Source organism: Rousettus aegyptiacus, unplaced genomic scaffold (genome assembly GCF_014176215.1).
Source record: "Rousettus aegyptiacus isolate mRouAeg1 unplaced genomic scaffold, mRouAeg1.p scaffold_m13_p_9, whole genome shotgun sequence".
In the NCBI taxonomy this organism is placed as follows: domain Eukaryota; kingdom Metazoa; phylum Chordata; class Mammalia; order Chiroptera; family Pteropodidae; genus Rousettus; species Rousettus aegyptiacus.
This window is the reverse complement of record NW_023416312.1, coordinates 31,101,331-31,223,226: the sequence shown is the minus strand read 5'-3', so window position 1 is coordinate 31,223,226 and position 121,896 is coordinate 31,101,331. Positions and strand designations below refer to the sequence as shown.

At 44.1% G+C, this 121,896-nt stretch overlaps 8 protein-coding genes and 2 pseudogenes across 21 annotated transcripts in view; all 10 read right to left on the bottom strand.

Annotated features, from left to right (window-relative positions):
• Window positions 1-1,260: 1,260 nt before the first annotated feature.
• SUV39H1 (suppressor of variegation 3-9 homolog 1) lies at window positions 1,261-13,811 on the bottom strand. Its single transcript, XM_016153344.2, has 6 exons — window positions 13,679-13,811; window positions 11,470-11,615; window positions 9,513-10,175; window positions 3,616-3,762; window positions 3,405-3,534; window positions 1,261-2,691 (listed from the first exon to the last, which is right to left on the bottom strand). The coding sequence occupies exons 1-6, from the start codon at window positions 13,695-13,697 to the stop codon at window positions 2,558-2,560; spliced, it is 1,239 nt and encodes a 412-aa protein (XP_016008830.1). The 5' UTR covers window positions 13,698-13,811; the 3' UTR covers window positions 1,261-2,557.
• A 4,209-nt stretch (window positions 13,812-18,020) lies between these two features.
• Window positions 18,021-25,149, bottom strand: WAS (WASP actin nucleation promoting factor). 2 transcript variants are annotated; one of them, XM_016153346.2, is made up of 12 exons: window positions 24,947-25,140; window positions 24,449-24,589; window positions 23,334-23,420; window positions 23,131-23,233; window positions 22,979-23,020; window positions 22,604-22,657; window positions 21,771-21,945; window positions 20,745-20,787; window positions 20,390-20,543; window positions 19,766-20,184; window positions 19,404-19,518; window positions 18,021-18,324 (listed from the first exon to the last, which is right to left on the bottom strand). In XM_016153346.2, exons 1-12 carry the CDS (start codon window positions 25,076-25,078, stop codon window positions 18,269-18,271), a joined length of 1,521 nt encoding a protein of 506 aa, XP_016008832.1. In that variant the 5' UTR covers window positions 25,079-25,140; the 3' UTR covers window positions 18,021-18,268. The 2 variants fall into 2 exon arrangements, with proteins under 2 accessions (XP_016008832.1, XP_016008831.1); XM_016153345.2 differs by having other exon boundaries at window positions 20,390-20,787; window positions 24,947-25,149.
• Window positions 25,150-41,900: 16,751 nt separating this feature from the next.
• On the bottom strand, window positions 41,901-42,000 carry LOC118608149 (annotated as a pseudogene).
• An 11,693-nt stretch (window positions 42,001-53,693) lies between these two features.
• On the bottom strand, window positions 53,694-55,675 carry LOC107515047 (55 kDa erythrocyte membrane protein-like). The gene is given in 3 exon segments (XM_036226528.1): window positions 53,694-54,560; window positions 54,603-54,937; window positions 55,639-55,675. Coding segments are annotated over 3 exon segments (1,239 nt in total).
• Window positions 55,676-69,095: 13,420 nt separating this feature from the next.
• On the bottom strand, window positions 69,096-75,905 carry WDR13 (WD repeat domain 13). Of its 4 annotated transcripts, none has more exons than XM_016153347.2 (10): window positions 75,687-75,905; window positions 75,312-75,391; window positions 74,419-74,659; window positions 73,650-73,759; window positions 73,379-73,509; window positions 72,470-72,777; window positions 71,475-71,655; window positions 71,232-71,373; window positions 69,800-69,918; window positions 69,096-69,369 (listed from the first exon to the last, which is right to left on the bottom strand). In XM_016153347.2, exons 2-10 carry the CDS (start codon window positions 75,350-75,352, stop codon window positions 69,185-69,187), a joined length of 1,458 nt encoding a protein of 485 aa, XP_016008833.1. In that variant the 5' UTR covers window positions 75,353-75,391; window positions 75,687-75,905; the 3' UTR covers window positions 69,096-69,184. The 4 variants fall into 4 exon arrangements, with proteins under 4 accessions (XP_016008833.1, XP_016008834.1, XP_016008835.1 ...); XM_016153348.2 differs by having other exon boundaries at window positions 75,727-75,904; XM_016153349.2 differs by having other exon boundaries at window positions 74,419-74,625; window positions 75,727-75,903.
• A 3,108-nt stretch (window positions 75,906-79,013) lies between these two features.
• Window positions 79,014-79,132, bottom strand: LOC118608401 (annotated as a pseudogene).
• Window positions 79,133-85,501: 6,369 nt separating this feature from the next.
• RBM3 (RNA binding motif protein 3) lies at window positions 85,502-89,032 on the bottom strand. Of its 4 annotated transcripts, none has more exons than XM_016153353.2 (7): window positions 88,901-89,032; window positions 88,205-88,324; window positions 87,851-87,957; window positions 87,106-87,211; window positions 86,916-87,009; window positions 86,421-86,503; window positions 85,502-86,069 (listed from the first exon to the last, which is right to left on the bottom strand). In XM_016153353.2, exons 2-6 carry the CDS (start codon window positions 88,305-88,307, stop codon window positions 86,446-86,448), a joined length of 468 nt encoding a protein of 155 aa, XP_016008839.1. In that variant the 5' UTR covers window positions 88,308-88,324; window positions 88,901-89,032; the 3' UTR covers window positions 85,502-86,069; window positions 86,421-86,445. The 4 variants fall into 4 exon arrangements, with proteins under 4 accessions (XP_016008839.1, XP_016008840.1, XP_016008837.1 ...); XM_016153354.2 differs by having other exon boundaries at window positions 86,425-86,503; XM_016153351.2 differs by having other exon boundaries at window positions 86,421-86,506; window positions 88,901-89,031.
• Window positions 89,033-95,423: 6,391 nt separating this feature from the next.
• TBC1D25 (TBC1 domain family member 25) lies at window positions 95,424-106,600 on the bottom strand. 3 transcript variants are annotated; one of them, XM_016153355.2, is made up of 6 exons: window positions 106,401-106,600; window positions 104,721-104,830; window positions 103,653-103,807; window positions 97,616-97,743; window positions 97,292-97,480; window positions 95,424-97,019 (listed from the first exon to the last, which is right to left on the bottom strand). In XM_016153355.2, exons 1-6 carry the CDS (start codon window positions 106,518-106,520, stop codon window positions 95,658-95,660), a joined length of 2,064 nt encoding a protein of 687 aa, XP_016008841.1. In that variant the 5' UTR covers window positions 106,521-106,600; the 3' UTR covers window positions 95,424-95,657. The 3 variants fall into 3 exon arrangements, with proteins under 3 accessions (XP_016008841.1, XP_016008842.1, XP_036082948.1); XM_016153356.2 differs by having other exon boundaries at window positions 106,413-106,600; XM_036227055.1 differs by lacking the exon at window positions 106,401-106,600 and adding an exon at window positions 104,011-104,117 and having other exon boundaries at window positions 104,721-104,808.
• A 3,476-nt stretch (window positions 106,601-110,076) lies between these two features.
• LOC107515036 (EBP cholestenol delta-isomerase) lies at window positions 110,077-114,227 on the bottom strand. The gene is made up of 5 exons (XM_016153364.2): window positions 114,071-114,227; window positions 112,871-113,189; window positions 111,465-111,501; window positions 111,207-111,337; window positions 110,077-110,569 (listed from the first exon to the last, which is right to left on the bottom strand). Exons 2-5 carry the CDS (start codon window positions 113,169-113,171, stop codon window positions 110,346-110,348), a joined length of 693 nt encoding a protein of 230 aa, XP_016008850.1. The 5' UTR covers window positions 113,172-113,189; window positions 114,071-114,227; the 3' UTR covers window positions 110,077-110,345.
• Window positions 114,228-115,180: 953 nt separating this feature from the next.
• Window positions 115,181-121,896, bottom strand: part of PORCN (porcupine O-acyltransferase) — a 10,214-nt gene continuing 3,498 nt past the window's right edge. Inside the window, exons 6-15 of one of the 5 annotated variants that reach the window (XM_016153361.2) lie at window positions 121,789-121,896; window positions 121,656-121,673; window positions 120,347-120,361; window positions 120,123-120,248; window positions 119,864-119,964; window positions 118,771-118,847; window positions 118,601-118,664; window positions 118,387-118,472; window positions 117,276-117,386; window positions 115,181-115,638 (exon numbers count right to left, since the gene is read on the bottom strand). The exon at window positions 121,789-121,896 is cut by the window's right edge and continues 23 nt beyond it. In XM_016153361.2, coding sequence (XP_016008847.1) covers window positions 115,537-115,638; window positions 117,276-117,386; window positions 118,387-118,472; window positions 118,601-118,664; window positions 118,771-118,847; window positions 119,864-119,964; window positions 120,123-120,248; window positions 120,347-120,361; window positions 121,656-121,673; window positions 121,789-121,896 — 808 coding nt within the window. In that variant the 3' untranslated portion in view covers window positions 115,181-115,536. The remainder of the gene's footprint in view (window positions 115,639-117,275; window positions 117,387-118,386; window positions 118,473-118,600; window positions 118,665-118,770; window positions 118,848-119,863; window positions 119,965-120,122; window positions 120,249-120,346; window positions 120,362-121,655; window positions 121,674-121,788) is intronic. The other 4 variants (XM_036227036.1, XM_036227034.1, XM_016153362.2 and 1 more) reach the window with 4 other exon arrangements.

The window sequence follows — 121,896 nt, the reverse complement described above, 5'->3', positions numbered from 1 at the left end:
GCTGTATATAGATCTGTTTCCCAAGGTCAGAATTCTCTGAACAGGGCTTGTTTTCAGGCTGTGAAATCTCTAAGCTCTTTGGGGATGTGTGTGCAAGACTTGAGGCTCTGAGTTGTTTGTGGCATCATGTTCTAGGGAGTGAGGTTTCTGGGATGTTTACTGCTCCATATTTTCCAGGGTGTCTGAGCAATTTGGGGGTCTGTGTCCAAGTTGTAAGATTTTGGAATTAGAGATCTGTGTTCCAAGTATGAGATCTCACTGGTGTTTGGGCTGGGTCCAGGGTGACATCTCAGCTGTTTGGGGATCTGTCACAGGATGTGAGGGCTCAGAGCAGTCTGGGAATAGATGATTAGGGTATGAAGGCTCTGGATAACTTGGGTAGCAGTATCCCAGGTTGTGAGGTCTTTGAGACATTTGTTCATTTCTATCCCAGAAAGTACTCTGATGTGTTTGGGATCCAAATCCCAATGTAGGAGGCAGCATTTAGGTGTTGGAGCTCTTTGGGAGTTTGGGTCCCCTAGTTTCAGTGCAGTCTGAGTTATTCAGGGCCTGTATCTAGGTATGAGATCTCCAAGCTGTATGAATATGTATCCAAGATGTGAGGTCTCTGAGGTTGGGGGTCAATCCTAAGGGTATACGGTCTATGAGATATTTGGGAGCCTGTGTCCTAGGTGCCCTGTGTGTAGAGGTCTCTGAGCTATTTAGGATTCTGTCACCTGTGTGTCAGGCCTTTGAAATCTTTGGGTATCTGTTACAGCATGTGAGATCTGAGCAAAAACAAAGTGCACAGGCTCACATTCATGTTGAGGGATGATGAAAACACGTATATTTGAAATGCCATCTCCTTGTCTTCTGCTTTCTACCCTGGCACATATTAGGTGCTCAATAAATATTTGCAGAAAATATAAATACACTAAAAGCATAGACTTTCTATTCAAATGGGAGTAGGCAGGCTTTGGATTCAAAGCCTCTAAGAGCAGGGAGGGTCCAGCTCGAATTGTATATTTCTGTATTTCCACTGTATTTTTTCCTCAGGTTATTTTTGTTTATGACAAATGATAATAGTTTGTCCATTTACAGCAATGGATTTCATTTGCTTTTGAGGGGATGGCGGTGCAAGTGATACACTGGGGCTGTTCTAGTCAAATGGCTGAGGTTTGAGGAACATGTCCCTGGGCACCCCAGCTCCCAGCCTCTCATTCCTCCGCCTCTCGTCACCCCAACCCCTACCAAGTGAGGTCTTCAATCCCCACACCTTGGTTTGTTCAGTCAACAACTCAGTTTATTGATGCCCACCCCAGGCTGGGTAGGGTGGAGGAATATACAAGAGGAGAACCAGATTCAGTCCATGCCTGAAAGTTAACGTAGGGACAGGGAACAGGACACACAGACAGCCACACAGATCTGGCATCTGGTAGCAGGGCACACAGTCTCACATAGGGGCACTCTGGGCACAGGTAGTCAGGGAAGGCTTTCTAGAGAAAACCTCTTGGGGAAGCAAGGGGCAAGGCAGCCATCAGAGCCTTTGCCTTCTGTAAATCTGGGCAGGTAACTTGAGACCAGTGAACCCAAGGTGAATGCAAAGGGCTGGGATCTGGGGCTGTCAGGTGGCAGGGGCTTCCCTGTCACCTCACCACACCCTCGTGGGTAAGCCATCCCCATCCCTCAGTTCTTGGCCTTTACTTGGCCTTCTACCTCATGGGTCCTTTCCTGGGATCCACCTCCATAGTTTTCAAGGCTTCCCTGAGACAATCCATGTAGACCAGGTGTTCCGCCCAGTGCCTGGCACCTCATCACCACGCCATCAATGCACAGTTTTGTCCTAAGTGCTATCTACAGCCTAGCTAGGTCTTGGTTCCAGCTCTGAGTAGTCCCAGCAGTTACAACACCTCAGGGTGGGTCTACCAGCACCCTGCAAGCTCCTGAGAGCCCTAGGCACCTTCTGTGTACCCCAAAGGCAGGGAGGGTCTGCCTTCCTCTCATCGGCCAGTAGGCCATGGGCATCCACTCCCTTTCCAGTGGCATGTGGCTATCTACTTCTCAGATGTGCAGCTTGCATGTAAGCACAAACACAAACCAGCCTCAGTCCCCAGCCCTGGAGACTCCCTTTCTTTCACTAGCACAAAGTTTCTGTGGCAAGGGAATCAAGAGGGCAAGGGAGTCTGGGCTCTAATGTCAGCCTGCCCTGGGGCCACTTCTCCACTCTTGGGGCAGTAGGGAGAGGGCCTGCAACAGACCCCTCAAGCTCTAGGCAGAAGCAGGTGCAAAAACAAACTTTCTATTCTGGGGCTGGGTTGGGGCTCACCCCTTGTACCTCCTTCATAGGCCACGAATCCCAACTGCAGAAAGTCCTGGTGTTGACAAATTGCGGGGAGAGGGGAATTCCTGGAGTCAGTCCTCACTGCAACCCCTAAACACCCAGCAGGTAGGGGTGGGTGGAGGCCGGCAGGAGGCTCTGGCAGTCATTCCTCAAATAGGAGGGGAACGACGGGTAGTGGGCGGGTGGGATGGGTGGCTTTAGGCCCCCACAGTCAGTCTGGCCTCAGACTTCAAAGGGCTAGAAGAGGTATTTGCGGCAGGATTCAGTCCCACACTTGCATTCAATACGGACCCGCTTCTTGGGGGAGCCAGGGAGCCCAGCCAGGCCAAAGTTGGAGTCCATGCGGGTGCTCTCCATGTCCACGGGGTCCACTGTGGAGTCACAGCCAGGGAGGGCGGGAGGGGGGAGGGGACTTGTTAGAAGGCCTAAGTGAAGTGTCCCACTGACCCTTTACCATGAGAGACCCAGGGATCTTGGAGGCTGGGAGCAGGTCTGGGATTTGGGTCAGGTGGGGGTCATGGAGTTGGTGGTTTGGAGCTAGGGCCAGAGCTCAGCACTGGAGGTTGTTCAAGTGTTAGGAAGATGGCCAGGAGTTGGGGGTTGTGGAGAAAGCAGGGGGCTGTCAGGGAGAAGCAGGAAGGTTGTCTCAGGCATAGGTCCAGGAATAAAAGGTCACCTGGGCATCCAGAGGGGCATCTGAACTCTCCTGCCAAAGATCCCCCCTTGAGTGTCTCACAGGTGACTAGTCTGTCAAGTAGGGGACTGGTTGGAGACCAGAGTATCCAGAGGCTTGGAATGAGGAAGGCCAAAGAGGGTGAGGAGCGGAGAAGATTGGGGGACTGGGGAAGTTCAGACAAGACTGGAGTCAGGAGAAGTGTCTTAACGAGCCAAACATCCTCCCCCAGGAGTCTTGGGAGAAGTTGGTACAAGTATCTTAGGGTTGGGAATGAGGGGACCCCCTACCAAGGGGTCCAGGAGTCCAGAAGGGAAACTGGGAATCAGAGCATCTTAAAGCTCCTTGGGGAGGGGTCCTTGTGTCCCATGTCATTATGTGCCCCTGCCCCCAATCCCTTGCCACCCCCACCTTGCATATTGTAATCAAATGTGAGCTCCTCGCCTGCCCGGATGGTTCTTGTGGCAAAGAAAGCGATGCGGGGCAGCCGCTCATCAAGGTTGTCTATGAAGACGTTGTACACCTGGAGGTTGGGGTCACACTGGGAGAAAACGAACAGTGGGAGGGTGAGAAGGGGCCCAACCTGCTCCTCCCAACCCCCACCCACCTGCGGGGTACCCACACTGTGGTTGACAAAGTGGGAGATGTTGCCATAATAGGCGGCATCCACGGTGTACACGTCCTCAACGTAGTCCAGGTCGAAGAGGTATGTGGCACCCTGGCGGTCGTAGATCTGACCCCGCCGCTCCGCCTCTTCTGAGGTAATGATCTGGGGAGAGGGCCACAGGGAAGTGGGGACTGGCCAAGAAGGCTCAGGAAAGCCAGTATAGCACCTGGCCCCCCAGGAGGAGAACAACAAGTGAAGAGGAAGGTACTCCCACCCATGTGGCTGGCTCAGCAGGGCTGGCAGGTATGGGCACATGAGAGGCAGTAAGGCAGAGAATCTGTCAGCCTTTCTCAGGGGGCTGGGCCTCAGCTGGCTGCTGCCAATCCCTCCTCAGGCCTCTGGATGGTCTGGGGAGTCTCTCAATGGTGGACAGAGGCTGGCCACAAGGTTCAGTCATCAGATAGATAGACAGACAGACAGACAGACAGACAGACACACCCTCATCATGAGACTTATAGTGAGATACGGGAGACCCAGACCAAGGGCTAGAAAGAAAAAGACCCAGGGCTCAACAGAGGGGGGTAGAACGAGAAAGGATGACTGATCCAGGGCAAGAGGGCCTGAGGTATTGCAGGACCCAACACAAGAGAAGAGAGCCAGAGTACAGCCATGCACACAGCAGCAAGGACATGGAAAACAAGGTGAAGAAAGATTCCTGGGCTGGTGGGGAAAGGAAAACTGAATGGGGGAGAGGCTTGACAGGAGCAAGAGGCAGAGAGAGAGAGAGAGAAACACAGACTGAAGCTTAATATGAAAGACTCAGGTCAGGAAAGAAGACCAAGACCCCTGAGAGTCTCAGATCGCAAGAAAGAGGCTGAGGACAAAAACTTGGAAGATGAAAAGAGAGGAGACGAGCACTTGCTTCCCTAAGCCCTGAGTCTGCAGTGCCAAAAACTGGTATTTAAGACAACAGGAGGCATCTCCTCCCAGGCTGGGTCCCCTGCTATTCCAGTAAACATGAAGCTGCTCCACCATCCTAACCCTGACCTGTCCTTGCCTCCCAAATGCTGTTGATGGATTCTCCACCCTATCCCACCCCTTTCCCAATCTCTCTTCTCCATCCCGCATGTCCCCTTCCCCCTGGGGACAACCACAGCCTTCTAGTAATCCCCAAGTATAGCCGATCATGCCCACCCCTGGACTGCCCATTCCTCAGCCTAGGGTGCCTCCGGACCAGGCATATCTCATTCTTTACTCTCAGGTTTCTGCCCACCCCTCAAAGACAAGTGAAAACAGTGTACAGTGCACAGCAGACTCGCAAGAAATACCTTTTTATTCTTTCTAGCCCAGCTACCTGTCCTCTCTCTAGCAGTGATCCCATAGGCAACTCAAATACTCTCTTCCTCTTACCACGACCATCTTCCTTCCCCCTCCCTTCATTGGAGACCCAGTGCCCATCACCAGCCCCCTGCTGACACTGGAACCACCCCACTGGCCTTCTTCCTTGTTCACCCTCATGCCAGCCAGTGGCCACGTTCTTTCTACTTTCAAATCTATCCCTTTCCAGTCTTGACTACCCTTCATTTTCTCTAGTCAGGATGGCCACACCAGTGCCCTATCTTCTCCCTACCTTTTACACCATCACTTCCAGCCTCTGCTCCCTGCCAAATGCTATCAACACCTTTAGAAGACCATGATTTATCCCTCAGGTTACACTGCTCACTGCCCTACACTCCAGCTCTTCCTTTAGGAACCTAGCTCCCCTATACGCAAATTTTTATTTGTTCACTCATCCATTCAGTGGTTTTTTATGAGGCTTACCCTGTGCCTGGTCCCAGTGCTCCGGAATCAGTGTCCGCTAAAGACACAGGGACCAAGCTGGGTCCCTGTTTTCAGGGGTCATTTAGGTTGGGGAGACACAAGGACCAGGCCCAGTCCTGCCTCTCCCATCTGGTGACAGAGATGGACTCAGACACCCACAGTGCAACAGTGCTTAGGGTTCAAGGGTAATGGAACAGAGAAACCACTAAAGCAAGCTGCAAATCATAAAAGGGCTTTGACACCAGATTGAAGAGTGGGGACTCTCCTGAGGGATCCAACAGAAGGCACAGAAGCATTGTAAGGACATCAAGGCAAATTTCCCTCCACCTCCTGAAGAACACACTCTTCTTGTGGCATCAGCTCCAGCAGATGTTACTTCTCTGTGCAGCCTTCTTGAACCTCCCAGTCCTGATCCTCAACAACCTCTCCGAAGCCCTGGGATCAAAGAACAGCCTCTGCCGGGCCCAGGAGAATATCAGGTAGTGACTGAGCCAGCTTTTTCCTTTAAGCCCCTCCTCAGCCAGAGGGAATGCCCCATAACCTCCCCAGTCTCCTCTTCCTGTTCTGCCCCTACCTGCTCCCCTAGTTTCACCAGGAGTGAGTCACACTGCAAGCCCTCCAGGGCACAAACCGATCCTTCTCTCTGTCTTCAGTCTCCCTCTGTAAGGGTTGGTCTACCCTGAGAACTCAAGAACAAATCAGTCCATGTCCTTGCTCCCTAGCAATTCTCCAGAATGACTGGGCTATATAAGCTGGCAGCTTGGAAAGGGTGTTGGCATGAATGGGAACCTGAAGCTCAAAGTCCAGTTGCTGCTCTGCCCCCTCCCAGATATGGGATCCTGAATGTTCTCTCCCTGTGCCTGTTTCCTCAGCCAAAACAAAACAAAACAAAAACAGAAAACAAAAAACTCCAGGTCTAGCAGGGTACCAGTTTTAAACACTGGGACTTTTTTTTACCCACTTGACTAGCTTGATGACACTAAGCACTTTACTACACGCTCTGGGCCTTGGTTTTGTTATCTGTAGATTGGGGATGACAATGACAATAATCCTAGCTTGACAGGGGTTGTAAAGATTCACCAAGATCAGGAATATGAAAGGTGTTTCTGGTTTTGTTTTAGTTAGGACACCAAGCAGTGTTAGGAGGGGTTATGAGTCCTGTATCTTGTCAAAATGTAAGGTGTTCTCTTATGTGCCCTTTCCCAAAAAAGAAAAAAACTGCTGCTCATTAAATGATATGCCATCATTTAATTAAACTAGGACTCACTGTCACTTCAGAGTTGTTAAAATATAAAGAAAATGCACGTTTTAGAATGGATAAAACAAGATGTCGTTCTCTGTTGGGTGTTCTGATGAAAGGTGGAAAGGTACAAAGGGGAGGAAGGGCAGCTCACCCGGAGGGATCATTGGTGCAGAGGTGAAGGTAGGAGAGTAAATGCCTTGTCCAGGTTGTAGAAGGATAGCATGGTGAACAGGTATAGGGTATGTGCCCTCAATTATCCTAACACTAAGTAGGGTCTGAGACAGCACCATGTAATCAAGTAAATTAATATTTTTGAATTGAAATTTATGAATATTCACACTAAGACTATAAATAGGCCCAAATCAGGTCCAGTTAGTTTTTACAGCCAGATGGGTTACAAAAAACTTTTGGTTTTCTGAATTTTGGAATGTAATAGCTAACATTTATTGAAGACTTACTGTATGCTGAATACTATTTAAGTGCTTCACACATAACTTATTTAATTCTTATAACAAGTGTTTGAGGTGGGTGCTATTATCATTCCCATTCTACAGATTAGGAAACTGAGACATGAGAAGTGACTGCTGATGAGTGGTGGACATGGGATTCAACCTTGGGTAGCCAGGCTCCAGGGTCCACCCTCCTGACCACTTTGCCATGCTACCTTATCACATGGGCATGTAGGAAGATGAGTTTGGCTCTGGTAGTGTTTGGGGGCCTCTGCGGCCATCAGGATGTTCCACAGATCTTAGAGTATTGGAGGGGCACTTGGAAGTTACTGAATGTGGCAGGAGGTAAGCCAAGAAATAACTCAGAAAGAATGTGTGGAGAGTGGGAAGAGTGAAAACAGGGAGCAAGAGGGCCCTGGAAACCCCAATGTTTGCAGCATAGAGGACAAGGATACTACAGAAGGGTAGCTAGAAAAGGACCTGGCCCAGGAGACTTTGGGGTGCCTGAGGGCTGCACTCTTCCTCCTCCTCACCTGTCAGGATCCTTTGTGTTGTAGGAAGCCTTTCCTCAAGCTCATCAGTACAGTAGAATGAGGCTACAGACACTACCTGCCCTGGACTTCTTCCAAGACTGTCGGCTCCTGTGGGGTCAGGACACCTTCCTCCTCCAGGCAGAGGCTCTGGAGTGTGCACATATCCTCCAGATTGATTACACACCTCTGGGGTGTTAACAACTCCTCCCCACTATTAGCATCCCTCTGAGATCTGGATACCTCCTCCAAAGTGTCAGGACACTGAAGGGTAGACAACGCCTCCAGGCTATCAGAGTCATCTTGGGCATAGACTCAATCTCCTTTAGATTGTCACAGTCCTGGGGTGAAGACACTTCTTTTTCCTATCAGGACAGTGTGGATGTGGACACTTCCTAAATCAGACCAGCAGGGTCCTCTGGTATATAGAGAGCTTGCTCTCCTTCTCTAGGTCACTCTGGGACATGGACACCTCTCTTCCTGTAGACTGTCAGGACCCCTCTGAAGTGTGACCACCTCCTCCTTCCTCTAGACTGACAGGTCCTTTGATGTCCAGATATTTCCTCCACCAGACCATCAAGATTATCTGGGGTATAGATATCTCCTCCTAGACTGTCAGTACGGACAGCTCTGCCTCTAGACTGTCTCTGCCCCAGGGCTGTGACCCTGTCTACTTCATAGTTTATCAGAGTGGGAGCCTCTCCTCTTCATCAATGTCATTACTACAGTGTGGACATCCTCAGCAGTGTGTCACTTAGGCCAATTTCTGTCACTTCTCAACCACAGCAACCCCTAAGAGACCTGTGGAAATATGGAGGAATTTGAGGTTGTCACCATGACAGGGCACACTCATGGATTTAAATGGTCCTGGTCCTGGGATGTTAAATGTTCCCCAATGCATGAGATGTTCCTCTATAACAAAGAACTGCTCCCCCGCAAATGCCCACAGCTTTCCACCTTAGAACATGATACTGTTACAGACACTTGCTAGTTATTCAATAGTTATTCACTGAAACCCCTTGTTTTCCACCTGGGCACATGGCTAAATCACATTTCTCTCCTGCATGGAGGTAAGGCCAGTGACTTGGTTCCAGCCAGCGGATGTGGGCAGAAATGATGTGCACTGTGTCTGGTCTTGGCCCATCAGAAACCTCCCCACTCTAGGCCCACTTGCCAGGCAAAGCTGAAAATCAGAGGCAGCTCCGAGGCTCTCAGGCATGGCAAAGGCACAAGAAGGGAAAAGCCTAGCTGGCCATGCCACTGTGTGGAAGGATACCACCCAAACACCCATGCTGGACTGTTATAGGAGTAAATAAACTTCTAATGTGCAAAGCCACTGACTTGCAGGTTGTCTAGTATGGTACCTAGCCTGCCTAATATAGCTGGCCTACATGTCTAGAGGAGGAAGCAGCCAATCTCCGCAAGTCATGTCTATGTCCTACGGCAGACTGTGTTCCTTTTGTACAGATTAGTAAAAGGTGCTCCTTCCAGGCAGACACTGCTTGGCAATAATCTGGACCCTTGTAAAATGAGAAGAGGAAGTGCCTTTTCAGGTGACAAAACCCTGTGCAGACCACACTACCTGTTAAAAGGAACACTGTCTGGATTTCAGTTCCCATTCTCTTCTTCCCTAGATACCCTTATGAAGTCAACTCAGTCTGGAAGTGTTTCAACATGCTTTTAACTACCAGCTTGCAATGATCTCTGCTGCCAGGACGTCCCTAGTACTTGGGTTAAACACCCCCAGCCCACCTTTCCCACAGGGAAAGCAGGGAAGTTTCAGACACACCATGAGGAGAGCTGGACAACACACACTGGCAACACATGGTAGGAAGAGCTACACACACATGCATGGTCCTGTCTCCCTACCTCTCCCACGTACTCCATGACAAAGCTGTTCTTGCGGATCTTCTCCAGCGTGCGGACGCCCCAGCCACGCCCATCATCTGTGCGAAAGATGCAGAGGTCGTAGCGAATGCCCTTCTGTACCACGCGGTTGGGGCAGTCATAGCCACAGCGGCAGCGGGAGTTGCACTCATAGATGGGCAGCCCAGCTCGCAGCCGCACCTGGCCCTGGTCATTGTAGGCAAACTTGTGCAGTGATGCCCCAGGGCAGCAGCCTCCAGCAGGTGCCCACAGACAGTCCTGGCACTCGCAGCCCACAGCTACCTGGTTGAGGGTGATGCCCTCACCAACACGGTACTCATTGATGTATACAAAGGCCCGCGGGGGGCCGTCCAGGTCCACCTCATTCTCTACAGTGATGCGTCCCAGATGGTTGCGTTTAGCATTGAGCTCCTGCTCCCAGCGTCGCAGTGCCCGCCTCTGCTTGGCCTTCTGTACCAGGTAGTTGGCCAAGCTTGGGTCCAGATGCCGGGGTGGCTTTGACCGGTGATGCCGCCGGAGTAGCTCTCGTTCTAAGTCCTTGTGGAACTGCTTGAGAATGCGCACACACTTGAGATTCTGCCGTGGCTCCCAGGTGCTCTCTGACTCTGGGTATCCACGCCATTTTACCAGGTAATATTCCTGTTCCTGTTGGGGGAGAGGAGGGGCAGGGGAACAGGGACACCATAAGTGATGAGACCCTTGGGCCAGGCCTTGTGGGAATTCCATTCCAAAGCTGATGGATAACACCCAAACCACTCCCCACCCTTTTCTGGAATGACTCCATGCAGTGATTAAAAAGCAAAGGCAATAAAAGTCAGGATCACTAGGTTCAAATCCTGCTCTGTCTAAATTACAACTTTTTAATTTAATCTCTCAAACCTACTCCCTGCTCTGCCTTCTCTCACATCAGCTCCCTCCTGCTAGCTGTTCAGGCCCCAATGCTTAGTCATCCTTGACTCCTTTTTTTTTTCACACTCTCCATATCCACCCTCAGCAAATACTGTTAGCCCCACCTTCAGACTACATCCAGAACCCAACCATCATTGCTCCCTTGGACTGTGGCAGTAGCCTCCTCACCAATTCCCCCACTTCCACCCTAGCCCCTATAGTCTATTCTCCACACAGCAGCCAGAGGGATCTTTTCCTGCTGAGAGAGTTATAAGATAAAGTTTAACTACACAGATTCTAGTTAGACACCCTGCGTACATATTCTGAACCTGCCACTCCCCAGTTGTGTGGCCTTGGGTAAGTTATTTAACTTTGCTGGGCCTTAGTTTCCTCATATATAAATAGGGCAAAAAAGCTAACATTTTTCTAGCATTCATTACCTAAGGATGTACTGTTTTAGCAACTTACAAATATTACTAGTGAATTTAATCCTCACAATTCTATAAGAGGTAGATAACTACTAAGCATCCCCATTCTACAGATGAGGAAAATGAAGTACAGAGAATGTAAGTATCCTGGGGTTACATGGCCAAGATTTGAACCCAAGCATGCTGGGACCAGCCTGTTCTCTTAACTATCCTGCCATTACCTCCTCTGGCCATGACTACAGTTCCATTTCATAGAATCGTTGGGGGGATTAAATGAGTTTGAGAGTAAGTGCCTGGCACACTGAAAGTGCTCAATAACCATTAGCTCTCCCCCATCTCCATTTCCAGGCTCAGCAGCTCAATCTTCGCAACTTGTCTGTATTTTTAGGGAGGTTGGAGGAGAGATTTATTTGAGGATTCATCCTGGCTCCTGCCTTCCTCAGAAATTCACTTAGTTTCCCCACTAGTAAGATGGGGATGAGAAGAGGGCCTACTAATCCTACTTTTAAGATCAGAGGAGAAAATTCCCTTGGGAAACAGATGCATGTAGTGAGGGATATGGGGGCAGGAAGCCAGCTTTCTTGAGACACCCCCAGCCCCAGCCATGGTCACCCCAGACTCACGCGGATCTTCTTGTAATCGCACAGGTACTCGACTTCAAAGTCATAGAAGTTCCTCTTGGAGATGCCAAGGGCAGGACAGGAGAGCTTGGCCAAGCGGCACAGGTCCTGTAGCTGATTCCAAGAAGACTTGCAACACACACTACAGCCTAGAACAAGAGGGCCAGAAAGAAACAATCACTTGGCATCCTGGTGAATTCAGGGGTCAGAGGGTACCCCCAAGTCCTTCCTAGGACTTCCAAAGGACTGCCTCAGTCAGTGAAATTTAATCCACAGGACTTTCCAAAGCTAAGACCTTTCTACCACAAAAATGTGCCACTTCTTACAACCCCAGTGCTTACTGTCCAAGGCTACCCCTGAAGTAGCTGATCTCAAAATGGGATCTGCTGTGTGGAATGTCCTAAAGGAAGCTATTCCCAGAACTTCCAACTTCCTCAATATTATTCATAAACCTGCCTGCAAAACATACCTAAAGTTAGAGACCTAATTCTCCTCCTCCACACTTACAAAAGAAAGAGAACTGCCCCTATCTCAGTAGCATGCACTGCCCCAAGGGTCTATGTGGGATGGAGTTAAAACCTCCAGGGCAGCAAACAAAGGGGAAAGACTGGTCCACAATCCCTGATCTGAAATCCCTGAGGCCAGATCTTTTTTGGAATTCTTTTTCTTTTCTTTTGGGGGGGGGATGTTATAAGTGTAGTTCTAGGTATATCCCATACATTACCTAACACCCCCAGTGTGGTTAAGGGCATCAAGCTATAATCAAAGACTTTAATAGTTCTATAGCAAAAGTCTGAATTTTCACATTAAATAAAGATGCAAGATAGCAGCACTGAACAGTCCCCACCTTATGGTCTAGTTTTGTAACTGAATGGTACTAAACTTGTTTTTAGGGCTTTTTAGATTTCAAAATTATGAATAAGAGATTGTGGAGTGGTATTAGATTACAGAAAGCCTCCTTGAAAGATTAGTCTGGGTGCCTTAAACCCACAAAGTATATGTTTTCACACTGCATTTTGACTTTCTCTGTCTATCCACATTTCTGTGAAGGGTAAAGCTTGCCCAAAGGAATCCAGGAACAGGCAAACAGAAATAGGTAAGTGATGACGATTCTTTTAAATATACCTGGAACATTCTGGGACTACCAAAAATTTTCAAGACAGATTTTTTTTAAAGCCTTCCAAGTCAAAGATTCAAGGCACATTCATAATGTGCTTCGAAGCCATTTTATTAGATCATTTCACAGAACACTTATTCCAAATGTGGTCAGTCCTAATCCTATTAATTTTTAATCTCCCATTACAAAAATCAAACATTTAAACTCATGATGAAATGCTCTAGATGTCAACCTAAAAATCTACAAGAGCTTTACAAAATTATTTCGTGTGCACTTCCCCACTCCCCACCCTCACTTAGGCAGGCCTACTGGAGACTCGTGGCCTGTGCCCACGCTTTCCTCTCCCTATGACGTCTCTCTTTCAAACCCCTCGACTTGCATTTGAAACCCCACTAAAGTGGTCCCAACTCACATCTCTAGCTGCTGGCGCCACACTGACCACAGGTGGACTCTCCTACCCCTCAGAGTTCCCCCTCACACTTGTGGAACCCATCATTCCCATAGCTTTCTTCACACAGAGAAGCCCACTCCCCTCAACATACTAAGAAAGTCATCCCTTTTTCCCTGCACACGGGAGAGTCCAGCTCTCCTATTTGGGAAGCGCCCTGCCACTCTTCCTGGGAGAGTCCTCTCTACAGATCCTTCCCCCTAACACGCTGAGATACCTTCCCCTCAAGATTCCCCTGTCCCCCACCCTGAAAAGGAGGTCCGTCCCCTTCCCTTCCCTCCCCTTCCGGCGTCTCGCGTGGACACCAAGCGGATAACGGTCACCGGCGGCTGATTTTCCCGCGCGCGGGCGCGGCCTCCTGGACAACTCCCTGCGCGCGCGCGCGCGCCGTCCGGTCGCGATTTGAGGCGCGCGCCCCCTCCCCGAGTCCCCACTTCGCCTCAAGCTCGCCGCCTTCCAAAGCACGCGCCCCCTCCCCTCAGCCCCGCCCAGCCCCGCGCGCCAGGCCCATGCTCCCTGAGCCCCAGGTTTTCGGCGCCAGGCTTCCGGCTCCGTGGCTTCGGACGCCGAGGCCCCGAGCCCGTCACGCACCCCTCCAGCCCACCCGGCCCAGCCAGCGGCCCGCGTCGCTGCCACCACAGCTTCACCTTTTAAATTTTCCGCCATCTTTCCCCACGGCTAACGACATTCGGGCCTAACCGGCCTCGCGAGAAGAGAGCTCGCGCGGGCGTGGCCGAGAATGCGCAGCCTATTGGTCGCGCTGCAGCCCGACAGCGCCCCCGCGGACCAACCGGCAAGCCGTGACCGGACCCCTCCCGCCACTCCGCTCGGTCCCGAAGGCGGGTGCTCGCTGGCGCTTTCCCAGCGTGCGTCTGCGCGGCGTCGGCGGCGGCGGTTGTTGCTGGAGACTCTGCCTGTCCGCCAGTCTGTCTGTCACGCTGTCAGCCAATCCCGTTGTCAGTCAGCCAGACGAGTGGGGGAGAATCCTCTGTTCTGTCAGACCTCCAATTACCACCGTCAGGCAGCCCGTCACCACAATTTAACCCCGAACAGACCGTGACTCCCCTCCCACAGTGAACTATGGCTAGACTGCTGCCCAGTCTCAAATCAGTCGTAACTCAAATCATACAATGGGTCAGTCACCACTACTGTCTAGTCAGATCCCGCCCCCCATTCATACCGTCAGTCACAAGCAGCAGCCATCCGTGCCCTCGGGCTGGCAGCAGTTCCCTTGAAGAGGATATAACAGCGCTTCCTAACAGCCACACTGCTAGTCAGCCAGCCTGTCATTACCTTCTTCACACTGGCAGTTACTCAGAGGCCTCTCCGTCTACCCTTGCCCTGGCACCTGCTCTGAATCCTTCTGGGGAAGTCATCTCACACTTGGCTCAGGAAGCCTCAGCCACCAGCCATGCTCTCAGGCAGGCTGCTATTAGGTCTGGCCAGGCTGGCATTGTCAGCATCTCATGTAGCCCTGTCAGGCAGTCACGCTGTCTACTGTCAGTTGTCTGTGACTCTTGTCATTCTCCCCTCATTCCCGCCATGATCAGGCACTTATTTTCTCAGAGCACATAGTCACAGCAACTAAAGGTAGCATTAAGCCACCACCCCTCTGGTCAGTGGGTCAGCAGTCTGTCCTTTCTCAGGAATATGTGCCCCCATTGGACAGTCAGTCAGTATCCTCTGACCCATGTGGGCAACTGTGATTCCAACCTTGTTCGGCCAGCCTCCCCAATCTTGTAGTTGGTGGTCTGGCCTGTGACTCATTTAGACTGTCCCTAATCATGTTGACAGTCAGCCAGGTAGCCATTCTCAGCATCCAGCTGAGTACATGGTCTGTTAAGCATGCTGCAATTCGGTCAGAATGGTCAGTTGGTCACCATAGACAGCTGCCTATGGCCACAGATCTGTCCATTATTTAGCCTGAAATCCCTTCAGGGTAGCTCTCCTTTACACATCGCCAGGCAGCAGAACATCCAATGCTCCCTTGGGTCAGGTGTGATTTCAGCAATAGTCATCCATTCAAAGTATCCTGCCACCCAGGATCATGGATCAGCAGTCAGACAGAATGTCAGTCCCTCAGGGGGCTTCCTGTCTTCTACACTGTCAGACCGCCAGCCCCAGCCAGTCCCAGGCGGGCTGCGATTCATTTAGATATTCAGTACTGCACAGTGTGGGGAAACTGCACTGTCAGTTTATCAAACTTCCCCTCTCCCTGTCAGTTCATGAGTTATGTAGTCAACCAAATGGTTATACAGTTAAGCAAATGGTTATTCTGTGTGCCTGCTAGTTCAGCTGTGAGCTGCTTAGAGAAATTAAAGGTTCCATCACCCCCTGCTTACCATGAGTGGCACAGCCAACAGCCCCACCATGGATTCCTTATTCCTTCTAGAACAGTGTCAGATGCTGGTTCTCACATGCCCCCCCCCCAGTCTCTCCAGGCAGGCAGGACCTTCCCACTCTGAGGAACCCAGGAGGCCTGTCTAATCCATGAGAGTGGTTTAAATCATGACCCCTTTCTGCCTGAATCTTGAGGGGCAGTGTGGGGGTCTTTGGGGAGCATCCTTTGGCCCTCCTCAAACAGTATAGGATAGTAGGTAAAGGCATAGATTCTGGTAGCTCCATGACCTGGGTTCAAATCCCAGCCCCACCATTTGCTAAATTGTGTGACCTTAAGCACTTCCTTCATCAGCAATACCTCAGGTGAGTGACCTTGGAGTAGACACCTCCCACTAACCTGGTAAATGAATCTTTCAAAAGAATTAACACCTTTTCAGGAGACCTCAAAAGTAAGAGAGGCCACTCTTATTACTGTGTCCTACACCCAGCTACTTGTCTGTTCATTGAGCATTAATGAATGCCTAGAGTGTATGTTATCTTGCCCAATGCTGGGGCCAATACAGGGTTTTATCCATTCCATGCCGCACAGGTTTGACTTGTTTTTAATGTAAACCTCATATTGGTGTGTAGCACACCTACAGAGAGTACACAGACCATGGATGACTAGTGGAATGACTTTTCACTGGCAAACATACATGTGGAACCAGAATGCAGGTTAAGAAACAGCATTGCCAACCAGAGCACAAGAGGTACTTAATTTTTTAACATCTCTGAGATCAGGCTGCATCTCTCCATCACCGGTACTTCTTTGTCTTTCTTAGTGATATATAAAATAATGGTGCATTTTGTAATCAGTAGTGACTCAGGATCAGTGACACCCAGTAATAACAATAGCAGCAGCAACAGCTAATATTTATAGATTGATGCCTACAAGGAGCCAGGCACCAGCTATTTTAATTCTGGCCACAGCCAGTGAAGTAAGGTTTTTTATCCTCATTTTAAAGACTAAAGAAACTAAGGCCCAGAGGGGTCAAGCAACTTGCCCACAAGCAATTATTTTACCCCAGATCTGTGCTTGCTCTAACCAGTGCTCCTAGGAATTCAGAAGTTGTGTGATGTAACATTTTTTCTAGGACAAAGCCTGCCCAAGGGGTCCTGGAACATTGATTTCTAGAATTTCATCAGGGAAGTTTGGAGTGGGAGTAAGTAATATGATAAGACCTTCCTAGACTCAGTATTCAGGGACTTGGCCGGGGTGGGTGGCGGGAGGAGTGCGGATTGAAGAATAATGAAAGAATTAAAGGAAAACTTAGACTCCTTCAGCTTCCCCGGCTTCGGGGGAAGAGCCAGCTCCCACTCCCATACCTCCTACCTCACGCCCACTGCCTGGCTCTTTCCCTTCTTCCTCGAACCTCCCAACCTGCACATCAGTGGTTCAGAAATTCTTCTACTGCTCTTGCAGATGGAAGAAGCCTGCCATTTCTGGATTCTCTCTCAACTTTATCTTTCTCCCTCCTACCCTCCTCTGCCTCTAAAATTAGGCTACCTGAGATCTTCAATCCATCAGATTTCAGAAATGGGAAGAGGTAGGCAACCTTGATTCTAGGCTTGATTTCAGAAATGGGAAGAGGTAGGCAACCTAAATTCTAGGCTTTAATGTGAAAGAGTTTCTAATTACTCCCTTGGAAATAGCTTGAAACACCAGGGACAGTTTTGAATTGCTCCTTTTTTTCTGGAGAGCAAGTCCTGGAAGATGAGTGTGATCCAGTGAGATTCCAGTTTGAACTCTGTTACATTTTCTTACTCCCATTGTATGGATGAGGAAACTAAGGCTCTGAGGTGAGGCATCTTTCCCGGGTTCCAGAGCAAATCTATCTGATTAGTAAGTCTTTGTCTCTTCCATTGCTATTGGCCAGGACTTGGTTTGCACTGAAAACTGGGAAGAACCAAATTCTAATATTGAGAGGGTGATCTTGCATATCAGGATCCTGGGTGAGTTGTTATATGCATGGAGAATGGAGACGTCTGACCATCAAGTACTCTCTTGATCTAGTATTGTGCTGATTGAACAGTCTTTAAAAAATAAATAAGTGAATGAATAAATAACTCCCATTCATTAGCCACATCCAGCTTCATGTCAAGCTTTTTCCCACATCAGGGCCTTTGCACTAATGGCTCCCTCTGTCTGGAATACCCTTCCCCCAAATATTCACCTAGTTGACTTCTCTTTCTTTAGGTCCAGCATAACTGTCACCTCCTCCAAGCAGCTTTCCCTGAACAATGTATCTGAATATAATTTCCTCTCAGCACAAAGCACTTACGGTCTATAACTATATTTTGTTTCTATTTGATTTCTTCCTTCTTGTCTGTCTCCCCTGCCCCACAATGTCTGCCCCTAGAATGTTGGCCCCATCAGAGAAAGAATTTTTGTCAATTTTTTTCCACTGCTTTATCCCCAGTCTCTAAAATAGTGCCTGACGATAAATGTTTACAGAAAGAAAGGCAAAAGGAAACAAAGGCTAAATGACCGAGAGAACAAATGAATGGATTGTATATGTGTAAGCCTAAATAAGTGAAATGAAATATATGAATAAAAGGGATTTTGTGGGAAAAGAACCCCAAATTCCCACATTTGGAATACAGACAAACAGATTTAGAGAAACAAAATGACAGGTATTTTATTTTTGTTTAAAAATCTTTGAGCGAGGAGAACTGAGAAATTTGTATAAAAAGGGCCCTGGCTATTACTAGGGTGAGTGTGAGGGTCAGTCAGAGATAATATCATTGGAGGTTGGTGGGGAAGAAATGAGCCTTGGGAGCCTGGAAGCCAAAAAAGGAAAGCAGGGAGGAGTGGCCGCCAAGGGAGGGGGCGCTGAATAGGTGGGGACAGTGGTGACTCAGTCATCCCACTCATCATCCTCATCGTCATCTCCAGCCTGGTCCTCCCCTTCATCTGGAGGGAGACAAAAAGAGTGGAACTCAGGATGGGTAGGAGGGTTAAAAAGCCTGGGGGAAGGGGGTTTCTAGGGCCTGAGAGGTCAGGACTCAGGGCCCTGGGGGGCTGAGGTCTCTTACTAGGAAATCAGATCTGGGGTCTATGCGTTGGATGAAGGAGAGTTAGGGTTTCTGTTTGGGACAAGATAGGGATTATAGTTGGGGTCTGGATTCTAGTTGGAGTTGAAGTTAATTTTGTCAAAAATGTGTGGTTCTTTGGTATATTATTGTCACACAAAGGGTTAATGTTAATGGGTTTGTCATTTAATGGAGTGAATTTAAATATTATTAGCAAAGGGACTAAATTGCAATATTATTGTTTCATACTGGTTTAATGTTAATATTGTTGACACATAATGAGGTTAATGACAATATCATTGTCAGAAGATGAGGTTCATTATAATGTTGTCATATAATGGATCCATGTTAATCTTGTGGACACACTCTGGGGTTAATGTTCAAATTATTATCAAAGTTGGAGTTAATTATATTATTGTCACATTATAATTATTATCACACATATTATCCTCACATAATTGTCATATGATGACAATACTGTTGACACACTAGGAGATTCATGTTAACATCATTGCAAAAAAATTGGGTTAGTTATATAATATGACATAATGAGTTACTGTTAATCTGTTGACACATGGAATTTGAGTTAACATTACTGTCGAAGATGGGGTTATTTATAATATTATCATCACATAGTAGGCTAATGTTAACACTATTGAACAAATGGGATTAATGTAAATAATGTGGACATAGGACATATCTTGATATTAATGTTAATATTATTGTCAAAGATAATTATATTATTGTTATGTAATGACAACATTAGCATTGTCAAAAAGGAAATTGATACAAGATTTATGTGAATACTATCATCAACAGATGGTGTTAATGTTACTATTGATGGAGACTGTTGGGGGTGTTTTCAGGCCAACACTAGCCCTGGGAAGCAAGGTCACTGTCTTGGCAGGATGGGCTCCAGAGAAGGCAGCCCGCAGGTAGCAAGGGAGGGTGGGTTCTCACCTGAGGAGTGGATGGCTCTGCTTCGCTTCTGCATCACGTGCATCAGGGCCCCTACCAGCCCTTCTGAGCTCTGAGGTGGTGGCTGCAGTGTAGAGCTCTCGGAGGACCCAGGGGTCTGTAGTAAGCAGGGTCCAACACAGAGGGTTCAGGGCCTTCTCTGTGCCCCTTCCCACACCACCCACACTCTCCAGTCCCTTTCAAGGCTCCAAGCCCACCTCTCCCCACCAACCTTCCAACCCTATAACTGAACCCCAAAAGCCTAGAACCCCCATCAGTCACAGCCCTGCCCCCCCCAATATTCTGACTTGAACAGTGCTCCCCAGAGTCCCAGATCCCCGGTCCTTCATCCTGCTGATCCTTACCTTGTTCAGCTGAATTCCCTGCCGGATTTGATCCAAAAGTGCCCCCCGACCCCCACCAGGGGTCAGGCCCCCCACAGGCCCCAGAGAAGGAGGGGGTGGGGGAAGAACTGGCCCATCCCCAGAGCTGGGTGGTGGCGGTGGTGGTGGTGGCGGCGGCGGTGGCAGGGGCAGACCCCCAGCTCCAGGGGGTGGAGGGGGTGGAGGAGGTGGTGGTCCAGAACGTCCTGTGGCTAGAGGGGGTGGTGGTAGAGGACCTACTCGGCCTGGGGGTGGGGGCCCCCGGGGAGTTGGTGGGGGCGGAGCACCTCCCGAAGGTACAGGGGGCAGTGGACCAGAACGACCCTTGTTAGTCCCCACAGTAGGGGGCCGGGGGGGCTGGTTCCCTCCTCGAGATGGCGGTGGAGGTGGTGGAAGTGACTCTGAAGGGGGAAAATAACACATAGCGATTATTATAGTTTCCTTCCAAGCCTTAGTTTTGCTCATTTGTAAAATGGGTACCTAACTGACCAGCTCCCAAATCTAGCAGTAGAGGGGTTTCCATGAGGACTGAGTGACTGCAGTGTATCTCTCAAAATCAGCTACCAGGGTTGGAGAAGAAGGGGGTGTCCAAAAGTGGGGACTCACCATGGCGCCTCATCTCCTGCCGCACAGCTTCCAGCCCACCCTGGTCCTCAATGAAATCGTAGATAAGTTTAGAGGTCTCAGCATCAGTGAGTTGGGCCTCACTGATTCCTGCCCTAGAGAACAAGCTCCGCAGATCTGGGTCCAGGTTGTTTACCTGCTCAGGAGGAAAAAGTCCAGGGAAGGGGTGGGTAAATAAGGTGGGGAGGGAAGAGGCACAGATTATCACTGAGTCCACCCCAGAGAAGGAACTGAGATGGGTGTGGGAAGGGTGGGTTCTTAGGATAGGTCTGATTGGTACATTATGAAAGGGTAGGTGGGAGTTGAGTGGGGTCCAGGGGACTTTAGAGTTACTCACGTCAAATCCATTCTGGGGGTCCCACCCCACGTGGCTCACATGTCTAGGGAAGGTGAGGAGACCCCAGTGAAGCCCCATTGCCCTTCATTCCCTACCTTCCTAGTGAAGCCCTCCTGCCCTCTCCTGCCCTCTCCTGCCCAGAGGGACTCTGGAGGGGCCAGAATTAAGTAATGAGCTGTGAGTGAATGAATGAGTAAATGAGTGAGAGCAGTAATTATGGAATTAGAAGGGGTCCATAGCTTGTAGACCCATCTGTCCATCCATCCACTCATTCATTTGTCCACCTAGCCATTCATATTCACGTCAGACCACTGATATATGTACATTTGCCTTTCCATTCATCTGCCCCCACACATCTATTTACACATTTGTACATCAATCTGTCCTCACACACATTTGTCTATCCACCCATCTATCTACCTAAGTGCCCACCTTTCCATCCATCCACTCACTTGTCTCCATTCAACCACATACTTCTGTCCATTTATCCACTAAAGTGTCCATTCATCCACATATCTGGCACCTACCCATCCCTATCTATCTTATCTTGAACCAATCAGCCTATATATCCATCTCACCCATCCTTCTACCCACCCACTTCCTATTTACCCATCCACTCATCCATCCAGCCACCGATCCATTCATTCTTCAACCCACCTATTCATTTCATTCATTCATTCATCTATCCATCTACCCACCCATCTATTCACCCACCCACTCACCCAGGGTAGAACTAGAGTGAAGCAAGTGAGGTGCCTAGGGTGTAAAATTTAAGGAGACACTCACTCTCAGAGTTGTAAATTGCATCTACATTACCCTAAGACTGACTGTCTCCATAAATTTTGCAACCTTGGTGCCTCTCTTGCCCCTCCCTAGTCCTGGCCTTGCACCTGCTCATCCACTCGTCCACCCACCCACTCGTCTATCCATCTGTCCATCCCTCCATCTACTCAGCTCTCCTCCTGTCCACCTGTTCATCTGCCCCCCTCCTAGGGATCTGTGGGCCCACTCAGGAGAGGTTCTCACTTGAATCCACTGGGTGCACCAATATCAGCCTTGCTGATCTTTTTCTTTCCTGAGCGTTTCTTATCAGCTGGGCCAGGCCCAGGTGCCGGGAGCCCACGATATCGTGAACTTGTGATGTCCGGGTTCTGAATGTCCACTGTTACCAGCCCCAGGGACAGTGGGCCAGTTGCTGGACCTGTGGGGAAAATAGGGTGACTAGACTATTGATCCACTTACCTACCAACCAAAGCATAAGGGCAAGAGACAGAAAGACTTTGGGAAAACTGTGTGTGTATTTTAAGATCAGAGAGGGGGTGGGTGAGGGGTCCAAGGAGAGTTTATAGAGAAGTGGGTAAGTGGGTCCCACAAACCATTCATACATTCACTAGTTCCTTTATTTATTCATTCACTCATGCTTATTACTTAACTATTGACTCAGTTATTCACTGGCTCATTCACTAATTTGTTAAATTATTCATTCTCATTCATTCATTCAATCATTGCTTTCTTCACAAATTGAAATTTTTGTCACTGTTCAGTTCAATCACTCACTCAATCATTAATTGACTCAATCATCCAACCATTTATCCACTTATCTGTATATCAATTCACCTATGCATCTATACACTCACCTATACATCTATATATCTATTTATATTTTGATCTTTCCATCAATTCATCCTCTCACTCAACCATCTATCCACCACTAATCCATCCACCTACACATCTACCCATCCAATCGTCCACTTATCTCTGCACCCATCAAATTACTCATCCATCTACCCACTACCCACTCATCTGTCCATCCACTCATGCACCCGTCCACGAAGAAGCACAGAAGAATCAGTACTCACCTCCTTGGTCTCCACCTGGGGGTGGGGGCAAAGGTGGGAGCCCTCCTCTTTTCTCTGGGAAGATGGAATGGATAGGGAGCTATCACAACCCTGCCACAGGTTCTTAGGCTAGCCTCTTATTACCCCTACTTGCACTAGAGCAGAGGTCCCCAATCCCCGGGCCGTGGACCCATACCAGTCCGTGGCCTGAAAGGAACTGGGCCTCACAGCAGGAGGTGAGTGGCGGGCAAGCAAAGCTTCATCTGTATTTGCAGCTACTCCCCAGTGCTAGCATCACCGCCTCAGCTCCACCTCAGATCATCAGGCATTAGATTCTCATAGAAGCACCAATCTCTGGTGCCAAAAAGTTGGGGACTGTTGCTCTAGAAGACTCACCTTCACTGGCTGGTGTTGGTGGTGGGGGTAGCTGGCGTCTGTCTGTGGAGAGACAGGTAGACTGGGAACCAGAACCATGAGAGAGGCTTTTCCAGCTCCCCACTCGCACTCACCTCTGCCCAATCTACATTTCTCTCCTGAGGCCTCCTCACCTCCACTTTGCCTCTGATTCCTTTTCTGTATCTTCTCCTGCACCAGGGCCCGGAAGGCCCGGGCTTCGCCCTCGTCGGCAAAGTTCAGCCCTGCTTGGCAGTCCTGCACACACCTTGGGGTCAGAAGCCTTATGGGCCCTGCACACCTCTCCCATCTCCTCCCCCAACCCCAACTGAGGCCCAAGAGTTGGAAGGTCACTTACATCTCCAGCAAAGGTGTGGAAGAAGGGGGTGGGAGTGGAGTAGACCAGCTGTGAGTACAGCTCCTGTTCCCAGAGCAGCCGGCCTGCCTAGAGAGGTGGAGAACACACTGGCACTGAAGCATGCCTGGGGTGGCAAACCTCTGTTATCTGGGAAGGGACCATGGTGTCCAAATTTGAGGCCCCAGGATCTGATTTGGAGATTTCCAACTCAGGATCAGAGAGTTGGGGGTCTAGGAATCAGCTGTGGAGAGTTGGGCTATAGTATGGGAGTTAGACACTGCAGTGAAAGCTTTGAATTTGGGATTTGGGGCCTTAGATGTGAAACTTGGGGAATTGAATTTGAGGAGTCTAGACTCTAGTTATAGAAAACTGAGCCTATTCTTGATTCCATCCCACATACCCCCTTATGGAGGCCTTCATTTGGGCAGGCAGGGCTCCAGTATTGGGAATCAGGGTTGACATTTGGGTTCAGGCAAGGTATGTGCAAGTTTAGGTTTGTGAAGTAGAGTTATGGTTTAGGAATTTGGTCAGTATTTGATGGTCCTGGGATCTTGATGTGGTTATGCTGGGTTCATCTTTATGGGTTTAGAAGGATGAATTTGGGGTATGTGCCTGGGGAGTTAGGGTTGGGGGTTTGTGAAAAGATTCAGGAATTCTGGAGTCCATGCTGTGGGCTTAAAAGGACAGATCTGGAGTTCAAGACTCGATGGCACATTCAGGTTTGGGGTTTGTGGAACAGATTTATGACTTAGGAGCTAGGCAAACATCTGGGGTTTAGGAGTTTTGATAGGGGATCTCTGGGACCCGAATGTTGAGTTTAGAGAAGATTTAAGGTTCAGGTAAAAATATAGTGCTCTTTTTTTTTTTGGAGTTTGTAGAACAGATTAGACTTAGAGGGTATACTAATATGTGGCAGGTTATAGATTTCGACGTGCAAACTCTGGGGTCAGTCATCACAGACTTAGAAAGGCAAACCAGAGTTTGACATCTGAATGACATCTTTGGTTCTGGGGCCCGGGGGTTAACTGATCTGTCCAAGGATTTGGGGCTATGGACACAGATTTCGGTTTGTGGGTTGAAAACTAGTTGGCATGTCCAGTGAGGGCGGGGATCACCTGAAGGCCATAAAGACGGATGAAGTAGGACTTCTGGGGGTTATCCTTCACGAAACACACAGCCCCACAATGCTCCTTGGTCCAGCGCTCGGCTCCAGGGGGCAGCGCCAGGTACAGCTGAACAACCGCGGTGGCCAGCGTCTGGGAGGGAAGAGTGGGGTTCAGCAGAATCTAGTCAGGGGCAACCAGAGAATCTGGGAGCCAGATCTGGTCCTTCCTTGCCCATGGCTGTCATGGCCCTGAAGGAAGAGCCACAACCAGAGAGAAAGTAAATAGACCTGGAGATCTTCCTAAGATTGGTGAATGGGGGTAAATGAGTTCTAGGAAAGGAGATGATGGAGAAAGAAAGGAGGAGGGGGAGAGGGGAAGAACGAGAAGGGAAGAATGGGAAAGATGAAGGGAAGGAAAAGAGAGGAGGAAGAGGAGGAAGGGGAAAATGAGGAGAGGAAGAGCAGGAAAGGGAGAAAGACAGGGAGGGCCAGGAGAACCCCAGCTCACCCAACATTTCCGTCCAAGCATCTCGAAGAGTCGCTGGTTTTCATGGTCTTGAAGAAGGGTGGAAGGTATGTTCTGCTGAACCATGGGTGTTCCGCGGCCCCCAGGCCTGCCTCCCACAGGGCCCCCACTCATGGTGTCTCCTGCCCTGTCCTCGCTTGCTAGGCTCTGAGTGCAGGGTAAAAAGAGGAACTTGCAGTGAGCAGGGGAACAGGAAGTGCAAAAAACCACAAGGGAAATAAGTCCTCCAGGGGCCCCTTGGTGGGCCTGGCCTCCTTCTCACTAGGACAAGCTTGGACTCTCTGCCCTTAGACTGGGGCCCTCCTCCATTTGACTGGTTAGACCCATCTTTTGAACAAGCTCACGTCTTCCTCCTTCTTTCTTTCTTTTTGGGTTCCATCTCCCTCTGACTGGATCAGATCTTCCTCCCTCTGATTGGCTGACAGCAAGAGCTAGGCCACTTTGGCACTTCTGCAGGGCAAGCTGCGGTGGTGGGAAACAGTCATGGGGCTGGGCGGCCTCCTTCCTCCCCAAAGCACCCTGTTAGCCTGGGCCTAAGGTCCAAGGCCCCTAGTGCTGAAGGATTACTGTGCTAAAAGTTTTTCCTTTAATTACACAGTGAGCACCTGGGATCCCACCCCTCTCCTGAGACCCCAACAACCCAGCTCACCTCCCCAACTCTTACCCCTGCTTCCCCACAGCTCCCAAATTACTTTCTGTTTATCATTCCCTTTTTTGAAGAGAGGAACTTTATAGTATATGTGAATGCCTAAACAACATCTTGTTTCATTTTCGTTGCTTTTGAACTTTTAAAGTATGCAATATTCAGAGACTTGCTTTTACCCCACTAAACATTCTATTTTTATCTAACAAACATTCATGTAGCACTGAATATGTGTGCCAGGCACTGTTCTGTCCCCTTTGTAAATACTGACTCATTTAAATCCTCATAACAGCCTGCGGGACATATACTGTTACCGTGTCCATCTGACAGAGGGAAATGAGGGACTTTCCCAGTAGCTCCCAGCTAGCAAGTGGGAGAGCCTGGATTGCATGCCAGGCAGGCTGGGTACAGAGGGCACACTTTTCATCACTATGCTTCATGCCTTCTGTTACCAAGAGTTGTATTTGTTCATCTTTACAGCTGTATAGTATTCTATTGAGTGACTTTACAACTTGTTTATTCATATTCTCCTATTAACATATACTTTGGCTGTTTCTGGCTTTTGCCATTAGGAGCAACACTGCTATGTTCACTCCTGTACACATTTCCTATTCCACACAGTCACGTATACTGTCAGGAGGTAAGTTAGGGGGTTGTAAGGTTTGCATATGTCTAACTTTACCAGATAATGCCAGACTGTTTCCCCACGTGAATGCTAGCTCAGTCCCCACTCCTCCCTGGGCCTCAGAGCTTTGGGAACACAATGCTTTCAGGCAAAAGGAGCAGTTTGAGGGAGCTGAGCAGGTCTGGGATGTGACTGACATTCCTGGGTACGTGAAGGGAAACAACTTAAGGTGAGACCCACATTCCTGCCTAGAAACCTGCTTGGCTCCCCACGCTCACAGGTTCAAAGTTTCTCTCCTAAGTCTAGGTTCAAAGCCCCTTCTGGCATAGCAATTTCAACCTCCCTCCCACCTCTCCCACCTCTCCCACCTCACAACTCAGCTTTTGGTGCCTCTAACTCACCAGGTGATTTCCTACCTCCAAGCCTGGGACACCTTCCAGCCTGTTCACTAGGGCAAGCCCCTGCTTCTCCTTAAAAGGCCATTGCATTCCTTCATTTTAACACTGTTCATTGAGCTCTCATGGTGTGCCAAGTATATCTCTAGTATCTGGCACAAACTAGACATTCAATAAAGGAAGGAATAAATGAGGGAATAATTGATTTAGTGTTTTCTGAGCTTTTTCTAAGTGCCTTACATTTATTTACTCATTTCGCATTTTAATGACAGGGAAGCTGAGGCCCAGAGAAGCTTTGCTAGCTTGCCTGTGATCATACAGCTTGTGAATGATGAAGCAGAAGCCAATTATGTGAGTTCCGAAACTTAAAATTCTTCTTCCCCTCTGTGTCTTTTGTTCTCCACCTTCCTACTCCTTTCTCTGCCCCTACATCTGTCTCCTTTACGTTTACATCAGGGGGCCTTAAACCTCTGCTGCATCTGCCGGTTGTTTTTTAAACTAACTTTTAAAAGTTGTATATTTCTTGTTCTTACTTCTCAGTAGCAGACAGGTTTAAAAATTCTATTTCCCCTAAATACAAAACCTAGACGAAGTAAGATAATTCACAAAAATTTAGCGTGCCTAATACACGTCGGATATTGTGATGAAAAGAAAAAAAAATCTGAAGTAGATTTCAGTTATTTCAGTCCCTAATAGAATTTCTCCATCTTAGAATATAGTGATTTATTAATCATCTTAATAAAATTTTTCATATTATTCAGATTACTGAATTACTCTGTTGACCTGAATTAACAATCTGCAGTTGGTCTATTTTGCTTTTATGTGTTGCCATATACTCTTGCTTTTCTGCACTGAATGACAGTATTTGGGCAGGTGATGACCTCAAAGGTAATTTGCTCTCCTGGGTCTTCAAATGGATTTATAAAGAAGAACAAAACCTTGATCCAGCCTCTCCTGCTGTTCTCAGCAGGAGAGTGGGTCAAATACAAGTCAGTCCACCACCTCTGGGAGAAGTTCTAACTTACTTTTTAGTAATCCAGTGAATGCCCAGGAACCCCAAGGACTAGGTATTTCAAATAACTTACACCCACCTAATGCTCCTTCACCACCTCCCTCTGACAACTTCCCAGGGGGTCACTAAATGGAGGCACTTCTTGTTTCTATCTTGTGCTTATTTTGCTTTGAGAGGATATTGCCTACAAGATCAACTGCCAAGCCTCAAGCCCTGAGTAGGTTAAAAGATAGTCTGTGATGTGACATAGGGGTGTCTATCATACTCCAGTTACTACCATGTGACTGAGTCCATGGAGGAGACATAGGTATGGATAGGGTCCTACTGCTGTCTGCTAAGACCCAACTAAGGTCAAGAGGACAGAACGTCCATTGCTGTACCATCCTTCTCCTCCCAATGCTCCCTTTTAATAAGAAACATTTTAGGAGGCCTCTTTTTACCATCCTGGAACGACATTCATGAACATTACAACTCTTAGTGTTGCAGGGCTGTCCCCCAGCATCTCAGGACCCTACCAATTCAATATGGAGGCACCCTCAACACTCTAATACCAAAGTCTGCCTACTAGGTGTTCCCAAAACATGGCCCCAGGGAGGGATGGAATACAAGGCTTGTCTTTCTTGTTCATTGTCATATCCCTACCACCCTAGTACAGGATCCTGCATGCAGAAGCTCAACCACTATTTGTTGAATAATCATTGTACCGTGCAGATTTCTTTGTTGTGATTTATTGTCCTCGTCCCACAAGGCTTCCCTGTCATCTCTTTACTCCCATGCCTGGGAAAAGGGGAAAGAAAAACAACTCAGAGTATACAGAGGCCAGTCCCTCCCACAGAAATATCTACATTGATTGTCCTGCCACAGTAGGACAATCACAGTGGAGTGTCTGGCTTTCCCAATACCGTAAATCACAGTGAACATCTTGTGGTCTTCGGATTCAAAGCACTAAAATTATTAATTTTATTCCTTCTGAGTACAAAGTTTATAGTAGTTAAAAGCTCTAATGGTGAGGCTTTTGACAAAATGTGTTTAAGAGAATAAACACTTTCCCCAGTTTTCGGTGCACAAAATGATGGTTTTGGAGCTTTACACCTGGTCAGTCAGACAGGGTCCTTGTGATAGACATGTTATTTAGTATGCATCATAAGTGATATAGCTAGTTACCTATTTTAAAGTTTGCAATTTTTGCATTATATATGAAACATATAAATATAAACATATATGTCTGTGTATAAATATGGTTTATAGGGATATAGAACTAGAGGATATAAATGGAACAGTGGGGCTTCCCTGAATCAGTAGCATGCTGAAAGGGAGGGGACCGTTGATAATTTAACTAGGTGCATCCAGTTATGGGAAAGCCTGAGTCCTGAGCCTCTTTGCCTCACCAGGTGGGGCAAATTTTCCTTAATTCGCTTGGAAACTTCAAGTCTATTTCAGGGCTGGCTGCATTTACTGCTGAAAACACAAGCCAGACTTCATCAGCTCTGATTCTGAGGAAGATTGTTATTTTAAGTACGTGTATGGGTGCTTGAGACACTAGGTAGAACAAACCAAAGGTTCAGTTAAAGTGAGGGCACTTTGTCATCACTTTTGGTAGTGGATAGGTTTGTAACAAATATAGTTCAGTTTAGTATCTCCACTCAGGGGCCATAGTTGGTAAGGGGTATGTTGTTTTTGTTTAGGATCTTGTCCTAATGGTTACATACAGTATGGTATAACCCAACATACAATAAGCTATGTAGTTTCTTTTACAGAAATCCACCCGAAAGTGATACAAATAAGACAGAGAAGAATAAAAAACCTTTAGTTTATGAATAAAAGGATGAGCTTATTTGAATAAAACAAAATGTTTTTTTAAAAAACCTCCAATAAATATAGTTTGCAATGTACGTCTGCAGACCTTTAAATTATACAGACTTTGTCATCATCACCACCAGTTCAGACCTTGATTGTAGACAACTTGAAGAGAAAAAGAGGTGGTTTTTTTTTTTTTTTGGCTGTTTGGCAACTATGGGAAAACACAATGTGTGTGTTTACAATCTTATGATCAATGGAGCTTTCAGAAAACTGGGTGATAAATATGTACATATGCATAGTATTAGCATAGCTTGTGTGAGTGCTACAAGTGAGTCAGGAAGCTTTTAAAACTTATTCTTTGCCAACAACGGTCTTCTCTTAAAATTGAAGCAAAATTTTTAAAGAATTTTTCACTTTTTAATTTTGTTTGACTAAGTACTGACTGAAAGGTATTTTGTCAATGTTTAAAGATGTTCGAGTGCCCAGGCATAAGGGCAAGCTACCCAGTGGGGTGGGAAGTGGGGGCAGGGCTGGGCTGCAGGGCTTTGGAGCATTCCTGGAGGCAGGGATTTAAAAAAAATCATACTTTCAAAGCTTCCTTTTTCTGATTAATTAGTAATAGTCTCATCAAAGACATATGAACTCTTTGTGTAAAATTTGAATTAAAAATTAGTAATGATGGTATTTGGCAATGAATGAGGCCTAGAACCAAAAAGAATCTTTACTCACTCCACAACCCTCTGAATATCTGCTTGTGATATCTCTGAACACCTTAGTGGTTTGAGGTTTACAAAGAGTAAAAATAGATGCCAGGCTACCAAGCAATCAATGGCCAGCTTCTGAGCCTCATTCCAAAGATTTATTTTCCCAGAAGAGATAAACCATGCACCTAAAATCAAAACAAGTAAATGGAGTAAAACATCTAAGGTAAACTACCTACAATGGTTTATAACTAAATGCGTGTGAGTAGATTGTTTGCAAAGATGATGTTATGAAATGAAATTGTGTCCCTCCAAAATTTATGTGTTGGCTCCCCACCCCCTAATGTGCTGTATTTGGGGATGGGGCCTTTAAGAAGGTAATTAAGGTTAAATGAGGTCATAAGGGTGGGGTCCTAACCAGATAGGAGTAGTGTCCTTATAAGAAAATGAAGAGACACCAGAGGTGCATGTGCAGCTCCCCTATCCAGAGGTGGAGTCTATTTCCTCACTCCTTGAACCTGCGCTGACCTCGTGACTTGCTTTGACCAATAGAATGCAATGTGAGATCCAGATCCTTCTGCAGTGGCACTAGTAGGTTATTGCCCTGGTCTGGCTTGCTGCAGGATGATAGGGAGTGTGCCAGAGAACCAAGACATCTTTTCTGACAGCCATCACTAATTTCCAGGCATATGAGTAAGACCATTGGAACTTTCATTCCAGTTGACTGCAGCCACACCGGTGAGCAAAGGGAAATCCAAGAGAGGAACCACCAGATGCTCCCAGCTCAAATTGCCTACCTATAGGATTGTGAGTAAATACAGTAAGTATTTAATGTCATCGATAGGTTCTTGGAAACTGTGACTCTAAGGTAAACTACCTACAATGAAATCAATTTTACCATAGATTAATTGGTATAAACAAGAGTTAAGTTCCTAAGGCATATTTCTGCTCACAAAAACATCACCAAACTTCTAAAAACCCAAAACACTTCTAGTATTAAATATTGACATAAATGTGAGTTATAGATACATTTAAGAATAATAAAAACAAGGAAATTCATTATTTTCCAACATGTTTATTCCAGTTCAGAGTCATGGGTGGCGAGACCCCATCCCAACAACTCAGGGTACAAGGAGAAACCCAACCCTGGACAGGACATCCTTCCATCGCAGGACAAAGTTATACACACACCTACACTCACTCAGACATGCTAGTTTACCTCACAAGCACATCTTTGGGTTGTGGGAGGAAACAAGTTCCCAGAGGAAACCCACTCAGGCATGAAGAGAACATGCAAACTCCACACAGTGGCCTCGCTGGGAATCGTGTTTTTTCTCATCAGTGTTATAAAGAAACAACATTGAACAAAATGAAGTTATTCAAGGAACTTTCCAATAGTTATTATAATTTCAAAGATAGCAAAGTCTACTGATTTTGAATTTAGGGAAAGAGAATTGAAGGGGACAAGTGTTGAATGTCACAGTGGGTCTCCCAGCCTGAGAGCTGGAGGTCTTCTCTGCCTCCTTGTGAAATCCTGGCTTACCAACGGGGTTGGTTCTTTAGCTGCCAAAATAAAGTTTGCCCTTTAAAATTGCCTATTTTAATATATTTACCTTCTCGATCTGTTACAAGACCCTTTCCACTGTCAAAGAGTCATTGGAATTTTCACTTAATTTCAAATCAAATCCATAGTATTAAATTGTAATCTCCATCAGCAACTTGTTGGCATTGAATGAGGGGAAATTCCTCTTCATACAAAGACATATGATTTCTGCTGAAGACTTTCAAAAAAATTCTCTAATGCAATGTTATTAAAAAGTTCTTTTATTTCTCTGCCCAAATGACCATTGAATTTCAAGCTAAGACATTACATTTCATATTTGATTAAGCACAGAGTAGGTTCATTTTTGATCAACGTAAAGGCTTACATGTAAACAATACTGCTTTGTAATATTGACTGTCAACTTCCAGGCTTTAGTTTCCTCAAAGTTATTCCCGACTGTCATGTGACATTTTTCACTCAGGAAAGTGATATCACAGTAATTCTTCTAAACCTTCATTGAAATAGAAAACTGAAATACATTCCCACTTTGCAGAGGGAAACCTGAAACACAAGGCTGAGAAATCTCCAGTTAATAAGCTGAAAAGGCACCTGACAGTTATGCAAACTTAATATGGTACTTCTTCAGACAAATGTACATCTATATTTTATATGCATGCTCACACACATATCATGGGGCCATGGATTGGTTGGGGGTCTGAAGGGGAAAAGCCTAATATTGTGGAGTTATCAGAAAGATTTAGTAGGTGACACTCCATCTTTGATACCTGATTAGCTTTCTAAAATAATTCAGTGAGGTTATCACAAAAGAGTTCAGGATTCAACCTCAGGTAGGAGAGGAACACTAAGAAATAATGAAACTATCTGCTTCCAGGTGATCCAGTTATGCTGAGGGAGCAATGTAAAATTTATAGAATGTTTTAGATCTCTCTCACCAAAATTCAGTCATTTAACAAATATATATACATATATTTATTTAATTTTCGACTACAGTTCACATTCAATATTATTTTATATTAGTTTCAGGTGTACAGCATAGTAGTTAGACATTTGTATAATTTATGAAGTAACACCCCCGATTAGTCTAGTACCCCCCTGGCACTATACGTGATTATTACAATATTATTGACTATATTCCTTACGCTATATTTCACATCCCTGTGACTATTTTGTAACTACCAATTTGTACTTCTTAATCCCTTTCCCTTGGTCACTCAACCCCCAAACCCCCTCCCATCTGGCAACCATGAAAATATTCTGTGTCTATGCATCTATTTTTTTATTTGTTCATTTACACTGTTCTTTAGATTCCAAATATAAATAAAATTATATGGTATTTATTTTTCTCCATCTGACTTATTTCACTTATCATAATACCCTCTAGGTCCATTCATGTTGTCACAAATGGTAAGATTTCATTATTTTTTATTGCTGAGTAATATTCCATTGCATATATGTACTACTTCTTCTTTATCCAGTTGTCTATTGATGGACACCTAAGTTGCTTTCATATCTTGGCTATTGTAAATAATGCTGCAATGAACATAGAGGTCCATGTATCTTTTCGAATTAGTGTTTTCATGTTTTTTTGGATACATACCCAGAAGTGGAATTGGTGGGTCATAAGGTAATTCTATTTTTAATTTTTGAGGAACCTTTATACTATTTTCCATAGTGGCTGCACCAACTTCCAATCCCATCAACAATTCAGGAGGATTCTCTTTTCCCTACATCCTTTCCAACACTTATTGTTTATTGATTTATTGATGATAACCATTCTGACAGGTGTGAGGTAGTATCTCATTGTAGTTCTAATTTGCCTTTCCCTGTGATTAATGACATTGAGCATCTTTTCAAATGTCTGTTGGCCATCTGTATGTCCTCTTTGGAGAAATGTATATTCAGGTCCTTTGCCCATTTTTTAATCGGATTGTTTTTTTTTTTAGTATGAGTTGTATGAGTTCTTTATAAATTTTGCATATTAACCCCTTATCAGATGTATCACTGGTGAATATCTTCTCCCAATTAGTAGGTTGTCTTTTTGTTTTCTTGATGGTTTCCTTTTCTGTGCAAAAACTTTTAGTTCGATGTAGTCCCACATGTTTATTTTTTTCTTTTGTTTCCCTTGCCTTGGGAGATATAGCAAAAAAGTATATTGTTACTAAGAGCAATGTCGGAGAGTTTACTGCCTATGTTTTCTTCTGGTTTAATGGTTTTGGGTCTTACGTTTAATTCTTTAATCCACTTTTAAGTTTATTCTTCTATGTAATGTAAGAAGGTGGTCTAGTTTCTTTGTTTTAGTTTTTCCAACACCATGTACTGAATAGATTGTCTTTACCTTGTTGTATATTCTTGCCTCCTTTGTTATAGATTAATTGACCATATAGTCATGGGTTTATTTCTGAGCTTTCTACTCTGTTCTATTGATCTATTCATCTGTTTTTATGCCAGTACCATGTTTTCATTACTACAGCCCTGAAAAATAGTTTGATATCAGGGATCATGATACTTCCAACTTTGTTCTTCTTTCTCAAGATTGCCGTGGCTATTCGGGGTCTTTTGTGGCTCCATACAAATTTTAAGATTATTTGTTCTAGTTCTCTGAAAAATGTCATTGGTATTTTAATAGGGATTTCATTGAATCTATAGATTGCTTTGAGCACTATGGCCATTTTGATGATGTTAACACGTCCTATTCATGAGTACAGTACATGCTTCCATTTATTTGTATCTTCTTCAATTTCTTTCTATAATGTCTTATAATTTTCTGAGTATAGGTCTTTTACCTCTTTGATTAAATTTATTCCTAGGTATTTTTTGATGCAATTCAACAAATATTTTTGAGTGCCAGCTCTGTCCTGTGTTCAGCCTGATGGCAAACAACATGGAAAGAACTGCTGCCTCCATCTAGAGGTAAGACGGATAAGTTGCCAGACAGTTATTGATCACTTAGCTCCCAAATAATGAATCGTGATCAATTAAATTGATAATAACCCATCTCATTTTTCCAAGCTTTATTGAGATAGAATTGACAAATAAAAATTACATACATTTAGAGTATACAATTTGATGATTTAATATACAAATATATTGTGCAATGATTACCACAAACAAGTTAGATCTCTCATAGGGTTACTTTGTGTGTGTATGTGATGAGAACAATTAAGAACACTTAAAATCTACTCTCTTAGCAACTTTCAAATATGCAGCACAGTATTGTTAACTATAGTACATTCTATCTCCGGAACTTAGTCATCTTATAACTGGAATTTTGTATCCTTTTACCAACATTTCCCATTTCCCCCAGTGTCCCCTCCCTGCTTAGCCCCTGACAACCACCATCTCATTCTAAAGACATAATTACATCATTGTGTCTTTTTTGCTCATCATTGCATCTTTTAAAATACAATGAATTATATTTCCCAACTCTGCTAACTAAGCAAAAATGTGGGATTTCTCAATCTCAATAACATGATTCTGTTTTAGGCACAGAGTTGAGCATTTACCTGCTTGAGTAAATATGATCCGCTCACTTCTAAACAGTGAAATTTAGGACCCTAAACACCAATTCTGGACTCTTATTAGAACAGGAAGCTGCTGGTGGTGACAGGAGGTGATAACTAAACCTACCAAAGCACTGTCAGCCTTCCCTGCCCCACCCCCATCCCAGTCTTGGGGTAGAGATTTCTTTAGTGCATTCCTCAGAAAATTATCCACCAATAGAGACTTTTAGGATCAATTTCCCTTTTGGCCTAATATATAAGTTGCAAAACAAAATTATTCGGCGTCTGACAGCCTGCATCTGTAGTAATGACTTACTGCTTGGTCAGCTGTCATTGATAGCTGAACTCTTGATGCCTTCCTAGTCCACTTTTAGTCTGATCTACTCAGTTTGCAGAGCCAAAGTGAATTAGATCTCAAACTGAATCTTTGCCCCCAAACACGAGCTCTGTCCCTGCTTTAATGCAGGGAGAATGACCTGATGAGTGACTGAGGCATCTCTACAACATCAGATGTCTATTGAACATCTATTACATGCCAGCATTCTGTCAGATGCTTTATATACATTCTCTCCTTTAGCCCTCACAACGAATCTACGAGGTAGCTACTTTTGTCTCCATCTTACTACTGAGGAAAATGAAATTCAGAGAATGCAGGTGACTTGTTTGCATAAGGCCACACAGCCAGCACAAATATAGCTGAGAATGATCTGTGTCCTCTAAAATCTGGCCTCCAGCATCCCTATGCCCTCAACTCATTTATCTATCGAACTCCTATTTATCTTTCGGATCTTAGCTGAGATGTTACTTTCTGTGGGACTTCTACCCTGACACCCCAAGTTCAAGTTCTGAGCCTCTCTTTGTGCTCCCACAGCCCCCCAAATTTATGTGATCATGTTCACTACAAAGTCATGTGTCTCTCCTCTGTAATCAATAAATTGACAGCCTTATTTCTCAGTTTCAGGTGTGTAGGAGATGTTCAAGAAATGGCTCTTGGGACACATGAAAAAATGTTGGATATCACTAATTATCAGGAAAATGCAAATCAAAACCACAATGAGATACGACCTCATACCCGTTAGAACAGCTATTATCAAAAAGAGAAGAAATAAGTTTTGGAGAGGATGTGGAAAAAGGGAACACTCATATACTCTTGGTGGGTGGGAATGTAAATTGGTGCACCCACTATGAAAAACAGTATGGAGATTCCTCAGAAAATTAAAAATAGAACTACCTTATGGCCCAGCAATTTCACTTTTGAGTATTTATCCAAAGAATATCAAAACACTAATTCGAAAAGATACATGGACCCCTGTGTTCATTGCAGAATTATTTACAATAGCCACAATATGAAAGCAACCTAGGTGTCCATCGATAGATGAATGCATGAAGAAGATGTGGGCCTTAATAAAGGATGAAATATTGTCATTTGCATGGATCTTAGATGGGCCTTGAGAATACTATGTAAGTAAAATAAGTCTGAGGGAAAAGGACAACAATCTTATAATTTCACTCCTGTGTGGAATATAAAATAAACAAACACAAAAGAAAGGAATGAATAAACAAACAAACGAAAACTCATAGATACAGGAAACAGATTGGTGGTTACCAGAGGGGAAGTGGGATGGGGGAAAGCAAAATGGGTAAGGTCGGCAGTCGGGGTGCGGTGGTGGGGGGCGGGGGTGGGGGTGGGGGGCAGTGTCAAATGTATGGTGACAGATGAAAACTAGACTCCTGGTGGTGAGCATGCCATAGTGTATACAGATATTGAATTATAATGTTGTACACCTGATACTTGTATAATGTTATTAAGCAATGTTACCTCAATAATAAAAATAAAAAAGACCTTAAACAAACAAAAGAAAGAAATAGCAGTTGGATGAGTGAATGAATGTGTGACTAATACATTCCAAAGTTTTCCATAACCCCCTGTAGTTCCTATCACACACAGTGTGCCTCCTCACTTAGAGGATCAGTGATGAGCCCCCTGGGGGGACAGGGGACAGAAATGAATGAATTTCCGCCTGGTAGGTTCACTGCTAGTTAGAGAGACAATCTGGAAAACAATTGGCCTGGGCTGGAGGAGACAATGGGGTGGAAGGAGGGCAGCTAAGGGGAGGAAAATCTACTGATGTCATTGGAGATAAGGCAAATAAAATTTATTTTGTCCAAATTAGATTATCAATTCAAATGCATATAAGAAAAATCACATGAATATAAATTATGAACTGGAGAATTGAACCTGACACCTTTAATCAGATGCTGATGAATAGGATAAACACACACTTCTGCTTGTGAGTTATTATTTACAAACGGGTATTATTATAGGTTATTTATTTTTGGTCAGTAATCCCAGGACATTTTGCTCGCAGCTTGTCGCCTCCCTCCTCTCACCTTCTCAAGCCCCAATCCGCCATGGAGCCTGCCCTCCTCAGTCACACATTCCCTTCTCTCTGGACTCCCAGCTCCAGTCCTTACTTAGCTGAGTCCCACTTGGGACAGTACATGAGTGATAATGGCACGTCAATGTAGGTTCATCGATTGTAACAAATATACCATTCTGGTGCAGGCGTCGGTAGTGGGTGAGGCTGTGAGTGTGTGGGAACAGGAAATATATAGGAAACCTGCACAATTTCTGTTCAATTTCGCTGTGTGCCTGAAACTGCTCTGAAAATGTCTATTTTTTTTCAAAAATTAAAAACAACAATTCTATAATCATTTTAAGCATATCGGCATTCTGAGATTACAAACACGGTTGTGATGATATATAAGGTTATGCTTATGATCAAGCAAAACTATGTGATTTGTAGCAAACTGTCCCCTCAAAAAAACCTCTGAACTATGAATTCATGAGCATTAATCAAGCTGAATGCAGTAAAAAACATCATCCACCATTCTTTCCAAATACAGGGTAGTTAATGGTAAAAAGGGAGCCACCACTCTTTTGTCTTTTTCATTCATTTTGGACTGAGAAGAGCAATTCTTAAATTGTCTTTGATGGTATTTGTGTGACACCATTAATTCTTGTCATTCAGCATTTTTTTTTCTCTTTCAGTTCTCTGCATGGGAAAAGAGGTGGAACAAAGGAAACCCCAGGCCTGGCCCTGTGAGTCTTCTCCGCCTTGTGCTGAATCATTGGCTTTCTAATTGAGCCACAGGTGGGGAGGAGCCCCCCTGTTTCCCCTGCCTCGTTGTTTCCCTGCTCTACCCCCTGCTGCTCCCCTGGCCCCCCTTTCTCTGCTGCTTCGTTTGCTTCTCCTGACCTCCCTGCTCCCCGCTGCTTCACCTGCCTCCCCCTGCTCCCCGCCTCTTCCTTAGCCCCTTTTCCCCCCTGCTGCTCCCCTTACTCCCCACTGCTCCACCTGCTAATCCTGCCCCCCTACTCCCTGCTGTTCCTCTTCTTCCCTCTAAGCAATGTTGGGCTAAGAAGAGATTCCTGCTGCCACCTTCTGGAAAGTGAATAACCAAAGTCTATGTTTGATTGAAGTCAAAGGAGAAAACATTGGGATCTTGCTGAAGATTTATCCTTTCAATGAATTGCTTTGCTAAGAAGTTGACATGTGCTTGAAATCCTCGCAGTAGAAAGGGCATACTTTTTAGGTTTTAATCAGCTACCAAATTCTACCACCTTTGTTTGGCTGCAGTTCTCCAATGATTCCAGAGGGATTAGAAATTGTTATATGTATTGTTAAACTTATTAAATATCTTGTCGCACGTGGCAGTTTGCCAGACAATGTGTAATGTTGATGAAACAGGCCCAGTCTCTCCTCTACAGAAATTTATCACTGAAGAAGGGCACAGCAGTGTAAGGAGAAGAGCAGAATAGGGGTGAGTCAATACAGACATGGAAAGCTATTTCCCTTGAACACATATTTCCCAGACACATACACATATTTTGAAAATAGAGTTAAGAAAGTGTAGAATGCAAAGAACAAGGCTGCCAGAGAACACAATTTAGAGAAGCAGTTGCGATTAAATCTCATGTAGTTAATTAAACAAGGCCCCCTTAGAATACAATGTAGTTTTCCTACATTGTATTCTTTCTGTCATCATCATTATCCCCAGCAGTTTTTTTTACTGTTACGTTACATATTATTTACTTCTTAGCTGCTAATATCACTGTCTCCAAATTTCTCATGTTTTTCTGTTTCTATGTTTGTGGGCTACAGGAGAAGGATGATAACCCTGAGCCACACAGGAAAAAAATGTAACATTAAAAACAGGACATCCACTTTCTTAGAAGTCCTCTCAGCTTCTGCTGATCCCAGGACTCCCTATGGTACCTGGCTGTCATTTCTTTTTCTCTTCATTTCTTGAATATTGCCCCTAGCCATTTCCTTGAGGCACAGTAAAAATTTGAACTATTATTATGTTTTGTCCTATTATCATGTTCCTATCGAAGATTCACCCTCTGTAAAGATTGCCAATTTTTAGAGACAATACAGAGAATATTGGTGACTTTATTATAAATTATTCATTTATGATAAATATCACATAGGTTTTTAAAGTGTAAGAAAACTTAAGTATGTAATATGGACATTAGTCAGATTTTTGATGGACTAACAAATCCCACTCACACACAAAAAAGCAGGTGCAGCCATGTATGTGTATGTGTGGGAGGGGGCAGAGGTTGGCCAACTTTCAATTTTGCCAAGTTAGGACATTAACAAACTAACAAAGACTCAACTTCTAACTATTCTTGCCATAATTTTACAAAAGAAAGAATTATTTATCACCAAAAAAAAAATAGGAAGGACGTAATCTCAGAATATAACCACTACATTCTCTGGAGCTCCAGAGAAGGAAGCAAGAACAGATAGAAGAAAGGTAAGGAGACTTCCACTTTTCCAGATTATGTAGGATGGGACATGGGCTGAAGGGATAAGGAAATAAGCTTGGGTATACTTGTAAAATTTTGGAAGATGTTTTAAGGGAAGTGGCAAACAAAGGATATTTTTCACGGCGTTAAGGCCCAGGAGCACCTGTGATCCCTTCTTAGTTTAAGAAATTGATGCAGCTGCACCTCATTTGTTATTGGTTATGATTTGTGGGAAGAGAAGGAGATAGTACAGAAACCCCAATGTATTTGTGCAAGCCTGGAAAAGTCTGATTTCAAATCAAGGAAAGGAATTTTTTTTGCATGTGTGTAAAGACCCCTAGGAAAGCTTCTTACAACTCTAGTAGTAGGTCCTTGAGAAAGTCAGCAGTCTTTGGTCAGGAGCATGGTGGTGGCACCCATCATCCCCCAGTCCTCGTTTCTTGTCTGTGGTGTGAGAGCTAACTCTGGGCTTATCTTCCAGGCACAAACTCTGGTTGGTGTTGCTGTGGCTGCTGGGGCAAGATAAAGCTTGTCCATCTCTCCTGGTTCTGGGCACATTTTTAATAGCTTTACCGAGGTATTATTTATATACCATAAAATTCGCCCATTGTAAGTATATAATTCAAAGACTTTTAGTAAATTTACAGACTCATCATCACAATCCAGTTTCAGAACTTTTCCATCACCTCTCAAATTTCTCCCCAGCCCATTCACTTGGGGTCACTACCTACTCTCAACCCCCCTGCATCAGGCAATTACTGCCCTTTTCTATCTCTATGGATTTGCCTTTTCTAGATTTTTGTATAAGTGGAATTATATACTATGTGGGCCTTTGTATCTGGCTTCTTTCACTGAGGACAATGTTTCTGAGGTTCATTCATGAAGTAGCAGGTATCAGTATTTTGTTCCTTTTTATTGTTGATAGCAATCCATTATATGGATATATCACATTTTGTTTATCCATTCACCAGTAATGAACATTTGGATAGTGCCTAGAATCCCGTAATTATGAATAATACTGCACAAATATTTGCATATTTGTATATTTGTGTGGACATGTTTTTGTCTCTTGAGTGAAGTTTTAGGAGTGAAAGTGCTGGTTCATATGGTTAGTTTATGAATAAATTTTCAAGAAACCTGTCAAACTCTTTTCCAGGCAGCTCTACCATTTTAAATTCCCACCAGCAACCTATGAGGATTCCAGCTTCTCCACATCCTCACCAACACTTGGTATTATTATTATCTGTCTTTTGGTTATAGCCATTCTATATGGTGTGTAGTGGCATCTTACTGTGTTTTTTTTTAAAGTTTATTGGGGTAACATTGGTTAATACAATTATGTACTTTTCGGGTGCACATTATAATTCGACGTCTCTATATTCTATTGTGTGATCACCACCCAGAGTCCAGTTTCCTTCAGCTACCATATATTTGATTCTCTTTACCCACTTCACCCTCCCCCAACCTCCCTATATTTGCCCCCCTTTCCCCTATCTACCTTTTCCCTCCTCCCCCACCCCCATCCTCTTAACATGGTTTTAATTTGCATTTCCCTAATGACTGGTGATGCCCTGTATCTTTTCATGTGCTTATTAGCCATTCCTATATATTTTTTGTGAAATGTCTATTCATATCTTTTCCCATTTTTTAAATTAGGTTGTTTGTCTTCTTATTGAGTTTTAAGAGTTCTTTGTATTTTCTGAATACAAGTCCTTTATCATACTGTAATTCGAAAATATTTTCTCCCAGTCTATGGTTTGTCTTTTCATTTACTTTTTTTTTTGAGAAAAAAATATTAGGTAGTAAACTTTTTAGTTTTCATGTTATTTCTGTAATTTTTATTTTTTCATTTCAATAGGTGTAACTTCTTAAATTTCTTAACTATTATAGAACATTTCATGAATTTGCATGTCATCCTTATACAGAGGCCATGATATTCTTTTGTTTCAGTTTTAGTACATGTGCTCGCAAAATGAGCACTGTCTTTTCATTTTTTTAGTGGTGTCTCCTAAAATCCAAACAATGTTAATTTTAATGAAGTTCAATTTATCAACTTTTCCCTTTTATGGGTTATTTGGTGTCCATTTGAAGAACTTTTTGCCTAGCCCAAGGTTGCAAAGATTTTCTCCTATGCTTTCTCCTAAACATTTTTAGTTTTACATTTAGGTCTATGATCCATTTTGAGTTAATTTTTGTGTCTGATGTGAGATAAATCTAAGTTTACTTTTTGCATATGGATATCCAATTATTCCAACACCATTTTTTGAAAAGACTGTCTTTTCCCCATTGAATTATCTTAGTACCTTTGTTGAAATCAATTGATCATAAATGTAGGGTTTATTTCTAGACTCTCGATTCTATTCCACTGATTTATATGCCTATCTTTATGCCAATACCACACTGCCTTGATTATTGTTGGTTTAAAGTAAGTTTTGAGAGGGGGGAGGTAGACAGGGTGAAAGGGGTCAAATATGTGGTGACAGAAAGAAATCTAAATATGGGAGGTGAACACACAATGTAAATATATATATGCCTTACTGTTGAAAAGTACAGCTGAAACTTATCAGATTTTGTTAACCAATGCCACCATAAAAATAAATAAATAAATAAATAAATAAATAAAATTTTAAGTAATTTTCAAGGGGAAAAGGATAAAGTAAGTTTTGAACTCGTTTAGTCCTCCAGCTTTGAGAGATATTGATTAACTTTATTCATCGGTACAAAAATGTAGGTTTTGGTTTGTTAAGAATTCTATATAAACATTAAAATAAGAATAGGAAATACAATTTCAAAGCTACTGAGGAAAAAACAGGTATAGAAACACCTAAATCAATCAAGGAAGTGAAACAAAGGTACATATATATTGATATTTTGTTACAAAAACGTATCTATATACGGATGAATTAAAATTAGAGGTAATACTACTAATTAAATCATACTGCTAATTAAAGTAAGAAGTCATTGGGTCTGAGGAATAGGATTAGCCTGTTTATACCTTTATTTTTGGAATAAAAACATGTAACAATCATAATATAATGAATGGAAAGATATTGTATAAAACTACATAAAAAATAATTCCACTTTTATGTGAAATATAAATTATATATGCATAAAATGAAATACACCTAAAATTTTAAATGTGTAATTTTATATGATGGATAAAGGTAAATGATTTTTTTATCATTTAACATTTTTCTATACTTTGTAAATGAATGTGTTGACTTTCCAATCAGAATAAATGCTAGATTTTTTAAATCTATAAAAACATAAAGAAATGCCAAGCACTTTAAGAATAACTATATGGGACATTGTCATGAGGGCAAATAATGAACTGAGGACGTGAAAACTGTGCGACATGAACTTAATTGTATAAAAGGAAAAATATGTAATGTATTGTTTATAATTATGCATACCTATATAGTTAAATTTTATCTTACAAGATGAATGATGAGTTTTATATGGATTGTAGTGAAGAATTCTAGGCATTCTGTATTTATGCTCATATATTAGATATAATTGAATGATTGTGAATGCAGTCTGAAATTATGCAAATCAAGCCAATAATATTAGATATAGTTCTAGAAAGTTGGGTTGAGATTTGAAATATTTACTTTATGATTCTGTATTTCTGAATTTTTCACTATAATCAAGTAATACATTTTTATTTTAAAATTGTAAAGTATACATTCACAAGTTATTGTTACTGGAAAATGGCATATTATATAATAGTACATACAGAAATGGAAAAGTATGATCCGATATGGTATGTACAAGTGAACTCAATTATATAAAAATATATTTACATAAATATAAACATGGAAATTTTGAAATATGTGAACATAAAGTACAAGAATGAGAAATTACTGCTAGGATATTGGGTTTATGTTTGACATTTATTTCCACAACATAATTCCTTCTTTTCTGAAAACCTTACAGGCAGCGTGGATGATTTTTCTAAATGGTAAGAGAAAACACTATTTCTGAAATAAAAGTAAAGAAAATAAGAAGCGTGTGCATCCTCTGGGTGAATATCATGTGGGGTACACTGATGAATCAGGACCTTCTGACAGGTCCACTGAGGAATTGCCCCAAACAACTAGCATAGCTGGATTAGTGCACTGGTTCTCAGAACCTATTAGAAAGCTTGTTAAAACATAGGTTGGGGCCCCATTCCCTCAGTGTCCCCTTCAGTAGGTCTGAGGTGGGGTTCCAGAATTTGCATTTCTAACAAGTTCCTAGTCTTGCCGGAAGCATCCACATACCACATTTTGAGAACCACTGGCTTAGTCTCTGGGTCTGCAAATGAAGGGACCACCTGCAGTCCGGAAGGAATGCACTGGCCCGGGACCTCATGGCTTGGTGGCGGATGCCCCCCTCTAAGCCTTTAGCTTGCAGCATTTCCTGACAACACTGGGGGAAATCTGTGGGATCTAATGTGATGTTAACTAGTATGAACTCACAAAGCCTAGGCTGAGTAGAAATGGAATTCTAGAAATGATGTTTGTGGGTTAGAAATCAGATTGATTTCTGATTCAAAGAAGAAAGGCAAGTACCGCAGCAGTGAACAGGTTTCCTGCAAACCCAGTAGCAGGCAATCTCCTTTCCAGAAGCCTTCTGGCTCCATGGCATTTTTTTTCAGACCCGAAAGGCGGAAAAAAACATGCAGATGGGGGTAGGATGAGGGAATACGGGTTTCTTGACATTTCTGAAGCAACACTGTCACCAAGAGGAACCTCTGACAAAGCATCAAGCCATGCGGGCCAACACGATGAGCCTGCATACCAGAAAGAAAGGAATGCTTTGTTAGAGTAGAAAGGGCAGAAGTCTTGAGAAAAGGCTCCAGAAGGCAAGTCAAAGATGATCCCACTGATTGTAGATGGGACAATTTGGATGTCGACAAGGATTATAATCGCAGTGGCTCAAAACATATTAAATATAAACATGCTTAAAATCCACAAGTTCTCACTGATACAAATAAAGATAGCTCATTAGTCACCTTGATAAGACGCTTGGGAAACAACTCTTTATATTGAAAACCGGTAAATATAGGGAAAGAAACAAGCACTTCTGTTGTTCTTATATAAGCCCAAGAGTTGAAGAGGAGAAGTTCTCTATAGATATATTAGGGCTAATAAATGAAGAAGGAATGAGAGATCAGAACATTACACTTTGTCACCCCTGTGAATAATGGATCCAGGCACTGCTCATCAATGACTAATGGTATCACAAAGAGAGAGACAATCAATGGTATGTACTAATTATGGAGGCACGCAGCATCTTTATGAAGTTATCCTGGATATATATTTAAAAATAAGGGTAATGTGAAGGTTGAATGGACATTTGACAACAGTTAGGAATTATTATTATTATTAACTTTTTAATTGAGAAAATGTCACTGGGTTAGACTTTTTAAAAGAGTCCTTATCTCTCAGAAACATGACTGACATATTCCAGATGAAATACCATGTCTGAGATTTGCTTCTAAGTGTCTGAGGGGTATGTAGCAAGTGGAATATAGATGAAATAAAATTGGCCACTAGTCCATAAGGTTGGAGCTGAGTGATGGGTACGGAATGTTCATTTTGCTGTTCTTTAGATTTTTGTGTATGTTTCTAATTTGCCATAATAAAAAGTAAAAATAAATTTTCACTGCTGGAATTATGTCTTTAATAAGCACAGTGCCCTTAATTCAGAGCTAGCCTTGAACACACACTTAGAACATATTCCAGTTATATAATTTGTATGCATAGAGCTTGCGTGAAATGTGACTTGGTGAAGCTTTAGATGTCCTAGTTTCACACAATCCCGAGTCATGTCACCACTTATGAGTCATTTCCCAAACCCATGGCACCTACTTCTTATTAAGGAAATAGCAGTTCAAAACACAGTCAGAAGTTTTCAACTTGCCCTGAAATATTTCTTAATTAACTGTAGGAAATTTATGTTTCAACCACTTGTGAGAAATGAAGTTTCTGTCCTCAGTCAGCAGTGTTAGCTGTTAGCCTTCCTTAAAACCTTTCAATGACTCCCTGCCAAATAGAAGACACACTCCTTCCTATAATCTGTAAGGCTACCTACTTCTCTAGCCTCATCCCTCACTGAGTCTCCCTGTACCATACACTACAACTACAATTACAATAGCCAACACTTATCCAGTGCTTACTGTGTGCCAGGCACTCAATGTTCTAAACACTTTCCACATATTAATCCATTAATTCTTACAGCAACACATGAGGCAGGTACTATCATCCCCATTTTACAGATGAAGAAACTGAGGCACAGAGAGGTTGAGTAACTTGCTTAGAGTCGCACAGGGCAGAACTGACATTTGAACCCAGACTATCTGGCTCCAGAACTGCTCTTTTTCAGTTCTCCTAGAAATGACAGAATTCTAGGTCACCATGCACTTACCCACACTCCATCTTTGTCCTGAAATTGTAGGCAAAAATGTACTCATTTTTTTAAAAGACATTGCTTTCATGTCCCCTTCTCTCTGTAGCAATTCTGGTTTTCCCTTAGGTAGAATAGACTTCATGACTTCTCTCTCTTTTTGTTTTCTAAAAGAAAAGAAAACAAAGAAGCAATTTAAGAAATCATGGTTAGCAGTATGGGCCCAAGTCAGGCTCTCAATATAACTTTGCCTCCATTAAATTATATTTCTACCATGGAAAATTTTAAACATATAGAAAAGTAGAGAGAATAATATAATAAATCTCCATGTATTCATTAACCCCTTTCAACAGTTAGCAATTCACAGTCAATTTTGTTTCATCTATAGCCTCTGCCCACTTCCCCATCCCCCCTGAATTATTCTGAAGCAAACCCAGATATCATATCATTTTACTCACAAATATTTCAGGATATTCCTGTAAATGATAATTCTTTTGAACAAGTTAGCCATACATCATTATCATATCTCAAAAATTCAATGATAATTCTTTAATATCATCAATTAATATAGTCAATTACTTTTCTCTTTTTTCTTTTCATTTTAATTCTCTTTTCTCCAGTTTTCAGAATAATGTGCTGGTTCATTAGCATCCTCCAAAGGCAGCCAAAAAATATTTGTTTTAGCATCATTATGATCTCATGGCTAGTTGACATATTTCAATCCATTGAAGTTATTATTTTTGATGCTCAAATTGCTCCATTTTTGGCTACTGAGAGCCTTTTAGACTTGGTTGATATAACTCCAGCAATCTTCGATAACTTTCTTGCTTTGGGGTATGACAAAACTTTTAAAATAGAATATAATTATATAACATAATGATTAACATATTTATATGGTTTCAAAACAATAACATGGTATTGTTTGAAGGAATGATATATTCAGAGAAATCTAGCTTCTTTCCCTATCCTTCCATTAAAAATATATAGACAGCTACTTTAAAAAATAAATTTAAAAGTAACTTTCTAGCAATGGAAGTTCTTGGATCAAAATGTGTATAAATTGAAAATTTTGATAAATATTGCCAAATTTCCTCCAAAACTCTCGTTCAATTTTATACTTCCATCTACTGTGTTTTATCACATTTCCTCATAGTCTTGTCTACACTGGGTATTAGAAAACATATACATTTTTATCAATCTGAAAAGAGGAAAGAATATTTCATTCTTTGGTTAGAATTTCTCCAACTGTGAATGAAATTGAGCATATATTTCACATGTTAACTGGCTATTTGTCTTGCTTTTTTGTGAACTTCCTGTTCATATCTTTTGTCTACTTTCTATTCATTTTTTGTTTTCTTACTGATTTTAAATTAAAGAAGTTAGCCCTTTCTTTTGGGTTCTGGACCCATTTTTACTGTGGGAAGAGGTTTCCTCACACTACCAACAAGCTCTCTGACACTAGCTGATTGTCCCACAATTAAACTCAATTCCGACGCTATCTATCGAGATATTAATATCAGGTTCCACAGATTGAGGGCTCAGACCAAGATTGCCCCCCACTCACTTCAGACATTAGTTGCAAGGTCTGGTTATCAACTATGTTTCTGACCGAGTGGCTATAAATCAGAGGTTTCCACAGCCCCCAACATGGGTTTGATTAATTTGCTAAAGTGGCTCACAGAACTCAGAGAAATATTTTATTTACTAGATTACCATTTTATTATGAAAAGATATAACTAAAGTACAGCCAGATACAAGAGATGCATAGAGCAAGGTTTGAGAAAATGGCACCTAGGTTCCACGGTGTCTTTGAGTGCACCACTGGCCCCAAATTTCTTCGTGTGCACCAAACCGGAAGCTCTCCAAAACCTGTCCTTTCTGGGAGGTTTTAGGGAGGCTTCATTATAGAAGCATGGTTGATTAAATCTTTGCCCTTTGGTGATTGAACTCAATCTCTCCAGCCCCGGTTCCTCTCTCCCCCGGAGGCCAAGGGGTGTGACTGAAAGTTCCAATCCTCTAATCACTTGGTCGGTTCCCCTAGCAACCAGCCCCCATTCTTAGTGACTTCCAAATCACTCATTAACATAACAAGAGACACCTTTATCGTTCCCTTCACTTGAGGAAATTCCAAGGGTTTTAGTAGCTGTGAGCCAGGAACTGTGGACAAAGACCAAATATAAATATGTAAGAGGAATATAAATCACAATATCACACCCTTTGTCTTTCATGCATTGCAAATATTTCTCCCAGTTTATCCTCGATTTCATTGATTTTATTATTTCCCCCAGTTTCTCTATTGATTTTGTTTTGGGTATATTTAATTGTTTAGGAATTTTTCAACTGTATCTTGTATAGTATATCTTAAACTATGAGTTTTGCTCTGAGATCAGTTTGAAGTGTATCTTATATATTTTGATACGTAATGTTTTTATTACAGAAAAAAATTCAATATTGTTACTCTAGATGCTCTGTAAATTTTGGTTTATACGTTGAAGCAAGAGTTACTTAGGAGAAATATTGAAAAATTTTCTAAGCTTTTGGAGTTTTGTGATTTTGTTTTTGTTTTAAAAAAATCCAACTTTATTGTATATGCTCAGAGAATGTGGTGTGTATCCATTCTTCTTTTTGGAATTTATTGAACTTTGTGGCCTAGTATGAGGGTCAATGATTATTAATGTTTCATAGTCACTGACTAAAAGATGTATTTATGGATTTAAGAGAATATAAGCTTACTAGAGCTTTATTAACTATACTATTTTTGCTGCATCTACTAGGCTTATCTTACTTAGGCTGACAAAGTTAAGGTAAAGTCTCCTGTTGCTGTTGTGTTTTCATTTTCTATTTCTCGCATTTCCTGAAGATTATACTTTTTGCATCCTGCCACCCTATTATTTAGTACATTCAGATTTATTGTAATTGAAGCATTATGATGAGCTGCCCCTTTAGCACTGTAAAGCGCTTGTGGAGTCTTTCTGTATCTTCAGTGCAAGATTTCGAACAATGTCATACTTTGCTTTCTGGCCATTTGACATGTTTTCAGTTAGTGTTTATTTGTGCATTCCTGTTCTTTAGGCTTCCAAGAATCCATCTACAAGTATAAACATGTTATTAATGTTATTAGTGCTGGAGGTTTGTTACAAGGATTCATGAGAATTTGGTAAGATCAGAAATATTCTCATTGTTTCACCATCCACCCAGTCATTTGGAATTTTCAACACTTTTAAAGCTGATCGCTTAGTGCAACCCCAGAACAGCTTAGCATCTTTGGGAAATCACCCCCATTCATATGACACTTAGTTCACAGTCTTTTGTTCCCTGATCATTTATACTTAATACTATTTGTCTCCGCCCCCCAGCACTTACTCTGAGACGAGCAGCATGAAAAAGGACTTTAATTACATTAAATTATTGAGTCTTTTGAAAATTTGCTGAGAATATTATCATCATAATTTTTACAGATGATGAAACCAAGACTTAGAGCATTAATTTCACCAAGGGTAAACATTCATTTAAAGCAGTCTTCAAATATGTATTAAATAACATCATGGGTCATAACAGCATGAGTTTCAAAGCCAGAAGTCAAATCCAGGTTGAACTTTAAACTGTGTTACTCCAAAGCCCAGGTACTCAACTGATGTCCATGATGCCTCCCTCTCATGTCACTTCCCAAAGGGAGGCTTTGATCACGGCCACCCAATATGGGTGCCTCTATTGGTATGAGTTGTTAGGCTGTTTCCATGTAGGGTTGCCTTCTGCTCACTCATCAACTTCTGGTCCTGTCAGCCATAGCCAACGTGGCAGGAAGGTTCTTAATCCATAGGAAAAGAACCATTGTAATCTGGACCACAAGCACCAAATGAGACCTCCTTCCTCCCAGGGAACAATGTAACTGGCAGCCATTTCAAGGCTTCCAGAATCTGGTATGGAGCAGGTGCAGGAAAAAGTTAACATAGCAAGCCTGAGACTATTGTCCTTAGAAAGGTCTGCTTGCAATTTTGGCCCTTTGTTAGTGTTATGGACCTAATTTTGCCCCCACCCCCCACCCCAAATGTATATGTTGAAGCCCTAACCTCTGAAAATGACTGTTTGGAGATGGGACCTTTAAAGAGGTAATTAGGGTTAAATAGGCCATAAAGGTGGGGCTCTAATCCAATAGGACTGATTTTTTTATTAGAAGAAGAGATGATCTCAGAGATCTCTTTCTGTGCACACACAGAGGGAAGGCCATGTGAGGACATAGTGAGAAAGGCAGCTGTTTACAAACCAGAAAGAGTGTCCTCAGCAGAAACCAACACTGGTGGCACCTTGATCTTAGACTTCTAGCCTCCAGAACTGTGAGAAAATAAATTTCTGTTGTTTAAAGCCACTTAATCTGTGGTATCTTGTATGGCAGCCTGAGCTGATTAATACACCTGGCATCTAGGAACTCAGATTTTTAGAGGGTTTCTACTACTATCTAAGTCATGAGTGGCTGGCTCACTGTGCCTAAACCGTTTATACAAACACTGTGGCTTATGTTGAACACCTGCTTTCCTTCTCGGGATCTGGGACTTTGGTACAAGCTGGCCAGGGGAGTACCTACGTGACTGGCCCTTGATAAGAATCTTGGATTCTTCTGCTCAGGTGAGTTTCCCTGTAGACAATATTTTAGATGTGTTGCCATAGTTCGTTGTTGGAGGAATTAAGCATGCCACAGGGAGAGGCATTGTAGAAACTTGTCCCTGGTTCCCTCCATGCTTCACCTGTGTGCTTTTACCTTTGCTAATTGTGCTTTGTGTCCTTTCACTGTAATAAATTATAGCTGTGAATGTGACTACATTGAGTCCTATAAGTCCTCAGAACAAGTTTTTGAACCTGGAGATGGTCTTAGGGAGCCCCAGCCCAGATTCTCTTTATAGAGTACCATGCCATCATTATCAAGGCCCCTCCATTACTTTACTGCCTGTATCACTGCCAAAAACTCAGGGCAGTGTCCTCACCTTAATCACCATTGTATTCCCAGTGTCTAGCACAGAATAGGCTCCCAGTAAACATCTGCTGAGTCTTTTTTTTTGGCTTAAAACAACAGAAATTTATTTTTTAGCAGTTCTGGAGGTTAGAAATCTGAACTTAAGGTGTTGCCAGGGCCATGTTCCCTCCAAAGGCTCTTGGGGAGGATCCTTTCTTGCCTCTTCTAGTCTATGGTGGTTGCCAGCAATCTTTGGCGGTCCATAGCTTGAAGACACATCAGTCTAACTTCTGTCTCATGGTCACATAGCATTCTTTCTGTGTGTGTCTCTGTCTCTTCTCATAAGAATACCAGTGATTGGATTAAGGGCCCACCTTAATCTAGTATGACCCCAACTTACATCTTAATTACATCCACAAAGACCTGATTTCCAAATAATGTCACATTCACAAGTACTAGGGGTTAGGACTTGACTATATCTTTTAGAAGAGACAGAATTTAACCCATAACACCCTGTCTCAGTCATACCAAGATACCTCATTGTTCAATAATGATTATTGACAATAACTTCTAATTTTCACTGAGCACTTACTATGTTGCAGGCACTATGCTAAGTACTTTATATGTATGATTTCATGTGATTGCCTCTCTACACTACAGACACTATTATTATTCTCACATTACTGATAAGGAAATGAAGCCCAGAGAGGTGAAGCAATTTGCGTGGTATCTCATGGCAGATTATAATCTCCAGAAATGGTTACAGCAATATTTCTGGTCCCATGTGCCTTTCCAGAACGTTGTTGTTTCCCATCAAGAAGCCAAATTTATTTCTTCTCCATCTGAACTTGGGCTGGACCTTGTGATTGCCTCAATGAATAGGATTCCAGAGAAGTGATGCTATGTCACTTCCAAAACTAGGTCATGAAAAGTGATGCAACTTCCATCTGCCTCTCCCTCTTTCAGCATGCGTGGGCTTGGAACCCAGCCACCATGCTATGAGGAAGCCCAAACCAACCACATGAAAAGGCCAACATGGAGAGGAACTGAGGCCTAGCTACAACCAGCATCAGTCGCCACACACGTGAGGAAGACTTCAGATGATTCAGCTCTTGGCCTTTGATCTTCCAGCTGAAGCTCCAGATACGAAGGAGCACAGACAAGCCATCATCGCTGACATGTTCTATCTGAATTCCCAGACCCATAGCACACAACTGGGAAATTCAGGCATAGTTTGACTTTGGATGACGCTGTATCCAGGGGCTCAGATAATAAATAATACCATCAACACTCGGAATCCCTGCATGCCTCAGCTTTGTCTTCTCTGTATTGTCTTTATTTTCCAGCTCCTCTTGGAGTTCCTTGGCCAACTCGGGTTATCCATATCAAGTGGTGTTTTTGAGGTTCATCCACGTTGTAGCATATATCAACACTTGATTCCTTTTTATGCCTGAATACTATTTCATTGTAGGGATAAACCACATTTTATTTATGCATTCATCAGTTGAAGTGCCTCCTTAAATTTTGCACCTTATCCTAGGCCTGGGAGGTGATTCCAGGAAGCAGTAAGGTCTAAAATGGGTATTCCTGATGATGGACAGATGGCTCTCCTCCAATCCTTGACTCAGGGACCCTGGCTACTGACATCTCAGGGCTCTATCTTCTCCGCCAAGCTACCTAAGAGCTCTGATGAGTCTTAAAGTGTATCAGTGGAAAGCAACCACTGTGCAAAACATACACAAACGCTTAACTTAGCCAGATTGGCTAGGAGAAAAACAAGAATAAACTCTTTGCAAGTTTAATTGTAAATAAACTCTTTGCAAGTTTTTTAAGTTATAAGAGTTTCTTTCTTTCTTTCTTTATTGTATTTTAACAGTAACATTTATATTGCTTTAAGGGTTTTAAGAGCAAATGATATCCTATTGAACAGCTGTTTCATTTTGGCATTTTAGAAAGTTTCAGTTAAAAATGCTTTTTTCAAAGTAAAGACAAATGAAATGCCCAGTGCGATTTAAAGTGAAGGAACCCAGGCTTTCAAGGGACAGGGTCCATTGCTTTTCCTCCTTGTGTACGACATATTTGGTTAGCACTTGCATTTGGACAGTACTTATGACCCCCAATTTCCAGAGATCCTTTTGAAATCCTGATAATGGGGCCCGGTGTATCAGGAAAACTAGAGCCTAAGCTCTTCAGGAGCTTGAACAAGACTGACACCTACTGGCTTAACTAGGATAGTTGCATAGAGCTGAAAGCTGACACAAAACTAGCTGGAGCGACCCTTAAAGGAAGGGGAATGGAGTTCCAAACACTGGAGAGGGGCACATAGTAGTTCTTCCTATTCTGCAGGCTTAGTAAAAGCAGGAGACAGGCACCCCCAGAACTGCACGCCTGCCTGGTCAAAGCCTTTTTGCAATTTCTTGAGGGTTTCATTAGTGCCATTATTGACCAGTGAGAGGTCAAAGTAGTGAGCATACTGGCTGCAGATGGCCACCGAGTCCTTCTGAAGCTGCTGCAGGGTTTCCATCCGAGTGCCCTGATCAGTAGGTGCGATAAACACAATGAAATGTGAAAGTTCTGCCAACCTAACAATCTTCGGGGTCTGGGGCTTGATGTCAAGGATTACAATCTTGTCCTGCTGATGAATCTGGTGCATTGTTTCAAATTTGGTACCAAACATGTTGCTCTGGTAGCTGCCAATATCCAAAAACTCATTGGCAGAGATGCCCCTCGTCATCTCCTCCGTGGAGATGAAGTGGTACTTCTTCTCGTCTTTCTCACTCTTTTGGGGCAGCTGTGTTGTATATGGAGCAGGGTATGAGAACTTCTCTGGGTCCTGGCTGAGAAGGGTATTTTTAATGTGGCAACAACCCACTCCACTGGCTCCAATCAGCACCAGGGTCTTCCTCTTGAAGGCAGGGAGCTGAACAACTTCCTCATACAAAACGACATTTAATTAGTCAAAATTTGAGCTGTGCTTGGCCTGGTACCTGTCTTTGTACTTCTTCTAGAAGGGACTGCAGCTCAGGACTTCACTTGGAGCAGACTTAGCTGCACTTGCCACTCGCCATTCCTGCAGCTGGGGAGAAGGAATCAATCCTGCTGACTCATTAGAGGAACTTTTCACCAGCTCTTGCCACCAGTTACTGTCATCTTTATTGATGATCTGGATAATGTTCCCAGTAACAAACTGCAGTCCTGCCTTCTTGCAAGGAATCCGATTGTCCTTTTTGGGGTCATAGTCAACCTGTGCTCTCATGAACATCTGTAGTGTAGCAGGAAGACGATTTTGATGGTTGGGAATTACTTTTAATGAGCTCTTTCCTTTGCTTTCTTGCATTGCCTTCTGCAGCTGACTTACCGAGTGATTAGTCACATTTCTGCCATTGATTTCTAGGGTCTCATTCCCGATGTGAAGGGAGACTTGTCTTTGTATCATGCGACCATGCAAAATTCTTGCCACCGTGCAGGACTGCTTTTCATTCATCTTCTGAGTGATTCCCTTGGGATCTATTGTGACTTTCTCAAACTGTATGAGTCACACCTTCTGCACCTCCTGCCCCTTCACCTGGGCAGAGCTACCTAGGGACACGGAGACCTGTGATGCAGAGACTAAGAGGTAATTATAGCTTTTAAATGCAGTTTCATATTTAAAATATATCCAATAACTCATGGGTAATGATAAATATTCAATAGCTCTTTGGGGGCTTTTAAATGACACACATCTGTAATAGCACAACTTGTATACAAATGGTAGCTGTTGACAAACAAACAAGATCTTTCCATTTCAGAAGGCTAAATATATTCCCCCTCTGTTTTCTCCACTTAACCTTACCCTTGAACCGAAGACCTGATTTCATAAAGTTTTACTGAACAATTTTAACTAATAATGATTGTACTAGTTATCTTTTGCTGTATAAAAAAATTATCCCCAAAACTCAGTGGCTTAAAACCACAAACATTTTTTATCTTGCACATTTTTGGAGGGTCGGGAGTGCCTGAGCTGGGTGGTTCTGGCTCCGGCTCTCTTGCAAGCTGGTGCCTAGGATGGTGGTTGGGGCTGTGGTCTTACCTGAAGGCTTGTTTGGGCAGGAGGATCTGCTTCCAAGCTTATTGACATGGCTGTTGGTAGGAAGCCTTGGTTCCTTACCACATGGGCCCTTCCATAGGGCTGCTTGATATGTCCTCAAGACATGGCTTCCCCCTAACAGGTGATGAGGGAGAGAGAAAAGAGGAGAGGAGAGGAGAGAAAAGAGAAGAGAAGAGAAGAGAAGCTTCAATACCTTTTATGAGCCAGTCTTGGAAGTTACACACTGTCATGTCCCCTAATTCTTTTCATTAGAAGTGAATCACTAAGTCTAGCCCATTGTTAAGGGGAGAGGAAGTAGGTACCATCTCTTGAATGGAGGAGGATCAAAGAATTCATGGACATATTCTAAACCCACTACACTAAGATATTACAAGCTAACATTCTTTAATAATTTCCTAATGAAAAATGATATGGAACCTAGTATACCTTGCACTAATAAGCCATGAGCAGTGCAAGTAGGACCCCTGCTCCCAGCCCTGAGACAGGGGGAAACCCATGCTCTGGCATGCCTTCTTTAAAGTGGTCTAAAACCCCCTCTGGTGGCCAGGACTGGCTTGTGCTGGAAGTACTATATGAGTGAGGTGTCCGAGTCTGGACTAGGACCCACGTGGGCCCTGATCCCCATTTCTCCTTTATGGAGATGTTCTCTCTTACTTTCTACTCTATGTAGGGGGTCAGACAGAGCCTCTGATGAGCTACAAGGATTCCTTAGGTGCATCGATTGGACAATAAACAAATACACAAATACTTTTCTGCACTTTGTTCTAAATATTCATTAATAAATCACAGTGGCTCATATGGACCAATTCGTAATACATTTTTTATTCAAATTGTTTCTATAGACACAGGCCTTGCAAAAAAATATTTGTCTAGGGCCCCATACACCTTATGGACAGTGTGGTAGGCAGCCTCTAAGATAGTTCCCCATGATCTCTACCTCCTTGTATTCATGCCCTTGCATAATCCTCTCCCTTTGAGTGTGGTCTGGATTTACCTGTTCACTTCTAACAAATGGAATATAGAAGAAATGATGGAATATTATTTCTGAGGTTAGTTTATAAAAAGACTGCAGATTCCACCTTAGGTGTACTCTCTTTCACTTGCTGGTTCATATTCTCTCTCTCTCTCTCTCTCTCTCTCTCTCTCTCTCTCTCTCTCTCTCTCTCTCTCTCACTCTCTCTCTCTCTCTGTCATTCATTCCCTCAATTGGAACCCAAACAACATGTGAAGAAGTTCATGTTATCCTGCTGGAAAGGTCACAAGGAAAAGAGATGCCCTGGGGGATGAGAGGACACATGAAGGAGAACTGAAATGCTCTAGCCAGCAGCTAGCACTAACCACCAAGCCATGTGTAGGCCTTCTTGGCAGTGGATCCTGTAGCTTCAGTCAAGCATTCACATGACTGCAGCCCCAGATACAACCTTATAAGAAACCCTGAGCCACAACTATCTAGCTAAGCTGCACTCAGATTCCGGACCAATAGAAATTGTGAGATAATAAATGTTTGTATTTTAAGCCATTCTAAGAAAAAAATATTTATTTATTTTTTCATTTATTTTTTTATGGTGACATTGGTTAACGAAATCCAATAAGTTTCAGCTGTACACTTTAGCAATAAGGCATATTTACCCTGTGTGTTCACCTCCCACATTTAGATTTCTTTCTGTCACCACATATTTGACCCCCTTTACCCCAGCTACCTCCCCCCTCCTCCCCAAGAAAATTTTTTTAGACAAAATATCTCTAAGGCCAACGATTAGGCCTGTTTTCAAAGAAGTCAGTAACACCACATCTGATCTATAAAAATAGATGAATAATTGTTTTACGAAGAAAAAAAATCTTGAGATATAATATATTATAATCCTAAAACATAGTATACATAATATGCCAAGAATAGCAAGTAAATAGGTTTTGTAAGTCTGGAGTAGGTTCTGAACATTTTTATTTTAATAAAACTTTATGGGTAAGTATGATATGCATTGAGAACCATTGGCCTAGAAAATACTAGATTTAAATTAAATAAGTAAGGTTGTGACCAGGTAAACATTTACAATCATAACTGAGATTGTGGCTGATAATTCTATACTGCCGTTGTCTTACATCATCAGGCAAAGTACCACTGGGACTGACAAATATAGTAAGAATCAACGGAAATTTCATAAGAGTTTTAGTCAGTGTTTTCTCTGAGTTTCAACATATTATGAAAAGCGAGGGCACAAATCTCCAGGACTTCCCATAAAGCATACACTTTCTAAAATATTTATGTTTATAAATATCATTTAAATTATACAAATTTAACCTAGGGGAGGCCAAGGATCTTTTCTGATTTGACAACTCTTCCCATGCAATTCATCAATAGTAACACATCAGATAAGCTGAATTATTTCTAGCATCTTTTTTTTTCCCCTAAGGCAAAAGAACAGATCTTTGTGAATTTCCAGGGGTCCTGTGTAAAATCGCAAAGATAGTTTTCAGTGCAAAAGAAATTCTGAAAATTGAATTTTATTTCCCTGGATTTTTTTCAATATTTAAGCTTAATTTTGGGAAGGCAAAAATATAAAATGTCAGAGATTTGGACACTTGATGAGATAAGATCACAGATGCCTGAGAAACGACACTGGTTACCTATTTAACCGAAATGACAATAAAACATAAAAAGAAACATAGAAAGCCACACAATTGTAAAGAACTTAAGTGAGAAAACTTTGTTCTTTTAATTTTTTTCCTTCAAAAATTAAGAACATAATAAAGTCCATATCAAGCACAGAAAATTTTTCTGGAAAAACAATCTTTGCTGTCTAGGCAGACTAGACAGAAAGTAAAAAAATAACCATTCGTATTGTGTGCAAAGGCAATAAACAGTAAACCAAGGAGACAAGCATAAAAATTCATCAAAATTGAACAAACTATGATAGGAGCACATCACAAAGCTTTTCCCAAGATTCACATATTAGAGACCAAGGCTAATGAAATCCACTTTCCAACTTTTGTCCTTCATTATTCTCTTTCATATTCTGGAACGAACTAGCACTTAACTTGAGGATAGATGTCAGGGGACCCACAAAGTCAGAATTAATTTCATTACAATATTAAGATATTCATTATGTTAAACACATAATCTATTCCTCATTGCTAACATCAAATGAATTGACAAATATTTTAAATTTTCTAGGTTTTAATTTATAATCCAGGCAAATATCAAAAGCTGTCATTCACATAAGTCAAAGCTCTTCGGGATCTTCAATAAGTCCTAAGGGTAAATGGGGGTGGGAGACCAAAATGTTTGTAAACTACAGCTTTTACTTTGTTACATCGTAAAACAAAAGTACAAGCATCATCGTGTTTCTTTATCACTACTGCTCCTCCCTGTAGTTGAAACCATTTATATAAATTGTAGCTTTTTACTAAAGTAACTAACTTCTATTCACAAGAGAAGTCAGGGGTGGATAATTATGAACTGCCTATCTTTGACTTTTCAAAGTGGCATAAATGAACATGTTCCCTGACGAACTCAAAGATAAGAGCCTCTCTGTAGCATATTAAAATAAGAAGCAAAAATATATTTACTTAAAAAGGATGCTTAGTAAGCAATGGTTCCGTTTTCTACCTGACATAGAAATCTTCTGGGCACCTAATGAGTATTCATTAATTAAGCAAATTTAACATCAATCCAAATTTTCAGTTCAAGATCTTGGAAATTATCTTCAAGCGGATATACTATAAAACACAATTGTTGTTGAAATAAATTCATCAGAATAATGATTCGTTTTAGTTAAACACAAGTATACATTTTTCATAATCTTAAACATTATAGAGTAGTAGCTGCTTATTTGATCAATAAACCTGTATAAATTTAAGGGGGGAAAAACCCCCAAGTACTGTAGAATAAAATGAACACTTGTATTATGCTTAACATTGATAATCAGAGAAAACATAATTATTTTTATAAAACCAGTTATTAAACTAGTCTCATTTGCCAAAGATTTACCTTAATTATGTGAACCTGGATTCTTCAAAAGTCTCTTAGTTTCTGAAAGAAGAGTCTTTTCAAGTCTAGCACACGTAAGGTATTCAAAGTTTAAAATCCTCATTTTCTTGGAATTTTAGAAATATTTTATTTGTAATAAATGTTTATTTCTCTCTATATGCCAATTAGAACAGAGCTCTTTTAATTAAAGAGACTTCACAAAATAATTTGTTGATGTCTTCCAGAGACAGGAAAACATATACACCCTCACACAATTCTACACCGTTTGCCTTAAGGCAAGAGCTGCAAACTAACAAACCAGATGCCTTGCCGTCTCTTGCCCAACATTCATTCATTCATTCATTCATTCATTCATTCATTCACAAAGCTCACCAAATGGTCAGATCATTAAGTCAAAACCCCAATCGTTGCTGCCACTGATGGGCAATAACTTGGCTGCAAACAAACCAAAAATGACCGGTTAACACACAGCTGTCTGTTTTCCCTTATTTGACCCTTCAAAGGTGCAGGGTGATATGCGGTAAAATTTTCTTTTTTCTGCACTTTGGTTATTGACTGCTGCTGGAATAGCCCTTATAAAAATCCACGCTTATCTTTTTGCACTCCTGCTCAAGAACCCACTGTGACTCCTTCCTTCCTGTTACCATGTGGATCCAGCTGATGATTTTCTCAGTTTCCACATCAGCCCATTGTCTGTCTGACTATGCATTGAGACCATGGTGCTCACTATGTGGCACAATCATCACAAATGAAGCCAGGGGTGACCTCTTCTCTGATTTTGCATGATTAGATGGATTTTATGGGTCATTGGGAATGTCAGTTTTCTGAGGCCAGAGGTTTTACTTGTTTTGCTCACTGTTACATCCTGGCACAGTGCCTGGCACACTGTAGAGACCTAGTCCATATGTGTCAGGAGAATAATGAAATGACTCCTGAACCCTTAATTGAGTCTGGAGGAAACTCAGGCACAGAGTGGTAAGGTGGACTGCCTCAGGACCATGGGTTGAGTAAGGGGGGAACCAGGATTTTACCAAAATCCAGGATTTTACTGGATACCATATGGCATTCATTTCTTTTCACAGCCCCTTTCTTCATGCCTTTCCTGGCACCACTTGGACCCTTCAAGGAAACACTCACTGTGCAGCTGTCAGCTCCTTAGGGTGGGCCTCAGCTTTGGAAAGCCGCTTCCCTGAGGTCATGCCCTGCCTGAGCCAGCCCATGTGGTGACTGAGCTGGGCAGTGGTACAAAGCCTGGCATTTCTTCCCAACGGGGAATGTTCTCATGGGCAAGCAATGCTTGCTCCAAAGCTGTCTCCTAGGCTTTGTGGGGCCTGCACCACAGGTCACCTGCTTCCATCCACTTCCCTGCACAGGAATCGATCTCAAATAAAACATCTTATACCCCGAATCCATCTCAAATTCTGCATTCATAGAACCTACCTTGTGACACAGATGTCCAGAAAAGGCCCAAATAAAATGCCCCAGTGATCCCAGGGGCCTTGACACTCATCTATCAGGAATTACACCAGTTTGGGGAAAGCATCTGAGTAGAATGGTTACCTTCTTTATCAGCTGAATTTAGATATCTGACTAGTTGAGTCAATAAAACTCACCTGAGAAAACTGGAGGGTGTGGCTCAAGGTGAGAGGTGCAGGAAGTGAGCGTGTGAACTTTGCTGGCACTGTGTTCTGTGAAATGCAGCTTGGCAAACCACGCAAGTGGGATGGAGCATGAAAACGCAGGGATGGCTTTTATTTAGAACATATTTCCATCTGGTTCTGAGGGAATAAAAAAGCCAAAAAGCTCAAGAGAACAGCAGATGGGCTGCATTTTTTTTGAATCTGGGAAATCGGTCTTCCGGGAGCTCCTGAAACATGTGACATGCAGTGTAAAAAATCGTGTCGAACAGGTTGTTCTAGCTTAAGAAAAACTCAATAATGAAGAGTAGGAAGTGATGATACTTAGCACTTGAATAATCTCTCTGATACAAGAATGAGTAATATTGCTGCATTGGGAGCTGACAAGATCAAGCCTGTCAAGAAACACTAGAGCATTACCCTGAACAGATGGAGGAAACAGCCTTAGAGACTCTGGCCCAAACCTCAGTGTGTTAGGAAGAGTTTGGTGGCCGCTTTTACAATTGTGTGCTAATTTCTAGTCATTATTGCATCATGCTCTGAGATTATGGCCACTATAAATTAAAAAAAAATAATTTGAGGGCTTCGTGTGGTTCAGTAATTGAGCAGTACACATCTTTTTTATATCAGACGAGGCCGTGAGGTGAATTTTACCATCAGCGACTTCCCCATTTGAATAAACACCTGACGATGGCCCTATGGTGGAAAAGAAACAATCTCATAGATACAGAGAACAGATTGGTGATTGCCAGAGGTGGGCGCCACAGGGGTGGGGGGTAGAATGAAATGGGTGAAGGGACTCAAATAAATAAGTCATGGGGATGTAATGTATAGAGCATGGTAACTATAATTAATAATACTGTGTTGCATATTTGAAAGTTGCTAAGAGTATAAATCTTAAAAGTTCTTATCACACACACAAAAAACTCTAATTATGTGAGGTGATGAATGTTAACTAGATTTATTATGGTGATCATTTCACAAATATCAAATCACTATGCTGTATACTTGAAACTAACATAAAGTATGGCTATTATGCCCCAATAAAAAAAGCAAAATAAAATAAAATAAAATAAGATCAACCTTGGGTAGCAGAGTCAAGATCTAATAGGAGTGTTCAATATTGTACCTGTAGCCACTCATATTCACTGTAAGAGAGAACGCCCAAGGCCATGAGAGTATCTTTCGTAGGGTCCAGTGGTGAGACAATAGGTAGACCATGTGTCCACTTCCTCTTTCCATTCATTATCCACTAAATTTAATTTACAGCCCCATTTTATTTTTTAATGTCTGGTGGGAAGACTGCTAAACTTGATCCAACCATATGGATAAGTTGGCAAGGTTCAATTGGCTGTGTTCTGTTCCTTTAGCGACAAGGTTTGTCTCTGGTATGTGGAATATAGAAATTCATGACTGTTATATTTTCTATGTTTATCATGCTCTTGATCAATAAAAAGCGTTTTCTTCATGGTTTTTCCATTTATTTTATTTTGAATTTATATTGAAACTGCTGTTTTCTCTGTCTTTTCTCATACATTTTTACTCATTCAAAAGAATCTTTCTGAATCATTTTGATTTAGACATCCTTTTGGTCGGGTTTTGAATTTTTACTCAATCTACATGCCCTTATCATTTAATGTATGGAATTTAATCTATTAATATTTATGTCAAATTGAAATTTTGTGTTATTGTATGTTTTCAGTATTTTTTATGCATCGTTGGTGTTTGTTACCTTAGTGGTCTATCTTATGTTATGAAATAATTTCTCATTCCTTTTTAAGTAATTTGGAAGTTCTGTTTTCTGTTTTTAATTCAACTTGTGGTTACCTTTAGTTTTTTTTAAACTTATTTGAACTTACATTTATCTAATCATCAGCAACAAAAATAAAAGAATATCTATTCATTCTTTCTCTCCTTTATGAAGGAGTGCGAACACTCCTGGGATCACACAGCCAGGAGTCTGGACACTCTGAGCAAGAGTCACACAAACTGGGGGTGTAGGCACACTTGATGTAGACCCCTATGAGTGACACAGAGTGCAATTCAGAAATGCCGACATCAGAAAAACTGGGTATAGACACTCCTGGTGTCAGACTGTGGTACGAACATTTCTAGGGTCACATGGACTGAGGTGTGGATATTCCTCAGGTCACCAAGACTAGAATATGGACATTCCTGGGTACACACATACTGGGATATTGACCTACTGAGGTCACATAGACTGGGGTATAGATACTTCCGGGGTGATACAAACTGGAGTTGGACACCTGTGGATCACACAAACTGGGGTGTGGAGACTCCTTGGCTCACACAGTCAGGTACAGATCATGGAACTGTCCATACTCCAGTCTGGACTCCACTATAATCCACATTTATTTCTGTGAATGGTTTTGTCCACATTGCAAATCTCACCCCATTATATCTGACTGCAGTATGTAGGTCACTAGTAGTGACCACTTTGAAGTCCTTATTAGTTCAGTAATTTTCATCCCCAATATTTGAGCTCAGACTGGAAAGGCACTAATACTGGAGCATTTACCATACTTCAGCCAAAGGGGCATGGAAATTGAGACTTAATAGTGGTCTAGGTTTAAGGTCAGGAAATAGGGCAGGGACAATGGACTAGTTTAGTTAACATATGCCAGGGGCAGCATTCTAAAATGGGAGACTGTTGATGGTGAAATTACTAACAAAAATCATTGTTTAAGGTTATGCCAGAGGGACATTAACACTGGTAGCCCTATCAGAGGCCCCAGTGGAAGGCAACACTACCATAGGGGAATTGATAGTGGAAGAATTAACAGGGATTGTGGTTTAGTCAGATAAGAGGGGCACTGATGGTAGAAGAGTTAATGCACAGGATTCAATAACAGACCAGAAAATCACTGATGGTGGAATAAAGAGACTGAGATTTGAGGTCAGATAAGAGGGGCCAGGGTTTTTAATTAGTTAAAAATTATTTTGTTTGAATATCTAGACAGAGAAGTGTTGACGTGTGAAGAGTTAGCAAATGCTCGAACTCAAACTAGAGAGGCATTCATGGCATCAGAGTTACAGAGGACTTGGTTTAGGGTCAGACCAGAGAAACAGGTATGGGGCCATTCAGATAAATATCTGGGTTTGAGATCAGTCAGGAAGGGAATAGGTTCTAGAAAAAACAGAGCCTGGGGTTTGAGTTCAGATTCTAAGGGCACTGATGTTAGAAGAGATAACTGTACAAATTCAATGACAGACCCACAGGGCACTGGTGACAGCAGTTATCAGAGAATCAGGTTTGAGGTTAAACCAGGGGGTAATTGATGGTGATATAGTTAACAGAGAACTGGGTTTGTGGATAGGCCTAGAGTGGAGGAATAGGAATATTTTGAAGGAGTTAAATGCTCTGTTGGATAATTAGACCAGTAGATCTTTGAATGTGGCAGAGTAAACAAGTTCTGGTTAAGAATCAAATAGATGAGAGAGCAAGGATAGTGGAAGAGCTTTGATTAGGAACAAGGATGACATTGAAGGTGGAATAACAATAAAAGAGACCCTGTTCGGGAAGAGACCAAAAGGACATCGATATTGTAGTGATTAATAGTGGATCAGGTCTGAAGTCAGACAAGTGGAGCATTGTGGTTTAAGAGTTAAAGTGACCTGAGTTGAGAGTTAGATGAGAGAGGATTGAAGTTTGAATAGTTAAAAAGAATCCCAAATGCAACCAGTGCAGCATTCTTGGATGAAGAATTAACAGAGGTCTGGGTTTGATTTGAGATCAGAGGGGCCTTTCAGTTAGAATATGAAATGAAAGCCTGGGTTCAAGATCATGCCAAAAGAGCAGTAATGGTAGGATACTTAACAGAGACCCCTTGTTTTTAAGGTAGACCAGAAAGAGGCTGATGGTGGAATTGTTAATAGAGGAGGTCAAAGCAAAGATGCGCAGATCTTGGAATAGTACAAAATCAGATCAGGGAGTCTCAATGTCAGAATAGTTAACAGAAGTCTCTAATCAAGATCACACCAGAGGCCCAATGATGGTGAATAGTTTATAGAGGTCTGGGTTTGAGGTCAGGGCAGAAGGGCACCAGCAGTGGAATAGCTAACAAAAGCTCTGGATTTTGGTTGGATAAGGAGGCCGTCATGTTGAATTAGTTGAGATGCCCATTTGAGAATACAGATCAAAGAAGGTGTTGATGGAGTAAAAGCTAACGAAGTCTGGATTTGATGTCTGACCAGAGATACCATGATGATTCTAGAGTTCAAGAAGGCTCAGTCAGAGCAGAAAGCCAATGATGATGGAATATTAACCAGAGGTCCGGAATCAAGGTTGGACAAAGGAATAGTCAGCAGAATTTTAGTTTCAAATAGGACCAGAGGGGTATTAATGGTGGAATAGTTTGCAGAAGCTCGGGTTCGAGGTCAGAACAGAACGGAAGTGATGATAGAATAGTTAACAGGCACATGAGTCTGAGGTCTGCACAGAGGGGATCAATGCTACAAGTATTATCAGGGTCCTAGGTTCAAGATCAGATCAAAGGGGCAATTATAGAGGAATAATAAATAGGAGCCGGGGTTGAAGGTAAGATCATAATGGTATAGATATTGGAATAGTTTGTTAAGGTCAGGCCAGAAAAGCATTGAGTGTAGAAATGTTAACAGAGGCTCAAGTTCAAGTTTCAGACCTGATGAGCATTGATAATGAGCTAACCAAGGCTTGGATTCAAGGTCAAAGAGTTATTAATGGTGGAATCATAAGTAGAGTCCAAGGTTGAAGTTTAGACCACCACGACACTGACAGCGGAGGAGTTAAAACAAAATTCAGGTTTAAAGTAAAACCACAGGTCTTAACGGTGGAAGCACTATTAGAGGTGCCGGTTTGAGAGTGGACCAGATAGATGGTGGTAGAGTTAAAAGTACCTGGGTTTGAGGTCACACTAGCATGGCACTGGTGGAGGAAATGTTGAGATGAGCAGATCTGAGGTTAGACCAAAGAGACAGTGATGATAGAATAGCCAGTTAACAGAGACTTGGGCTTAAGTTTGGACCACATGGGCATTAATGGTACAACTGTTAATATAGAAGTGCAGATTAGAATTGACACCATAAGGGCACTGATGGTTTTAAAAAATTAATAAAGGCCCAGATTCAAGGTCAGGACTGAGGGTTCTCAAGGTTAGAATGGAGCAAAAGGGCAATTAACAGAATCCCAAATTCAAGGTCAGATCAAAAGACAATAGCTGGTGGAATATTATGCAGAAACTTTGGTTTGAGAATTGGCTGATAGCACACTGATGGGGTAATAATTAACAAAGGCCCAACTTCAAGCTCAGACCAGAGAGGCTCTTGATAAAGTAGTTAAACACACAGGTTCAAAGTCAAAGGGCATGGAACAGTTAATGGAGGCCTGAACTTGAGGCAAAAACAGAGGCATTGCTGGTGGAATGGTTGAGTTCCAGATCTGATGTTAAACCAGAGGCACAGTGATAATGGACAAGTTAACAGAGGCCCAAGTTTGACCAATAAGATATTATTTTTTAATTATTTGCTCGTTACTTTCCCTTACATTGTAAATCAAGAAAAGGTATAAGGAAGATGAATTTAAAGCAGAATGTCAACTCTGCCACTTCAAAATTACATGAGGAAACCTCCAAAGCCATGCATAACAACATCCATGATCAGCCATCTTGAATTGACTCAATAAAGAACATAGAGTGTGAAGAAAAGAAGAAAATGTTAGAGAAAAATGAGGTTCTCCCAAATTAACTTGCCCATACACCGACCTTCAATGAAACATCATCTTTTTGGTGTGGCATGCTGTGCAGAAAGAGTTAACAGAGCATGCCTGAAGCACTCTCCTTGGAGAAGCCTGCTTCAAGGTTGGCCCTTGACTGGCATCTAGAAACTTAGATTTTGGAAGGGTTCTCAGCACTTTCTAAATAAGACGGGCTCACTGTGCCTAAACTGCTCATACAAGCACTATTGTTTATGCTGAATACCTGCTTCCCTTCTGAGAGTCCGAAAGTTGGGTACGTGCCCAGCAGGGGCTGTTTACATGGCCAGCCCACAGTAAAAACCCTGGGTGCTAAGTCTCTAACGAGCATCCCTTGCTGGCAATGTTTTACACATGTTGTCACAACCCAGAACTGGAGGAATTAAGAGGGTGTTGTGTGACTCCACCATGAGAGGATCCATGGAAGCTTGTGCCTGGTCTCCTCTGGACTTCACCCCATGCAACTTTTCCCTTTGTTGATTGATCTCTGTATCTTTTTACTGGAAGAAAACTTAGCTGTGTATACCATCATATGCTGAGATTGAGAGTCTTTCTGGCAAATCATTGAGTCTGGGTTGATCTGAGGACCTCCAACACACATACATACATGATCTTGATCATGAACAGCTCAGCTCTCTGATGTCCCTATCTCAACACGATCTACCTTAAGGTCTGTCCATTTACCTTAAGGTCTGTCAGTTGGAAGTACAGTAAGTCCTCACTTAATGTCATCAATAATTTTGTGACTTTAAGTGAAAGGACACATAACGAAACCAATTTTACCACAGGCTAAATTGATATAAAAGAAAGGTAAGTTCTACAGCAATTTCATCAGTGCTATATTCGAAGATCTGCTGTTCTAGGTAGAAATGTTTTTGGCTGCAAGTAACCATACTGTCAAATAACAGTGGCTTGAACAAGACTGCTGGTGTTAGCTCAGCAGAAGCTCAACAACATTGGGCCAGGGTGGAGTCTCTGTGACTCTGTGGACTCTGAGGTCTCAAGGTGGTAGCCACATTTCCCACAGATGTCTCTGGATGTGGCAGCCTATGGAGGTGGAGGGAAGGGAGCAGCTAGAGGAAGAGGCTATTTGACATTTCTGGCAACTTTGATATTTCCTGGTGACTCAGGTCATTGACAAGGGACTTTGGTTATCCATCCCCATCATATTCCAATTTTCTCTCCTCACTCAGTGCTCCCCTCAAATACTGAATATATCATTTGGCAGTCTCTGAGCTGTTCCAGGCCTTGACTTTGGGCCCTGTGTGGGCATGGAAGGAGCTGTGGATGGTCTGGGGATCCTCTGGGGATGGAGTGAACCGTCAATCCCTCCACCCCCCAGAAGGAGCCACTAGCTAAGTCTTAGGGGTCCATGGTTGCTCCCACACCAGTGTGTACTCCAAGTCCTCAATGTCTCTGCTCCCTGCTTGTGAGCAACCACCTGACCTGTTGCTCAGACAAGAGTGGAGTCCAGGCAGCAGCTGCGCTGGGCTTCCCTGAAGTGGCAGAGCCCTGCATCATAAAAGCCAACATTTGCCACCTTAACTTCTCCACTGCCCCCACCCTGGCACGAGTCCCATCATGCTCACCTGAACTACTACAGGGTCTTCTGACTGGTCCCCCACTTCTGCTCTTGCCTCCCAGGCTGTTCTCTTTACAGTGCCCAGAGGGATCCTCGTACAACCAAGTCAGATCATATCCCTCTTCTGCTCAAAACTGTCTAGTGGCTCAACTGTCTCAGACAAAAAGCCCAAGTCTTCCCCGTGGCCCACAAAGCCCTCCAGGATCAGGCCTGGCCAACCTCACCCCCCACACCAGCTTCTATAACCATCCTTCTGGCACACTCCAGCCTCACTGCCTTTGCACTGCCCTTTCTCTCTGCCTAGAATGTTCTTGCTTCTCACATACTATGTATGGCCCCCTCTTCCACTTCACTTAGGTCTTTAAATTTCACTGTCAGGAACATCTTAGCTGACCTATTATATGTTTTTGTCTTATTATCTACCTGCTTCCACTAGAATGCAAGCCCAGGAAGGCAGTGATTAGAATAGTTCCTGGCATACAGTAGGTCCTCAGTAATGTCTGTCCAATGCATGAATGTACAACACTTAAAGAAAGTGGTGTCTGTGACATGGCAGACATTCATTAAATGGTTGCTGAATGAGTGAATAAATCAATACATGCATGAATGAGTAAATAAGCGAACCCCATCCCATCCTGAGGCCTAGAGCTGCCCTCCCCCTCATGCTGCCCCTAGCAGCCCTGGGAGCCAGCCATCCGCACAACCACAGGAACTTTATTTACAAACACAAAGCTGGAGCATGGGTCAGGTGGGAAGGTGGACATGGCAGGGGCTGGGAGGCTCCTACTTCTGCTCCCGCCTCCAGACGATGACCATGCCGCTGGCATCACTGGAAGCCAGCAGGCTCTCGTCACAGTTGAAGCTGACATCCAGCACAGGGGCGCTGTGGCCCTGCAGCTTGTTGACAGCGGCCTTGGCTGCCCGCTCCACATCAAAGAAGTGCACACACATGTCCTCGCTGCCCGTCACTGCCCAGGTGAGAGAGAGAGGCCATCAGGAGGTGTCACAGAAGATAGTAGGGTGCTCTGGGTGTGAATTCTCTGAGGTGACTCAGGTGTTGAGGGATTTATGTCCAAAGTGTGAGGTTCTAGTGTGCCTTGGGTGGGCGTAGGGGGCCATCCCTAGATGGGAGGCCAGCTAGCAATTTTGATCCTGTGTCCAGAGTGTGACGTCTCTGAGCTCTTTGTGGAGAAAGAGAGGTTCTGTGTCTCATGTTGTGAGGTTTCTGGACTGGTTGGGGCTCTGTGTTCAAAGTGGGAGGCGGTGTGGGTATGACAGGTCTCAAGGCCCAGGCAGTCAAGGCATCAGAGTACTGTGATGTCTGAGCCAGATCAGCATCAGCCCTGGTGCCTGCCCCCCTCCATAGCAGCTTGGACACCCCAACCCTATGGGACTCACCCACACAGGCCCCCTGGCGGAAGGACATGAGGGGGCAGAAGATGCTGCGCACGGGGTGTGAGCTCTGCTCGATGGGGAAGCTTCTTTTCAGCTGCAGAGTCCCCTCGTTGTCCACCACCCTGAGGGGAGGATAAGAGCAGGTCAGGGAACAGCCTCAGCCCCACAGAGGGACGAATGGTGCGCTAGCCTGTGTTCCCACCCCTGTACTTGGGTTCTTTTCAAGGTTTATGAAATCCAATTTTGAGACAACTGCATAAACCTGTAAAGCGTGGGCTGGTCCGTGGGTTAGTGACAGTTTAGAAACTGCATCTGTTGATACAAATGGGGAACCTCTGCAGTGTAATTCACTAGTTTCTCTTCCTAAGGGTCTCTAGGAAATCCTGGCATTCTGATGGGCACAAAGGAAATGGCTGACCACACTAAGGCACCCCTACACTGTGAATACCACATGGCCAAAGGAATGAACCGAAGCTATTGCAGGTGACTTGTGGCATTTCTCTGGTGAGAAAAGCAAGATGTGGAAAAGGATGTAGAAGGAGCCCACTTCTGTAAAACAATGACCCTCCCTCAAAAATATGTGGGTGGGTGTGCATGCTGAGGACTATGAGAGAGGGAACAAAGTATGGAACGGTGCATACAAAGTTGTTAACATGCTTGACTCTGACAGGGGAAAGTTGAGGTAGCAGTAGTGAGGAGGAAAGGAGGGAGGGGGTGGGGTAAATAGGGAAAAAACTTAGGAGTACACTTAAATTAAAATTATAAGCGTATATGTATAAATTTTTTAAAAGAAGAAAAATAAAATAGTAAAATAGTGAGCATCTTGCTGGGCAGTCGTTTTCAGGCCTGGCTAGATGTCACTTGGGGAAGTTTTCAATGTGCCAATGCCCAGCCTGCCTCAGAGCTTCTGAAATCTTTGGCCTGGAGTGGGGCCTGGCCATGACTTCTGAAGCCTTTCAGGTCATTCCAGCATATGGCCCAGGGTGAGAAAGAACTATGTTTGGGTAACGTGGCATATGTGAGTGGGGACAATAAACTCCCTACCTCAGAAAAAAAAGGAAGGAAAAGAGGCCACTGCTCTAATGGAGCCCTAGTCTATTTTATGCCTCAGTTTGCTGATCTGTAAAATGGACATAACAGTACCCACCTCACAGGGTTATGAGGATCAAATGAGGTGATATATATGAGGTGCTCTGAACAGGGCCTGGCCCCAGCAACAGCAACCTAAATGCTAGCTACTGCTATTACTAGTACTCTTACTATCATTGCTAGTAATATTATTATTAGTGCTAGTAATAGCAGTTGCTAGCATTTATATCATCATTAAATAATGATCATGATGATGATAAGGAGGAGGAGGAAGAGAAGACCAGCTCTCCCATTCCGTGAGGCAGCAGGCCTTCTATTTCCATGTAGCCAGATAAGGGAGACCCACCTGTAGAGCAGTAGCTTGTTGAGGCAAGTGTTGATGAGGAGCGAGGGGTCCCGGGCCTCGCGGCTGACCCAGGAGCGGGCGGAAATACTAGTCACAGGGCTACCCTCATGCACCACCAGACGCTTGGCTTTGGTCAACTTCCCTGTGACAACAGAGTGGGGAGGAGGCAAAAGTAAGGGTGAAGGCTGTGCACCAAGAGACCGTGAGTGCTAGCACATAGGTGCAGGCCTAGGGCCTGCCTACCTGTGGCCATGTCGAAAAGGAAAGAGAAAACACTGCCACGGTCATCGCCTGCCCAGAGCAGCCGGCCAGGAGCATCAAAGGACAGAGCAAGGACGCGGCCTGTCAGCTTGCTGGAGCCACCCTTCACTTTCTTGCCCGTGGAGATGTTCATGACATGCACGTTGTGCTTGGCATTCCCCACCTGTGGGTGAGAACCGCATACCATCATTCTGTTCCCAGCTAGTCCCTCCTTGAGTCTGACTATAGTGGAGCTGCTGTTGATGGCACCTGCTGCTTCCTACTGGAGTCTAATAACAGTGGGGCAGTGGTAGGTAGAATAGAGGTGACCCAGGCCTCTAATCATCCTGAACCAGGCTCTTGCAATCTGACTGGAGTAGACAGTTGCTCTGGGGACCAAGGGGTCGCAGACGCATAGTGTTGCCTCTTGGCCAGCGCCCCCTGTGATCAGCAAAGCACAGGGCCATCCACGACCCATGATAATAGTTCATCTGCTTCCTGACTGGTCCTTCCTGGAGCCTTGACTACACTAGGGCTGCTGCTGCTGCAACTGAAAGGATCTCAGAGCATAGGCTCACTTGGCCAGCTCCCTCTACTACTTTCTCAGAGCCAGGCCAGACTTCTTTTCTTCCCCCACTGCCCCCTGCCCTCTCTCTATCCCGGGGTCAGACCACAGTGAGGCTGCCACTGAGACAAGATGAGGCTTCCGGCTAGTTAATCCTGCTCTCCCCAACCAGCAGCCCCTGCAGTTGGAAAACTGTAGGACTACTGCTGATGGGACCGAAGGGGTACCAGACCTGTGACTCCAACCCTGGCCACAGTGAAGCCATCCCAGACCAATAAATGCAACCCCCATTCTGACTCAACTCCCTCTGAGTCTGACCACTAGAGCACTGTGGCGATGGACTAGAGTGCCCCTCCTCCCGTACTGATGCCCTGCAGCAGCCCTCCTGCCTTGGCATTCCCGCCCTCAGGGAGCAGGTTCCCTGGAGCCTGACCACAGTGAGGTTGTTGTTGACTGGCTGGAAGGTGCAGCAGAGCAATTCGGCGCCATCAGGGTCAGGGATCTCCCGGATGCAGCGGCCATCATCAGAGGCCCAGATGCGCATGGTAGCATCGAGTGAGGTGGACACGAGGATGTCATTGGAGAGGGACCAGGCGAAGTCGGAGACACCGCGGGTGTGGCCCCTCAGCACACGGAGCACGGTGGGTGGGGCGGGCACCAGCTGGCACAGTGAGATGCTGCCATCGAGTGAACAGCAGGCCAGTCGGTGCCGGTCGTCATTGGCGAAGCGCACCCTTGGTACTGCAATGCCAAGGAGCCACTTGTGGGAGTCAGCACACTCACCAGGTGCTTTCATTTATAAAAAGTTCTTATATGGGAGCTGGAGGCCGGGATCCACTGCACTAGGCACAGTGGCTTCAGCAAGGGGCTTTCCTTGACTGAGAAAGGGAGACAGAACCCCAAAAATCCCTCTGCCAAAAGCTTCATACATCTTAACAGGTACTTTATGGACTGCAAAAGACTTCAGTAATGTGAAAAGTCTCCTACATCTCAGCAAGCATTTTACAATTACCAAGGTCTTGGCAATCTGCAAAACCCGTTCTGTCCTTTGCAAGGAAATTTCTCTGCAGCAAAGGCTTTGAACTCATTCAAGCTACTCACAATCCCAGAAGCCTTCTGCAAAGGGATCTTTTAAGCTGCTGAGCCCCTTTATGGTAGACAAAATACCTGAGATTTTGCAGGCCACTTTGCAGAGGGCTTTAGATTTGTAAAAAGTTTCTTGGATGGCAATTCCACCTTTGGAGGTGGGCCGGAGACTTTACATTCCAGAAAAGAATGCACTGTGTGATTGTCAACAGTTTGGGCAAATGTGTAGTGATGGACCTGCCATCTACTGGCTCACCTGCTTCATCCACGTGCTGGTCAAAAACATGGTACATGCCCGCAAAGGCATAGTTCTCACTCAGCGATGTGTCCCCAGCCATGGCTCGACTTGCTTCTGCCGCTGACGTGGGCACCACGCTGCCAGGGGGCCTGGGCCCCAATAGGAGTGGGAGGGGTTGAGAGGAGGTAGATACTAGCATTCAGCCCACGATTGCCCCGTGGCTCCTCTCCTCCTCACAAATCCCCAGCTTCCCATGGTGCAAACCCCCTCAGCTTCCCATGGTGCATACCTGTCCTCATAGACGGCACGGTTCATCTGTGCCTGCAGCTGGTAGGAGCCTCGGCTGACGGAACGGCGGTGTCCACGGGCCCCCAGGGCCCGAGGATCATCCTCGAAGTCCTGCAAACAGAGGGTCTGGGTGAGTGCATCTTGAAAACAGCCCTCAAGAATCTGTGAGGTCTGGAGCCTTCAAAATATATCCAGAACCAGGTCTCTTCTCACCCTGTCCAGTGACACCACTAACATCTGTACTGTGGTGGCCTCCGCACTAGTTTCCCTGCTCCTGCCCTTGCCCTGCTCAGCAGATACTCAATAAATGTTCCCTGAACAAAGAATGAATCCCATCCACAGAAAATCATTCAGCTCAGTCTCTTGCTTCATTCAAGCATCAGCTCAATTTTTGTCTCTTCAGAGGCCTTCCCTCATGATCCCCATCAAAAATAGCTTCCCTCTGTCCCCCACACCAGTCTTGTTTTATCCTCCTAGTCTGCTTTATTTTTCGGTCTTAGTACACCTTACCATAAGCCATGGTAATTATTGACGTGTTTATGTGGTTTGCTATGTTTATTGACCCATTTATTTCATTTATTGCCTATTTATCAACCTGTGTATCTTGTTTATTGTTTGCTTATTGACTTATCTCATATCTCTTTTTGCCCTCTGTTCATCCTAAGAACCTGCAACAATGCCTTACACATAGCAAGTGTTTGATAAGTCTGTTGAGTGAATGTACACAGAGGCAGGTGGTATGTATGGCAGGCCGTGTGGAGGGAGCTCACCTCCATGCGATCAAGGGTGGTGCGGCTGCTGCGGACGATGCTGTTGCTATAGGCACGAGCACTGCCTGGCTCTGAGAGGGGCCCGTAGCGCTGGCCCAACAGCTGTCCACGCAGCCTCAGGTACTGCCGACGCAGTGCTGGGGGGTGCCCAGCCTTAGCATTCTCTCGCAGTAGCTGGCTGCGCCGTCGAATGTATTGTGTCCGAAACTGTGGAAACGTTGGTGTGCGGTAGGCGTTGTACCTGTGATGGCAGTAGGCAGGCGAGCAGCAGGCACAGGACAGAGGGAATTAATCAGCTCAGGGGACAGGGAAGGAAAAGGTGTGTGGCAGTGAGGGGTCAGGATGGCAAGTGATCAGCAGTGGTGATGGGAGTCTCTCTGGTGCTGTGATAAGGGTGAATCTATAGTAATAATTGGCATGGAGATGAGGTCAGTGTGCCAACAATGGTGGCAGTTTGCAGCTTTGCTGAAGTTGGATGAGGGGACAATAGTAGGGGTTAGTGTGACATGGTGATGGGGGCTAGTGTGGAGCAATGATGGGAGTGAGTATGAAATGGTGATGGGGTCAGACTGGGGAAATGATGGCGATAAGAGAAGTCTAGCGAGCAGTGGTGGAGAATAGGTCAACAGCCTGAGCTCCATCACCCCCTGCCAAAGGCTCTAGTAACACAGACTCTTTGCGCATGCCCACATCTAATTGCACTTTCCCAGCATGCTCTATAAGACCCTCGCTGGCCAGCCCTTCTCACTGTGGGCAAGCCCCCACATCCTGCTACTGCGCATGCTCACCTATGGCATGCCCATAAGGCAAGTTCTCCGCTCAGCCTCACTTATCACCATTGAGCATGCATCACAGTAACTTTAACTCCCACGGGTTCCGACCCCACGCCTCACCTCGCGTCTACTGCTAAGACCTGCTGCCACACCGCGGCCATTCCCCGGCCTCCTCTTCCGGCGTGTCCGCCCGCGGGCGCCTGCAGGATAAGGGCCTGGAATGTCAGCGTCTCAAACGAAGGGATCTAGTTTCGCCCCTTCTGCCAGGCAATCGATGCCATAGACACTGAGTCCCTCCACGCCAAAGTGTCGTGAAACCCCACCCGGCTGTTACTATGGACATCACCCCAGCCCTGCCAGCGAGCGTCTGGATGACTCACAGCAGCAATTCAGACCTGACCCCGCCTCTCCCACGTCGCTATAGCAACGCTCCTCCCCTACCTAGCAATCCTTGGCCTTCCCCACCCATCTTGCCCCCACCGCTCCCTGCCTTCCCTTCTTGGCTCTAAGAGCAGAGCCCGGGATCAGGGACCACCTCTGGGGCTGCCTCCGGCTCTTGAAGCCCCCGGGGCAGCCCTGAGACCAGTGTCGCTCTTTCCTTCTGTCTCTCTTCTCCCTCTCTCTGGCTCCAAGCAAGATGGCCGCCTGCTGCCAGGAAGAGCTGCCAAGCGCAGAGCGAACGGATAGGAATCTTCCCCAGAGCGTGGGAGAACCACGCAGGCGTAGTAAGGGACAGTAACTTCCGGCGCAAGGACGGAAGCTCCGCCCCTCAAGATCTATTCACCGCCCCCCAGTCAGTCCCTAGTGGCACTTTTTGTATGTGAGAATAACGTCCAAGGACAACAGGGATGGGGCAATTATGCAAATTATTCATTAAAAATCAGAAATATGACGTCCAAAAAAAAGCCCATGATTTTAAGAGTGGTATAAGCTGATTGTTCGCAGCACAATCTTGGCTACGCAAGCTTTAAAGCACAGGATAAAACATAATTACACATGCAGAGGGCCCTAGAAAGCTTTTCAGTTCTTAGAGTGACTGATAGGCCCTCTGAGCATCCCTGGATTGAGAAAAGTCCGTTCTGTGGGAAGGGTGCAGGTAGGATGGGGAGGGGTTTGGGCTTGGTGATCCCAGGAAGCTTGTTCAGGACACAAGTCTGGAAAGGCAGAAGACATAGTTAGGCACAACGAGCTTTGGGGGTGTGGACCCTAGGAGCCTATCTGAATCATCTTTATTTCAACTTCAAAAGGAAGCTTCATCTCTATTCATCTTAACATGATCAGGATATACAATTTACAAAGTTGAAATACAAGGTTTAGTGGCTTCCTACTAAACAAATTAACACAATTCTCAAAACTTATTTTTCACACTATTTTTATGACAAATACTATAATCTGAATAATGTTCTAAAGCTACCTGAAAGGAGACACATCTAAAAACATATTGCTCTTTTTTTGCGTACTAGCAAAACCACACTGTATTGAACTTGGCACCTCCCTTGTCTATGTAACTAAGCTATTGGTATCTTTCCAGGATATTAAATATCATTTTATTTCATGATTGCTGAAGAATAAACTATTTCACTGCACAAATGCATAACCACTAACATTTATTGGGCAATGTACTTGACACTGTTCAAGGCGATTTACATGAATTAATCCATTTAATCCTAATAACTGAATGTTGTGGGTCCTATTAATGTCCCCATTTTACAGACAATGAAATCTGAAGCCCAGGGAGTTCAAGGGTGACATTTTGTTGAACTGGTCCCCTATTTGTGATCAGCATTTGGGTTCCCCACCCCCTTTTTGTGATCAGCATTTGGGTTCCCCTTTTGCCATAAAGGATCAATGCCTTTCCCATTCACCTTGATCCTCCCTGTACAGAACCCCTCCCCTTCATTCCACCACTCAGCTTCCAAAAAAACATGGTGGGAAGAAATCACAGGAGAGTCAGAGATGCCAGGGAGACTTACTGTCTCACTGCTGAAATAGATTATTTTGTTGTTTTTACAATATTCACGTTAAAATTTCAAAAACATTATTTTTAAAACCTCACTCCTATAAAGCTACTAGTTCAAATACCCTAATGATAGGGTTGTTATAAGTATAAATGCATAGGAAGTGTTCATAACCCCTGTTGTGTGAATGTTTGCTATTGTTTTGAGAGGTAATACAGCTCTTTTCAGAAGGCAGTATAACTTGGCTACTGCCACAGGCTCCGCCAACTAGGAGCTATGTGTTCTTGGGCAAGTCACTTAACCATTTTATGACTCAGTCTCGTCATCTAAAAACACCACCTCATAGGGTTATTGTGAGGACTAAATTAGTTAATACTTGTAAAACTTAGACTAGCATCTGGGACAGAGAAAATACCCACTAAATGTTGACTACTGTTAGTTGTTTTAAAAACGTCTCCCAATAACAGATCCATCTGCCAGAGGTTAGATCTGGTGCAGAAATAATGTGAATTAGAATGACCATAACTACCTCTTGCATTTGTTATGTGCTCTGCATTTTTTCAATTTTTATTCTTAAGTATTTACACACTCATTGGATTAAAGATGGTTTTTGCACAACAAGCTGATCATAGAAGTCACTTTTAGTTTGTTGCGAGCTTGGAGAGAAAAAGGCAGAGTTTATCAGCATAAATGGCAGGTCAGTAGGTAGAGAAAGGAGTCTCAGGTTTGGGGGTATCAAGTCATGAGTATCAGCTCCTGGAGGTTGTGAGTGGCCTTGGTTACAATCATGACATCTAGAAAGAAGCTCAAGCCTATAGGGGACAGTAAGCCCCATTCACTCTTAACAGGATCAGGGCTACTTTATTGTCAGAATGACAGTTGAGGGTCCTAACCAAATGAACAAACTAAACTAGATTGGGATAGAAAAGACAGATAAGCCAGAGCTCTTTGGCAGAAACAGGAGCACGTCTGTTATGGACTCCTCTTTCTTTCATGAGCCTCCTGCCTATTTGGCCCTCAATGTTTAAAACTGCAAAGGCGAGCATGGACCACACTGGCTGGGGATGCTTTTCATTACTAACTCAGGCTGAAATGAAACCTGAAGCTGGTCCCCATCCTCAGGAACAAACTGAGCATGATTTGAGGGAAAGCCTGGGTAGCTTGAGGTGACAAGAGTATGCTGAGAATCAAGACAACATGGAGCTGAGGTGAAAGTGGAGTGCAGACGCTGAATCCTTATTCACTTATCTCATCCCTGAAGTTTCTTCCTAAATGGGACAAATTAGAACATAAGGTCATAACTTAAATTTTACCATTTCCTGATGGGAAAATATTTACCTCTGAAGCCAAAGTTCTCAAAATTCCCAAAGTCTTAATGGTGGTAATTCTCTATTGCCTGAGTCAGAATCAAGATTCCTACAGTAGGGAAAAACCTCAGCGACCACTTGAGCACCCCCAGCAAACTGAAACAGCAAGCCAGCCTTCCAAGACATATTGATCAAGTCCCTACTGGGTGCCAGGCACTGAGGCGACAGCAGTAACTCAGACAAATGGTCCACACTCTCATGGAGCTGCCATTCTAGCTGGAAAGATAAATGATAAAGAGGATTATTTAGAAATCAGTACTTACTATCATTAAAATAGTTTGGTTAGTGTTGCTCAGCTTTGGGAAAAGAGGGGAGGGATGAAAAATTTAAGCTAGAACCTGAATAAAAAGGAACCAGAGACACAGAGCTCTGGATGCTGAATATGTGGATAAGGCCAGTGAGGATGGTCAGTGGCCAGTTCTGAGAAGAGGAGAAATCACTTCACAGGGCTAGAACTGGGGCTACTCTGCCCTTAAGATTTCTTTTTTTTTTTTTAAAGCCTACAGCACCTGGTATTCATAGGTGGTCTCCCATCCAAGTACTAACCAGGGCCAACCCTGCTTAGCTTCCAAGATCAGGCACAATCAGGCACATTCAGGGTGGCATGGCTGTAGACAGATCTCAATTCTTTTTATCCAGTAATGGATTTAGGACCCAACTGTAGGCCTGGGAATAACTGGACCTTGGGTTTGGTACCTCAGTCCCGGGCAATATAGCTAAACGGGCACAGCCCTTGGTTCTTCCCATTTTTTTTCCTGCTAATACACTAAACTACATCTCATTGCTTTTTAAATGTTAAGCCAAGCTTGCTTTCCTGGGATAAGCCCCATCTGGTTTTGGTAACAACCTGCATTTACTGAGCTCTTATTATATCCATTTTATGTAATTGTCACAACCACCCTAATGAGGTAGGTGCAACATTGAGCCCCACTTTCAAGGTGAGAAAAGTGAACCCTAAAGGGGTTTACTGTCCATAGCCACAGAAGTAAAAAATATCTATATATCTATATATCTATATCTATATCTATATCTATATCTATATCTATATCTATATCTATATCTATATCTATATCTATACCTATATATTAGAACTAGCATTTGGACCCAGGCAGGAAGTAGAACTGGACTAAGTTTCTTATCCTGGACACTGGAAACCACTTGGTAATCAGCCAGCAGTGTTGATGATAACGCCCCATCCCTCTCTCTCCTTTCTCTGTGCATTCATCTGCATCAAGTCCCAAATAAATTTCCGCTCCTGTCTCTCTTCCAACCTCCTGTACTGGTAGATACATCCTGAAATCCACAATGGCCCCCAGTTGCTGTGAGAAGCTGCCCTCTTAGGCCTCCTCTCCAACTTCGTCCCTTGTTGCTCTTCTTTGATCAGAATGTGCTCCAGCCACACTTTCTTGAACATCCTTTGAAAACTGCACAAACCATTCCTGGGATCTGGAATGCTCTCTCCTGTGCACTCATGCAGTGAACATGCCAACTCATCCTATGGTAATATTACTAATACCAAGCACATTGTGCCAAGTACTATTTTAACCACTTTAAAGAAAGAAGACCTTCTTTAATCCTCACAACAACCCTATGAAGCTGGTACATTATCCCATGTCACAGATGGGGAAATGGAGTCAAAGAAATTAAGTGACCTGCCCAAGGTCACACAGTAAGTGATGGAGTTGGACTTGCACCCAGGCCAACTGGTGCAAGAATTCTTGCTCTTAACCACTGGACTTTTTAACACCAACTGCCAAATTACTCTGTGAGCTTCTCCAGTATGGATTCATACCAAGTACTTTCTCTCCTCCACCTTCCTCATTTGATCTGTCAGCAAATCCTGTTAGCCTCACCTTCAGAATTTATCCAGAATCTGACCTCTCTTCTCCACATCCACTGCCATCACTGCTGGGACTACTGCAGTGGCCTCCTCACTATACTTCTGCCCTTGACCCCTCCTCTTTCCTCACAGCAGCCAGAGAGGGTCCTGTTACAAATCAAGTCAACCCCAAGGCCTCCTCTGCTCAGACCCCTGCTGTGACTCCAGCTCCTTCAGGAAAAAAGCCAAAGTCTTCCCCATGGCCATCGAGTCCTGACAGGACCAGGTCCCTGTCACCTCTCCGACTTCACCTCCTGGCACCTGCCCCCCGGCTTTCTGCTCCCGCTGAACTGACCTTGCTGTTCCTTACATATACCAAGCAAGCTCCCACCTCAGGGCCTTTGTACTTACTTGCTTTTCCTTCTGCCTGTAATTTCCCTTCCCCAGAGGCAAGGCTGACAGATTTGGCCAGTAATGAACCCTTGTTCCAGTCAAAGTTATTTGCTACTTACATAGACAGCAGAAGCAAGAATAGCCATAGATGCCAGCTCATGTCCCTTGTGTAACACTGAAAGGGGCCAGATGGCTACAGCATGAGTGGTAGGACACCCTGCTGCAGAGGAGCTAATTCCATGCTAAGCAGTTCTATAACTCTAAGTTGGGGGAGGAGGACAGAAAGCCTCATACCTCACAAGATCTCAGGAGATAAGATACTGTCTCATGATAACCACCTTGGTAGATAGAAAGGTTAATGTGAACTAGCCTCAAAGCAGTTCCTCACAAGCCTTTCATGCTCTGTGTTCTGAAGATCACAGAGTTCTGCCAATACTTAGATCAGCTTGCCTATATGGCTTACATGGAGACATGCAAGGCATCCAGAGTGTCATGGCGAAATCATCCCCTTACACCAGCTATCCTCCTCCTTGCTTGCTCTCCCTCTATCTGCAGGTGTTTGTTGTAAGGTCACCTCCTGAGTTGCCTTCCCTAACCACCCTGTGTAAAATACATTCCATCACTCTCCACCCCCTTCGTTTTCCTTAATGCTTGCCACTTTTTAATGTTACATTGCACACCAATTTACTACTTTAGTGTATGTAGACCCCACCGATACATGATTCCTGAAATTTGAAATATCCTTTGCTGTGTCCCTATAATCTGGCACACATAGCAAATGCTAACAGTTACTAACCATATCTAACTACCAGACACTGTTCTAGGTGTTTCTCATGTCTTGGCTCATTTAATGGGTATTATTCCCACGTTACAGGTGAAGAGACAGATTTTGAGAGACCCTGGGTTTTGGAGGAGGGAAGGCAGGAGGACCTCTGGTGCTGGGCAAAGGGATGGTCCTTCTGTCTGGAGAAGCCAGAGGGGTCCTGAGGGGAGAAAAAGTAGGAAGGCCTTCTAGGGCCATTATTTGGAAAATATTACGGAATGTCAGATGTCAAGAAATAGAAGCTAGCATTTATAGAGCAGGGTGTCTTGAGGCCCTGGGAGAAGAAATTCTTACAGCTATGGAGAGGGCTTTAGGGGTAGGGCAGGCAGGCAGAAAACAGATGACAGCCACCCACCTCCCACACCAATGTGGTGGTCTAACAAACCACATCTGTAACGGTTTTCTTTTTAACTTTTTATTATGGAAAATTTCAAACATACAATAGTATTGATAGAATGGTCATGTAGCTTTCACTCAGATTCAACAATTATAAACAGCATTTATCAAACTGCAGGTTCCATGAGCATTCGAATGGTTTGGGGCGAGGTTTGTTAAAATACTATAAACTAGGAAACGTCAGGGAACATTTCATTCATTAAACCTTTCTTCCACTTACAGAGAAATGGGTAGACTGGACCCCAATGAAGAAAAATATACTTCTTACTATGGATTGCAGTCATAAAGTTTAAAATAGACTGCAAATTCTGTGCTTGGATAACTATTAAAAACTAGACAAAGTAGAAATGCAAATCAAAATCACAATGAGATACCATCTCACACCTGTTAGATTGGCTATTATCAACAGGACAGGTAATAACAAGTGTTGGAGAGGATGTGGAGAAAAAGGAACCCTCTTACACTGCTGGTGGGACTGCAAATTGGTACAATCACTGTGGAAAACAGTATAGAGGTTTCTCAAAAAACTAAGAATTGATTTACTGTATGATCCAGCAATCCCTCTACTGGGTATTTATCCAAAAAACTTAAAAACATTTATCTGAAAAGATATATGCACACTGATGTTCATAGCAGCATTATTCATGGTGGCCAGGACATGGAAGCCTCTGAAGTGTTCTACCATAGATGACTGAATAAAGATGTGGTACATACATATAATGAAATATTACTCAGCTATAAGAGATGAAATACTGCCATTTGCGACAACAGGGATGGACCTTGAGATAATCATGCTAAGCAAAATAAGCCAGACAGAAAAAGTTGAAAACCACATGTTATCATGTGTATGAGGGACATAAATCTAAAGGCAACAAACATGACAGAGACTCATGGACAGTGGACTAGTGGTTACCAGATGGTAGGGGGAAAAGGGGCGGTAGATAGGGGCGAAAGGATCAAATATATGGTGACAAAAAGAAATCTAACTATGGGTGGTGAACACACAATGCAATACACACATACATATGACACTGTTGAATAGTACACTTAAAGAACTAGAGTAAAAGAAACTTTCAGAGATGAGTTTTACTTAAAGAAGTTTAAAATTGAGTCAAAAATTTTACTTAATGACATATTAGAAACGTTTATGCAGAACAATGCCACAGATTTTAAAAAACAATTTAGAAGCCTTAACTTTGTGTATTCACTGTGTATTGAGGCTGTGCCTCCACCCATAAGATCTAGGGAGCCTCCCCATAACCACTAACATTTCTCCAATATGTTGTACGCATATTAACACTGAGTGGGAAAAATAAAGATTATGAAAAAGCTTCAGGTCAGGCCTTATCGCCAAAATTGAAAAAAATCCCTCCTGATTTTTCAGATTTTGGCGCACCCTGAATTATAAGGGATCATGGCCCTTATGTTAGCCTGGGGAAGGGTAGGAGGAGGAAGAGGAATGCAGCTGGGCAGGGATATGGCATGTTTTGTCTTGATAAGCAGAGGAGTGGTAGAAACAGTAGCTACTGATCCTTATCCAATATGCTTTTTTACATATCTGAAGTTTTCACAGCAACTTATTTTAAAAAGCTACTTGAAAGCTTTCTACATCCCGAAATCCAGATGAGGGGCAAGGGTGTGGGGGTAGCAACAGGGATCTACCCTGTTCTAATACACATCACATCACCTATCACCCTTAAACTCACCATCAGGTGGGCACTATTAGTCTCATTTTACACATTTTGAACCGTAAGCAAAGAAATTTAGAAAGCAGTATCTGAACAGTGATTTTAGTCCACATGGGGTGGGAGGGGCAGGGCTTGGGATTTATTCTGTTTCTCGAATTTGTGGGGGACATTTATGGGATGTTTCTATCAAAGATTTTGGCATAAGCAAGATCCAGGGCTTGAAAATACAAGCATTTGCAGCAGGCCGGGGATCCGGCCTTGGGGCACAGGTTCTCAAGGCACCAAGTGTTTGGGAGTTTCTAGTTTCAGTGGGTTCTTGGGAAACATGCATATTTGTGAGACCATGGTCAAATTTAATCAGAGGACTAATACGCACTTTAGTCAGAAAATTTTATCCACCAGCAATTTTAGAGCCAGAAAAAACCAACTGTGAATCCTCTATAGAGGTCCCTTTCCTTAGAGCAAATAGGAAAAGACTGGGCCTCCTTGGGCTAAATAACAAGGTACCTTTTGAAACCAGGAGCAGAGCAGGTTAATCTTGTTATAGGGGGGTCATTTTGTTGCAGGAAATTTGTGGTTATTGTCTCAGACCACACTGGGAACGAAAGAGACATTTTACTCTCCGAGCGGCAGGGAGTAGAGATGCGCCGTTTCCCACACAAGGCAGTTGTAGTGGTCTTGCCAGCTCCCACTACCTCAGTTCCTTGAAGGGCTAGCACGGTATGCCTCCTTAGACCAAGCACCCAACTGGTAGGAGTAGCTACAATGCCTTTACCTAGGCCTTGCTCAGTAAAACAAATGGGACCATACCTCTTTCTTGCATCCTCACATGGTTTGGAAAGCAGAGGTGGGAAGGTCTCTAATACCACAATGGTGGCCCCACCCTCATGATCATGTCACTTTCCAAAGGCCTCGCATTTCCTAATACAATCACATTAGGGAGGATGCCGACATATTTTGAATCAGTTCATTAACACATACCCCAGATATGAGGGAATAAGGCAGTTTAGAATGTCCTAGAACTTGCAACCTGGTGGTACTTAGCTCATCAGCCAGATGGAAGCCATGGGCACAAGTGATTAGAAACTCCAAATGGTGGGCGGCCAAAGTCCATGGGACTCTAATGCAGCCATTAGAATCTGGATTAAAGGGATAATTGAGGAACTGAAAGACTAGCTAGTGTTGCAAAACCTTTACCCTCAACAGAAAATGTAAAATGCCTGGGAGGCTAAGGCTCACTGGTTAAATGACTCACTAAAATAGCTGGGAACCAGCAGGGACCAAAGTTTGAGCTCTTGGAACCCTGTTCTCAAAACATGATATTCCTGAGACCCTCATAAGAAGGTGAGTTTAACATACCATCCCCATGCCACATCACTTCAGGGGAAAAAACTGGAACCATTATTTAGGGCAGGTTTAGCTTCTACCAGATGTTCATTTCAGGACAATTCTGTGAGGGCACCTACTTAATGCTCAGAAAAACCCAAGAAGTCTTGATTTGCAAGCTGACTCTGGTCAAAACAATGGTACCTGGAGATCATCTTGGGAAAACCAATTCCAGTCATTAGGGGATTTCACCTGTAGCTACCCCCACCCTAAGGCTTCATGTACGGGCAATACATCATTTTACTGTACTTCATAGATGTTACATGCTTTAAAAATTGAAGGCAAGGTCCTCTACCAGCAAAAAGACTATGATTGGCTTTATTGAGACTTACTGTGGTTTGTAACTGAACCCGCAACATCTGAGGTATGTCTGCATACTCAAACCAGTCCCAAACTCAACCAAACTTTAAACTCGAGATCTCTACCATTTCTTTATCTTCATTTTTAAGAACTAAGTTGAATTAAAAAAAAAAACATCAATTTAACAGGTTTCATCTTTTTAATCAGCTCCATGAAAGACATCCTAAATGCTATGAGACACAACAGAATATTTTTTTCTTCCAGTATTAAAAAAATGACATTCACGAATATTTTTAAGAAACTTCTATGACCAGGGTGGTGATAAAAAAAAAAATCTCTAAGTAACCCTAATTCCTGTAATTACATTTGGAAATAGCTTCCTAACCATGATATTTATTGTATGAGTTTTTAAAATGCCCCCTACACATTATTTCTGAAAAATAAAAGTAAGTCTGGCCACACATTTTTTTTTGCCAGACCCAATCCGGATAGCCCAAACTAAAAACTTGTAAAAGGAAAAATACCCGGAGACTCTGTAAACGTCTCAGAATTTATCTTTAAACAGGAGAGAAAATTTTAAAAACACACAGAGCTTTCTAAAAGGTCTTTAGCAAGCTACCTTGGGAGCTCAATTAAAAAATAGAAGTCGATATACTAAAACAGATGTTTCAGTGCAGCTCCAAAAATCTTTATAAATACAGCCATTTGGAAGGGTGATCCTGGATCAGAAGTTTTATTCCTTGTGTATCTGAGAACAAATAACAATGGAGAGAACTGTGATGTCAGGAAGGAATAGGCAGGCTGACATGCTCACCTCCTGGGATTGATAAGGACACTGAGGGTTGACAAGGACACCCCCCTTATCTCCATGCCCAGCAAATTACAGGGAAAACAGGTTTTCGCACACCTCTCCCCTGCCCCCTACCCCTGGCAGACTAGCCCTGACAGGTACATGAGATCAAGGGAGGCTTAGGAATGGGGTCAGGTGGGCCAGGTGAGGTATGTGCAGGGAGGGGAGTGGGTGGGGTAGGGGAAGGTGAGAGGAACACGATAGGGCTGGTGAAGAGAGATCTGTTCAGTGGCAGTATACACATCTCACCTACATTAAGTGTGCATGCCTCATCTCAGTTGTCATAATTGTCTCTGTAATTTCCTCCTGAGTAGCGGTCATAACCACCCTGGCTTCTGGGAAAAAACAGCATGTTATAAGAACACCATCAAATACCCCTGGTAACGTTAAAAAACACATTTGCATATCCCATCACTTCATATATCATAAACTTTAATATGTATAAAACAGGATGTTAAAAATGGCTATCATGTAGAAATCAGAGTTCATAATCTACACAACACATATCAAACGTGAATGCGACACACAACGTACAATAAACATATCTACCACATATTGCAATTACGTGATCTTACAATCTGTTAATGTATTATACATAACCTGAAATACTAAGTCTCACACTTGTTTTATAGTGCTAATTTGTAAAAGCAAACACTAACCATGATGAGATATGTATGACCCAAGCAGCCTTGCTCTTGAGAAAAACAGCACCAGAGTTACCCCCCCAACCCCTTGGCTACCCACCTGCCACCATAATCTCTGGACCTTCCATATCCATATCCATATCCTCCAGGTCGACTGTCATACCTGCCACTCCCATAGCCCTGGTCACCACCACCTATGGCACATAAAAAATATTGGAATTCTCCAGACACATTGCACTAACAGGCTGCTGTCCTCCACACCCTGTGCCCAAATTTACCACTGTACTTACCTCTAGAGTAGCTGCGACCACGCCCATGAGCCCCAAAGGCACCCCCTCTACTTCCCCGGGCTGATTTGCCTGCATGGTCCACACGGATCTGGCGACCGTCCAGAGACTAGGTGTGGGGAGACACAAAGAGGATGATGGGTTGATGGTCACACAGGGTAGTGGTGAGGGAAGAGTGGGCAGGGCAGGCGGGCAAAAGAGCCCAGAAACTCTTGCTGGGCACCAGGTTCTGGGTGCCGTGTTCCAGAACAAGCTCCTTTGACCAGAATGGCCTTAATAGGAGCTACATAATCCCACAAAATGACCTGAATCCACCGTGTTCCCCTGCTACTACTTACATCTTGACTGAACTCAGGTGAGTTCTCCTCCCCACTCCTCTAAGCTGCCCAACTATTAGGGCTAGACACCTCTCTTGGTCTGAGGCTTCAGAGTCCGTCCCAGAAGACTCACGAGGTCCTCTCCGGGCCAGGCCCGCAGGTCTGCAGACTCTACTACCTAAGCCCAGGGCAGGTCAACCATCCACGGGTGGCTTCTCGGCCTCATGCAGGACCAGTCGTCGCCTCCCAGGTAGCCCGGCTCTGTCTGCCGCTGCCCTCCACCCCCTAGAACAGAAGGCAGTCATGGCTCCTGTGAGTGGGCACTGTGGGATTTGGTGGCCACGCTGCCCCTAGCATACAGAGGGAAAAACAGAAAGACTGGTGGAAGTGGCAGATGGGGGCAGAGCCCTTACACAGGTAGAAGGCCTCACCTCTCCATTCATGGCTCTCATGGCATCTGAGGCATGTTCTGGATTGGTGAAGGTGATGAAGCCAAAGCCCCGGGATCGCTGAGTCTCCCGGTCCTTGACAACGACCACTGGTGAAATGAAAAAGATGGTAAGAGGAAAAGAGACAAGGACTGTTAGAGAATGGACCCCTCCCACAAATCCTCAATTGAGTTACCAGATTCTCCAAAGTCTAAGCTTACGCTTTAAACTTAGGAACAAAGTTTAAAAAAAAAAAAGAAAGGAGTATGTGAAAGCGTAAGACCCTGACCTGTTTCAATGCAAGAGTCCCAGACTACTTCTCACCAGCCCCCATCATAAGTCTGACCCACATCTCACCCTCAGAAATAGGTCCGAAGCTGCTGAAGTGATCTTCCAGAGCCTGCTCATCGGTGTTGAAGTTGAGCCCTCCAACGAAGAGCTTCCCTTCTTCAGAGGACATGGCAGTGATTTCAAGTCCTGTGTGGAGAATACAGAGAAGAGGTTCCAGCAGTGAAGATTAGAGGGAAGGGAAAGAGAACAGAAAATAAACACGAAAAACAAGAGAGATAATTTAGAAGAGAACGAAAAAACAGGCCTCAAAGATGGAAATCTGCTGGGCCGGCTCAGCGAGGTAGCCATTTGGGGGCTGCCTTCGCGCATGCTCACAACACCCCCTACTACAACGCCCGTCATTTTGTGCCGCCGCGCAGGCCCAGAACACCCTTGCGTTCCCCCTGAGCCTGCAGAACAAGATGGCGGCCGTCACGTGGGAAACAAGGGGCCCGTAGGTCTCGGCCGTGGTATAGTCACTCACATTACCAACACTGGCAGCTCCTCCCGGCATTCCTCGCACTCGGATATAATGCACCACTAGCCTCCCACCAACCCAAAAGTTTGACCTCCAAATACAGGATCCCCCCACCCATCCAGGAGAATCCCACGCCTACGTGTCGGAAACTGCTACTATCCCAACTCGTGCGCCTCGCTGTATGCCGGCGCGGGGCACACCAGTGAGGCGAGGAGCGACCGCTTCTCTAGACAGGCGCCAATTACCTGGAAATTAAGACGTAAAAGAACTGAAGACACAGCTACCGCCAGGGAGCCGAACGACTGAGAAAGATACCGCGCGGGAAGACGCTTAATAAGGCGTACGTAGCGTATACGTCACTGAACGTTCCCCGCGCGCGCCGCCGTGCGTGCGCGCTTATTGGTGGGAGGAAGGGACGGCAGAGCAAAGGGAGCGAAGCACTCAGCATGCTTCCGGGAATGAAGGCGAGGTTTGTGCGGTCGGTGCGCTCTAACGTCAGCATTCCTCCAGTGGCCCTGCCGTCTTCAGCCCTTATGCGCATGAACCTTTTCGTTTTCACACCACTTTCTGTTCTAGCTCTCACTTCTCTGATGTCATTTCCCCCTTTGGTTCCGACGTCTTTCTCACCATCTTGGTCGTGTTCCTCTAGATCCCTGGCGACATAGTTACCGTTCTTTGATAACCTCCTTCATCTTCTAGTCCCCTAACCTCATACTCCTCCAGGGCCATATGTTTTACCCCCTCTCCCCCACTGTCCCTATTGTCATCATCTTTCACAGTTCTTAACATTAGACCTCCACATCTTTTTTTCCGTCTGTGCTCAACATCTAGCTGTCTGTCATGGGACCCTTTTCCCTGGTGTCATTCCTTTTCATTTCTGACGTCAGCCCTCATCCTTATCTCTTAGGCTTCTGAAGCCAGTCTTTTGATTTCTCTGCCAGTAGACTGCCTGAGGTGCCTTCTACAAAGCAGGATGCTCCAAATTTCAGAGGAAATAAATCCCAATCCACGCAATGATTTTTGCTGTCCCTCATGGTTGTTGAGCACTTGAGCCACAGAACGGACTTTAGCAATACACAGTGGACTTAACCAAAGCAAGGTGTGTTTGAGTCCACTACCCACAATTTGGTTTTGTCCAGCCTTCAGGGTGTCTGAGCCATTTGCAGTGAATGGATTCGACAGACTTCATTTCTGAGCTTCCCATCCAGGAAGAATGGAGACTAAATTTCTTATCCATGGAATGGACTTATTAAGCCTTCTAAGGGTCAGCCCCCCAAACAGACTAGATTTGCCCTCGGAGACTAAATTTCTTATCCACGCAAAGGACTTATCCAGCCTTCTAAGGGTCGGCCCCCAAAACAGACTAGATTTGTTAACTTTTGGAGTACAGTATCATATGTATCCACAAAATGAACTTGTCTGGCTTTTGCCATGTTCAGACTTCCTATGCCAAAGATGTACATAAACAGACGATATTTCCATATATATACTGGTCTTAGAGAGCCCTCTGAGAATCTGAGCCCTATGCAGAAAAAGAGGTACTTGTTTGCCTCCCAAAGTGTCTGACCTCTGATCACATTCCACAGTTCATGGCACAGGCATTGTTGTTCCACACGAAGCCCTTCATTTTATTTATTCTCTTTTATTCCTGCACCCAACTATCATCCTCTTCCTTCCACAGTTAACCATTTTATTAGGTTTAATGTGTATCTTTTGGTGTGATGTCATATAAAATTTACATTTTTTGTCTATGCTTTTAATTAAAATAAATGGTACTGTCATTCGGTCTTTAGATTTTTCCTAATCAGCATTATTATTTTAAGATTCATCTGTTGTTATGGGTACATCTAATCTGTCTGTTGCTTCTAATGGTCTCAATAAACTCCAACGTGTATGTCCACTGCATCATTTTATCCCTACGTGCTCCCAACAAGGTACACTAGGTTACCTCTGACATTCTGTTTCAATAAATAATACCTTGTAAAAACACCCTTATGGGCTAGTTTGAAAATTTCTTTAGGATGTATACTCAGAGAATTGCTGGGTAACAGAGAACGTACATTCTTGATTTCTGTAAGCAGTGCCAGACTGTTATCTAGAATGGGTGGGGCGACATTTGAAGTTGCCTACATGCCTCTGTCTCTGCCAACACTTAGCATTATTCAGCTTTCTAAAATTTTTTCAGGCTAACTGGGGCAGTCATATTTTGTTAGTTTTATTTGAATTTGTATTTTAAATGATTGATAATGATTTTGAGTACTTTTCATGTGTATGGTTGGTTTTGGGTTTTCTCATGGCAATTGCTTGTTCATATCCATATTGTTATTAGACCAATTCCCATATTCCTCCTCTTGATTTTTCAGGGGCCCCCTCACATAGTCTAATTATGAATCCCTTGGGTGTTGGAAGAAACTGCAGATAACCCTCTTCCACTTTGTGGTATTAACTGTAAGTAATATTCTTGGTTGAATAGAGATCTTTAATTTTGATATCAATTTTCCCACTTATGATCTGGGCACTTAAAGAAATCCTTCTCTTTCCTCAGGTCACAAAGATGTATATTTTCTTCTGTTAATAGCTTTGGTTTCATATTTAGGTCTTTAATCTATCTAAAGTCCATTCTTGTATGTGGTGTGAGATATAGATCCAGTTTTATTTTTCTCCATATCATGAGCCAGATGTCCCATCACTATCTACTAAGCAATCCTTTTGCTTTTGTGTATGTTACCACTTCTGTCACATAATAACTTCCATAGATATAAGGCTTTCTCTGAATGCTTCTTTCTGTTCCATTGGTCTAGTTAGGCCAGTATTCGCTTTCTTTAGTTACTAAGGCTTTTAGTATGTTGTAATATCTAGTGGGGGTAAGTTCCTATTCATGTCCTGGGAGAGGTCTATCATTAATATTTTCAAAGAACTGGCTTTTCATTGTGTTATTCTTTATCATTACTTAATTCTCTATTGCACTTATTTCCTTCCTTACATTATTTTCTCCATGGCTCATGGGTTTGTTCCTCTGCTTTTGCCAATTTCTTGAGTTGAATGCTTAGACCATTTATTTTTCAACTTTCTTTTCTTTTTATCATTTTTTTCTGCCCCCCCCCACCCTGCCCAGCACTTCCACCCCTGACCTTCGGATGTTGCCAGTCTCCCCTTAAGAACTGGATCTCTGAGGAGGTGGGGCGTCTCCTCCCACAGGCTGGCAGAGCACACCCAGGGCCTGGTGCTGGGGAGGGGGTCTGGGCCGTGGCTCCACTGGAGCTTGAACCCAGTACCTTCTGCATGTAAAGCAGCCGTGCTAACCACTGCTCTATGGAACCACCCTCTTCTTTTCTAATAAATGTATTTAAAGCTATATATTTTCTTCTATAAATGATTTTACTGTGTCCCACAAATTTTGCATGTAGTATTTTTATAACTTAGTTGTAAATATTTCTGAAATTCTTTAATGGGGGCTTTCATATAAGGATTATTTAATGATTGGTTCCTCAAAATGGGGGTTTCAAAGCTTTTTTGTTATCAACTGCTAATTTTATTGCATTTTAGTCAGAAAATGTTTAATATTGATACTTTTGAATTATTTGAGGCTTTCTTTGTGCCCCAACATGATCTTATTTTTGTAGTTGTTAAGTGTAAGCATAAAAGGAATCTTCTCCATTTGTTAAGTGGAGGGTTATATAGGAATGTGTGATATATGATTATGTATTAAGCTTAAAAATATATTATTCAGGGCTCCTTAGGAGTATATGTGTTTATGGTAGACATATCTTCCATGTCAGTGAGTATATATCCTTTGTCTTTTGGGATCTTAAATGTTATTAGCTATTAAGATGGCTATCCCAACTTTATTTGGACATTTATTAGTCGGCCATATCCTTTCTTCATCCTTTCTTTTTCAACATTTCTAAATCTTTGTATGTATATACTTTGAACCTTTTTAAAAAATCCAAGGAGGGTCTCTGTGTTCTATTTTTATAATTACTATTAAAATTTCTGTTATTTCATAGTCTCCATTTACAGTATTTTTTCTGTTACTTTTTTCTACCATCATACTCAGACCCAGTATTTTCTGAGTATTTTTTATCTCTTGTTCCTATTTAATCTTCTAATATTATCAACTATAATTTTTAAAAATTCTTCATATGTCCCAATATTTCTGCCTCGGATATTATATGTCACCCAGTGTGGTACCCAGCCTCCAATATAGCCCCTCAATGATCCTTGCCTCCTGGTATTCACATCCTGTGTAGTTCCCTCCCATCTTGTTACTAGGGTTGGTCTATATGACCAAGAAAATGCAGAAGTGTTGGAATGTCATTTTTAAGGTTAAGTTATAATAGGCACTGCAGTTCTGTCTTGGTCACAGTGTCTCACCTGCTCACTGGGACCACGTGTTGTGAGGAGTCCAATGGAAAGGTTCAGGTGGTGAAAAACTTAAGCCTCCTGCCAACAGCCCTATGAGTGGGCCATATTTGAAGTGAGTCCCTCAGTCAAGTCATGCTTTCAGCTGACTGCAGTCCTGGCTGACAACTTGACTGAAACCTCAGAAGAGACCCTGAGTCAAAACCATCCGCCTAAGCTGCTCCCACATTCCTGACCTTCAGAAACCGAGAAAATTAAGATTTGGTTTTCTAAGCTGCCAAGTCTGGGGGTAATTTGTAATACAGTAATAGATAACTAATACGTCCAGTTGACTTTTCTCTGGAGGTAGTTATACTGCCTTGGTGTCTAGTATTTTGACGCTGAGGTCATATTCCCCTGATATGAGCAGCTGTTCTGTCTGGTAAAATGTACTGAGGGAAGGCTGAAGGCCAGACTTGACTCTCCTCAATCACCTGGACTTCAAAGGGTATGGGGATGTGTGGGGAGATGAGCCAGAGGGTGGACAGTTTCAGGTACCACAAAAGCAGAACTCTCACTCCTTTCACACCACCTGACAATTCCTCTGGCAGGGGTTTCATCTTTAAACCCTCGCAGGAGGCCATCTCCCTAGGTGTCACCACCAGCCCTGGAGGGAGAGAGGTGGAGTGACTGCCTCTGTCTGCTCATTTCCTCCCTTCAGCAGGGTGCTCGGTCTCCTTACACTAGCCCCACCCCCAACCTCCATACACCTGTCATGGTGGTTGTAATGATTTCTGCAGTGATGGGGCAGACAAGGGTCTTCCCAAGGCACCATGAAGGAGAGGTAAGAGCCAGAACTTAAATCTCTAACCTATGCTGTATTTGCTGCCTCCAGCCATCTGCCACTAAAACAATGGCCAGTTAGAGATTCCATTTCTCCATAGGTCTTCCTAGCTGTGTTTCAGTTTCTGGAACTCATGTTTACCTCCATGGTTTCTCTAGGCTTCCTTTTGGGCAAGGGAATTGGTGGCTTGTGTTATTTGCCATCTTGACATGAACCAGAAGCCCCAGCCTGGTATCCTCGGGGACTAACAGAGGTTTTTTCCCTTCCAGGTATCTCAGTCTCCAAGTCACAGAAAGGACTCTGCTGCCCTCAGAGGTCCCAAGTTGCCATACAGAGAATTGGCTTGACCTCTTAAATATATGAGCTCAATCACAGAATGTACCCAGAGGATGTCAGCTGGTTACTGACAAAATAGGGGCTATTTCAGGTCCTCAGAGGGCCAGATACCCTCATATCTTGGATGGCCCTTGGTGTGTGTGTGGATGCCTGAGCCCCTTATGTGTACTTATTAGACCCACAGTCTTGGGGAACCCCACGCAGAGTGGTCTTGTCCTGCTCTTCCAGTGACTGAGTCCTCATCTGAGGAATGGTCAGTTTCCCCAATACTGAGGGGTGGATGAGAGCCTTTTAAAGGTTATCTCCAGCTTTATATGACATTCTTGGGGGAGACAGGTGAGAAGATGGCTGCCCTGATGCCCCTCATCTCTGTAGGCATTGCCTCATGCAGCAACTTCTAGCCAAAACTTGGCATGGCAGGGCCATGGCCTATAGGACCCCAGTTACCTCACCCATTGTCTGCCATGTCCTTGTGGAGGACAGAACCTGGTCTGTAAGAAAATCTGCTTTCTGAGAACTTAAGTGGGAAAAGGGACTTTCTTTTGATCACTAACCACCAAATAAGTGACTTTTTTGAGGGCCTGAGCTTTATTAGTGTTTGATTTGTTCGTTCATAGTAGTGGGATGGAGAAGGCAAATAAAAGGTATCTATTGGTGAAACAGTTAAGACAAGTACCTATGAGCTGGAAACCCAGTTTAGGTCTTAGAGCCTTAGGCATGGCAAGGCCAGAGGCCCTCAAGCTGGCCCCAAAGCAAGTGACAAGAATAGGAGCCTCAGACCCCTGACCAGAACTGCCAGCATTAGTGCAGAAGACTCACAGGGAAGGGTCTGGATCCTAGAACTTGTGACACGTGGAAGGATAAAGGTGGCTGGCCCAATCTTTTTCTCTAAGCAACCCATACTTCCTAATTTTTACAATGAACCTTGCCCTTTTTGAGTAAGGAACTCTCTCTCTCTCATCCCTCATTCAGGAGCCTGTTCTGAAAACATACATTCACAGCCATAATTCAGACGCTTATAGGCAGACAGATGTTCCACACAACAACCTCAGGCCTTCCTCAAGCAGTCCTCAACCTGGGCTCACCTCCTACAACCAATTCTCAGATCCGCTCTTCACCACTGGGGAAACAGGAGCTACTCTCCACCAAGTGAAGTATTTCTGCTCCATCAGATAAAGAGCCCCTGGAGACTCGATCTACAACAAAAAATAGGAAGAGAGCAGAGAAATAAACAGACCACAGTGACCTTCATGTGTGCAAAGTACAGTTGTTAAAAACAAAGCAACAAAAACAGAAAAGAGGCCGTGGCCTTCATGGAACAGTGCTGAAGCAGATCCCCATACTCTCAAACCTGCGGAGAGATGGCCCCACGCTCCAACAGGTCTAGGGCTGGCAGGCAGGGAGGTAGGGTCTCATGTGAAGGCCCTCATGGCAAAGAATGGAGATCTGGTGGGGCTGACGGTGGACTGGAGGGAGCCTGATCAAGATGGGGCTGTGGCCTCAGCCCCCTCCTCTGAATCCCACACCTCTGACTGCAGGTAATCAGCGAAGAGAGCCTTGGCCCGGCGTAGGACACGCCCCAGGTGGTGTTTTCGCACGAGGCGGTCAAAGTGCATGGCCAGCTCGTTGTAATCCAGCCCATTGCGCATGATGTGGTCACGATGCTCCAACAGGATGGCAAGGCAGAGGAAGAGCATGAATGGATTCCCCCGGCCGAACTCCTGGGGTGGGGGCAGGCCCAGTGGGGGTGGGGGTGGCAAGGATTTCTCAGGGTCTTTCCGGGAACCCACCTCTGGCATCAAGGGGGAGCCTGTAGCTGCGTCACCAGCAGGAGAGGCCTCCTGGGAGGATGGTGGAGATGAGGAGGATGGGGAATCAGGATGGGAAGAGGAGGAGAGCAGTGGGTCTAAGGAGTTCAGCAAGGGCTCTGAGAGGGACTTGGAGCTAACGAGGGCAGCTGGATGGTACAATTGGACCAGAGGGGCCCTCCTGGGACCTGTATTATCCCTGAGTTGCTGGAGATCATTCAGACTGGCTTGTCTCAGGAGACGTCCCCCCCCACCAGGCCCCTGGCTGGTCATGGCCAAGTGGTCAACAGCATCTTCAAAAGCACTGCCTCCCCCACCTTCAGGCCTCAACATGTGCCTCTGTCGCATGGGCCGCCCTCTGTGACCACCGAAGCCAGTGTCTGCCACTTGGCTGGGGGGTCCAACAAGCTCGACCTCATGTTCAGGAGGATCGGGGGGCAGTGAACTCCAGGTAACCTCAAGCATGCGGAGGGCATCATCAAAGGCGAACTCGCGCTTGAGCTCAAGCAGCAGCCAGCGGTAACAGAAGAATAGGTCATCAGCACCAGCTTCTTGCAGATACTGGTAGAAGTCAGGGTCAGCATGCTGCAGCAGCAGCTTGAGGTGCGTGAACTTGGTGGCCATGGCACGGCCATCAGGATGGAAGTTCGCGGCCAGGCGCTTCATGATGCCACAAAAGCAGACGAAGGCATGGCCTTCGTGGTCCATGACGGCAAGGATGGGCGAGGCAAGGTCGCTCATGCCCTGGCAGTAGGACACCTGTGGGTGGGTAACGGCATAGGTGGTGAGCAAGTCGTGCAGTGCCCGCAGGTGTGGGCCATCCTCAGGCCCTGCATAGTAGGGGTGGGCCCGGTCGGTACGCAGCACATCCTTGAGGACTGTGCTGCGGATGAATTCCAGGTCCTCGGGGCTCGCTCGTTGTGCCCACTCGCTCTTGAGCTGCTCATACTCGCGACTCTTGCGTTTCATGTAGTCCATCCGCTCGCGGCCTGTCAGTCCATCTGGGTACACATTCAGCAAGTACCGCCACACCACCTGGCCAGGGGCAAAAGGGATGAGGCTGAGGTTCTAAAGAAGAGCCACCACACCCCAGGGTATATCCACACCCATCCACCTCCCTTGGGTCTCTGTCCTCCTTCAGAAAAGTGTGCCTTCCTATCTCTGACTCCCAGCCCCTTGTGAAAGAGAGCTTACTGCCCTGGAATATCTCCACACCATCCCACAACAGTGTGGTCTGCTGAACGTGTCTCAGGAGCTACTCATGACTGCGGGAGTGATGGATACAACGAATGGCCAAGTAGGCTCACCTTTCGCAGGGAGGGCTCAACACCACCATGATAGATCCGCAGGCGTAACTCCTCAGGGCGGGAGAGCTGACCCTCGTGGTTCAAGTATGTGTGGAACTCAGCATCGCTCAGGGGTGGCTTGAAGGGCTTGACATCCTCCCCATATGACCAGCTCAGCACCTGCTGGACCTTAGACAAGGTGCGGCCCACCTGTGAAGGAAGGAGAGAGGCAGGCCATGGGTCAGCTGAGGCTAGGGGCAGGTGCTAACCAATATACTCAAGAAAGGGAGCCAGAAAGGCCCTACCCTCCAACCACAGCTGGGCCCTGGGGGTCCCTGAAACCACCTGAGAGAGGATGGACTGTGTAAAGGGCAGGGCAGCCGTTGTCAGTGATGACCGTTTCTCAGCCAGTAGCACGTCGGAGCCAATGACATCCTTAGGGCTGATTATGTCCCAGTCTTCCAGCAGTGGGCCTGGGCACACAGAGTGAAGCAACGTGAGCATGGGGATGAGAACCCCAGACCTCAGGGCCAGGTTCCTCTCCTACCAAAGTCAGGCCACCAAAGGGTAATGAGCGACTCTCACTCTCCTTTCCCATGTCATCCAAATCATGCAAAAAATAGAGCCATGAATAATTTTTTTTCTATTAAAATAACTGTCTTTTATATTAGGTAGACCTCACAAAATGGCTTGGCAGAGTCTAAAGTTATATTTTAATGATATAAAGTAATATTTGTTGAGCACTTACTATGTGCACTGTGACAAGGGCTTAACTTTAATATAAATAATAATAACATGAGACATTTCCATAGTGCTAAGTACCAAGAAGTATTCTGAGCTTTTTGCAAATATCAGCTCATCTGATATTCACATACATCCTATAAGTTAGGCACTGTTATTATCACCACTCTATGAGGAAATAGGCACGGTCAGGATAAGATAGTTGCCCAAGGCTTGATAGATAGTGAGTGAATGAACCAAAATTTGAAGCCCAGACCCAAAGCTGCAGAGCCCAAACTCTTAATCTTATATTCATGCTAGTTCTCTTCCCACAATTAGTATAGATTACCATGATCATTCTCATTTTACAGATGATGACAAAACGGTTGGAACAATTAGTAAGTGGCTAAGATTCTACATCTAGGAAATGGTAGGGCTGGGATCTGAATCTCATTTAAAGTATTTGTGGAATAGATATGTCATGTATGTTAGACAGAAGAAGCAATGTTATGCTTGACTTTCTCCAGCTCTGGCCCTTGGAACATCAGCAGAAGTGTGTCCCTTTTCTCTCTTCTTTACAGCCCCTCACATTCTTTTTTCCTATTTCAAATGTGATAGGGTGGCTGAAGCAGCAGTGGGCACCTGAAGGTAAGTTTGAGAGATTAAGGAGATGTCACTCAGATCTGGTGCCAAAGAACTGCTAAGTTGACAACAGCAATGTCCAGTGGCTCTTGAACTCTATTATATAAAACAACTTCTATTTGTTTAAACCATTGTCATTTGCGGGAAAGTGCCATCCCTAAGCGGCATTTCCATAGAGTTTACTATACTTTCTCCCACAAAGCTGAGAGGAAGACAATCGTAGGCCACATTTAGATGTCACTGCCTCTCCCTGGATGTCTCATAGTGCACTGCAGACCTAAAGGGTCGAAAAGAGGAGCCTGAGAGCCACTGTAGACATGATCTCCTCCTCTGCTCCTCATGTGAATGAACAGTGTCTCTATCTGTTTAGTTGCTTAGGCCAGAAACCTGAGAGATGTCCTTGCCACATCTCACTCTCTCAATTTCCAGGGCCAAACCACTGCTCAGCCCTATGGTTTCTGTGTGCAGAAAATACTTCAATTCCACCTCTTCTCTCATCTCCACCTTGTCACCCTGTCTGAGCCACCACATCTCTCACCTGAAACTGCCTCATAACTAGTCCCTGCTTCCTCTTTGTCTCTCTCCACTCTCTCTCAACAGCTGCTAGAATGGTCTTTCTAAGACATTAATTGGAGCATTAAAATACTTAACAGGTAAAATGGAGATCACATTACTGAACTGGTAAAATGAAGAAGGTCAAACTAACAGTCTGAAGACCAAAGAGAAGAACCCCTTGAAGGCGCAGAGCTAAAGTTTGATAATTTAAGTGAAAAAGTAGAGCAATCTAGAGGCAAGTTCAGGAGACCAAATATGCAAATACTAGGAAATGCAGGGGGAGAAAGGGGACCAGGTGGAGGTAGTATAATCATACAGGCATTAAGGAGAATGTCCCAGAGATCAAGAAATGGCTCATCAAGTCTTAGATAGGATTATTTAACAAACAGCACATATGATAGGCCTCCCCACTACCCTATTCAGATACTGGTAAAATATCAAAATTCCAAGAAGGAGGAAAAACTCTTGCCAGCTTCCAAAGGTAAGGAACAGGCTGCTTACAACAAAAAGAAGGTCAGAAGGGTGATGGACATTTATTCTAGAACTCTGGAAGCAATAAGAGAGTGGCTCATGGCCCCTGTTGGAGCACTGAGAAGAAAGGCCTAAGATCCAAGGACTCTATGCCCAGCTAAGACAGTACATATCAGCAGTGGTCACAGAAAGACATTTTTGGTCATCAGAGTACATCTAATCCATGCTCCTTATTGGAGATAAATAAGTTCTCTAAGCCAATGACTACAGATTACAAGGGCTCAAGGTGGGGAAGGCAAACAAAGGGTGATGGGCCACAAGTTTTTAATACATAAAATTAAACATAAAATGACAGAGATACTTTGGTTGGGAGTTCGTAATCTTAAGTGTTACTTTAGGATTCCTGAGACATTAGTGACCTACTATATAGAAAAGATAATGATAATCTGGCGTTTAAAAAGAAACAAAAATTACCATTTCAGGAAAACCCAGAAGTTAAGCATTAGTTATCAGAGGAAGAATAAAAACTAGAAGTGTTCCAAAGCTTCCATTTCAAGGGCTGGGCAGGGTGGGAGAGACTAGAGGGGAAAAGTGGTCTATAGATTTCACTGTCAATTGTGTAAAAGAGCATAAATCTAGCTATGGGATTTTTTTGAGAGACAACATAAAACCAGGTGACAAAGAAAGGATGAAAATTAAAGACACCTAAAGGTATACCTGGCAAACACAGAAAGCCAGAGCAGTAATACAAATGTCAGAAAAAGCACTACTCAAGGCCAAAAACATTACAGGAATAAAGAGACATTCTACATTAATTTTAAAAAGAATGAACAAACCCATTAATAAAATAAGCAAAGGATTTCTACAAGCACAAACTCATTTAGTGGCAAAACCTGATCTGAACTGACACAAGACTATATTTAGTCTTTACGTAACCCACTAAGTGTGAATATGCACATTTCCCTGAAGAAACACCCAAGAGTTTCCTTATAGGGTGTTGTTACCCCAGGTCCTGCTTGTGATATTACACAATATATGCTATATGTACTTCATTTCCTCTTCATATAATTGCCAAACTTCCCAAACCCTAAATTAATATATAAATGCTATGCAATGACAATCAGAAATCTAACAGGGTTTTTCCTGGAACTGGATAAAATCATTTAAGGTTCATATGAAAGAATTCACACTTAAGAGTAGTGAAAAAGAAGAGCCAAGATAAAGAATAGGGAGAAGATGGCAATGCTTGCCTCATTAAAATTTACCACAAAACCACTGTAATAAAAATATGGTGTTAGCATAGCAATAGACAAATATAGCCAATCGATGGAATGCAATAGAAAGCCCAGAAATTAATCCAAGTACACATAGGAACTCGGTATATGCCAAAAGTGGCATTTCGAATCTGTACAGAAGAGGCGACTGTTTAAAAAATAATGCTGGTATAATTGACTATCTGGAAATTTTTTCAAAAGCTCAGTCTACTTATTATCACAATGTTGACAGAGCAGATATTTATATGCAAAAAGAAAATAATAAGCATATTAGAAGAAAATGTAGGAAGATACTTAGATAAACTTGTGGCTGGAGATGTTCCAAAGTAAGAAACTCAGATATCATAAAGAAAAAGATAGATATATGTATAAGACTGCATAAACGTTTTAATTTTTGATAGGACAAAAAAAAGACACCCCAAACAAAGCCATGTTTACAAAAGGTAAACAGGGAAACAATATTTGCAATACATCTGATAGGAAGGATTCATATCACAAATGCACAAATTGGTCGAAGGTAGAGGCTTGGTAATCTGATCACAGAGGTGACAGAAACTGACTTCTTCTCATCCAAGGGGTCACAAGATGCCTGTTGCTTTCACAGTTGTGAACACAACTGATGTAACTCTATATGTAGATAAATATGTGTGTGTATGTATGTGTGTGAATAAAAGGACCTGAAAGATTACACACCAAATCAATCAAAGTGGTTCCTGCAGGGCAAAGATTGAGTGTTGAGATTAGGCATAGTGGTTCTAGAAGACTCCAGCATTATTTGAAATGCCTTCATTTTTGATAAGGAGAATGTATTTTACTGGGTAATTAAAATTTAATTTCTTTAAAAAATGTAACTCCAATCAAATTCCCATCAGGATTTTAATAGAATGAGAAGCTAATTCTATTAAATGAAAGAGACAGTAAGTGCACAAGAATATTCAAGAAAGAATTTTAAAAAGAAAAACATTAAAACATCATAAAGATATGATTAAAACAATAAGGAACTGGCTTAGGATTTAGCAGAGATCAACGTTAAACCCTTGTAGATGCAGGAATTTGGTAAATAAGACAACAGGAAAAAAAGAAGGGACTCATCGATAACTGGAAAGTTGATTCTCTTTAAAAAAATATTTTTTAAATGTCTTTCTGCCAGACTGATGGGTGTCTGTCTCTGCTTTATTTGTATTCTTCTCAAATCTCAAGCAGTTGGGGTTTTCTTCATGTGTTTATTATCCAAGCAGATTTGATTTATTTACTGAAATAGTACTGCTGTGTCTATTTAACAGGGGAGGAAAGCAAGGCTTGGGGAATTAGCTAAGTGACTGACCTAAGCACATAGGGCTACTCAGTGGCAGAGGTTCCTGTGTCTCTGGCTACCTTTTTTTTCCATTTGTCTCTCTGCTGGTCTCTGTGACCATCTTTCTTTCTCTCTGACTCTTGTTTGTCTCGCTTTCTCTTGTCTCTTTTTCTCAAGAATTTCAGTCTTAATAAGCCCCACATTTGTAGAGTCAACGGTTAAGAGCAGAGACTCGAGTCAGTTTGGCTACTACCTGGGTTCAAATCCTGCTCCCCACTTACTGTTTGTGTGACATAGACAAGTTCTGTTCCCTCTCTAAGCCTCACTTTCCTCATCTATAACGTGGGGATAATAATTAGCCCTACCCTGTAGGATTGTTTTGACAGTCTGGTGAATAAATATTATGTGAGTAGAATGGCCCCAAATATTCAACACATGTTGGCTATTTATGTTATTATGATGTCAATAAAATGCCTCAGTCATTCCAAATGGGCATGGGAGTTCCCTGAGGCTGGGAATCATGTCTTCTACTCTACACTTTTTATTTAAAAAAATTCAAATCTACAATAAAGTTAAAAAGACAAATGCATTTCCCATACATCCTTCATTTAGCTCCCCTAACTATCCACAATATTGCCACATTTGTTTCATTTCACTCTCTCCACACACACACACACACACACACATTCTTTTTTGGTGAATTATTTGTAGACATCACGACCCCTTAATACTTAACTGTGTTTTTCCTGAGAAAAAGGACATTTTCCTTCAATAACCATATCATTTCTATACCCAGAAAATTTAACACTGATATAATACTATTATATAATGTGTGGTCCATAATCAAAGTTTTGGGACATCTTTATTTATCCCTGTGTTCTGAGGGACCAGCATAGGCAAAAGTGAGGGAACAAATGAGAAGTAGCCGGGAGATTAAGGGAACAAATGAATGAGTGAGTAAAAGTGCAAACAAATGAATATGAGTGCGGGAGAGTGAATGAATAAATACAACTACATTATTACAATCAGCATTGTTATAATTAAATTGTTATAATATAATTAAATCATATAATACTATAGCTCTATTATATTGCATTATATAATTATGTCCTATCAGATTATATAATAGTAAATATGTTAATTATTATTATTAGGGCTAATACTTTTTGAGCATTCATTATGCAGCCATGCACTCTTCTAGGCATTTTATATGAGTTTCCCTGTTTAATCCTCCCACTAGCCCTAAAATATCATTATCTCTACTTTACAGGTGAAGAAATTGAGGCCCAATGGCCAAGCTAGGACTTGTACCCAGGCTACCTAGCTCCCTAGCCCACTGTGAGGGAGTGTTTTGCAAGGCAAAGAATCATCCTATGGGGACAGGGTAGGTCCCAGAGCAGTGCTCCCTGAGGCACTGGGTACTCACTGTCCTCAGTGGGTCGAATGTCTACACGCAGCTGCAGGTAAGGTTTGGAGGCAGTGGCAAAGGCTGTGCTGAGATCCCAGTCAGACAAGAGTGAGAGGTAAGCTTCCTGCCCCAGCCGATCCCGGCCCAGGTAGCTGATGCCAAAGTTCTTCTTCCTGTACAGAAAAGGTGTGGCAGCTCTCAGTGCCCCAGTGCCCTGGAAGCCTCAGGGGCAGTTTCCAAAAGAAGCAGGGGAAGATAGATAGTGTTGACAACAACTTTCTAATATATGCTGGGTACTGTGCTAAGGATTGTAGGCAGCCTAAGGTCAGATCATTCATCTTTACTTTGTTACACAAACACAGAAACAGGCACCCACCTGCTTGTATCTGGAGGGCACATTGGAAACTGGTAAAATGTTGGTCCCCTCTAGGGAGGGTTACAGGGTAGTTGAGGGATAGAAGTGGAAAGAAAGCAGCCTTCTTACTACATTAAAAAAAAGCAATCTGTATAATTGTCATTTTTCACAACAAAAGATGTTTATGCAAAAAGGTCAAATAACAAGTAAGAATTTGTTCTTCAGATACATCTGTGCAACTGCAAAGAAGTGTGTTGTGTGATAACTATTACAACCATGGAAATATCCTAAATACACATCACTTTTGTACTCTGAGTCTGTTACCATGTGCATGCATTTCTCCAAAATAACCACAACAAAATAACCATCACACCTGCCCCCAAGAGACACCACTTTTCATCTATCGGGTTGGTAAATTTTCCAATGTTATCTAGTAACCAACATTTGTGAGGGTATGGGGGAAACAGGTACTTTATATGCTGCTGGTGAGATTGTAAATCAGTAAAACATGTCTGGAGAGCATTTTGCAACCATCCATTGAAATTTTAAAAAGCATAAACCCTTTAACCCAGCAATGACTAGATTTCCCCAAGTATTCCAAGATATGATGCATATGTGGCTCTTCACTGTGTGATTATGTATAATAATAAAGCAAATACCCTACCAAACAACAACCATGAAAAAGCGAAACAACTGCTGTTGAGGTGGGTGGCCAGCATCCCATTACTCACCCATTCAAGTCAAACGCTCGGATAAGTATGTGTTGCAACACATCGAGGGAGGTGATCTGGGGATCAACAGCGAAAGAACGGAACTCAGGTGGCAAGAAGCTCTCACATTTCTAGGGAAAGAAGACAGGGTTGGCCAACAGGGGCCATATCATCATGCTGAAGCGGAGAGAGCAGGAGGAGACAAGGATAGAGAAGTGGTGGGGGCCAGATGAAGGAGGGTGTTGTGGACCATGGTGAAAACTTGTTTTTGCTGTGAGTGAGGGGGAAGCACTGGGAGGGTTCTGAACAGAAGAAGGATGTGTTCTGACTCAGGATTTACAGGATCCTTCTGGCTGTTTGGCTTACAAAAGACTGTGCAGGGCAAAGGAGAAAGCAGTGGTCTAGTAAGGAGGCTACTGCAATGGTCCTGGCACCTAATCTTCCTCCTATATCCCCTCAGTGCTGGTTGCCAGGATGACCATGTCTAGTCTGGCCTCTGTTAAATCAGTCCTTCATGCTGCAACCAACCTAGCACATCGATCTCCCCTGTTTAACTCTCTTCAAAGGCAACCCCAGGGTCCACAGCAGGTGGGCCTATAGGACCCCCAGCCAGCCTCTCTCCAGTCAGCTTTCTTGAAATTTACACTCTGGTACTACCAAACTGCTGGAAGTTACTTTGAACTCATCCAGGCTTCAGGTCTTTGCTTGTGCTGATCTCCCTGTCTGGAATGTCCCTCCCACTTTCAACTGGCTCAAGCACAGCTCCGCATCATTTCTTTTTTACCTCCCAAACCTTAGAGCTTCCTCCAGTACATTGAAGTGATCGGTTTACTTCTCTCCAGAATCTAACCTCTTCTCATCACCACCAGTGCCACCAGCCTAATCCCAGCCACCATCACTGCTTGCTGGAACTAGAGTAACTGCTTTCTTATTCATAGTACATACCAAAGGCCCTTCACAATCTGCCCGTCTCTCCCGTGTCTGGTTCACCTTCATCCACTCTTCCCCTCCCTTTCTCCGCTCCAGCAATATGGGAACCTAAGGGCATATGCCAAGCTCACCCCTACCTCCCAGCCTTTGCCCTTGCTGTTTCCTCCACCTAGAACACTCTCCTGTGCCACAGGTACATGGGTGATTCCTTTTAATTTGGGTCTCTGCTTCTTCAATACCTTTCTGGGGATTTCCTTGTACAGCACTGGCTAAAGTAATACTCTAGTTCACAACCTTTTTTTTTTTGGTTATTTCTTCATGACATTCGCCAATGTCCTTAGCATCTCATTTATTCAGCTGTTTGTCTTTCCAACAAGCATATCAGTTCATCCACAAAAGTGTACTCTCAACATATGTTAACTGACTTCGGAGCCTCCTTTTCTGACAGCAACAGCCCTCCTCATTCCTCAGGGCCCCACTTCTCAACTATTAAGACCCCCTCTTCCAATCCTATAGCCCTCCCCTTCGCTATCCACAATCTCCATTCCAAGGGCCCCTTATCCTTCCATTTGCAGTCTCCACGCCCTCCGGCCCTGTCTTCGCATTCCCAGGTCCAGCCTTCCCCACCCCCTTCCACCATCGCTTGGCCTCAAGCGTCGCCCTTCAGATAACACCCCAAATCTCAGGTCCCGCCCTCCATCCTACAACAGCCACCGCCTTCTCCTTCCCTGGGAGCAACCGGTGGGCTGGCTGACGGGCCGCCAACCTCACCTTGACTCGTACCCGTACCACCTCTCGCTCCTCCTCCTCGGCTGCCGCTGCCTGTACTCCCCCGCCAGGCGGGGGCGCTCCGAAGCTGGCCAAGTCCAAGGACACAGAGGCCGTCGCCATCCCTCCGCCACCCGCCTCAGGGTGACGGGTGACGGTTGCCCCTAAACCCTACGCTCACTACAGAATGCGGGCTCCCGAAGCCCCACCTTGCTGCCGGGCGCAAGCGCAGAGGGCGCTGCGCGACCCTGCCACCCGACCGGACACAGATTGGAAGTCTCCTCTGCGCGTGCGCATAGAGTGCCGTTGACAGGAGCTCCGCTCCCAAGGCCGGGCATTTTGCCTCATGTCAGCCAGTGCGCAGGCGCCTACTGAGTACCCGCCACCCCCCAACCCCCGTCCGCAGTTTTGTTGCTTGGGCAGTTTACTTCCGGATTCAGCTAGTTGTTAAAGTGATGACCTAGTGAGAGCAGTAGGCAGGGAAAGGAAACCGCTGCGCGATGACGTCAGGGACCCCGCACCTAAATCCAAGTCGCCTCACGCCTCGGCTTGCGGATGATGTCGTCTATTTCAAATGCTTGTGGCTCTCCAAAAGAATTCGCTGAATGGAAAAATAATCCATTTTCCAGAATCGTTAAAAAAGTTTACACATTGTGAAAATTCATAGAGCTGTACATTTTTTGAGTTTTGTGATTTGTTCACGTTATACTTCAATAAATAATCTACCAAAAAAGCCCTTTTTATGCTCTCTGGAGATCTCGGCTTTAGTTTGCCCTCGTTTTATTCAAGATTCAAAACACGTGGAGATCGGTCCTGTTAATAAGCAGTGTGTGTCCATAAGATACCAAACGACTGAACATATGTTATAGCAAAAGGCAAAAAGGCATTCTTCTGACTTCATTGCACAACATCCATATGGTTTGGACAAAATACAGAGTGTGTCTAACAAAGGAGTCTTGTAAGATGCCTGGATTTCAGCTATTATGGTGTCGTATGGATGCTACCCTTAACATTAACTTTTGGGAGAAGCCTGCAATTCTGTTTTGAGATCTTTTTGTTTTGAAATTCAAATTTACATGTCCATAAAATTTTAATGTAACACAACTGCACTCATTGGTTTTCCTATAGTCAAATGCTGCTTTCATACTACGAGAGAGTTAAATATAGACAGTCCCCCACTTAAGATGGTTCAACTTATGAATTTTCAACTTTATGATGGTGCAAAAGCAATAATGTTTTGGAATCTTTTAAAATAATTTGTTGCCTTGTTATTAATAGTAAACTGACATGTTTTCTGGAAGGTATAAATAATGGGGATTTTTTTTTTGGAAGCCAGAAGAAGAGGTTATTGGCACATTTCTCTTGTTCCATGTACTGGAGTCAAAAACACTTCTTATGGCATTGCTGGATTTTTTTGATGGAAACAAAGAGTTTGAGAGTCTGTTTCTCATTTTCATAGGGTGGGATGAGTAAAACTTTAGCCTCTCTCACTGGTCTGATTAGTCTAATTAGGAGTTTATCCTGAGGTTGTTAAGAGTAGGCAGAGAGATATGAGCAGGAAGGTGAGAAACCCACAGTGGCACAGATACGGTCACCATGAGCCCTGATAGGCCCTTAGAGGAGCTCAAAGCCCACAACATCCTGACACAGAGACACAGGTAGTCTTTCCCACAAAGACACGTGTGCAAATCAGGCCCCATTCATCTTTAGCTTAATTCTTCCCTCATTATACAGCTGTTATAATAAATTAGCATTGCAGTTAACACTGTACCCATGATGCATCTGACACCGAGAGTTCAGTAAAACCCAAATATGGCAAAAATGGGGTGTCTCCCTTATTCCAAGAGAAACCACATTCTTTCTATAAAGAGACCCCCCAAGATCATGAATATTCCACCTCTCAGATCAATAGATAAAACTCCTGAACCCACAACAAGGCAGGACAGCTCTCTTGTTTGCCTGCTCTCTGGCCTGAAAGTGTACTTTTGCTTTTAAAAGTGTACTTTTGCTTCCAATAAACTTGAGCTGTTTGCTCCAATGTCTTTGCTATCTGTCCATGAATTCTTTCTTGTGGCAGTGACAAGAACCTGGTCACCTGTCTGGTGACATGGGCACTGAAGCACAGGTTTTAGATGAGGGTATAATGTGGTCAGATGCCTCTGTCTTGATGGAGACAGGCCTTTCATGGAAAAATAGAAGCAAGGAGGTCCTTACCATGATCCTAGGGAGAACTTTTTCTTTCATTTGTTTAGTCTTCCATTCAACAAATACAAATTGTATGCCAGACAGTCTACATATATTAATTTATTTAATGTGCATAAAACCCTTATGAGGTAGATATTATTATTATGAGCATTTTACAGATGACAGCACTGAAGTTCAGTGAGAAACATGCTCAAGGTCAAAGGTATAGTAAGTGGCACACAGAGTAGACAGTGCAATGGATGGAAGGTGGGGCCATGCCTGGCATGTTTGAGGAAGAGCAAGAAGGCAAACATGTCTTCAATGATGATGAGGTAAATGATGAATATGAAGTGAGGAAGTAACTCATGGCTTTGGCCTTAATAATGAGGCATTTCTCAAAAGCTAAACTTTAGGCTCAAGCAGAATCAGGACTGTCCTGTTCTGAACAGGTAACCTGGAGCCAGTCTATGCATATCTGCAGTTTTATTATTCATTCTTTGTCATCTCCTCAAGATTCCTCAAGTACCTATTTATTTTATGACAGGTCTATGAAGTAAATGACAGAGACTATGGGATGAGTGATGGGGGCATCTGTAGGATGAGGTTTATCTGTGAGGTGAATGATGAGAATCTGTGGGGTGATAGGATATGCGGTGAGTGGTGGAAGATCTGCAGGGTAATCGCGGATCTGTGGAGATAGGGATATGTGAGATAAGCAATGAATTCTGCAAGGTGAGTTATAGGGAGTTTATAGAGTGATGAGAGGCCTATGGGGTAAATGATAGGGGGTCTGTGTGAGACATGATAGGTGGGGGACTATGGGGTGAGTCATAGGATTGTTGGGTATGTGATCAGAGGTCTGTTGGGGCAAGTGATGGGGTCTGTGGTGTGAGTGATTGAGGCCTGTGAGGTGAATGATGGGTGGTCTATGGAGCAAACGAAAGGCTGTTTGTGGGGAGAGTGATGGGTGCCTTAAAGGCTAATGATGGGGTCTGTGGGGTAAGTTTTGTGGGATTTCTGGGGTGAATGTTTGGGATCTTTAGGGTAGTGATGGATGAGTCTGGGGTCAGTGAGTGATAGAGGTCTTTGGAGTAATCAGGGGTCTGTGAGGTGAGGGATGGGGTATCTGTGAGGTGCCTGATCAGGAGACAAGGGGCTGAATAAACTGAAGAACTTGAAGATTTGGAAAATTCTCAGCCTGTCCACATTGCAAAAAACAGGAAAGTGTGTTCTGGAGAGAACACCAGGAATGTGGGTGGAAGATGACTCCTTAAAAGAGATTACGGGTGTAACTTATGGATATTATCAGCTACCATGGGAATCTATGGGGTTAGTGATAGGAGTTTGTGAGGTCATAGACTGAAGGTTTATGTGAGGCAGATGGGGGTCTATGGCTGAGAGAATGGTAGTCTGTAGAATGAGTGAGTGATGGAGGGGGTCTGTGGGGTCAGTCATGAGGCATCTCTGGGGTTAGTAATTAAAGATTTCTCAGTGATAGGGTCAAGACCTTTTATTTATTGATTTTAAAAACTGTGGCCACCATGTACCTCCTAGGTTCTCTTAGACTTTTGTTTCAATAGCTCCTGGCAGTAGCTCCACACTCCTTTCTTCCCCCAGTCTCTGGTCCTTTTGGTGCCAACCCACCAGCCTGAGTCTGACAGATCAATTTGCTTTGTCCCTCTAACCTGTGGAAGCAAGGACTGGACTCTTCTGGTAGATGGAGAGCTCATTACCAGCCAATGTTCCAGCCCAGTCCATCACTCATTAGTTCTGTTTGCTTTTGGCTTTTGTGGCTTTGGAATCCAGCAGGCTCTGGGCATAGGTGAGCTGCTTCACAGAATCAAGCACAAGGATTCCGGGCAGCACCAGCCACAGAGCGTTCATGAAGACAAAGTAAAACCAGAAATAGAGTGGGTGACCCAGCTCTCCATGTTGGAATCCATCACGGTGTTCCGTCAGGAAGTAGAGCACATCCCCATAGATCTGACCTGTGGGAGGAAGAAAAGGAAGGGAGAAACCTTGTGAGGAGGAGCTAATCCAAAGCATTTTCCAAGTCATCATTTAAGGTCTCAGTGCTCAGGATTCCCAAATTCAGAGGGCTAAGAATTCTGGAATCACACAGCTGAAAAGTTGAGAAAATCAGAAAGATGAGAATTTCAGAAATCAGAAGCTGAGAATTTCGGAACTCAGTAGAGTTCATTCATAACTCTTGAATTTAAGAAAGCTCAAAATCCTTTAATTCAAGATAGCTCAGGGTTCTAGGACTAAAGAGAACTCTCATTTCTAGAACTAAAGAAAGCTAACAATATAAGAACACACGAGGACTGAACTTCGGATAAAGAGGGCTCAAAATCCTGAGCCTGGAGGACCAAGGGGCTTTCCAACATCATGGGTCACCTCATGTAACCTTCACAGACTTTGTGATGGAGGAGAAGAAACAAATACTCCCAGCTTGAGAACACGGGCTGAGAGGGGCATGACTGTTCCAGAACTTCAGGGAGTTTGTCTTTCAGTCTTATTCAGCCTTGGATGGGTGCAATTGAGAGATCCCACCCACACAGATGCCCCTGTGTCTGTGGAGTCCACATTAATCCCTCCAGCACCAAGTGTTGGCTTTCTCCTCACCCACAGAGACCACAAGCTGTAGGACAAAGCGGAGGGGCTGCTGGCGGAGAAAGGCGATCACTATCCAAATGCTGAGTGGTCCCCACAGGCAAGCCGTGATAGTCTCCATGCATATTGTGAAGTTGTCATTTCTGTGGAAGAAAGGATGGGGGTACACTGGTAACACTGTGTTCTACCCACAGGGCACCCTGTTAATGCTCCCTGACTCACCACCACCCTAACCAATGTAGGTCTCCCTTGATAGCGGCAAACACTTACAGGATATATCGGCTGTCTCCTTTGGCATACTCTTTCCCTGATAAAGATAAGAGACAAACATGAAGAATAAAGACAGGAAAAGGAACTAAGACTTGTAAGAGCTGAAGCCCCATGTAATCAGGCAGGTTTTATAACCCTTCTATGCCTCAGTTTCCACATCTGATATGCGGTGACTGTTTGGATTCTAGAGTTAATATATGTATACAAGATAATGTGTGCAAACCTGACAGAACAGTGTTTCTGTGACTTTCTGGTATTCAATAAATATTTATAGAATAAAAATGGAGGCAGGTGTAGATTATAGAGAGATTGAAGTAGCCAATAAGCGGGGGGAGAGACAGAGACAGAGACAGAGAGACAGAGAGCACGAAGGTGAATAGAGGAGTGAATGAAAGAGTAAGCAGAGAATCAGTATGAAAAAGGCAGCTCACATAATGTAAAAATTGGCAGATTAGAATAGGTTCTTCACCAAAGTGGATTTCCAAATGGTCAATACGCACATGAAAGGTGCTCAAACTTTAATTGTTAAGGGAAAGCAAATGACAACCCCATAATGAAATGTCACTCATATCCACTAGAAGGACTAAAATTTAAGAAATACTTGACCATATCAAGTGTCAGTGAGAATGTGGAAAAACTATGGCTCTGATATACTGCTGGTGGGAATATAAAATGGTGCAGCCATTTTTGAAAAGTTTGGCAGTTTTCCATAAAGTTAAACACACATATGACCCAGCTAGCCATTCTACTCCTTTGTATTTACCCAAAAGAAATGAAAACAGATCTCTACACAAAAACTTGTATAACAATACTCATAGCACCTTTATTCATCAGGAGTGTTTCTTGTAACAGCAAAATATTGGGAGAAATGCCCATCAATACTGGACAAATCAAATAATTCTGTAACATCTATGCTTTGAAAGCTCTTTATGAACTGATGAGGAGTGGTCTCATTTTAAAAAGTAAAGTTCAGTAGTATATATAGCATTTTAGCATTTACTGGCACAAAAGGGAAAAATAAAAACTGACGATGATGATAAACAGTTACATGGCATCTACTGTCTGCCAAACACTGTTCTAAGTGCCTTATATGTATTTAGGTATTACTATTATCCCTCTTCTATAATTGGACAAACTGAGCCTTATGTGTGTAATTTATGGGTAAATTAATTCTGAAAGGAAACAAGCGATTATTAATAATTGGGGAAACTTGGTAGACAGAGGGTAGAATTTCACTGCATACCTCTTTAAATGATTTGGTTTTTGACCCATGTGAATATATATGCGACAAGTTAAACAAAATTTTAAAATACATTAATAGAAGAGTTGGTGGGTGGGTAAACATCTAAGCCAATCCCTGCCCAGAAAATTCCCTCCCACAGCACATGAAAGAACTCAAGACTCACAGAGTTGGGACAGGAAGGCTTGGTCTCCAAGAAGGTCCTCGTGGTAGAGGGTGAACCAGCCCTCAATCACCATGTGAATGAACCCACACACTGCAAACCAGCACAGGGAGAGTCGCCGCCAAGTCCCCAGTGGAATGACTGCAGCATGTCCAGACAACAGCCACGTGGTCACAACTAAGACACTAGAGACAGAGAAGAGGCCAGCCAGGAGATGCCAGGTAGGGCAGTCATTAGGCACAAAATTGTCCAGTCTCAGGTGCCGAGGCCAGTATGGGTGCAAGGGGCTAGCATTGGTGGCCATGTCTCTGTAGGCTGACGGCTGTGTGTGGATAAGTAGAAAAGAGAAAAAAGGAAGAGAAAAATCTGAATAGAAAGCACAGAATGAGAGCATAAAATCAAATTTGAATGGTTATATAAGAAATGGAAATGGACTAAATTTTTCAGTTTACAGACTTGTAAAACTGGATTAAAAACAATCTATATGCTGTTTTAAAATCATGGCTATAAGGCCTTAATACTGAAAACTTGTTCCTTTAGGAGCCACATGATATGGTAGACACAGGAACCAGACCAGGTTCCTGCCCTCAGGGGTCAGGGTCAGCTTTAGAAGACACAGGAACCGGACCTGGTCCCCAACCTCATTGGTCATCCTCTGTGAGGGAGACACAGGAACCAGGCCTGGTCCCCGCCCTCAGGGGTCACAGTCTGGTGTAGAAGAGACTGCAAATAGTTTGGGTCCCATTGCAGGGGTGTCTTGCATTGTTCAACGGAGAGCTATTCCCTCCCTCTAGTCCTGGAAACTTCAGGACAGAAGAGAGAAGACTAATGAGAACCACGACCCTCAGATTCAGTATGTGGAAAGCCAAACGCTTCCTACAATACTGCCAAAATAAAATACAGAGGCGAGTGGAAGACACAGATTTAGCGCGCGCGGAGCTTAAAGAGGAAAAGGAGGTCAAATTACAGAGACCACCAATCAGAACTATAACCTTCTAATCCACCTGCCCAATGAGGAGCCTCTTCTGTAGTCTGGACAACCACGCGGTAGCCGAGGGTGGGTGGGGGTCTCGCGCAGGCGCGTGCGGGGTGTGGCAGTGCAGCGAGGTGGCGGGGGCCGTGAATCGCGCAGGCGCGCCGAGGGCCGGCCGTTTAGCTCCAGAGCTAGGGGATAGAGTGGGAGGCCAGGCGGAGGGCACTCACCTAGCGGCGCGGTCACAGCGGCCTCTCCCACAGGGTCCTGGCTTTGTTGAGGCTGGCCCGGTGGGTCCGTAACAGCTCTAGTTCAGACCTAACCCCATACAGCTTCCTCGTCTTAAGGGGTGGGAAGGCCAGTACTGCTCCTAACCAATAGGAGCTCTCTCTGTGCCGCCGCTCCTGCTCCCCACGCGTGGTGCCATTTTCGCTATTGGCTGAGCCGAGTCAGGAGGTGGGTGAAGGCTGGGCCTTCCGACGTTGGTGGGCGTTTTCGGGCCCGAAGCCAACCTGCGGCGAGTCTTGGCTTCAATTTCTCTATCCCTTTATCAGTCAGTCATATTGGAGATCGGGTATTCTACAAGCATCCTTCTTGTCTGCTGTTGAATCAGCATTGCGTTGTGTCTTTTCATCTTTGCCCTAGTTTTCTAAGCAGAGCAACTAATCAGCATCCAGACCAACCTTTAATCCTAATGCCCTAATGCGCAAGGGAATTTAATACTAAGGTTACATCCTGTATACTGCGCCTCCACCTTCTCTACCCCAGCACTCAGAATTCCCCAGAGATCACCCTCACCTCTCCCGACTTCAAGTCAGATGAATCGATCAAAACCCAGACCTCTTAACCTTGCTGGCTAATTGGCATGGAGACCCTCAATCTCCCTTTGCTAACTCTAAAGAGCCAATCAGAACTCTGCAACTCTAAGCCAGTGGCCACCAAGAACGCACAGTCAGAATCCAGACCCATCCCAGACCTATCCAATTAACAACTCACAACCCTCAGTCTTAAGGACCAGTATGTAATCAACTCTTGCTTCTCCCACTCCTCTCCCATCCCAGAGCAACCAATCAGAATGGATTCTCTTGGTTTTCCAGCCAATTATTATCAGGCCTCCCCGATATTTAACTATCCAACCTGTTCTGGTCCCGCTAAATCAAGCGGTACCACCTCGGGCTCATCATCCAATCATGAACAATAATAAATTAATTTTGATCAAATCACAACCTGCTCCCTCTTCATGGTTTCCAGCTTCCAAACCTTTATGCATGCTGTGCCCCCTTCCTCACTCACATCTATTCCCCACTGAGCAGTGAAGAAAGAGCCTTTTGTATCTTTCCTACTTTTATTTGACAATAACAAACTATATAAAAAGGGAGAAGGAAGGTGGGGAGGCCCTGTATCTCCCTCTCTCTGCTTCCCCAAGTGTCCCTCACCCCTAAGCCCTAGCAGGGACCACCTCCTACCCCCTTGTGGTGGGACGAGGATCGACAAGCATGGAAATGGGATGTGTGTGTATGTATGTATGTATGTATGTATGTATGTATGTATGTATGTATGTATATGTGTGTATAGTGGTGTTGGGGGATCAAGGATGGAGAGGAGTCAAGAATAAGAGGGCTTTCCCTCATCCTCCATCAGAGCTGGCACCCTGAGAAGGGGTCTTGAGGGAGCTGTGAGGGTCCACGGATGTGCCTCAGCCTATGAGACGGTAGAAGATCCAGCATCCAAAAGTGACCCAGTGACTGGCCCAGCTGAGCTCTGACCACTTGTGGACAGTATATGCCATGCCATAGCCCTGTGGGAGAAAAAGAAGTGATGGTCCCACTCAGCAAGAACAAAGAAGCTCTCAGGAAAACCCATCCTTAGCTCAAGGCCATTTTTGTGACTCCATGGTAGTCCTAGGTGAGATCCCAGAGGAGATAGTGGGTAAATACAAAAAGTAAGCAGATTTAGGTTTTTTCTTTTGTTTTTCTTTCCTTAAATATAATTAAAAAATAAGACAAGGCAATCCCACTCTCTGACCTGTACTCTTCCTTATATGTAAAGAGCTCCTAGAAATTGATTTTTTAAAAAGACAAAAATTGGCCAAGGAGGCAAGTAGGTCATTCTCAGTAAAGGAGAAAAACGAATAGCTCTTAAACATATGTCCTCAATCGTAATTTTCCTCCTTTCAAATTGGTGAACACATTCAGTGTCTGAGAGCCACTCCGTTGTGGGGTGACAGGCAGGTTCACACGCTGCAGGTAGGAGGGCAAAAAGGTAAATTCCCCATTCTGACTATCAAGGATAGATCCTACAGTTATGTCTGCACCTGTGTGAATCCACATGGGTATGAGGGTGTTACTTGTTTCAGCATCATTTGCAATAGGAAAGGACTAGAAATCACCTGGGTATCCACTGATAAGGGACAAACTACACTGTGTTACATCCTCACAATGGAAAAAATGAGTGAGGGTACTCTGTATACTAATATGGAAGATTTTCAAATATTATTATGTGGAAAAAGGAACATGTAGAACAATGTCATTCATGAGATACCTTTAGGGTAAAAGCCAGGGGGAGGGAATAAAAATTTTTTTTTTAATTTTACCTATTATGCTTAAAATTTAGAAGGATATTTTAATAAAATGAGCAAAAATGGTTTCCTGTAAGAGGGCAGTGGTAGATGGTAGGAGCAAGACTTTCCCCTGAATATCTTGAATACTGTTTTGTTTTTTGAACCATGGGATACACATTAACTATCTTTAAATGTTTTAATTAAAATAAGATAAAAAATTTATTTAAAAAGAAGCAAAACCAAGATTTTGCACACTCAACCTAAATCAAAATTAAAAATTGGTTTTAATGATGAAAATAATATAAAATAAATTTTTATTTTTAATTAACAAAAATTTAGCTAAAAGATAAGCAATACCTGGACCCTGCAAGAGTCATATAAATGAATATTATTTTTAAAATTGTTTTTCATTAAAAAAGGAGTAGAATCTGGAATGTGCATATTTCGCATGAATAAAAATAGTATAGACACTTTAATGTACATTTTAAAAGTAAAATCCAGAGCTTGCACACTCAACCTGAGTAAAAATATTTTTTAAAAAATAAGAAAGAAATCTTGTAAATTCTACCTAAACAAAAATATGATGAAATGATTAATTTAAAAAAGTAAAGCCTGTATTTTACACTCCATCTCTATAAAATAAATTTTATAAGTAAAAAAAAACATTTTGCACACTTTATCCAAATGAAAGACCCAACAGTGTGAATCAACCAGAGGGACAACGGGAAAGAAGGATAGAGGAGCACTGGCTACACAAGCTAGAGACATACCACAGGGTCCTCATTGCCTCAGCCTCCCCCCACTACTTTGCCCTCACGGTTCTCATGAGCAGGTGGCACATCCCTGGGTACCCCCAGCCCAGGGCCCCACCTCACCTGCTCCTCTGTGGTATCATCCACATCGACATCGAACAGAGAGCCCAGGTAGGCCAGGTGGAAGATGGCCAGGGCCCCAAAGAGCAGGTTTAAGGCTCGCACCCCCAGGCCCTGTGGGGGGGACAGATAGATATGCTTGGCAGCTGGACGTATTTACTGTCTCCCAGTTTCACCTGGGCAGAGGAGCTCAGGGAGATGCATAAAGTGCAGTGGATCTCAGGAACGAGGCTGTTTAGGGTACCCCCTGGGGTAGGAAATAGATGGTCAGATCCTTCTATGGGAGATCAATGGTTATCCAGGGATGAGGGTACCATCCAGCTAGGGGAGAAGGGGAGATACGAGTATTCAGGCAGAGGACAAAGAATGGTGGGGCACTGAGTCGGGGCTTTATGGTGATAAATATCAGTTGTCAGAGGTTGTCCATACTTCTTATTGCAAACGAAATGAAAACAAACAAAGCAAATCCCCACCATGACATACAGGGCCCGCCACTCTCCCCTTTGCTCACTCTGCTCAAGCCACACTGTCCTCTTCACTGTTCCTCAAATATTCCAGGCCCTCTTCCATCTCAGGGCCTTTACACTGGTTCTTCCCTTTGCCTGGAATGCTTCTGTCCCTTACATCCTTCAGTTAAAGAACTCAAAAGGTACCTCCCTGTTTAAAATTGAATCCATTCACCTCCTAATATTTCCCCTCCCCTTTCCCTTATGTATTTCCTCCTTAGCATTAATCACAATCCAACAAACTATTATACTTTACTGACTTAGTTTTTATTTACTGTCTCCCCCTTTAAAATGTTTGTCCCAAAGGGCTGGGACTTTGGTCTGTTTTGTTTACCACTCTGTCTTCAGTACCTGAAACAGTGTCTGATATCAGCAGGTGCTGCTCAATAAATATTTACTGGGGACATGAATGCCAGGTGTGTATACAACAGCTGCTAGATAAATGTTTGTTAGAGAGACAGATGCCAGTGGACAGAGCTGTGGTTACATGGATGGCTCAGGCACCGGAAGAGGAAGCTGGGCACCCTGAGATACATATTAGATGGAGACAAAAGTAACATTTTTGAGGGTGAGTGTAGGGTGTAAGGTTGCCCAGGCTGAACCCTCACCAAGCGATACTGGTGTGAACAGTCTGGTGGGCACCGTTTTGACAAGACGCAGGCACTGAGGATCCGAGCCAGGCGCTTCCGGAGGACTGGGGTAGATGCAGGGAGGTAAGGGGGTCAGGTTAGCTTCAGGGGCCAGTGGTTCCAGCCACCCCCACCCCCGCCCCTGCCCCTGCCAACCTTCCACCCAGTCTGCTGGGCTGGGCTCTCCACTTACCATGCTCCACATAAGTGATAAATGCCAGAGACAGCAGCACCGCAGCCAGGTGGAAGCTGAAGCCCTGGCGGGAGTGGGGAGGGCAGGGGAAAGGCACAATGAGGTGAGTAAAGAAGAGGCCCTGCCACCTCCACCCAGCTTCCACCCTGATCCTGCTCCACCCTGCTCACATGCAGGAGGGCACTGGCTGCATAGGTGACCAGCACGGCTGAGAAGGTCCCCAGGTGGAGAGCATTCTTGAAAACATCTGGAGGGGGGAGATGTGGGTCAAGAGTCTCCCAAGACACCCTCTGCCCTTGCTGGGGGGCCACAGGGAAGGGTGAGGATACCTACAACCTGCTGGAACCCCCAGGATAAAGTCTTCATAATGGCTTCAAGCTTTCCTTCCATCTTGCTCCTCCCAAGTCTCCCCAAGTTCAGCCAATGTCCACTCAACCCTTCCAGTTCCTCAGGGCAAAAACCCCAGAATCACTTTGATCTGCCCTCCCCGCAATGCTACAACCAAACTTAGCCAATGCTGTCAGTTCCACCATCAGAATTTATCTAGAATTAGGCCTCTCCTTTCCATGTCCACTACCATTGCTACCATCACTGGCCTGAACTACTGCAGCTGCCCTCGCCCCCTCCCTATCTGTCCTCATAGCAGCCAGAAGGTCCTGTTGCAACCCAAGTCAGCCCAAGGTCATCCTCCACTCAGAGCCCTGCTATGGCTCTAGCTCTCAGAGAAAAACCAGTCCTCCTCATGGCCAATGAGGCTCTATAGGACTAGGCCCCTGTCTCCTCTCCAACTTCACCTCCCGCCACTGGCCCCCTCACTCTTTGCTCCTGCTGAACTGGTCTCTTCAAATGTGCAAGGCACACCCTTGCCTCGGGGCCTTTGCATTAGCTGTTCCTACTATCTGTTATACTCCTCCCTGACATATTCAGATTGCTTTCCCTCTCATTTTTCAAATGTCACCTACTCCATGGGACTTGCCCTGGCTAATTTATTTAAAATCACAACCTCTCGCCCCCATTGCCAACACTCCCAGATCATGTTTTCCTGCTTTATATTTTACAATAGCACTTATCACCACCTGAACTATTGTGTATTTTTTCTCTTATCTGCTCCACCCTCAAAAATGCCACGAGGGCAGGGATTTGGTTTTGGTCCCTGCAGTATCTTCAGTGCCTAGCATGTAGTAGATTCTCAGTAAATATTTGTTGTATGAAGGTATGAAAGAATGACTGTAGGGCCTGAGGAGTGCTGACTTGGTGACTCACAGTTATTTAGCCAATAAGACATAGGCAGGTTCCAGCTTGTGACAACCTCCACCATGGACCGAGGCAGCTCGACATTCAGTGGCTTGGACACCGTCAGGTCCCTGTGGGCAGAAGAGATGCAAATTTATCTGAGATCTCTATCTGTCTGACTGCCATACTTTTGTCTTGGCAGTTTCCTCTCCTGGAGCACCCCCCCTCCTCCCTGCATGTCCTTTAGGCAGCACCCTGTGGGAGAGGAGCCCCCCCCAGCCCTCCCCACCATTCCAGGTGGTCCTTCTCCTCGGTGAAGCCAGCCCCCGCCAGTGTGGCTGTGGCCTCGGACAGGAAGCCCACAAAATAGTTGCTGAAGTGGAAGGAGACAGCACTCTCGTAGGCTCGCAGCCACCTGGGGAGAAAGGAGCAGCGGGGAGAGGCATCATTCCCAGGGGCCAGCATGACACCCCATCATGTGTCAGCATCCCTGGCCCCACTCTGTAGACTCACCTTACCATGGTGCCCCTAAGGCCCCCGGGGATCAGGAAGGCAGCAGAGAAGAAAGGAAAGAGAGTCAGAGAGGCCTAGGAAGCTGGCCTGAATTGTTCACAGACAAGACAGAAACATGGTGGCAAAAAGGTGCAGTATGATAGTAACACACATACATACATACACTGTTGGTTAGTTTCATGGGGCTCAAATGGATGTGTGAGTTGCCCTACAATATAACACGGTTCTGCAATCTCATACCACCAGACATCCAGACCCAGCCACTGTCAGAGGCCCAATCTCACAGCCCTATACCTTGCCACAGCCAAGTGGCCAGACAGAAATACTATCAGACTCCCAGCCTCACAGCTCTCTAACCTGACTCAGTGACCATAAGACATACAAAAGTCCTTTAGTTAGGCACGAAGACCATTAAGCACCCTGCTATGCACACATACACAATTCTACACTCAAGATAGTCATCCCGTCAGTTATACAATAGACATTGTATAATGTCAAAAATAGGCAGAGTCCTACACTGGAAAAAGTGTTGGTTCTGGAATCAGGCCTGGGATTAATGCCTGGCTGCTTAGCGGGGCAATACTGGGCAAGTTACTTCACATTCCAGAGCCTCGTTCAGCATCAGATGCAATCAGTGGCCAGTGAATGGGGAGGGAGTCATACGATCAAATAGCCGGATGAAATCTTACAGTCACACCAGAGGCCTATGGTCAGTCCTGCCGCCGGGCATAGGCACACACACAGTCCGTCATGACTCCTAAGCTAGACAACATCACACAGCCAGAGAAGGCAGATCCACAGGCAGAATCCATCACAGACAGACACACAAACATGCTACAATCAGACCCATTCCAAGCCAGAGTTATAGACAAGCTAGACTTACCTTACCCAATGACAGCCACACACCTCATTGTTGACAATGGCACAGCCAGACAGCCAGAACTCCAGTCCCACACAGGGAGTCAGTGGCTGATAGGCAAACAACCCATACACACCCCTAGTCAGAGTCACAGACAGGTCAGCATCACCAACCAACATATACTTGTCACTCCCCCTTGCAGTTATGTAACTTGTTTCTAATGGTGAAACAGTGGAACAGATGAACAGCCATACATGGTATGTGTCAGAGTGTCACTCATACATGGAATCACGGAGCCAATTTGGCCAGACAACAGCCATAGACAGACAGTCTCTGTCCAGTCACGGGCTAGGTGGTCATATGGTCTCAGACTCAATAGAACCAATCGGTCACAGACTGTGCCCCCACCCTTAGTTAGCCCACTCGCCCTCAGCACCTGCCCTCATTTACCTGGCTTTGCGTTTCTTGCTGTAGTAACAGAAGACAGACAGAAGCATTAAGAGACAGGCTTAGAGCTGGGGAAACCCCAGGTCCCTACCCAACCCGCTCACTGCTGGGTAGAGGCCTCAAAGGCCATGCTCACTTGCGAAGGAGGCGGTCACCATCAAGGGGGATGAAGTATGGGAAGAGGTAAGGGCCCACACAGGTGGACAGCACAAGGCACAGCAGGGCCAGCGCCAGGCTCCGGGCC

Excerpts from the sequence above, each read along its gene's own strand:
- SUV39H1 (XM_016153344.2), bottom strand. Across the intron at positions 10,176-11,469 it reads GCGATTACAAGAAGATCCGC|GAACAGGAATATTACCTGGT; the intron begins GTGAGTCTGGGG and ends CTCCCCCAACAG. Across the intron at positions 3,535-3,615 it reads CCCACTTTGTCAACCACAGT|TGTGACCCCAACCTCCAGGT; the intron begins GTGGGTACCCCG and ends GTTTTCTCCCAG.
- WAS (XM_016153345.2), bottom strand. The coding sequence starts at position 25,078 with ATGAGTGGGGGCCCTGTGGGAGGCAGGCCTGGGGGCCGCGGAACACCC. Across the intron at positions 23,421-24,448 it reads TCCGTCTTTATGGCCTTCAG|GCAGGCCGGCTGCTCTGGGA; the intron begins GTGATCCCCGCC and ends CCACCTCTCTAG. Across the intron at positions 20,185-20,389 it reads GCAGGAGATGAGGCGCCATG|AGTCACTTCCACCACCTCCA; the intron begins GTGAGTCCCCAC and ends TTCCCCCTTCAG.
- LOC107515036 (XM_016153364.2), bottom strand. The coding sequence starts at position 113,171 with ATGGCCACCAATGCTAGCCCCTTGCACCCATACTGGCCTCGGCACCTG. Across the intron at positions 111,338-111,464 it reads GGAGACAGCCGATATATCCT|AAATGACAACTTCACAATAT; the intron begins GTAAGTGTTTGC and ends TTTCTTCCACAG. Across the intron at positions 110,570-111,206 it reads ACAGCTTGTGGTCTCTGTGG|GTCAGATCTATGGGGATGTG; the intron begins GTGAGGAGAAAG and ends TTCCTCCCACAG.
- WDR13 (XM_016153347.2), bottom strand. The coding sequence starts at position 75,352 with ATGGCCGCGGTGTGGCAGCAGGTCTTAGCAGTAGACGCGAG. Across the intron at positions 72,778-73,378 it reads CCAGCACGTGGATGAAGCAG|TACCAAGGGTGCGCTTCGCC; the intron begins GTGAGCCAGTAG and ends TTGGCATTGCAG. Across the intron at positions 71,656-72,469 it reads TCAACAACAACCTCACTGTG|GTGGGGAATGCCAAGCACAA; the intron begins GTCAGGCTCCAG and ends TCTCACCCACAG.
- RBM3 (XM_016153351.2), bottom strand. The coding sequence starts at position 88,307 with ATGTCCTCTGAAGAAGGGAAGCTCTTCGTTGGAGGGCTCAACTTCAAC. Across the intron at positions 87,212-87,850 it reads TGAGAGCCATGAATGGAGAG|TCTCTGGACGGTCGCCAGAT; the intron begins GTGAGGCCTTCT and ends CCCCACACCTAG. Across the intron at positions 86,507-86,915 it reads TCCAGAGATTATGGTGGCAG|AAGCCAGGGTGGTTATGACC; the intron begins GTGGGTAGCCAA and ends GTTTTTTCCCAG.
- TBC1D25 (XM_016153355.2), bottom strand. The coding sequence starts at position 106,520 with ATGGCGACGGCCTCTGTGTCCTTGGACTTGGCCAGCTTCGGAGCGCCC. Across the intron at positions 103,808-104,720 it reads CGAGCGTTTGACTTGAATGG|GAAGAAGAACTTTGGCATCA; the intron begins GTGAGTAATGGG and ends TTTTCTGTACAG. Across the intron at positions 97,020-97,291 it reads TTGAGCCCTCCCTGCGAAAG|GTGGTGTGGCGGTACTTGCT; the intron begins GTGAGCCTACTT and ends GCCCCTGGCCAG.